The sequence below is a fragment of the Ovis aries genome, chromosome 13 (assembly GCF_016772045.2).
Source record: "Ovis aries strain OAR_USU_Benz2616 breed Rambouillet chromosome 13, ARS-UI_Ramb_v3.0, whole genome shotgun sequence".
NCBI lineage: Eukaryota > Metazoa > Chordata > Mammalia > Artiodactyla > Bovidae > Ovis > Ovis aries.
Window position 1 is genome coordinate 36,487,819 of NC_056066.1, and position 144,179 is coordinate 36,631,997.

A 144,179-nucleotide genomic window follows, 5' to 3' on the forward strand; every position below is an offset into this window, starting at 1 on the left:
TTTTAAAGATTATATTCTATTAGATTATAATTATATATAATTATTTATATAAATATATATAATTATATCAGATTATAATTACTGCAAGGGAAAGTGAAAGTGAAAGTTGCTCAGTGGTGTCCAACTTTTTTTAACCCCATGGACTATATAGTTCATGAATTCTCCAGGCCAGAATACTGGAGTAGCCTTTCCCTTCTACTGGAGTAGCCTTTCCCTTCTCTAGGGGATCTTCCCAACCCAGGGATCAAACCCAGGTGTCTCACATTGCAGGCAGATTCTTTACCAGCTGAGACACAAGGGAAGCCCTAGTGCAAGGGAAACCACTGTTTATTATGTAACAAAATCCAGAACTCATTTAAAAAATTAAGCTAATTCAACTACAAACATAAGGCATGGCAACCAGCAACATGGGGGTGGGAGAACAGGGCAGGGGATGTTCATCGCTCGAAGCACAGGAACAAGCGATTATTTCCTTAGCACATGGATAGCTTCTATAGTGATGAAGAAAATGCGAACTGGCCAAAAGGGAAGCCAGGAAAAGGTATAAGGTGACAATTTACCCAAAGAGGAAATATGGCGAGTCTAGGTAACAAAATACAAAAGGAAAATCAAAACAAGATACCAATGACACAAATCACTTTAATGACATTCTGGGATAGGCTATGACAAAAAAAGAACTTCATGAGGGTGTAAATTGATGAGTGAGAGAGTGAAGTCACTCAGTGGTGTCCAACTCTTTGCGACCCTGTGGACTATAGCCTGCCAGGCTCCTCTGTCCATTGGATTTTCTAGGCAAAGATGCTGGAGTGGGTTGGCATTCCTTTCTCCAGTGCATCTTCCCCACCCAGGGATCAAACCCACATCTCCAGTGTCTCCTGCATTGCAAGCAGATTTTTTACCTGCTGAGCAATTGGGAAAGTCTAACTTCTATGAATTTTATCAATAACTCTGAAATTTAAAATGGGATAACCTTTGGTCCAGTAAATCCCCTTCTACAAAATCATCTCACAAATACAGTTCTTGTGGTCTAAGAAAAAGATTTGTTCACTTAGCACTGTTCATATCAGCAAAACATTCTAAACAACCTACAGATCTATCAATAGTGTTATGGCTAATTTATGTTCCAGCCATACAGTGGAAAATTATAAAGCAATTCAAAAGAAAAAGGTAAATCTACATACAGTTACATGTTAAGATCCTTTGATATATTTGGTGAAAAATGTAATCTGCATACACAGATTTTTTTTTTTCTTTTTTGCTCAGTCCTATCTGACTCTTTGCCACCCCATGGACTGTACACTCCATGGAATTCTCCAGGCCAGAATACTGGAGTGGGTAGCCTTTCCATTCTCCAGGGGATCTTCCCAACCCAGGGAGCAAACCTAGGTCTCGCAAACACAGATAGTGCAATAATATTTATGAAAAAGATATACTTGCATATATCTGAATATGCTTGCAAATGCAAAGAAAACGGTTTGTAAGCATAAGTGCCCACTTTTTAACACTTCTGTTAAGAAGAGGAATGCGATACAAGGAAGTTTTAGAACTGGGCTTTGGGTTCTTCCTTTCCCACTTTTTATTTTATGCATTTACTTTTAACTTTTACAAGGAGAACGTTATGTCTGTAAAGAATAAAAATAACAAACTGTGCTGGACCAGGTTCACCAAAGCCTTACCTGAGAACCATACTTCTGGATGATCCTCTCAAAGGTAAAATCTGCCCCTTAGAACACAGGGAAAATCTATGCCTATTCTGTGTGTGTGTGAGTGGGTGTGTGTGAGTGTGAGTGTGTGTGTACCTGAACAAGCCAAATTCTCCCAGTCAATTGTGAGTCACATAAGCACTCATTTCATTCACCTTTAAGAAGTGACTCTTGTATTAACTGAATTCTGAAAGGATGGGTGCCAGGGACAAACTGGGGGGCTAGTTAGATCATGGCATTTTGTCCCATCACATCATGGCAAATAGATGGGGAAACAATCGAAACAGTGACAGACTTTATTTTAGGGGGTTCCAAAATCACTGCAGATGGTGACTGCAGCTGTGAAATTAAGAGACACTTGCTCCTTGAAAGAAAAGCTATGACCGACCTGGACAGCATATTAAAAAGCAGAGATATTACTTTGCTATCAAAGGTCTGTCTAGTCAAAGCTATGGTTTTTCCAATAGTCATGTATGAATGTGAGAGTTACTATAAAGAAAGCTGAACACTGAAGAATTGAAGATTTTGAAGTGTAGTGCTGAATAAGACTCTTGGACTTCAAGGAGATCCAACCAGTCCATCCTAAAGGAAATCAGTCCTGAATATTCATTGGAAGGACTGATGCTGAAGCTGAAGCTGAAGCTGCAATACTTTGGCCACCTGATGTGAAGAACTGACTCCTTGAAAAGGACCCTGATGCTGGGAAAGATTGAAGGCAGGAGGAGAAGGGGAAGACAGAGGATGAGATGGTTGGAAGGAATCACCGACTCCATGGACATGAGTTTGAGCAGGCTCCAGGTGTTGGTGAAGGACAGGGAGGCCTGGCGTGCTGCAGTCCGTGGGGTTGTCAAGAGTCGGACAAGACTGAGTGACTGAACTGAACTGAATTGAGGCTACCACGTGACCGACAACGACGTTCTAGCATTCGGGCACGAGCAGCCCAGGTTCAAACAGACTCACTTAGAAGTTCTCCAGGAAACCGTTGGGTGGGTGGAGAGGAGTGCCCAGTCCAACAGCTCCTTTCTGATCTTCTGTGCTGTTTGAGAACGTGGCCTTTCCTTCCTGGAAATGAGCCTTAATTCCTCGAAGGTTGCACCAGAGCCGGAGCGGGAGGCGGGGCAAGAGCCTGGGTCTGAGTCCCAGGGGCCCAGGTTGGAGCTGGGGCCTGCCCGAAAGGAGAGAGCTGGCTACCCGCAGGACCTGAACTGAGCTTGGCTGGGCGGCGGGGCAAAACTCAAGAGCCCGCTCACGAGTTGTGGCCAAGGCTCCACCCCCTCCAGCCAGCATCGCGGTCTGAGAACCAACTGGTCCAGCGGCCCCGCTGCCACACCGACTGCCTGGAGGCGCCGCTGTCCCGGGCCTTCCAGCAGGTGGACTGGAACGTGGGCTCGCATCCCTGGATCTGCTGCTGCCCATGGTGTTAAAGGCCTTTCTCGGCACTGACCTGATTTACCAGCCCTAGGATGAAGACGACGACTTCGAGGAGCAGAACACCCTGATAGGGAGCCCCGCCAAGACTGCGCGATGCTTTGTGCAGGACATTTCACCGCCAACAACTCTCATCTTCTCCGTCTCTAGGAAGAGCACCGAGGTCAATTATGCTTCCATCCTAGTGGTCTCCAACACAGAGACACTGATGGAGCTGGAAATCTTAGAAGAAATTTGCAAGATGGATGACCCGGTGCAGGTTTTGATTGTGACACAGGACAGTGGAACCAGATCCCCTACAACGAGTTGTGCACTAAGAACCAGGGCTCTTGAGTACCCCCCACCCCCTACCCCTTGCCCCTCCCCACCCCCAATCCACTCTTGTTCGCCTGGAAAAGGAACAAGGGCCTCAATCTGAAAACCATCACCTTCCCCATCTATAGCGAAGCCAGTCAGATCATCTACCTGGCCAACATCCTGGGAGGAACTGCTAGAGGATTGGGCTGAGCCAGTTACTCCTCCAGGCCAAAGCCATACGGCTGCAGTACTACCTGAAGACAGGTGAAGGAGAGGAAAACTAAGGTAGCAAGGTGTGGATGATCCATTTTCTGAGAAGGTTGGCAGCCTTGAAAAGAGTCTGGCCTTGAAGAAGATCAAGGTATCTAGTGGCTGGGGTTTATAGGGAGGCCAGGAGAAGGTGAGAGGGTTAAGAGGAGTTGTTCCAAGGACCATAGCAGCAGCACTCCCAGATTATCAGATAGAGTCCTTGACTGGAAGCTCGGTGTACTCTGCTCTAATTGATCCTTAATCCAACTTTCTTAAAATAACACACTGAAGAGAGCCAGGAAAGAATCTAATAAAATAGTGGATATGTGTATAACTTATTCATTGTGCTATACACATGAAACTAACACAACATTGTAAAGCAGCTATACTACAATCATTTTTTAAAAAAATAAAGTAAAAGGAGATAGGTCCGTAAAAAAAAAAAAGAAGAATGCCTCAAATCTTAAATCCTTGATCACGTTCTGGTTAAAAACACAAATTGTACATTCTCAGGGTAGGTCTGTTCAGTACAGATATTGATCTTCAGGTTTAATTTGGTTTTCTGGTCAAATTACTCTGAAATTATTACTTCCAGTTTAAGCCTTTGCTGTTTCTGGGAGCCCCCTAAACTTTGTTTGGAGTTCATTAGAATAAAAAGACAAAACTTTAAACAAAAGTTCCATGATATTTTTGAGAAAGAAAGATGAATGTTTAAAAAGTAAATTATAGTGTAGTGCCAGGCACATATTAGCTGTTCAGTAATTTTTGTGCTGGCAGACCTAGTACTCTGAATAAAACTGGTGAAAATGAGAAGACAGCTTCTGGAAAAAGCCTTTTAATACTCAGTTTCTGAAATGGTGTTTGTGCGGTTAAAGTAGTAAAAGATAACAATCTAATAGAAGTTTAGAAAAAGTCATAATGTCTATAGTAATTAATGCTTTCACAGTTTTGTATAAGATTCAGATTTTTGTATATTCAGGAGTTTTAAACTTTAGACTTTTGAAAGAAACTTTGAAAAGCATGCCAGAGATTTGTGGGAAGGAGCAAATCTTTATTACTTTCTATATTCTAAAATCATAATCCATATATTTTGATTTTTCACTGAATTTTAATGTTTAAATCAATAAACTATAGTGCTGTAATATCATACGTAACTCACACACAATATCAGAATTGAAGGTTATTTACCTGGATATATTTTTGTGGCAGGTCCTCTACATCGCTTTCTAGACAACTGGAATTTGAGGCAACTTCTATGACTGTGGTCCCCTTGTTTCACTGGGCATACCTTCTGATTATATTAGTTGCAATTGTATCACGTTAAAGGTAGAGCAATATTATTAGTAAACTCTAAAAAATATTTTATTGTGTAATAAATATAATGTCTAGATATGTCAGGGTGGTATGTAATTTCCTTGGTTCTATCTCTCCGCAGCAAAGATTTGAAACACAGTGGAACAGTGTTACAGCTCGATTACAGCTCAGAGTTTTATTCAGCAAGCAAAGGAAAGTACACCTTCGAGGCATGAGGGCAGGCTGACCCCAATGGGGAGGCCTCAATCCATCTTGGCTTCCTGTTTTCATACATTTGTCTCCTCCCCCTGAGACTGCCCTAAGTAAACTGGGCTAGCCAGGAGGGCTGTTTGTTTCACCTGAGGTTCTCATTTCAGTCCTCAGATTTTCTTTCGTTCCATTTTTGCGTGCTTTTCCCTTTCTTATCTTTTAGCCACCACCATTTGGGACTCCTTTTTCCATTCTAACTATCTAACATTCCCACCTCAAGAGATGGAAGGCCCAATTCTTTGGGAATTGGGGCGTCAAGCTCTCCCTGGCTACTTCCTGCTGAGGTGTGACGGTGAGGGGAAAGGGGCCTCCCCATCTTGCTAGTCTGAAGCCTCAGAGTCCTTATAGTGGTGTCCATCTAAGAGTGAGTGATATTTTCTGTGGTTGGCTGTAGTTTTATATATCCTTGTTGAACTGGCACTGCTTGTTGCAGATTGTTGACCTGGGCAGAGACAAAATGGGTTAAACAATTGATCATGCATGCAACAATCATATGCAGCATCAATATGGTGATAACAGGGATTGGTAGGGGCATTAGCCAACTCCAAATTCCCCATCACCAGGAGAAGGAGCCCCCAAAGAAAGATCGTAGCCACACTGAGAACCCTGCAGCTCATTCTTTGAGATCCTATAGGATCTGAAAGTTTTTCTTGAGGACTGTGAGACTTTCTTTAACTTAGCTGGAGGTATTTACCCAGAAACAACACATCTCATTCAAGATGGCTCAAGTCCCTCCTTGTTCAGGGATCGGGAGATCTATCTCTTGTCTATTTTGGAGTACAATCCCTGCCAAGCATTGTTGGTTCTTTAGATCTATCCTGAGAAATCTTATCCCCAGAAACTTAATTTCTGGGGTGTTCATTAGAATGACACTCATTTGTAGTCCTGAATAGGTATCTGAGATCTCCCAGGGGCTCACAGGTGTATTGAGTGTCCTCTTCTCTTTCATTCCATGGCTTGACTCAAGAGTAGTGAATTCAGGAGTTGTGTCCTGGTACCTTGACTGCCGTGGGGGTAGAAAGTATTACAGGGTAGGTCGGAGCCCTTCCATGTGGGCTGGACTTGAGCCTTCAGGGACCCATCTTTCCAGACTTTAAATAAGACTTGAGTCCCTGGAGCATACAGTGGTGGCTCTTTAGAATCTTTTGGGTCCTGATTGACACCCAACAAGTGTGTATCTTGTTGGAGTTGCCCAATGGCCATGGTATAAGACCAGAGGGTCTGAGCCTCTGGATCTAGGAAGGGGTCATTGACATAAACAAAAGGTCTCCCATATAGCCTCTCATAGGACTAAGACCAACCTTTTCCTTAAGGGCAATATGGGTGCAGAGGAGAGCTATTGGTAAAGCCTCCTTCCATCCCAGGGAGGTCTCCTGGGGTTATCCTTTTTATCGCTGATTCTAAGAATTGGTTGGCTCTTCCTACTTTTTCTGAAGATTGAGGCCTCCAGCAGAATGGAGATAACAAGTAATGCCCAATGCTTTAGAGACCTCTTGGGTGCCTTAGAAGTAAATGATTTCCCATTGTCACTTTGTAATGATCTGGGCAGACCAAATGTCAGAATGATTTCATGGAACAGATTTTTTTTTTTTTTAACCACCTCCTCAGCCTTCTCAGTCTGGGTGGTAAGCCTTCAATCCATCCTATGACTGTATCTATCACGACTAGTAGGTATTTATACCCTTGAGAAACTGGCATCTGGGTGAAATCCATCTGCCAGTCCACTCCTAGGTAGGTCCCACACCATTGGATGGGCTGGGTCAGCTGGGGTCTTTGAGCTCCTTGGGGGTCGTTTAATTGGCAAAGGGGACAAGAGGAGACCACTTGCCTTATAGTCGTTTGGAGGCCTGTTCCTCTGAAGGATCTGTCTAGTAATCTTTGGAGGGCCTTCTCCCCTAAATGAGTAGTGGCATGTAAGGAGTTAACTAACTTCCACTGGAGGTTCCCAGGCAGAAAAAGGAGTCCCTTCTTTTGGAATCACCCCATATGATCTTTTTGAAAGCACTTACTCTTAGTTTTAAGAGTCTCACCTTCAGTATATGAAGGAGTTTCTGGCAAATTAGTCTGCGGAACTAGGGTGGCAACCCCTATTAGGTCATGGTTCTGTAATGCTGCTTTCTTAGCTGATTGGTTGGCTGCTTGTTTTCCTTGTTCCACTTCCGTGCTCCCTTTTTGGTGTCCTTTACAATGGGAGACTGAAACCTCAGCGGGCAGGTTGGATGCCTCCAAAAGCCTAAGGATTTGATCACCATACTTGATTGGGGACCCTTGGGTGTTCAAGTGGCCTCTTTCTTTCCAAATAGCAGCATGTGCATGTAACACCAGAAAGGCGTACTTGGAGTCAATGTAAATGGCTACTCTTTTTCCTTTTCCCAGCTTCAAAACTTGGGTCAGGGCTATGAGCTCAGCCAATTGGGCTGAGATACCTGGTGGCAAAGGTTTAGCCTCGATGGTCTGAAAATTGGAGCTCACTGTGTATCCAGCTCTTCTTTTTCCACCCAAGATGAAGCTACTTCCATCAGTGTACCAGATTTCCTCCGGATTGGTCAGAGGATCTTCTGACAATCCTTCCTGGGGTTTTGGCCAGTGGTCCAAGGTTTCTAGGCAAGAGTGAAAGGGGAGAAAGCCCTTGGTGGTAGGCAGGAGGGTGGCAGGGTTAAGAACCTCACAAGAGGATATAGTCAGGGCTGGATTTTCCATCAGCACTACTTGATATCTGAGGATACTTTGATCAGACATCCATAAATGGTCTCTCCAATTCAGGAGTTGTTTCACCTGCTGACTGGTAAAAATAGTTTGCCCCTAAGAGAGAGTTTTAAAGCATCTTCTGTCAGGACTGCAGTAGCTGCAAGATTTCGAAGGTAGAGAAAGATCTCTTACCAATGATGGAGTAGGATACTCAGGGACCACCAGAAACTGGTGGGGAAATATTTGTCCATCCCAGCGACAAAGAAGTGCTCAGGTGAATCTTTTTATAGTTGTTTTTCTTATAGCACCAAAATGGTACAGGTTTGGGAGGAGAAGGCTCTGGAGTAGGAGGTCAGGACAGAGTAGGTAGCTCCTATGTCAACCAAGAAATTCTTGGACCTACTTGCCACATCCTGTTGCATCTTGGCTCCAGCCCCATGATGGTTGTCTGTGACAGGCAGGCTGGCTGGAGCGAGCCACTTCAGTCCTGTTGAACCATCGTGAGGGAAGGCTTGGCACTTGACCTTGAGGCTCTTGGGTCCTGAGGGCAGAGTGCTGCCCAATGTCCCAACTAATGGCATTTGTAGCAAGCAGTTTTAGGAGACTTGTCACAGTTTGGACACTCTTTGGCCCAATGTCCCACCTGGGATCAGGCATTTGCCTCATACCTTGTCATTTAAGGACTCGATGTTTGCCATAGGGCTCCCCTGGAGCAGGGCCAGCATCTGGGCATGGCGTGTCTCATTCCTTTTCTCCTTTTCCTGGGCCTTGGTGTCCTTCTCCTGTTCTCTGTTATTAAAAGTATTGGTGACTGTCTGGACCATCTCATTTAAAGAGTCAGCAGGGTCCTGCAGTTGTAGCTGTTGTAGCTTTATCTTGATGTCTGATGCATGTTGGAACAGTAATTTGTCCTTTAAAATCACCCTTGTAAGAGTCTAAGTCCAGACTGGTAAACTTTTGGAGGGCCTCTTTTAGACTTTCCAGAAAGGCAATGGGGTTCTCTTTGGGCTCCTGAGTTATTGCTGAGACTGGGTACAGTCCCACAATGAATAGGCTTCCTTTTATTTCCATGGGTGGACTTCCTTAGGGGTAAGTATTTTTGAAGCTTATCCTACCCAGTACTGTTGCAACCTGAGAGCCAGGCATCTCTGGGTCAGGGTTCAGATTCCCAGGCAGGTTGAGGAGTGACAGCCTCCTGGAGATGGAATCCTGGGGCAGGTTGAGGCAGGTTGGCCTCTTGAGAATTGAGTCCCTGGGCAGGTTGAGGCGTGTTGACCTCCTGGGATGGCTGGACTGAGGCGTGTTGACCTCCTGGGATGGCTGGACTGGTGGGTCCCTGTACCGGATGAGGCATGACAACCTCCCAGGGCCTGGATCCCTAGGCAGGTCGAGGCAGGTTGACCTCCTGGGACTCCCAGGCTGGAGTTGGGTGCCCCCAAGGTCTCCAGCATGACTAGTGCTGGATAGGATTAAGGGGCTGTAATCTTAACTCATTGCTGGTTTGTCCACTGAGGATGGAAATAGATACCATGAGGTAAAGCAATCCAAACCTGTTCCCTGAGACTGGGAAGCTGGTGAAATAGCCATAAGCCTTATTCTCTCAGGGCTTCCCTGGTGGTGCAGAGGTTAAAGTGTCTGCCTGCGATGTTGGAGACCTGGGTTCGATCCCTGGGTTGGGAAGATCCCCTGGAGAAGGAAATGGCAACCCACTCCAGTATTCTTGCCTGGAGAATCCCATGGATGGAGGAGCTTGGTGGGCTACACTCTAGTAAGTGGCTTAAGAACATATTGATAAGAGGCAGCAAATCAGATGTTCCATAAAAGTCGAGTGGAGATTTGATCCGGGGGTATATTTGTAACTTTAGGAGAAGGGTGGTAATGGTTTGGGCCCAAAGAGCCTTCAGGGCTAACTCTCAAAGTGGTAAACATTATCCTGGAAGCCTGCCCAATTGTGCTTGAAGGGATGCCACCAACAGGTGGACTTCTAGGAGGCATTGTGTGTCTGTCTCCCACCCTAGCAGGTTCACTGAGAGATGCACATGTTGTAGGAGGAAGATGAAGGCCTGAATATCTAGAGGGATTGGATATTACACAGTGTTTCCCTCCCAAAGGCCAGCTATCTTCTGGTTGTCCTTCCAGAAGATTGTAGAGGCAACATTATGGGCCCAGACAGGGCTCAGGAAAAGAGCATGAAATAGGAGCAAAGGGGGCAGGGCACAACTTTTGAAAGAATGACATAACCCAAGGGCATATTATAAACTGATTAAGATGACAGATAAGTCAAATTCAACTAAACCTTGATTCTCAATATGCAAGCTAAATGACACACACAGAGGTGACAGGATAGTTCCAGGGTGCTATCAAAAGACCAAGGAGTGGCTGGTTCCCCAATTGTTGGAATGATCCTCCCACTCATTAGCATATGAAATCACCCAGCTTTCAAAAACTAACCATACCACATTCCCTGGCCACTGCACTCTGTGATGGCTCATGCCCTGTGGAGTGTGCTTCTCTTTAAATCTGAACAAATCTACCTCTTACCTATCACTGTCTCTCACTGAATTCTTTTTGCAATGACATCAAGAACCCTAACTTCATTAGGTCCTGAAACCAGGCACTGTGGGATTTTGCTGGGCACAAGTCCCAGTCAGTCACGACCGAGTGGCTAAGCGTAGCACAGAGCCACGTGGGTTTGAGTCCCAATCTTAGGTAAATGGTTTCAAACACAATTTTTCCCCTTCAGGAAAGATGATGACATGGCCCAATACTTAGTAAGCAGCGGCATAGATGGAGAGAGAAGCTGAAGGATGGGAGGAAAAAGCAGTGGGAAAAACATGCTGAGGAATCCCCTTTAAAACCTGCTGGAAAATCTGCTAAATACTTGACCTGTGCTCACAGTTTTCATTGGTCTGATTCTTGGCACAAAGAAGATTAAGGACAGAAGAACCCTCACCCACTTGGGCAACAGCTACTAAGGCACAGGAGATAGCAGAGCCTTCAGGACACACCTGCCAGAGTCCCTCAATGTACCCAGTGCCGCTTGCCTGTTTGCAGGGGGTTCAAGGAAACAGGAAATTAGAGATTGTAAAGGAATTAAGATTTTGCGAGCCATATGTCCTCCCAGCCATAGGGGTGAGGACCTCCTACCTTAACCAGAGGGCTTCCGGAATCTGAGATTGAGCCACGTGAGCTTTCTGCCACATTTGTTTTTGTTGTCCTGGCTTCCAGCATGCTGGGCTTCTTGTCACTTGCATTGCACTGGGTTTTCTTCCCATTCAGCTTCCACTGTGGGAGCTTTTGAAGAATTGGTTTCTGCTGTGCTTGGCCACCACCTCACAGGGGCCCAGTCGAGGCTGTTTCAGCCAGGTGAAATCCGAGTCACAAAACAAGGTATGTCTGGGGTGTGTAATTTCCTTGGTTCTGTCTCTCTGCAGCAAAGATTTGAAACGGTGGGCCAGTGTTAGAGCTTGGTTACAGCTTTGAGTTTTATTCAGCAAGCAAAGGAGAGTACACCCTCAAGGCGTGAGGGCAGGCTGACCCCAAAGGAAAGACCTCAGTCCGTCTTGGCTTCCTCCTTTTATCCATTTGTCTCCTCCCTCTGCGTCTGCTCTATGTAAACTAGGCCAGCCAGGAGGGCTGTTTGTTTCACCTGAGATTCTCACTCTGGTCCTCAGATTTACTTTTGTTCCATTTTGGGGGGCGTTTTCCTTTCTTTGCCTTTTAGCCACCACCATTTTGGATTCCCTTTTCCTCTTCTAACTACCTAACATATAATATTTCTAATATAAAATGTACCATTTCAAAAACCATTTTAAAGTAGACAGATCAGTGGCATTAACTACATTCAGTGTTGTGCAACCATCACACTATCTATGAATATTTTCCATCACTCCAAACAAACTCAGTAACCATTAAGTAATATTTCCCCATTGTCTTCCCCAAGTCTCAGCTAATTTTTAATCTAGTTTCTGTTTCCATGAATTTGCCTATTCTAGAGATTTCATATAAGTGGAATCATTCAGTATTTGTCCTTTTGTGATTGACTAATTTCACTTATCATAATGTTTTATTTTATGTAAATACCACATTGTTTATCTACCTATCTCTTGATGGGCATTTGAAATATTTCTACCTTTTGATGCCCATACTGGCTTCCCCGGTGGCTCAGAGGTTAAAGCGTCTGCCTGGAATGCGGGAGACACAGGTTCAATCCCTGGGTTGGGAAGATCCCCTGGAGAAGAAAATGGCAACCCACTCCAGTACTCTTGCCTGGAGAATCCCATGGAGGGAGGAGCCTGGTAGGCTACTAGTCCATGGGGTCGCAAAGAGTCAGACATGACTGGGCGACTTCACTTACTTCACTTTGATGCCCATAATCACAGAAGCAATAGCAAAAGTTACCCACAAAGAACACAGGGGATGAGGAATTAACAATAAGGAAACAATGAACATAGCTGTTGATGCAACAGTCACATTTTGAACAGTGTTTTCTAATATTGAAGAATACTGACCAAAATATATGAATGCCTGGTTGTATACCATTAGGGAACTTCACACTTCTTGGCCGTGTCTCAGAACTGGTGTAACATCAGTTTCTTATTGAAGAAGAAATATCCGTGGTTTGAATGAAGGCCTGGGAACAAATGATTTCCTGTGATGATGTAATATTAATGTTATACACAAAAAGTGGAAATTCCATTTAAAAGGTGGGTTTATTGCTTAGAAAACTGTCTTATTTATATCTTGACAGAGGGTTTCCATATATTTTATATATTCTTGTAACCAAAACTCTGTAAGGTTTTTATCTACATACTCACTGTTTTCAAAATCTGCCAAATGACATTTTCCCAACTTTTGCCTTGTTTCTTTATCCCAGTAGTCAAGAGTCTCAGTAACGATAACCATAACCCTGGGACCATAACTTGACAAATGTTCTTCTTCTACATTACAATATGGTGTGATATAGGAGTCATAACTTGTCAAATTTTGGAGGCCTAAGTCCTGGGTGTTCATTGGAAGAACTGATGCTAAAGCTGAAACTCCAATACTTTGGCCACCTCATATGAAGAGTTGACTCATTGGAAAAGACCCTGATGCTGGGAGGGATTGGGGACAGGAGAAGGGATGACAGAGGATGAGATGGCTGGATGGCATCACCAACTCGATGGATGTGAGTTTGAGTAAACTCTGAGAGTTTATGATGGACAGGGAGGCCTGGCGTGCTGTGATTCATGGGGTTGCAGAGAGTTAGACATGACTGAGCAACTGAACTGAACTGAACTGAACTGAAAGCTTCCTGCACTTGGAAACATCCATATATACTACTTATGATGTACAAAATGTATAGGAGCACTACAAAAAACTTGGACTCAGTGCTTGTGAGAAAAGGACTAAAATATTCTCTAAAGAATAGATTCACTGGATTTCATATGTAAAATAGATAGCCAATGGAAATTTGCTGTATGGCTCAGGAATTTCTCACCACAGGCTTTTCCCACCACAATCTCCTCCCTCACATCCCCTCGATCTGTCTCTCTGCAGTCAACAGCAGCCCTCGCCCTGGGATTGCTCCACAATCCCTAAACTCCAGCTCCCAGCTGCTGTACCTTCCAGGGGACCTGTGTCCCTGTCCAGGGTTTGTATGGCTGCGGACAAGGACTGTCTGATTTTCATTCCATTTAGGCTGCAACAGATCAGCTGTTTCACTCTCAGCCTTAAGTGTCTCTCCTCTGACTCAAGTAATTGTCCCGATATGGGAATCAGACCCCTGCTTCAGTTCCCCCACCAGCCGAGGGCAGGTCCAGTCCTCCTAAGACTCCTGTTTTCTCCCCTAGTTCCTTCATTCTGCTGAGTTTTGCCTGGTTCTGTATATTCTTTTCCACTGGGCAGGTAATCCTGTCCTCTGTCAGCTGGTGTTCTGCATGCACTTCTGTGTCTGAAGGTATATTCCTGATGTATCTGCACAGAGAGGTGTACTCCACGTCCACCTACTCCTCTGCCATCTTGTTCTCTCCTCTCTCAGGATATTTTAAATAACATTTTTTTTAATGGTATTTCCAAGCCAAGGAAATGTGCCTTTGGTTTTAGTCTATTGACTATTCTTAATAGCGTGTTTTCATCATATTGGATTGGGCCAATCAGGAATACTGCAATTGGTCTTTGTTAGTGACTTTTCAAACTAACTTTAAAAAAAAAGGTTAAGAATACTGAGAAAAAATTAGACCATAAGCAGCTCCAAATACCATCACAAGAAACAATCTGAAAAAATGTCCTGAAGATGTATGCTTTAGCTGCAGATAGGACACACATCCCTATTATTGTTGAAACTGCACTTTGTAACACAGTGTAGCCTAGCAGATACAATGCCTCAGTGGGTTTTCAGTTTACTGAAGTCTCTGAACTGGAAACAAATGCATAAGAAATGTGAGCAGAAAAGTCGAAAGAAAACCCTATACAAATGACAAGATTAATCATGGCTATGATATCAAGATTGTCATTCCAGAAGGCCATAAAACCCATGAGGCTCATAATCACAGAAGCAATAGCAAAAGTTACCCACAAAGAACACAGGGGATGAGGAATTAACAATAAGGAAACAATGAACATAGCTGTTGATGCAACAGTCACATTTTGAACAGTGTTTTCTAATATTGAAGAATACTGACCAAAATATATGAATGCCTGGTTGTATACCATTAGGGGAACTTCACACTTCTTGGCCGTGTCTCAGAACTGGTGTAACATCAGTTTCTTATTGAAGAAGAAATATCCGTGGTTTGAATGAAGGCCTGGGAACAAATGATTTCCTGTGATGATGTAATATTAATGTTATACAAAAAAAGTGGAAATTCCATTTAAAAGGTGGGTTTATTGCTTAGAAAACTGTCTTATTTATATCTTGATGGAGAGTTTCCATATATTTTATATATTCTTGTAACCAAAACTCTGTAAGGTTTTTATCTACATACTCACTGTTTTCAAAATCTGCCAAATGACATTTTCCCAACTTTTGCCTTGTTTCTTTATCCCAGTAGTCAAGAGTCTCAGTAACGATAACCATAACCCTGGGACCATAACTTGACAAATGTTCTTCTTCTACATTACAATATGGTGTGATATAGGAGTCATAACTTGTCAAATTTTGGAGGCCTAAAGCTTCCTATACTTGGAAGCATCCATATATGCTACTTATGATGTACAAAACGTATAGGAGCACTACAAAAAAGTTGGACTCAGTGCTTGTGAGAAAAGGATACATTCTCTAAAGAATACATTCACTGGATTCCATATGTAAAATAGATAGCCAACAGGAATTTGCTGTGTGTCTCAGGAAACTCAAATAGGGGCTCTATATCAACCTAGAAGGGTGGGATGTGGAGGGACATGGGAGAGAGGTTCAAAAAGGAGGGGATATATGTATACCTATGGCTGATTCATGTTGAGGTTTGACAGAAAACAACAAAATTCTGTAAAGCAGTTATCCTTCAATAAAAAAATAAATTAAAGAAAGGATAGACTCATTGGATGGATATCAGCTTTATGTTCATCTTGGAGAAAATTACATGGGAGGCAGAAGGACTTTTTTAATCAGGAGCATTTTTGGCAGGAGTTTCCTGCTTCTTCAGCCAGTGTGGACAGACTACTTCTCTTTTATCATCCATGGCCATAAATGCTCCAAAACAGGCGGTTATGAAAATAACAAAAGAGCAGGGTTGTTCCTATATAAATGCAAAAGTATTATACAGACCCGAAAGAGGTCATAATTCCTGTATAGAAGGCCAGCACATTGGTGATGGTGGTGACTGTCATGGATACTGCCACTTTTGAATAGACATTGGACATCTGCTCACTTATGCTATCCATGCCATTAACCCCAACACCTGTTAGAGAAAGAAACACAGTCTCCGTACATTTTTAACATCCATTAAAAACTAACAAGATCAACTCAAACCATTCTCCTTGCCTGTCTCTCAAGGTTTCACTGATCTTGCAGTGTGCTTGTGTGAATGAATGACATGTCCTGAGCAAAGCAAGTGATGAGCCCTGCTCTGGGGTTTTGCAGTGCCTTGAAATCACTGAAGGCAGACCCCCAAATGGGAGCCTTGTTGGGGTTTATATACCGACCTCCCAATGGCAAGAGACACCCAACATCCCTGCAAGGGCAGCGGCCAGAAATGGGCGAAGCGTGTGGACTGAGCTTTCTTTTCTCGGTCACCTTTTCCTGGTCTCTTTGACCATTCCATAATTGCATGGGGAATTAGAACTACTAACCTAATCTGTTGGATCATAGACTTTCAAGGAACTTGTGATCCATGCTGTTACTCTGTACTTTTACTTAGACCTCAAACTATATGGATGGAAGTGCCTCGCCTTGCTAGGAGCTGAAAGTTACAAGAGCATGTTTGGGAGTGTGGTGGAGCTCTAGTTCCAGGAACGTCTCTCAGGCTAGAGGCCATTCTTTTGGTTGGCTGCCTCAGGGCCCAGGGCCCTAAAAGTAAGTCTTTGTCATGGCTGTGCCTCTGATCTATGTGGGTCGCAGCATTGCTGGTGACCATGAGGTTTTTGCAGACACAGATCGGTAATTGCAGGATCTGGTCAGATTGGAAGTAGGGTGGGTTTCTTCCTTTGGTAGGGCTAGCTCTTAGCAGACCAAAGAAATCTCTCCAATGGCTTGTCTCTCAACTCCATAGATATTCCTTTTGTGAAATCACTGGGAATAAACTGGAAGGATTGGCCCTAGTAGCTTGAGGACAGAAATAACTTTTTCCTCGCTGGCGACCCTCCACGCCCTCTTTTGCTATCACATATACTGGTGTGGCAACACTCAGAAGAGACATCTTGGGTCTTTTGTTCATCTCTTTATAACTCGACACTTCCACTATCAGGACTATACTCTGGAATGTGCGCAGGCACATGGAACATTGATGCTTCCCCTAGTAGTCCTAGCTTGGGAAACATTCCAGGAAAGCTACTCTGCTCCACCCTGGGTGGCATCAGAGGAGTGAAAATCAGACAAAGGTCTTAATGGTGAGGAACTGGACATCAATATGAGATGCCATCAGGTCTACCCCTGGTGCATCTCCACCCCACCTTGGTGGTAGAACTGGGAGGTATGAGTAAGGCACCTGTGTCAGTAAGGGACAGACTAAGTCTGAGCATGGAAGAAAAGCTTCGGTGGAAAGTCTGCCTACACCCCCAATTAGAGCAGGGAGGGACGCCTCCGGTGGAAAGAAGCCATGGCTGTGGATGCCACATTTTTTCTCTTTTACAGATGGGAGCTAGAAGTTCCAGAATCACTGCTTTAAAATATATTCTAAAAAACTGGGACAAGTTTGATCCCCAGAGTTTAAAAAAAGATACGCCTGATCTTTTTCTGTGATACTGAATGACCATGGTATCCTTTGGAAGATGGGGAACACTGGCCAGTTGAATGGTCTCAATTATAATACTGTTTTACAATTAGATAAGTCCTGGAGAAAAGAGAAATGGGTAGAAATGCCATATGTGTTGCTCCTTATCTCTCTGCAGGGCATGCCAGACTTATGTCCTAAGGGTGCAGATTTGGGTGTGACACCTTCAGCTGCCTCCTGTTCTCTTACTTTCCCCTGTATCTGGGGCTCCCAGCTAAACAGGCTGAGTCATGGTGCCCTTCCAGAATAGGTTGCCTCAGTCTCAGTGGAAATTCAAACAGTCCCAATTCACAGAAGCCTTTACAGGACTAACTTTATGAGCTTACTTGGAGTGATATAATGTATGTCTTGGGACAGATGCTGACTCCTGACCCGAGAACTCAAGTTTTGGGAGAAGCTACTACTTTTGGAGATGAATGGCTTGAGCAAGAGACAAGGGGAAAGAGGGAACACAAAAGAGCCCTCCTCCCTACTGAGAGGCAAGCAGTTCCCACAACAGAGCCAGGCTGGGACTATAGCATGGCTAAAAGGTAGGATCAGAACCACTTTGCCAGGTGTATTCTTGAAGGACTCAGGGGAACGCACACTAAGTCTTTAAACTATGCTAAGTTGGCTGACATAGAACAGGGAGAGAAGAAAACTCCTGATAAATTCCTAGAGAGACTACAAGAGGCTCTCTGCTGATCCCAAAAGTACAGAGAAAGGAATGATCTTAAAGATAGATTTCTTACTCAGTCAGCTCCAGATATCTGTCGTAAGTTATAAAAACAGGCGTTTAGACCAAATCGGTCTTCAAAAAACTGTTACAGCTGGCTCAGATGGTATATTATGGTAAAGAATACGAGGACAAAAAGAAAAAAAAAAAAAGACCTGGCAAAAGACTGAAGCCCCCAAAATGGCTGTTAGATCCTGTCTGAAATGGCCTGAGGAGAAGTGCCCAGAGTAACCTAGGTGAAAAGGGGTGGACTTATTATTATGGTGGAAAGGAGAGGCATCTCAAGCAGGATTGCCCTCAGGCGTCTAATCTGCACCTGGCTCCATGTCTGTCTGGTCTGTAAAACAACCACACCTGAGGAGAGACTGCCCTCTAAGACATAGGACCCAGGGGTTGGACTCTCAAGGCAATTCGGGCTGAAAGTGCTTGGGAGTCCCCACACAAGCTCCCATCCTAATTATACCTATGAAACCCTGGGTATTAATAACTGTGGAGGCCCAATCAGTCGACTTTCTTTTGGGCACTGGGACAAATTTCTCTGTGCTCACTGAAGCCCCCGGCCTGCTTTCCTCTGTGCTGTTTTCTCAGGAGTTTCTGATTGCGCTGGAGTCTCCCCCACCCCTTCTAGGGAGGGATATACTGAACATGGTCCAGGCTTCTGTTTTCACGAATATGGAACCTGCACTTTCAGTTGAACAAAATGTGAATCCTAGAGTATGGGTTGATGGAAAAACTGGGGGTTGAGCACAAAATGCTGTTCCTGTTTTTATTGTCACGCGAGTGTATGTTCCTCGGTTCTTTGTCTCGTCACAACAAAGATTTTGAGCGACAGACATTAGAGCCCTCGGTGCGTCACAGCTCTCAGGTCTTGGACAAACTCTTATAGCTCTTAGGCAAATCAGTGTTACAGCTCTATTTTATTTAGAAGATAGCAGGAGAATACATCCTCGAAGCGTGAGGGCATGCCAACCCAAAGACTTGAAGAGAAGAAAGTGGAGGAGAGCATGGGAGAGAGAGAGAGGAAGAGAGAGAGAGAGAGAGAGAGAGGGGGGGGGGGGGAGAGAGGGAGAGAGAGAGAGAGAAAGCGCATGCATGCAGGAGAGGAAGAGAGAGCAGGCTTTGGTTCCTCCTTTTATATGTTTTTGCCTCCACCTGGGCCTGCCCTATGCAAATTTGGCTTAGCCAGGGGTGCTGTTCGTTCTACCTGAAGTCTTCACTCTGGTCCTCAGACCTTCCTTTGACCTTCCTTGTTTTTTAGCCACCGCCATTTTGGACTCCGTTTCCCTATTCTATCTACCTAACATTATCAAGATCAAAGACCCTCACTTATTTTCACATCAAAAGCAGTATCCACTAAAGCCTTACTGTACTGACTTCTCATGAAGAAAGCGGGATCTTAAACTCTAAAGTTCAGAGCAACAATGGCCCATCTTAAAGCTACTGTAACTTAAAGAGTGTCAAAAGTTCTAGAAATAGAATATCACTTCCACCGATCCTGGAGATGCCAATCTTCAGGAAAGGTTGAAAAGGTTAATGCTGTTTTTAAAAGACATCCATGTAAGCTAAATCAGGAAACGCAAGACAGTTGGTTTAAAGTTTTACTCATGGCTTTAATGAAGAATTGAACTGCCCCTAAGAAGGGGGGACTGTGTCTATGACAGACTGTTCTTGTGCACAGATATTGTAATAGATCCTAAAAACTTAGAATTAACTATATGACTCAGCTTTCAGCTTTTCAACCTCCTTGTCAGGGAAAGGCTTTGTGTGGTGGGTTTCTCTGCTTCAAGGAAAGGACTTTCTTCACCTCTGTGAATACCTTCACTGACAACAATTGAATATGATGCCTGTTCTTGATCTGATGACATTGAACAATCCTAAAATGGACTGATGTAACTATGGACATAATGTAACTTAATTTTGATTATGTTTTAACTTGGTTTAATGGCTATTTTGCCTTACATCTGTAACAGTAAAATGGGGTTTATCTCTAACCAGCTGAAAGCTTTTAAGTTAAAAAAGGTTGTCCAGGCTCCTACGAGTGCCACAGCCTCCTCCAACTGTTACTTGGGGCCCCTGGATCAGAGACCCTCACTATGAGGGTTAGGAGAATATGTTGCCTCAACAACTTAGGGATGACACCCCTCAACAGCAGGAAGTAATTATGGAATGAAAACGACAGCCTTTTCCCTTGGCAACATGATTCTCTTAAAAGAAAAGGGGGAATGCGAGAGTCAATTCCTAGGTAGGTTGATAAGAAGTCCAGCGTCCCTGAGGAGGAAGGGGTCTGGGGCTCTCAAGGAGAAAAGGACAAACATTCTTTTCTACATTGCTTTCTCTTAGTGAATATAACAATATATCTTGCTCAAGGACATGTGTCTCCTTAACAAGAACCTTCTGACTAATCCTGTAATCTTAAATGTTTATTATGGGAGTGGATCTGGTAAGATCTTTCCATTGTTCATTCTAATCTAATTAATTTAAGATGTATATTGTGGGAGTGGGTCTGGAAAAAGTATATAAGGCCTTGATAAGACTAGCTAGGGGGACACTCTGCTTCCCTTTTCCGATGTCTATGTCAGAAGCTTTCTCTGTCCCTTTTTATGCTTTAATAAAACTCTGCTATACAAAAGCTCTTGAGTGATCAAACCTGGTCCCTGGTCCACAATAAGCTGAATTTTCTTCAGAGATCACAAATCCAACATCGTTCACTAAAAGCTATCATAGGATTAGCCTGTTTTTGTTTTTTCCTATTCTATGTCACACTGAAATGAACACACTTATTCTATTTTGTGAGCACCTTTCCAATAAATAGGACAAATTCCCAGAAATGTAGTTGGTGGGTCAAAGGTACTCCATTTAAAACTTTTAAGTCTTTTGATTTGTTGCAAAGTTATATTTTAAAACTGTACCAATTTACAAATTTTCCTCAGCAGAATATGTGTTCATTTGCATACAACCTTCCCCAAACCTTCAGTCTTGCTATAATATTCATTAATCTGATAAGAAAAGGTGTCTCACTTTTGGTTTAACTTGAATCCCTTCATTAATCAAAAGGTCAAATATTTCTTTCTTATATTTTGAATGATTAGTATTTTGGATTCTGTGTGTGTGTGAAATGCCTGTTCATGTCCCTGGTCTGTGTTTTTCCATTTGGGGTACTAGATTTTTTCCAACTCTTAAAGGCACGTAATTCCATTTGATTTTCATTATCTCCTGATTCTTCATTTTGGATCTGTAGAGTCACCTATATGTAATTATTTTGCTTACTCTAACACAATACCCTTCCTTTACCCACCCCACCCACCCCTCCCCTCACATACGCACTGTGCAGCCTCACCCTTTGTTTTACTCACCTAGAACAAGAAATGGTGAATTTGCAACTATGATCTCATATGGTAACACAACATACAACATCAGGCCAAAGCCACTCACCACTGCCAAGACAGCAGAAATGACTCCAAAGGCTGCGACCCACAGTTTGTTTCGTATAAAGTCACATCTGTAAATTTCGAGGGAAAAGTCATGGAAATTGTGATGGTAGCTTCCATATTCAAATTCTAGGAATTCATAACATCTTGACTCAGACACCTTCTCAGAGCCCTCTTACGCAATAATTCCCATACCTGTCTGCTGGAGAACTTTAATTTCCAGGCACCAGCCCAGACCATCTGAACAGAAGAAGGAGAGGGAGGAGGGGACAGAAAAGTTGGGAATCTGCTGTTACCAAATTACACTGGTTGATTCTTATGCAGCGAGCCAAGCATGAATCCACCCACTGACCTTTCACAACCACAAAGATATACTAAAGCATTGCAAATAGCTACTTCCACTCTGATCTTCAAAGGAGAGTGAATGGAAGCAAGCAATATGAAAGTGCCCACATCTAGGTATCTTCTCACCTACTTATGAGTCCACTTAGCCATAAACACAATCCTAAATATCTCCTGTATGTCAAAGCTTGTTTAATATATATTGTGGCTAACAAAAAGAATGAACGCCTCCTTCTAGAAGATTTTCGTGGTTCTCCTCTGCTAGAGAAGTGTGCTCTAGAAAAGAGGCTGTGTGTGTGTGTGCTCAGTTGATTCAGTCATGTCCAACTGTTTGTGACCCTACGGACTGTAGCCCACTAGGCTCCTCTGTCCATGGGGGTCTCCAGGCAAAATAGTGGAGTAGGTTGCCATGCCCTCCCTCTAGGGGATCTTCCCCACCCAGGGATCAAACCCACGTCTCCCACAATGCATTGCAGGTGGAATCTTTACTGTTGAGCCACCAGGGAAGCACAAGAAAGGTGGCTAATAACTGCAAAAAAAAAAAAAAAAAAGTAACATGTGCTCCATTTTGCATAACACGTCTTATGCCTGTTTCTTGGTTAGACCAACAAAAATGGGAATATATATATACAACATTTTAAAAAGACTGGATTTAATACTTTAACTCCCCAACAACCACAACTTTACATCTTAAAATATTGACAACAATCTCTAGGTTTCTGTTTTACTTCATTGCTAACTGCTTCAAAACAAATGACAGATATCTGCATCTAGAAATTTTTAGTAGGAGAGGGAAACTCAATTTGATTTGAAGACTAGCAAAGTCAGTTATGGAAAAGGAGCTACTGATTCCCAAAGAGCAAGAATATAACTAAAGACCTTATGCCTGCAGGCCACATTAAAATAACTAAACTTTCTTCTTATTAAAACAGCTATGTGTGTCTGTATTTCACTTTTTCTCAAACTGCTGGTGCTATTAGTTAAACTCAGGGCCCCAAATCAGCATACACACACACACGCACACACACATACACGCACATACACACACATCAAAACAAAAGGATTTTTTTTTTTATTACAGAAAAAATTTGATTACAACCAATACTTTCTGTGGACTTCCCTATAGCTAAAGCAAGAGAGTTCCAGAAAAACATCTATTTCTGCTTTATTGACTATGCCAAAGCCTTTGACTGTGTGGATCACAATAAACTGTGGAAAATTCTTAAAGAGATGGGAATACCAGACCACCTAACCTGCCTTTTGAGAAATCTGTATGCAGGTCAGGAAGCAACAGTTAGAACTGGACATGGAACAACAGACTGGTTCCAAATAGGAAAAGGAGTACGTCAAGGCTGTATGTTGTCACCCTGCTTATAAAGGAGTACGTCAAGGCTGTATGTTGTCACCCTGCTTATTTAACTTTTATGCAGAGTACATCATGAGAAACGCTAGACTGGGAGAAACACAAGCTAGAATCAAGATTGCCGGGAGAAAGATCAATAACCTCAGATATGCAGATGACACCATCCTTATGGCAGAAAGTGAAGAGGAGCTAAAAAGGCTCTTGATGAAAGTGAAAGAGGAGAGTGAAAAAGTTGGCTTAAAGCTCAACATTCAGAAAATGAAGATCATGGCATCCGGTCCCATCACTTCTTGGGAAATAGATGGGAAACAGTGGAAACAGTGTCAGACTTTATTTTTTTGGGCTCCAAAATCACTGCAGATGGTGACTGCAGCCATGAAATTAAAAGGCGCTTACTCCTTGGAAGAAAAGTTATGACCAACCTAGATAGCATATTGAAAAGCAAAGACATTACTTTGCCGACTAAGGTCCGTCTAGTCAAGGCTATGGTTTTCCTGTGGTCATGTATGGATGTGAGAGTTGGACTGTGAAGAAGGCTGAGCCCGAAGAATTGCTGCTTTTGAACTGTGGTGTTGGAGAAGACTCTTGAGAGTCCATTGGACTGCAGGGAGATCCAACCAGTCCATTCTGAAGGAGATCAACCCTGGGATTTCTTTGGAAGGAATGATGCTAAAGCTGAAACTCCAGTACTTTGTCCACCTCATGCGAAGAGTTGACTCATTGGAAAAGACTCTGATGCTGGGAGGGATTGGGGGCAGGAGGAGAAGGGGACGACAGAGGATGAGATGTCTGGATGGCATCACGGACTCGATGGATGTGAGTCTGAGTGAACTCTGGGAGATGGTAATGGACAGAGAGGCCTGGCGTGCTGCGATTCATGGGGTTACAAAGAGTTGGACACGACTGAGTGACTGAACTGAACTGAGCTGAAGATGGTAAAGAATCTGCCTTCAATGCAGGAGATCCGGATTTGATCCCTGGGTCAGATCCCCTGAAAAAGGAAATGGCAATCCACTCCAGTATTCTTGCCTGGAGAATCCTATGGACAGAGAGGCCTGGCGGGTACAGACCATGGGGTCACAAAGAGTCAGACATGATTAAGTGACTAACACACACAAACACACAATACATTTTTAAAGCAACAGTATTGGTTAACAGGAGTTTAAGATAAAAGTAACACAGATATTCTTGCCTGGAGAATCCCATGGACGGAGGAGCCTGGTGGGCTACAGTCCATGGGGTCACAAAGACTGAGTGACTTAACCAACTAAACCTTAAAATCAGAAAGATTAACAGGATAAAAGCTACATAAGACATGTTTAGCCCTATTATGTCTTTCAGGTTTCTGGATTGGTGGTATAAATTTTTCAGAGGATGAGGGGAGTGAAGTATATTATTGGCTAGAGATATTTGACTTTGACTAGCTGCTGTGTTGATTCTCCCTAAATGACCTTTATTTTAATAATCAATAGGCAATGGAAGGAAAGATATGAATGTAGAACACTAGTGAACACACTTGCAGATTTTCTAGTCCCCAAGAAGGACTTTGTTTAAACAGTTTATCAGAATGACTTTGGAAAGTTTTAGAACTTTAGATTCCTGGAGTCCTGGAACACAGCTCTGCAGACTCTGATCTACAGTTTGTAGAGAGGTTGCAGAATCCATGTGTCTAGAAATGTCTTCATGTGATTCCAGTGCTCAGGCTGACTTGGGCATCACTGGCAGCAAAATGACCAATCAAAACAGCTCATTATTAAAAACAGAAACTACACATTAAAGAAAGCATAAATCAGGAGTTCCCGGGTGGTCCAATGGTTAGGACACCTCAGTGCTTTCACTTCTGGGGCCTGGGTTTGGCCCCCCAAAAGGCATCAATGGATGACATGAAGGATAATAAGCTATAATTTATACAGAATATTAAATACCCAAACAATAGAAGTAAGTCCTTCCTTGTCAGCAATTATTTTAAATCTAAACAGATTAAACTTTCCGATCAAAAGGATATATTTTCAGAATGGATAAAACCGCATGATTCAACTATATGCTATTTACAAGATATTCCCTTTAGAGCCAAAGACACCAAAGACATAAAAGACATAAAAAGACTGAAAGTTAAGAGGACTGAAAAAGATACTCCATATGAATAGTAACCAAAAGAGACTAGGAGTGCCTGTATTTATAACAGACAACATAGACTATTTCAAAAACTGTTAGAAGTTTTGAGACATAAGGGCATTATAAACGGGCATTATAAAAGGGCATTATAAACGGGCCAATTAATCAAGAAGATATAAAAATTATAACCATAAATGGACTTCATAACAGAGATCCAATATATATGAAGCAAATATTAACAGTATTATAGAGAGAAATATATAGCTCTTCAATAATAGTTGGGAAATTCAATACATCACTTTCAATAATGGAGAAAACATCTAGGCAGATAATCTATAAGGAAAAGGAAAACATACAAAATGCCATAAAACTTATGAGATGTAGTGACACCAGTGCCCAGAGGCAAATTTATACTACATTACATAAAACAGAAAAAAATCTCAAACCACCTTGTGGATTTAGACACCTTGTGGAACCAGAAAAAGCAGAGAAGGCCAAACACAAAACTAATGGAAGGAATAAAACAAGAACAGTGATAAATAAAATTGAGAATAGAAAAACAATAGAGAAAACCAACAAAGCCAAAAGTTGGTTATCTAAAAAATCAACAAAATTGAAAGACATTTATCTAGAGTGATAAAGGGGAAAGAAAGATGCAAATAACTAAATCAGACATGATGAATGGGGATTTCCCTACTGAATTTACAGAAATAGAAAGGATTTAAGAGATTACCATAAGCAACCTATGCCAAGAAACTGGATAACATAGATAAAATACACAAATTCCTAGAAATACACAAAGACATACACTGACTCAAGATGAAACTCTCAATAGAACATGTAACAAGTAAAAGGATTGATCCATAGTCAAAAACCTCCCCCTACCTTCAAAATAAAGTCCAGGATTGATGGCTTCACTAGTGAATTTTGTCAAATATATAAAGAAGAATTAACACCAATTCTTTTCAAACCCTTCCAAAAAACTGAAAGGAAGGGAACACTTCCTAACTCTTTTGATGAGGCCATGATTACACTGATAGCAATGCCAGACTAAGACATCAGAAGGAAGCTACAGATAATACCTCTTATTAATATCGATACAAAAATCCTCAACTAAATTCTAGCAAACACAATTCAATGAGCATATTAGAAGGAGTATACGTCATGACCATATGGGATTTACCCCAGGAATGGAAGAGTGTTCAACATGAGAGCATCAATCAATGTAATACAGCACACTAACAGAAAAAGGATAAAAACCATATGAATCTCTCAAAAGGTACAGACAAGGCACTTGACAAAACTCAATGTCTTTTCATGATAAGAACTCTCAAAAACAAGGAATGGAAGGAAAGTTCCTCAAAATTATAAAGGCAATTATGAAAACTGTATGGCTAATGTTATACTCAATGGTGAAAAAAAAGAAAGCTTTCTCTCTAAGATCAGGAACAAGATAAGGATGCCCACTTTCATTGGTGGTATTCAAAGATATGATGTCCATGTGTAGAGTCTTCTCTTGTGTTGTTGGAAAAGGGTGTCTGCTATGGCCACTGTGTTCTCTGGGCAATTAGCCTTTGACAATAGAGCTTTTGCTGTATACAGTCAGCAAAAACAAGACTGGGAGCTGACTGTGGCTCAGATCATGAACTCCTTATTGCAAATTTAGACTTAAATTGAAGAAAGTAGGAAAACCACTAGACCATTCAGGTATGACCTAAATCAAATCCCTTATGATTAAAAGTGGAAGTGAGAAATAGATTGAAGGGATTAGACCTGATAGACAGAGTACCTGAAGAACTATGGACAGAGGTTTGTGACACTGTACAGGAGACAGGGATCAAGACCATGCCCAAGAAAAAGAAATGCAAAAAAGCAAATGGCTGTCTGAGGAAGCCTTACAAATAGCTGTGAAAAGAAGAGAAGTGAAAAGAAGAGAAAACAAAAAATATACCCATTTGAATGCAGAGTTCCAAAGAATAGCAAGGAGAAATAAGAAAGCCTTCCTCAGCAATCAGTGTAAAGAAATAGAGGGAAACAATAGAATGGGAAAGACTAGATCTCTTCGAAAAAATTAGAGATAGCAAGGGAACACTTCATGCAAAGGTGGGCACAATAAAGGATGGAAATGGTATGGACCTAACAGAAGGAGAAGATATTAAGAAGAGGTAGCAAGAATACACAGAAGAACTATACAAAAAAGATCCTCATAACCCAGATAATCACGATGGTGTAATCACTCACCTAGAGCCAGACATCCTGGAATGTGAAGTCAAGTGGGCCTTAGGAAGCATCATTACGACCAAAGCTAGTGGAGGTGATGGAATTCCAGTTGAGCTCTTTCAAATCCTAAAAGATGATGCCATGAAAGTGCTGCACTCAATGTGCCAGCAAATTTGGAAAACTCAGGACTGGAAATGGTCAGTTTTCATACCAATCCCAAAGAAAGGCAATGACAAAGAATACTCAAACTACTGCACAATTGCACTCATCTCACACGCTAGCAAAGTAAAGCTCAAAATTCTCCAAGCTAGCCTTCAACAGAATGTGAACCATGAACTTCCATATGTTCAAGCTGGATTTAGAAAAGGCAGAGGAGCCAGACATCAAATTGCCAACATCCACTGGATCATCGAAAAAGGAAGTGAGTTCCAGAAAAATATCTATTTCTGCTTTATTGACTATGCCATAGCCTTTGACTGTGGAAAATTCTTAAAGAGATGGGAATACCAGACCACCTGACCTGCCTCTTGAGAAATCTGTATGCAGGTCAGGAAGCAACAGTTAGAACTGGACATGGAATAGCAGATTGGTTCCAAATAGGAAAAGGAGTACATCAAGGCTGTATATTGTCACCTTGCTTATTTAAGTTATATGCAGAGCACATGAAGAGAAGTACTGGGCTTGATGAAGCACAAGCTGAAACCAAGACTGCTGGGAGAAATATCAATAACCTTAGATATGCAGATGATACCACCCTTATGGCAGAAAATGAAGAAAAACTAAAGAGCCTCTTGATGAAAGTGAAAGAGGAGAGCGAAAAAGTTGGCGTAAAGCTCAATATTCAGAAAACTAAGATCATGGCATCTGGTCCCATCACTTCATGGCAAGTAGATGGGCAAACAGTGGAAACAGTGGTATTTTGGGGGGATCCAAAATCACTGCAGATGGTGACTACACCCATGAGATTAAAAGACGCTTGCTCCTTGGAAGAAACGTTATGACCAACCTAAACAGCATATTAAAAAGCAGAGATATTACTTTGCCAACAAACGTCTGTCTAGTCAAGGCTATGGTTTTTCCAGTGGTCATGTATGGATGTGAGAGTTGGACTATAAAGAAAGCTGGGTGCCGAAGAACCGATGCTTTTGAACTATGGTGTTGGAGAAGGCTCTTGAGAGTCCCTTGGACTGCAAGGAGATCCAATCAGTCCATCTTACAGGGAATCAGTTCTGAATATTCATTGCAAGAACTGATATTGAAGCTGAAACTCCAATGAAGAGCTGACTCATTTGAGAAGACCCTGATGCTGGGAAAGATTGAAGGCAGGAAGAGAAGGGGACGACAGAGGATGAGATGGTTGGATGGCATCACCGACTCAATGGACATGAGTCTGACTAAATTGTGGAGGTTGGTGATTTACAGGGAGGCCTGGCGTGCTGCAGTCCAAGGGGTTACAAAGAGTCTGACACGATTGCACGACTAAACTGATTAAAGATAAAAAGTGCGGTTTTATTGGAAAAACCACTTTTTATTAGACTTAGTAAATTAAGATGCAGCTATTTCTTAAAATAGATTTCAAGCCTCACCAACATTATTCTCATTTTACATTTATTGTTGTTACAGTTATAGTACACACTATGAAATCTTTTTTATGAAGATTAACATGAAAATGAAATGAACTCTATCATAGTAATGTCCATTACCGAGCTTCCTCTGATAGGGTGATTTATCCTCAACATGATTTTTAACGATCTAATTTCTGAGGCTCAATTAGGCTGTCCATCAATTTTCATGAAAGCAAAGTATTAGAAATCATCTGAGTTGCAAAAAGATTTAATACTAAATGAATAGACTCATTATTTTCTCAAAAACAGCACTCCATCTGGCACCTGAGAAATCTGTGAGCCCTGGAGAAACTCATCACAGTAAGCAGAGGGAGAGAGGCAGGTCTCACCTTTATGGAGAGGTCTTTGTAGAAAGCGAGACACTCCACCCCACTGGGACCGCTCACCACCTCTCAGCCCTTGGCAGAGCAACCTCTGGAAAGTGGGCGCAGGCAGGCTGGAGATCTTCGATTTCTTTTTAATCCATGTATTGATGTAACCTTAGCAAGCATTCACATAGCACTAAGCATGTGGGGGCCCAACTGTGAAGGCTACCCACTTGAAAAACGTTTAGGAAAAGCTCCTTTTTATTTCCCCTTTTTAGAGATTTGCAATCAAACTAGAATATTAAAATCTAAAGAAAGCTGTTTCACTTTTTTTATCATAGAATTTCCGAAACCAGTTTGCTCCCCAACCCCAATCTTTTCTCCTGAAGAATACACAGTTGTATAGAAAGAGACTTTAAGTCCTCTGCTCTGCTCCCCAGAGCTCCAAACTGAGTCTCCTGTGAGTTCATATGTAGCCTGACCTGTTCATGACAACTACAGGCCTCTCTAGTCTTCAGGGGACCTGAGATTGGTTGGTTTTCATGGACTGTTACCTGCTAGGGCTGTTATACTCTTTGCCCCAGCCTTCCTGCTCACATTATCCATTTTTAGATGGACGTTTTGGTACAACAGGAAGGTGTCTGTGCTACTGATGTGGGGGCAACACCCAACTGCAGCCATGAACTTGAAGCCTTATGATCAGCTCTCAAATAACCACCAGTGGATGGTCAGTTTGGCACCTCCCTAGCTGTCTTTCTAGGCCCCATGGTCCATGACGGTGTAGGCCAAGTCAAGAGAGGACTATGATTAGAGGCAGAGTACAATTAAAATCCAAACATATATGAGTGGTATGTGTGTGTGAGAAAGAGACTGTGTCTCATCAAATGACTGCTTTTTATTACATCCGGAGCCACGTGGATTGTAATCATCTGGTTTGAATTGTCCATCTTTTCATTGCCAAGCACAAAGAGTTGGCTACATTATCATGATGAAGATGAGAAAACACAGTTCAAGTACCACTTCTAGGGAGAGATGTCCCTGAATCTGTTCACTACATGGAAAGAGGGCTGGGTCCCCTGACTTGGGTCACATTTTGGAACATCGCAGGCATATGATCTAAGACACCACCACTGACAATACACGAGAACAAGTCCCTGATAGCCTTTCCTCCAGGAAGACTCTAGGACTTCAAGTTAGAAATCAGTCAATATGCTATGCACCAGTGTTGAACATTTTGGTTAGCACGGAGATCCAGTCACACTCTCCACTGTGACTGCAGCTCAGAACTCAAACAAATCAGTCCTATCTGCTGGGAAAGAAGGTTGGAGAGTAAGCTGGTGGAGCATCTCTGCTCTTGGAACACAGGAACTGTGAAGTGTGTCTGCCTGTACCTTTATTCTGCACACTGCCTTCACTCAACCCAGAACGAGAGTGCTGGTGAGGGCCAGAGGCCAACCACATGGATGACTGGTCCAGCCTCAACTGGAACTGGCTTGGCCCTTGGGAAGCCTGTGTTCTCACCTGTGAAGCTGCAAAATAACCGATGCATTTTTATAAGCCTCTGCAAACTGAGGAGAACAGAAATCAAAACAGCTGGAAGAAACAAGATAAGGCATCAAAACTAGTTTTTGATCTTAAAACCACTGGAGGTTTCCTGGGAAATTATCCTCCCAAACTCCCATTTATGGGAAGACAGGAGAGCAGAAATCAAATGGTTTGGTTTGGTGAAGGGGGAGAGCTCTCAGCACTTCAGGTCATGAGTTCTAGATGTTAAGGTTCAGGGAAACATGCCAGTGAAGGGCCAGGAAATAAACACCACACAGCGAGGCCATGAGCAGGATACTCTATGTGCTCAGTGAAAACTCCTGGACAAATTTGGCTTAAATAGTTTATCTTTAATGCTTTGTAGAAGGGCTGGGGAAGGAGAGTGGGGTGAGGAAAACAAAGTAGCTAGATTAAAATTTCTTTCATGTAATGAGATAGGCAAACTATAGCTAAAAATAATAATATGTCTAAGCATAAATCTTGAGGAATACAGCTCTTTTTATTAAATAAGAAGTAACTTTTAATTAGACTAATGCTCCTCCTTTGGTTTCAAATAGTCCTGATTCTCTTCTTCTTCTTTTTTTTTTTTTAACTGTTTCAAAATTTTTATTTTTACTTTATTTTACTTTACAATACTCTATTGGTTTTGCCATACATTGACATGAATCCACCACGGGTGTACCTGAGTTCCCAAACATGAACCGCCCTCCCACCTCCCTCCCCATACCATCTCTCTGGGTCATCCCCATGCACCAGCCCCAAGCATCCTGTATCCTGCATTGAACATAGACTGGCGATTCGTTTCTTACATGATAGTACACATGTTTCAATGCCATTCTCCCAAATCATCCCACCCTCTCCCTTTCCCTCAGAGTTCAAAAGTCTGCTCTACACATCTGTGTCTCTTTTGCTGTCTTGCATACAGGGTCACCATTACCATCTTTCTAAATTCCATATATATGTGTTAGTATACTGTATTGGTGTTTTTCTTTCTGGCTTACTTCACTCTGTATAATCGGCTCCAGTTTCATCCATCTCATTAGAACTGATTCAAATGTATTCTTTTTAATGGCTGAGTAATACTCCATTGTGTATATGTACCACTGCTTTCTTATCCATTCATCTGCTGATGGACATCTAGGTTGTTTCCATGTCCTGGCTATTATAAACAGTGCTGCGATGAACATTGGGGTACATGTGTCTCTTTCTATTCTGGTTTCCTCGGTGTGTATGCCCAGCAGTGGGATTGCTGGGTCATAAGGTAGTTCTATTTGCAATTTTTTAAGGAATCTCCACACTGTTCTCCATAGTGGCTGTACTAGTTTGCATTCCCACCAACAGTGTAGGAGGGTTCCTTTTCTCCACACCCTCTCCAGCATTTATTGCTTGCAGACTTTTGGATCGCAGCCATTCTGACTGGTGTGAAGTGGTACCTCATTGTGGTTTTGATTTGCATTTCTCTAATAATGAGTGATGTTGAGCATCTTTTCATGTGTTTGTTAGCCATCCGTATGTCTTCTTTGGAGAAATGTCTATTTACTTCTTCGGCCCATTTTTTGATTGGATCGTTTATTTTTCTGGAATTGAACTGCATAAGTTGCTTGTATATTTTTGAGATTAGTTGTTTGTCAGTTGCTTCGTTTGCTATTATTTTCTCCCATTCAGAAGGCTGTCTTTTTACCTTGCTTATATTTTCCTTTGTTGTGCAGAAGCTTTTAATTTTAATTAGATCCCATTTGTTTATTTTTGCTTTTATTTCCAGAATTCTGATTCTCTTCTTAAAATGCTAATTGTCTACATCCTTCATGTGTCATGACCGTAATTTTAACTTTTTAAAGCAGCTGGATGATGTAAATATGAATCTGTGAAAAGCAGAATATATATACAATACTATATACATATATGTATATATATACACAATAAATATGTCAAGCTTTCCTATCATTTACCAACTTATTAAATTTTTATAAAAATGGTACAATTAGCTTCAGAACACTGAAAAAACAAGGAGATATGTTGCTGAACCAGAAACTTCTGGCTTCTCATCCTTTATAACTCCTCTAAAGGTAGTTAGCAAGATTCTTCTTTTAATCCCTGGCCATGCTTTGCCACTCTGCTATCTTTAGTGTAGGTTTATGGATGTTCATAATATCCTTGGTTAACAACTGTCATAGGAAGCAAATTCTGTTCATTCATCTCAAATATCTGGTTCACTCCTCATCAATCAGGGCCCAAGCCATGTCCCAGTCCCTCCCAGAGTTGTCCTCTCCTGACCACACTAGTGCACGTCCACGCAACTTCCTCTTAAATTCCTGCAACACTGTCTGTGGTATCACTGAAAATTCAAAACTTACCACCTGACATTGTCATTTATATACATAGACATATAATATATAAAATGCAGTATGTAAGATATATGTAAAATATAATATATAACAATTATATAGAGTCCTTTGAAATAAAGAATTCCATTGAATTGGTTTCAGATGACTTGGTGTATTTTTCTTGTCCTCTGTTTATATGATATTCATCTGAAATTCAATCATTATTAGAACTGCAAGAAATAGAGGAATAGGATCTTACCTCCTAGAGGTCCCACATCGGTACATGTTCCCTGGTCTCATGCACCTTTGAGCTCTCCTCGCTCTTTCATCTCCAACTTTTTATTCTTTTTACAGGTTTTTGTACAATATTTTCTCTTTACCTTTTTATTTTGAAATATGTTTCATAACTTCCATTCTTACTGTATAATGTTTCTCAGAAGACAAAGTACACACTCCCACCCTCACACCAGCTCTGTGTTTAGGAGCTGTTTGACTGGGTTGTCTCTGTGTTTGACTTACATTTTCATATTTCACAATATTACCACATGCCAGGCGAGGCAAACATTTTCCTGTCTGCTTCTCATTTTGACCCATGTCATGCTAAAATGAAGCAAAAGAAAGGGTTGCAGACAGACCATTGAATGCTTTGTTTAAGATGCTGGCCTTTTATAATTACATTTCATATTTTCCAAAGACAAGCCCGTGCATCAGAGCTCTGGCCAGTCATTTGGCGCCTTCTGCAGGACACAAAGAGCCACAGGCTGGAAAATCAGATCTGATTTAATGAATATCAAGGTGGCCACCACATTCCTAGAACCACTCTGAATAAACAGTTTCCTGCTGTCAAAATAACTATACTACCCAAAGCAATCTACAGTTTCGATGCAATTTCTATCAAATTACCAATGGCATTTTTCACAGAACTAGAACAAAAAATTTTACAGTGTGTATGGAAATACAAAACATCCTGAAGAGCCAAAGCAATCTTGAGAAAGAAAAGCAGGAGCTGGCAGAATCAGGCTCCCTGAGTTCAGACTACACTACAAGCTACAGTAATCAAAATACTGGTACTGACACAAAACCCAAAATATATGGCATAGTTCAGTGGAACAGGATAGACAGTTCAGAAAGAAACCCACACACCTATGGTCAATTATTCTAGGACAAAGGAAGCAAGATGATGCAATGGAGAAAAGACAGCCTCCTCAATAAGCTGAGATGAGAAAGCTGGACAGCTACATGTATAAGCATGAAATCAGAACACTCCCTAACACCATCCACAAAAATAAACTCTAAATGGATTAAAGACCTAAATGTAAGGACAGACACTATAAAATTCTTAGAGGAGAACACAGGCAGAACACTCTCTGCCACAAACCACAGCAACATCTTTTTTGACCCACCTCTTAGAGTAAGGAATATGTAAACAAAAATAATGGGACCTAATTAAACTTAAAGGCTTTTGCAAAGATATCATAAACAAGACAGAAGACAATCAACAGAAAGGGGGACAATATTTCCAAATGATGCAACTGACAAGAGATTACTCTCCAAAATATTCAGGCTTTCCAGAAGTCATGTACATATGTGAGAGTTGGACTATAAACTAGAGTGAGTGCTGAAGAATTGATGCTTTTATACTGTGGTGCTGGAGAAGACTCTTGAGAGTCCCTTGGACTGCAACGAGAATGAACCAGTCAATCTTAAAAGAAATCAACCCTGAATATTCATTGGAACGACTGATGCTGAAGCTCTAATACTTTGGATACTTGATGTGAAGAGCCTACTTACTGGAAAAGACCCTGAAGCTGCGAAAGACTGAGGGACAGAGGAGAAGGGGGCGACAGACGATGAGATGGTTAGACAGCATCTTCAGCTTGATGGCTGTGAGTTTGAGCAAACTCCAGGACATGGTGAAGGACAGGGAAGCAGGGTGTGTTGCAATCCATGGGGTCGCAAAGAGTTGGACACGACTGAGCAAGGTAACAATAACAATAACATGCAGAAGTTCACAAAGAAATGTGACTGGAAGGGGTGACTACAACTGGGAATTGATATCAGTCCGTTCAGTTCAGTTGCTCAGTCCTATCAGACTCTTTGCGACCCCATGGGCTGCAGCGTGCCAGGCCACCCTGTCCATCACCAACTCCTGGAGCTTACTCAAACTGGGAATTGATATCAGTCCGTTCAGTTCAGTTGCTCAGTCCTATCAGACTCTTTGCGACCCCATGGGCTGCAGCGTGCCAGGCCACCCTGTCCATCACCAACTCCTGGAGCTTACTCAAACTCATGTTCATTGAGTCAGTGATGCCATCCAACCATCTCATCCTCTGTCATTCCCTTCTCCTCCTGCCTTCAATGTTTCCCAGCATCAAGGTGTTTTCCAATGAGTAAGTTCTGCACATCGTGTGGCCAAAGTATTAGGAGTTTCAGCTTCAGCATCAGTCCTTCCAATGAATATTCAGGGCTGATTTACTTTAGGATTGACTGGTTGGATCTCCTTGCAGTCCAAGGGACTCTCAAGAGTCTTCTCCAACACCACAGTTCAAAAGCTTCAATTCTTCAGTGCTCACCTTTCTTTGGAGAAGGCGATGGCACCCCAGTCCAAGACTCTTGCCTGGAAAATCCCATGGATGGAGGAGCCTGGAAGGCTGCAGTCCATGGGATCGTGAAGAGTCGGAGACGACTGAGTGACCTCACTTTCACTTTTCACTTTCATGCATAGGAGAAGGAAATGGCAACCCACTCCAGTGTTCTTGCCTGGAGAATCCCAGGGACAGGGGAGCCTGATGGGCTGCCGTCTGTGGGGTTGCACAGAGTCGAACACGACTGAAGTGACTTAGCAGTAGCAGCTTTCTTTATAGTTCAACTCTCACATCCAAACACGACTACTGGAAAAACCATAGCTTTGACTAGATGGCCCTTTGTTGGCAAAGTAATCTCTCTGCTTTTTAATATGATAACTAGGTTCGTCTAGCTTTTCTTCCAAGGAGTAAGCATCTTTTAATTTTATGGCTGCAGTCAACATCTACAGAGATTTTGGAGCCCCAAAAGATAAAGTCTTACTGTTTCCATTGTTTCCCCATTTATTTGCCATGAAGTGATGGGACCAGATGTTGTGATCTTAGTTTTCTGAATGTTGAGCTTTAAGCCAATATTTTCACTCTCCTCTTTCACTTTCATCAGGAGGCTCTTTAGTTTTTCTTCATTTTCTGCCATAAGGGTGGTGTCATCTGCATACCTGAGATTATTGATATTTCTCCCAGCAATCTTGATTCCAGCTTGTGCTTCATCCAGCCTGGCATTTCACATGATGTACTCTGTATATAAGTTAAATTTGCATGGTGACAATATACAGCCTTGACGTACTCTTTTCCTGATGTGGAAGCAGTCTGTTATTCCACATCCAGTTCTAATTGTTGCTTCTTGACCGGCATACAGATTTTTAGGAGGTAGGTCAGGTGGACTGGTATTCCCATCTCTTTAGGAATTTTCCAGTTTGTTGTGATTCCCACAGTCAAAGGCTTTGGCGTAGGCAATAAAGCAGAAGTAGATGTATTTCTGGAACTTGCTTGCTTTTTTGATAATCCAATGGATGTTGGCAATTTGATCTCTGGTTCCTCTGCCTTTTCTAAATCCAGCTTGAATATCTGGAAGTTCATGGTTCAAGTACTGTTGAAGTCTGGCTTGGAGAATTTTGAGCATTACTTGCTAGCGTGTGAGATGAGTGCAATTGTGCATTAGTTTGAACATTCTTTGGCATTGGCTTTCACTGGGATTGAAATGAAAACTGACCTTTTCCAGTCCTGTGGCCACTGCTGAGTTGTCCAAATTTGCTGGTGTATTGAGTGCAGCACTTTCACAGCATCATCTGTTAGGATTTGAAATAGTTCAACTGGAATTCCATCACCTCCACTAGCTTTGTTCATATTGATGCTTCCTAAGGCCCACTAGATTTCACATCCAGGATGTCTAGCTCTAGGTGAGTGATCACACTATCATGCTTATCTGGGTCATGAAGATCTTTTTTGTATAGTTCTTCTGTGTGTTCTTGCCACCTCTTCTTAGTATATTCTGCTTCTCGTAGGTCCATACCATTTCTTGCCGGGAGCCAGCGTGAGGAATCCCGCCCGTTACAAGGTCATGAGGAAGGAAGCCTGACAAAACACAAAGACGTGATCAAGCTTCAGGGGTTCCCCCTGGAATTTCCTGAGCATCCACCCCCCCCAAAATAAGAATCTACCTGCTTTTCCACTCTTCTGATATTCTCTGGAAAAAGTCAAATCAGGGCTTTAGTCTTCTGCATTTGAAAGGGATGTTTCAGTTAAACCCCCTCTGATAACTCTTTAGCTTGCCTAACAGGTTCCCCTGGATCTCTTACAGCTTGTGAATTGCTTACAGCCCCCCAAACGCCAGAGGCACAAAGCTTAAAGCATCTTAAAGATACAGAGCCTTTTCTAAAGAGCTAAAAATCATATTGGTGACGGGTTTTCACTATTGACGCAATGATTGCCGCCAAGCCTCCATATTCTTTATCTTTTAGGCACCTGGGAGGATGTTAATCAATGTAAACTGGATATGGAAAAGATATATAATAGTTTTGATGTTAGCAACACTAGACTTTTGAGTTAATTACTTTTCTCTTTGTTATATATCACTGCACTCCTCTTGTGTCCTTGCTATGTAAGAATGTAACTTTATTTAGTGCTTTCTGAGAGTGGCACCAGACTTTGGGAAGATCAACACAAATAAGTCTTATGGTTGACAAACCCTTATCAGAAAAACGGCTGTAAAATGTTAATTGGCCCTTTTGGCCAGAAGATGATGTAAATTACCTAAGACTTGTGTATACAACTAGGTATGCAGAGAGAAAATCCTGGTTTTGATAAGATCTGGGCTGCTAACACTGCATAACTTTGTGTTACCCACTGATCTCTATGTATAATCAAAAAGTATAAAAGGCCCTCTGAACAATAGAGGACGGGCAAGTCGCTGGACTGGTTTCCCCCGTGTCTCCTAATTTCTGGCTGAATTCCCATCTGGGGCGTGGAGGCTCGCCATGTTAATTACTGGTCCTGGCTTTTAAGATCCACGCTAGGGGGAGCCCAAGGCGGGGCACCCCCCCAATATTCAAGAGGACACTGGTGGCCTAACTTAGATGGTGCAAGCTCCTTGTCTGGAACTTTATTGGCTTCCCACGTAAACCAAGTTATTCAGCCTTCTTTCTCCACTTAATTTTCCTACTACACTATTTCTCCCTAATCTAATCTTATATTAATAAATAAATAAGTTTCTTCCTCGCCGACTCTGTCCACCCTTCGAATTCCCTGGATCCACCGGGGCTGGACCCCGGCAATTTCTGTCCTTTATTGTGCCCATCTTTGCATGAGATGTTCCTTTTATATCTCTAATTTTCTTGAGAGATCTGTATTCTTTCCCATTCTATTGTTTTCTTCTATTTCTTTGCATTGATCACTGAGGAAGTCTTTCTTATCTCTCCTTGCTATTCTTTGGAACTCTGCATTCAAATAGGTATATCTTTCCTTTTCTCCCTTGCCTTTAGCTTCTTGTCTTTTCTCAGCTATTTGTAAGGCCTCCTCAGACAACCATTTTGCCTTTTTGCATTTCTTTTTCTTGGGGCTGTACGATGTCACAAGCCTCCATTCATAATCTTCAGGCACTCTGTCTATCAGATCTAATCCTTTGCATCTATTTGACACTTCTACTATATAATTATAAGGTATTTGATTTAGATCATACCTGAATGGCTGCAAAGAATGTAATCAATCTGATTTCAGTAGTGACCATCTGGTGATGTCCATGTGTAGAGTCTTTTCTTGTGTTGTTGGAAGAGGGTGTTTGCTATGATCACTGCGTTCTCTTGGTTAAACTCTATTAGCCTTTGCCCTGCTTCATTTTGTACTCCAAGGCCAAATTTGCCTGTTACCCCATGCATCTAGTGACTTTCTACTTTTGCATTCCAGTCCCCTATACTGAAAAGGACATCTTTTTTGGGTATTTGTATTAACACCCAAATTATCTAGAATTATCTAGAAGGTCTTGTAGGTCTTCATAGAACTGTTCAACTTCAGCTTCTTCAGCATTACTGCAATTACTGGGAGTTGATATACTACTTAACAAATGACAGGGAGTAGGAGAAAAAGGCATCTTGTAAAAAACAGGTGATTGGGTGAGGAGGGATACTAATGGGAGAACAAATAACATATAGGAAAGATAAATGGTACCTCAGGTGGATATATGGGAGATAAGGGAGTTTTGTGAAAATGTTTGTTTGTCTGGTGCTTTTTCCAAAATGAAAAGTCTTTTTCCAAGACTTTTTCCAAAAAGCAAAGCAAAAATAGCTAGCTAGATAGGTAGATAGATAGGTAAAGCAAAGGTGAAATTCTGAAGCAAATCTTTTTTATCCATGAGGAATTTTCTCTAATTTTAACACTGTCTCCAAAAGTAAATCAAAAGTCAATTAAAACTGACTCAAATGCATTCCTTTTTATAGCTGAATAATACACAGCTTCTTTATCCATTCATCTGTTAATGGTCATCTAGGTTACTTCCATCAGAGAAGGCAATGGCAACCCACTCCACTACTCTTACCTGGAAAATCCCATGGATGGAGAACCTGGTAGGCTGCAGTCCATGGGGTCTCTAAGAGCGGGACACAACTGAGTGACTTCACTTTCACTTTTCACTTTCATGCATTGGAGAAGGACATGGCAACCCACTCCAGTATTCTTGCTTGGAGAATCCCAGGGACAGAGGAGCCTGGTGGGCTGCTGTCTATGGGGTTGCACAGAGTTGGACACGACAGAAGCGACTTAGCAGCAGCAGCAGCAGCAGGTTACTTCCATGTCCTAGCTATTGTAAATAGTGCTGCAATGAACACTGGGGTACATGTTTCTTTTTGGAATTTGCTGTATGATGCAGGGAACTCAAGGCTGGTGCTTTGTGACAACCTAGAGGGGTGGAAAGGGGAGGGAAGTGGGAGGGAGGTTCAAGAGGGAGGGGACATGTGCATACCTATGGCCGATTCAAGTAAATGTATGGCGGAAAACCATCACAATATTGTAGAGTAATTATCCTCTAATTAAAATAAAAAAAATTTTTAAGTTCATTCATTTAAAAGGCGAAAACTCAGGCAAACATTATTCATCCATGAGGAAGGACCTATGAATCTGTGCTTAAAGTTATATATAGTAAGTTTTATGCCTCTATAAACAATTGTAATACATCAAAACATTGATGGTAGCCATAATACCAGTATCTAAATCTTTGGTTTATATATAGTGATAAAAAGTGGGACATACAAAAAAGCTATCAATCAACATCACTAAAAATTAATGACAAGTCTGGCTCTTTGGGTGCTGTTTAAACAGCTGGTATTAGGGCTCAGTCTGAGTTTGTAAAGGGTGTCCCTGGAGGCTCAAATGGTAAAGAATCCACCTGCAATGCACATGACCCGAGTTTGATCCCAGGGTCTGGAAGATCTCCCTGGAGAGGGAATGGCTCCCTGCTCCAATATTCCTGCCTGGAGAGTTCCATGGACAGAAGAGCCTGGTGGGCTACAGTCCATGGGGTTGCAAACAGACGGACATGATTGAATGACTACACTATTGCTTAGAATATGGAAGACTCAGCAGTGTTGGTTTTTAAATCTGCTTAAAAGTAAGTTAGATGCAGAGAAACATCACTTAAAATGCTATATAAATTTTCATCATACAGAAGTAATACAAAAATACTTTCCTTTAATAAAGATTTTTCTCATCATCTTTAATGGGAAACAATGAAATGTCATGGAAACAGTCCAGTAGGGAAACTTTTAAGATTTATCATTCTAAATCATAAATTTTTCCTTCAAAATCTGTGTATACTGTGCTTTTGTTTTCAAAATTTGGTCATCATACACATTTGACCCATCTGCAGATACTTGAGACACTGTAAAGGCATCAGATGCAAATTCAGCATCAACTGGAAAGAAAAGGAAAGAATTATATTCTTTACCCAAAATACTTGAGTTAACTAAGTATTAGTAAAAACAAAACAAAACAACTGCCAAAAACCTGAGACCTTTCCTAGCGTTCTGGAAAATGAAATATATCTATAGATCGCATGACATAAAATACAAGATTACAATTTTATAATCTGCTCATGGTCGCACATATGACTGAGTACCAGAGTTTCTAGTTTTCTCATCCTCCATTCATTTACTCAGTAACTATGTGCAAAGGTGCGCACAGTGACAAGCACTGGAATTATAAGATGAAGGTGACCCAGTCCACCCTGAAAAATGAAATGCAAACTGGAAAAATAGACAAACAGGTAATCTCCATACGGAGTCATAAATACAAAGACAGATATAAAAGATGGCACAAGGAACACTCAGAAGGGACAGCCAGCTTTGTGTCAATACTGCCAGCTTTTTGGTGGAAGTGATATATATGTAGCTACCTGAAGGACAGGGAAACGTACAAGAGATAGAGGGGAGAAGCACATACAAGGACCAGAGAGAGGAAGCGCACCTGTGGGATCCTACACAGTCTGCCTGGTTAGATGCAGAGCTGAGGGGCAGAGTAGGGTGGTAGAGAGATAAGGCCAGCTTCTTTGGCAGGACCCAAATTGATGTGGGTGTTTGGGGCTTTTCCTGAGAGTAAAATATAAACTGGTGACAAAGTCAGTGACAGAAATTTTAAAATCACCCACCCAGTGGCAGCTACACAAATGTGACTGCTTGAGTCTGGATTTCTTAGCCTTAACCACTACCAACACTTGAGAAATTGATGAACTCCACATTTTCTGAGAATAGTGTCAGGTGTAGGCAGATAGTTTCACAGGGATGGAGGAAGTAGAAGAAGGATATAACCAGAAATAAAAAGAAATACATAGACCTTTAGAGATTGTTTTTCAGGCTATGGAACATGATGAATAAATGAGGAAGAAGGATATTTTTTACTATGACTGCTCATACTTTCACATTTTTCATTAGCTATGTATAAGAAAAAGTACTTAATATGCCATCTGTTATCCAAACAGTGGACAGAGATCCCATTTACTGCTTACAGAGTATTTCAGAAATCAATGCCTAAATTTAATTCGTATGTTTTGGCAACATACCTTTTCTTATTTCTCTAGTTATACTCCTGTCCAACTCCTGCTGCATCTGAAATAAGTCAAATATTATTTATGTTTAAGATAAACGAGATATTATCATAGGAATGACATAAAACTTACTAAATGTGACTTTGAAATAATACTTTCAGAGACTAGACTTAACTTCAAGATTACTTGAGTAGAAAAAAAAATCACATAAATAAAAGAAAATGAATTCCTACTTATTCTGCTTATAGATAAAAGAACCATATATATGGAATGCTATTTAGATTAATCTGATAAAAAGTATAATAAATATCAGTCTATAGTACACATAATTTCAGAGAATTAGGGAATGACCCATAATCCTAGGAATGACCCACAAGATTACTTTCTTCTCCTCCAACAGCTCCTGCCCTAAATATGTACTTCTGAGACCTTTGATTTTTGGTGAGGATCGTGTTCAAATGGAGGAAGTCTGAAGTCAAATGTTAATAAGGAGAACACATCTGTGACTTTCTTTACACTTCTCCATTTAACGAAAAGACAGAAAGGTGAGAAAGTTACACACAAGAAACGATGTACCAGCAAGTTTCAATTCTGAAGATGTTTAGCAAGAAGGATTCTCTCATAAGTGTTAGTTTCTGAACTATGTCTCACAGAAGGGGAAGGTCCCACAGAGGTCACTGCAGGGTTGAGGACCAGAGAAGTCACAGCTGCAGTGCCTCGGCCACTCTTTAGCTAAAAGGCTCTATACTCGGCTCTGTTTTATATAACACGGTTCCACGCAGAAGTCTTTTTTTTCTTTTTCAAAGAAAGGTTGTTTTCTTTGGGGAAAAAAAAAATTTTTTTTAAGGTATGAGAATCATTGATTTAGTCAAAGTTCCTAATTCTACAAAAGAAGTAACAATGTCCTTCTTACTGAGTCCAGAGTCCTATGCCAGCGACTTCCTCAGATTAAGGAAAAAAAAAACACATAAATTTTAAACAATAACATAGATAAAATGAATATGTAAAACCATGCTATATAGTTCAATAATGCTAGTGGCATGACATGACTTTCTAAGTAAATGTGTTTTAAATGCATGAACAAGAATAAAATCAATATCAAATTCCGATTTGTAGCAATTGGTATAGTTAATTTAGAAAGCATAAGTATTTTTTAGACACAGGACAGGGAACTTGAAGAAATCTTTAGTTGATCAAGCAGGCCAAAACTGAAGAGATTCAACCTTAAAAGGATGTTTGTTCATTTTCTCTAGATAAAACCTGGCTTGCTAAAATGAGTCAAGAATGAATTATCCAAATTTTGGGTTATTGAGGACAAAATTTAAAACACACAACAGATCTCTGTTTACTGTTTAGCATACTTCTATCCAAGCTCTCATCATCAGTTGGTGTATACAAAAAGTATTCATGTAATCTCAATTATAATCCAAATCTGGCCAGAAATTGCAGTTGAACTTCATTTCCTCAGCCTGAAGTTTCAAGGGGAGGACTTATACTCCTACCCTCCTTATGAGAAGCGAGGAGATTTACCTAACAGGTGAGTTTGGGAGAAGGAACTACGAAGTGCTTGCTTGGTTCCGAATCTCTTTTTGAAAAGATGTATGTTTCCACAGCACCGTGAACTTGGGTTTACAGTAGGCAGCCTGCCCCTGGGATGGGGTCAAGCATTTGCTTCCTCCTCTTAGGCCTGCGTGGGGAAGTGTCTGACTTGGTATGAAGTGTTTGGAGGCCCGCTATGACTGCACAGCTAAAACACGTCCTCCAGGTTCAAGGCTCTCAAGTACTAAGACCCAACGTAGCTGCAGTGCTTTCGAAGAAACCTTAGACTGCTCTTCTATGATGGCAAGAAGCCAAATGAGAAAACAGGTTGCGACTGCATTTAACAAAGGCTATTTTTCTCTGCATCATCAACATCATGAAAACATCATCAAAACCATAAAACCCGTGTGCACTGACTGAAATGAATATTTTAATTATAATGACTACACAATGAAAACTAGTTGCAATTTAAAGACTCCCCATCATTGCTATCTCAGTCATCATTCATTCAGGTGATGTCAAAATAGAGACAAAAGTGAGCTTCATTTGCAATTTTTAAATATTTGATTTAACTACAAACTTAGAAACATTCTAAAACTGCTTAGCAAGATTTTTTTTTAGAAATTTAAATCAAAGTTCTGTAAGTAAAATAGCAGTTAAAGATGTACTCTTGTATAAGAAAATAACAAAAAATGTTAACCTAAAACCAGAAATTAATCTTTGATTAAGTATTACAAGTTTGTTTAATTCATAAAAAGGATTTATCTAGGATTCCTTCAAATAAAAAACATCTATATGTGGTTAGTGTTTAGATGCCAGTCATTCACTTATGCTTAGGGGTAGAAAAACTGTGGTGGGTACAGCAGAGCCTGGAAATGATTATGAACCACTGCCAAAGTGAAATAATTTAGAAAGTAAATCAAACATCTGAACGTATACTTTTGGTTACTAGACAATAAGATTTCATTTCTAAAGTTGAATTTAAATGCAGCTTTTCAAGAAATTTAAAAATTTAATAAGTATCTCTTAAAAATGAGAGATCTAGGACAAAAAAAATCATTAAATGTCTCCTTGATTATCACAGTTAAGTATGGTTTTACTTAGTGTGCAGAAGTCAAAAAAAACAACGCAGAGGTTCACCAAATTTTAAACAAGGATCATTCATATCAGAAATCGGAAACCCAATGAAAAAAATAGAATAGAACTAACCTTGGTCAAATAAGTCTCCATGCTGTCATTTGAAGGGCATGGGATTGAGGTAGAAAACCTTCTGTTCGCTCTTGAAATAACATTTGTGTTGAACCCTGAAGCAGGATTGAAATTTCCAACAGAAGAGGACTCCAGGACTGGCCTTGTGCTAAGGGTGCTGTGTATAGATCTGTTCTGCTGCTTCTCCACCTCAAGTTCAGCCCTGGTCTCTATCAGCCTCTCATCAGTCCTGGGGAAGATGGAAAACACCAATTTCGTTCATGTTTCCCTAAGTGATCTGCATTTTTAAGGTTGCCATAGAGTAAACGGAATTCCCATTAAACTGTTTGAACACTGAAAACACAGAGCAGGCCTCCTGTAAACAATGACAGCTGTAACCTTGTTCTAAAAAAGTACACAAGAGTCTGGGGCTCCTCCAGTAACAAGCCACAGCTGGGAGAGGAGAGAAAGGTCATCAGAGAGAAAGCGAGGTGGCCTCACAGTGACACCTGTTGCCGCTGGGACACACCTGCCTCCAGGAAACAGTTCAGGGATGAAGAAACACACCGTCCCACAAAGTTACTTTCAAGTGTTTCCTTTCACCACCCTTGTATATATGTTTCACTCATGACCTTGGAGAAATTAAGCATTTGGCTCTGGGATCTCATCTAGAGCCACAGTGTCAAGGGGAGGATGAGAAAGTCAGTGGATGAGACTGAAAAGAGCTAAAACAGCCCCAGGAATAATTATAAGTATCCCCTGCTTTCCCAAAGTCCACTTTATGTTACTTCACTTCTACTATGGGCCTATGTCAGCACCTGTTTCTGATGGTCCAAAAAAAAAAAAAAAAAAATTTGAAGACAAATTTTGGTCTCATTTAAAAAGCCAAAACTCTAAACAGCAGTGTACGTTTTAGAGTGAGAGGCATCGTGCTCCCCAAGCAGGGAAACTGGCCCCACCGTGCTCCTTCCCTGGGAGCCACACCCCACATCTCAGCATCAAGTCGCCACAGCCCTGAACCTTGTCTGGGATCACCTGTGCTTCACTTGGGCATATTCATTTTAGCATCGACTAGCAGAATGTGTCCTCGGGTACCTGCTTCTTTGCTTTATGCTGTTTTGGCTTATGAAAGGCGTCCTAGGAATGCTTTGCTTTCAGATGGTGGGGAAAGCTGGACTAGCCACTGCAGGTGGGATCTGCTCTTTTCCATCTTCCACACACTCCCTGGGTAAGGTCACTATATTATTTCTAGCCACTTTGTGATTTATCCTGCCTTTCACCCCTGTGTTAATTTCCCCCCTTTTCACCAACATGCCTCTACATAGTGTGGAAAAACTTGATACAGTACTAATAGTTTGTCTTAAAGTGCCCTCTTAGCAGTGACTATCCAGTTAGCTGTCACTTCCTAATAATCTCAGAAACCACACTCTATAAAAATAGGCTTTAGAGACAAATTAATGACCTAAATTTATTTTCTGTGATTCTGTGTTTTGACTTACTTGTCTAGTTTATTTTGCAATGACTTTCTAACTTCAAGTTCTACTAGGTAGAGATGCTTATATTTTTCCAACTCAGCTTTATTAGAATCTTCTTGCAAAGTTTTCATCTTAGACAGTTCAGATTCTAAGTCTTTAATTCTGAGTTCCATCTGTTGAGATCCTGCTTGTATCTAAGGCAAGTTGAAATATATAACATTTTTAAAATAATTATAACCTGGAAAATTATATTTGTTTCCTTTAGTTTTGAGTCAGTGATTCAGAGAGTGATTACAAAGGTGAAAACAAAAAGAGCAGAAGTTTAAAACAATTATCATCAATGTGAAGTGAATTAAATATGAATTATAAAATTAAAGTGGAATGACTGTTATAGTAGTACTTATATAATCTGATAATTCAAAGAATAAGAGGATCAACTTAAAATTTTAAAAATTGAACGAGACAACTTTAGAATAATTCAAGAGGATGGCATCAGTTCTAAACCACAATATTTTCTTTTCTTCCTAATGGTCTTATTTTATACCAACTGGTCTTATAAGTAAGAGAATTCTCTAGTGAGAATCATTCTGATAGGACAATTTAGTGAAAACTGTGGGGGAAACTGAAATATTTAAAGGGAAAACAAGTGCCCTCCTTTCCAGAAAGCTACAAAACATACTGCTCTAAGGGAGGTAGAGGAAACACACAAGTTGTATATGTCTGAAATGTAATATACAGTGAAAGTGACTTCAAGCACATGACAGAGCAACAAATTAACCTACAAAGATAGGTTGACTTCTTTTCATTTCTCTGCTTAAGATTCTGTCTCACTCTTTCTTCAGTAGCCTGCTGATACTGCTCTACTTGACTGTGTCCTATCATATTCATTTCATATTCATTCATATGACTTTTGAGAGTCACTAAATCTTGCTCCAACTTTTTTTCTTCTCTCTAGTTTTTTCACATTTCCTTTGCATTCATATCATAGAAAATTAACTTCTGTTGAAATACTTGATTTTTCTGCATCCATGTGCAGACATTTTGAAGATGCAGTTTCCAGCTCTGCTGGAAAATCATCACTCTTCAAGAAGAAAATGAGACTATTTGGTAATGAGGAATGTAGATTAAGCACAGCCTATTTGGTAATGAGGAATGTAGATTAAGCACAGCCTAATTCAAACCCAGGATCAAACTAAAAGGATGGTATGTGTATTGTAGAATGTAGGACCAGGGATTACTCAGAGAATCAAGAAAGATGTTCACACCACCAAGATTCACAAAATATATTCTTCACTCTCATCTTTGTCAAACAACATTTGCACTTGATTTTATACTCTTTTATTGTTCTACAATAATATTTTTCTATCTTTCCTCCATAAAATGGCTACAAGTCCCCTCTTAGTAGAACGTCTCTTAATCCTTCCCCCATCTTAATGACCCAGGGTTTTAAAGTAGTTTAAAAGATACTATATTGAGTTATCTAGGGCTAAGTTAATAAATGCCTCCCAAAAGAGGTCTGTGAGAATAAGACTCTAATTAATAAATCTTATAAATACAGAGTTTAATCCCATAGCCTTTTTCTGAACTACAAAGACTTTTTGCTAATTTGAATTGCAATCCAAAGAGAAATGATTTGCAAAGATAAAGATATCCCATCTCCTAATAGTTTACAGAGATGATCCATACATTTTTCTGAACAGCAACAACAAAAAATGCCTCATTCTTGTAATCCTTTGTTACTGTCCTTTTATGCAAGACAAGTGCTATGCATATCTTAAAATATTCCCTATAACACCAATGTATACTTAGACAAGATTCCCCCTCATGGAAAAAAATGGCAACAGTATAAAATTAGGGGTTAAACTCTTCCTCAGAGACTAGATAACAATGGCTGAAGTGAAAAGGCTCCATGAGAGGTGGACATTCAGGAAAGCTCCACGAAGGAGGAGAGACGGGGCACCAAGTCTCAAATAATGGAGGCCTAGTCAAGAGGAAACGGAGAAGGTGATGGCACCCCACTCCAGTACTCTTGCCTGGAAAATCCCATGGATGGAGGAGCCTGATAGGCTGCAGTCCATGGGGTTGCGAAGAGTCAGACACGACTGAGTGACTTCACTTTCACTTTTCACTTTCATGCGTTGGAGAAGGAAATGGCAACCCACTCCAGTGTTCTTGCCTGGAGAATTCCAGGGACAGGGGAGCCTGATGGGCTGCTGTCTATGGGGTCACACAGAGCCGGACACGACTGAAGTGACTTAGCAGCAGCAGCAGCAGCAGCAGTCAAGAGGAAAAGAAACTGTAAGGATAGCCTGAGCAAGGGCAGAGAAAGCTGAAATCAGCCAGTTACCTCTGAGGATAAAATTCAACCACAGGGAAATAACATGTCCACACAAAAATGTGTAAATCAGTATTCACAGCAGCATTATTAATTGCCCCAAAGTGGAAACAACCCAAAGCTCCATCAACTGATGATGGACACATGGCTTAGTCACATACTATTGATTGATTGACAAACAACAAACAGAAGAACTGATATGTGCAATCACACAGATGAACCTTGAAAACGTGACGTCAGATGAGAAAAGCTAATCCCAAAGAAGCACATATTGTATGATTGCATTTATATAAAATACCCAGAACAGGCATGTCTACAGAGACAGATATTAGACTAGGGGTTGCCTGGGGCTGAGGGATGGAAGGCCATAGGTGGTGGCTAAGGGATACAGGGTTTCTTTTGTGGGGTGATGGAAAGGCTCTAAAATTGACTGTGGTCACAGGTGACACATCCCTAGACTAAGAGATATTGAACTACACATGTTGAGTGGGTAAATTCTATGATATGTGAATTATTTCTCAATAGCTTAAAAAAAATCCAATGGTAGGATCTAAATAATCTTAATTCTCTAGTTTGGATGTACGTACTATACATCATCTGAGAACCTCCATGCTTTTGAAATATACTTAAAATGAAAAGGAAAGAAGGCAATGCCTATATTTCACCTGGTTTTTGTAATACCCTTTCTGCACAAGTTATTCTGAAATCCATGAAATAAATAAATACAGAACTCTACAGCCAGTCATAAAAAGAAAGATGAGAAATGATAATTTTCTGGAACCTTCCATTAAACATTATCCTTTGATTTTATCTGGCTAGCCTCATTATGTAATACAACTATCACTACAAAAAAAAGTATTATTTTAAATAAAAAAATATCTCTCAACTTGTGTGAACAGTGAGGCACAATTCTCAACTTTCCTAAGGGTAAATAATATAAGAAAAAATACATATAATGCAAATGGCAGAATGAAAGTCAGGGTTTAAGAAATGAGTGCATTATAAAGATAAGAAAATTGTAGTGAATTACTTGTAACAAAAATACAAAAGAAAGCTGACCATGAAAATGAGTGTCCTAAAACCCTTCATCCTACATATCAACTGTTGACACGTCAATTTCATACATACCTGACTTGTGGGTTGATGTAAGTTGTTCTTGAAATCCTGTGTCTCAGCCTCTAATTTAGCCAAATAACTTGACATGATTTCCAGTGAAGCCTCTGACATAGACTTCTTTTGCAGGGCATCAGCCAGTTCTTGTTGAAGTTGTCTCACAACTGCCTAGTAAGACACTCTGTCACTGAGTTTATCAAATCACTTTACTATTCCGTTACATTAAGAATAGATAACTCCAACATATGTACTTTGAAAACTATCACCACAGACAGCAGCTCACCTTCTTTTCCCTCCTCACTGAATTTGGTTACAGACATGGAAGGGGCCACCTTCCGGCCTTTCTGATATTAAGTTATTCGGACAAAAGATGCAGACCTGCTGTCCACGCCCTACTCCTCCCAATAGATCTGCAGAGCTTTATTACCTCACAACCAGAAAGAAATAGGTTTGAATGTGGGACAAGTGGTGGAAAATTCCACTCTATGGAACATTTTCCCTTTTTCTTTATTAGAGGCTTCTATTAACTTCAGAGATCTTCACATATTCCAACCAGTGCTCAGATCTTCCCAACAGATTCCTAGCTCAGCAGAAAACTGAGGCCATTCCCTTGTGGCTTAACTATTTTCTATCTAGTAGTATGTCTATGTTAATCCCTAACTCCTAGTTTATCCCTCCTCCCCACCTTTGCCCTTGGCTAATCATAAGGACCTACTGTAGAGCACAGTGAACTCTACTCAATATTCTGTAGTCACCTATATGGGAAAAGGAACTGAAAAAGAATGGATATATATATATAAGTATAGCTGAATCAATTTCCTGTACATCTGAAACTAACACAAAATTGTAAATCAACTACACTCCAATATAAAAGAAAAATAAAATTTTAAAAATGAGGTTGCTCCCATGGCCTTCAAGGAGCCTCATGAAAGTGGCCTCTTCTTCCTGTCTCCAGACTGCAGGCCCTACAATCCTCTCCCTGACTCACTCCATTCCTGCTGATCATGAATCCTGACACCCTTCATTTTTAGTGGACAAGCTTGTATCTAAATGATATTAATTGACACTGAAAATGAGAATTATCAGCAAATTGTTGTAAAAATATTCTAAGTAAATCATAAATAGCAGTGGGAAGATTAAATCAAGAAGAATTTTGCTAAAGCTCACCACTTGAGTCCCAAATTATGTTTTAATGATAAGTAGATGCATTTAAAGAGTTAAGAGGCTTTAAGAATAAATGATTCAAGGCTAAAATGTTTCCCATATTAACTCAAATTGACATGAATAAACATAAAATTATACCAACAAATATGACACAAAGCTATTACAAGCTACCAAAGCCAAAGTACGATATAGCCTCTGGGAAACCTGGAATTGACCGTCAAGGTAATCCATGTAACTGAAGCTTAATTTTGAAATGTTCATTTTAGGTTTGAGCATTTCATTTATCTGCTTCATCACCATACTGACGTGGTAACATAAAGCTTAAAATGATTACCTTAATAGTAAAAGAGTAAATCACTAATATCTGTCTGTATTAACAATTTAGAACTGAATCTCTTAATATTTCATAAGACATGATGTCTCTACTCAAAGTAAAGCATTTCCTGGGTCTAATTTTTATTTGCTGGATACAAGTTGTGCTTTTAGGCTAGTTTAGAGACTATAGATTCATAGCCTATGTATTTTTTATATTCAACTAGATTCAACATTTAGCCAGAATCAAGCCAAAATCGAAACTTTGAATTTTCTTTCAGGAAGTCTGAGAATTATTTCTCCTTCTGGATACTTACTTCTCTTTCTGTTTTTTCATTTTCATACTGATACATTCTCTCTTTTAAATGATTACGTTCCTGGATTAACTCCTTATTTCTTTCCTCCAGCATCAGACCTTGTTTCTCATTTTCAGCATGAAGTTTTCTCACGATCCGCTGAAACTGGTCTTGTATGCTAATGTCTGTCTTCTCCTTACTGTTGGCTTTGTTTTGTGTATCATCCAGTTGCTGTCGGAGCAATATGTTTTCACTCTGGAGTTGAGATAATGCTTCCTCTAAGGAGTCCTGCTTTCCAAGGTATTTATTCACCTTGCCTTGTTCATTCTGATACATGTGTTCAGTTTCCTGCTTTTGACACTCTGCTTGGCGAAGGTCTCTCTGGACACGTTCTAACATCAAAGTCTTTTCTCTAAGGTTATCTCTTGTGTGCTGCAACTTGATTTTTACCTGATGGAATTTACTTTCCGCTGAAGAAAGTTGCTGGGAAAGTGCCTCATTCTTTTCTTTTAGGTTAGCCACATCAGACTTCATTTTGTCCTGCAAGCATAACCACTCATCTTTTGCTTTCTGGAAGGCAAGCTCCAGGTCTCTTTGTGATGTTTGATCTTGATCATGATCGTGAAAGGCACCAGCCAGTCTAGAACGGTAGGATTCCACTTCTATTTCCAGTCTTTGTTTGTTTTCTTTTTCGTTCTCCAGCTTAGACTTTAGCATTGTATTCTCAGCTGTCAGAACATTAAGCTGGCCTGTATACTGGGATATAGTTTTTGTTAACCTTTCCTCATTCAATTTTATTGCCTTTTGAGCATCATCATTCTTTGCTTTGACAATTTCAATGTCCTCAAAATAGTTCTTTTCCTTTTCCAAGTTCTGGTTTTTCACTGTGTCTATTTCCAGTTTTAGCATGGCAATTTCATCCTGCAGCATTTGGTTTTTGCACAACAGGTCTTTTGGTTCTTCAGGACCAGCAGAAGCCTAAGTGAAACAAAGGAGATTTTTAGCTAGTACACAATAAAGTAACATTTCATGATTTCCTCTGAAATGAAGGACGATCTTGTATGCTTATACAATGAAAGGCTGCACCAAGTGTGTCTCCAAACAGAAAAAATAAGGCTATATACAAACCTCAGACTTTATAAAAGCAGAAATTTTCAAATGTTCAAAAAGTTAATTGAGGACAATGAATCCATGAAAGTCAAAAAGAAATCCCAAGAGACTTTTCAAGAAGCTCAGACCTGGAGAGGCTTTTCTCTGAACTACAATAAACCCAAAAGGCTTAAAATATAAGATTTACAGACCTGACTACACTTAAAAATGGCATGTGATGTGAATATTTATACAATGGAAAACTACTAAGTCATAAAAAAGAATGATATAATGCTATTTGCAGCAACAGGGATGGACCTAGACATTATCACCCTAAGTGAAGAAAGTCAGACAAAGACAAGTATTATATCATACTGCTTATATGTGAAATCCAAAATGAACTTATTCACAAAACAGAAAGACACAGAAAAAAAACTTATGGTCATCATATGGGATGGGGGGGTAGGGCAGAGGATAAATTAGGAGGTTGGGATTAACATATACACACTAGTAGATGTAAAATAACCAGCAAGGATCTACTGCGCAACATAAGGAACTACACTTAATATTCTGTAAAAAGAATCTGAAAAGGAAAATGTGTGTATGTATGAGTGTGTGTGTGTGAGTGAGTGTGGATGTGTGTTAGTCACTCAGTCATGTTTGACTCTTTGCGACCCCATGGACTGTAGTCCACCAGGCTCCTCTGTCCATGGAATTTCCCAGGCAAGAATACCGGAGTGGGTAGCCATTTCCTTCTCCGGGGGATCTTCCCAACCCAGGGATTGAACCCAGGTCTCCTGCATTGCAGGCAGATTCTTTACAGTCTGAGCCAGCAGGGAAGCCTCATTTATACACACACATATACAAATACATCTGAATCACTGTGCTGTACACCTGAAACTGATGCAATATTGTAAATCAACTATAATTCAATAAACAACAGCACTTGCTGGCTTTATAAATACTGCATCTGATACCTCCTATACAGCCACTTCACAGTAAGAGTGATTACTGTGTATATATTTAAATTTATTTAAATATATCAAATATATTAAATTTAATATTTAAATTTAATAGACTTAAATAGGTTAAATTTCATACAAAGATTTTCCTTGAGAATATGCTACCTTCTAACATTTTCATAGGCAATTATAAGAATTATACCTATTGACAACTGTACTAAGTACTTCTACAAACATCAATTAACTCATTAGCTATAATGATTCTGGAAAGGGAGAAGTTAAAAATATAAGTAAGCTGCAGGCATTTCACCAGGTCTTTTGACTCTACTAGTCCTCTTACATCAAACTACAGTTACTTCTCTAGTACAAACATATAAATTCAAAATAAGCCTCCTATTTCATTCATGGCACATACACGAACGGCAAAATAAGGTGAAATTTAGAGAGCTCTTCTTAGAAAACCATGAGATTATTTGCTGCTGCAACAAATTTCATTATCTTTCCATAATGTTTAACATAGTGAGATGGGGGAAATACAATGAAAAACACTTAATAGCTATCACTAAATACATCTTACGGCATATCTATCACTGTTTTCAAAAGTTCCTTGTACTGAAATAAGACACTACACAGAGCAGAGTGTTCATTGTCTCACAAGCAGCAGAATGACTTCCAAAATATGATCTCTGAACTGCCTATAGTTTCCTCCTTACCATCAGTGGAAGTGATGAACTACCCTAATGATCAATCAAGGAAGTGAATTCACTACCAAAACCCGGAATATCTATTATTAGTAGCAAGTGTTTTATCCCCCCTGCCCTTGGTGGGGGAGAGGCACTTTTATAAGTTATTCTAAAGAAACAACTTTTTGAAATGTTCAAAAGTATTTTTACAATGGATGTCACACTTTTTACAAATTGAAAAACAATAAATGATGTGAAAAGGTCATTGACAGGGTATTGGTTAAAGAAATGACAGTGGAGCCAAGAACGGACTCTGATTTAGACACTGATGGTGATGACGTGCACTGAGTGACGCTCACCCCAAAGCAGAGGGACTTTGTCGGGTAGCTCAGTCGATGGGGGAGCACACGCGGTCTTCCTGGCCTAAACCACAGTCAGGGTTCTGGGTCCTTGGAGACAGTCGCAAAAGATTTGAGATCAGTTCCTATGGAAAATATTAAAGGCCTCTCCTTGGACGAAGCCATTGTATGTCCCTACTTGACTGCTGTAGACAAATGGATTTGAATTACAAATAGTACTTTTCCTGAGCTCTCCCTGAGAGCTTTTCATTGTAGGAGATCTGCTAGGACCTTGGGGATGAGACCCAGTCTGTATTTGAGAGGGATATCAGGCAGGGGAGTGAATTCCTCTGCTCTGAGATGCCACTCGACAGCTCTTTAGAATGAAGGACAATCAACTTCAGTAGTGACTGGTTTCTACCAACTGCTGGAAAAAAATTCCCCAGGGAGTATTCCTGCTCCTCTCGAGGATGTCAGTTAACACCTATCCTTGACTCTACTGTGAGGGAGAACTCAGCTGGGAAAGCTGGAGCCAGCTTCTGAGCTGTTCATGGGGAAGGTGGACTGGAGGGCTGGACAGCACAGAGGGAGGGGTGTGGTCCATGACCCTCAGCCATCTGCCAGATTGAAGGCCAGAGGTAACTTGATGTAAAATTAGGTACCATCTTCCCTCCCAGTTCCCCTTCTCTTCTAGACCTATTCACTCATGAATTGTCCCTCAAGGCAGAAGGATCTGTTGCCTGAAGTGGGCAGAGAGCTTAACCTCTAGTTTCTACACCAATCTCAACCCTGTGATTTTTCAGTATCGATTGTGTGAGCTACTGACCATGACCTTTTCGTCCCTCTGATCATAAAAGTGCACCCAGCATTTTAGGATTATAGAATTCTTATTTCCAGCCCTGTTATTATAGAATTCTTATTTCCAGCCCTGTTGCTTTGGGAATTTTTAATTTCTTTGCTTTGGTTTTTAAGATGCAGACTAAAATTTCCTATAACACTAAATAAAATGACACTAAATAACTGGTACAACACAAAATAAAATGGTATTTTTTTCAAAAAAAGGGGGATATCAGATATGATACTGATGAAATAGTGTTAGAAATTTGAAATTTTCACCATAGATAACCCTACCTGACTCTGATTATTTGTCACAGTCTTCAGTTCCATTTCTAGTGCTCGCAGACTGAGTTCAAGTTGCTGCTTCATTTCCACTTCTTTACTATATTTATCTTCATTTCTTCTTAACTGCTCCCTAATTTTTTCATACAACATATTGGCATTTCTTCTATTCTCTTCTTCTTGCTTTAAGGTGAATCTGCAAAATTTAGAGACCTCTTTTTAGAAAATTATGAGGTTATTCACTGCTGCTGCAATAACTTTTGTTCCCTCTTCACAATGTTAAAAATAGTAAAAATGGGGGGAATACACTGAAAAACACTTAATAATGATCACTGTTTTCATACAGAGGGTTAAGAATAAAATTGCATAAAATTTTGTTTTTATTTTGTCTGGAGAAAAATGGCTACTTCATATATCTGGGGGTCAGAATGTAAAGCAATATAAGCTTTCCTAAGAATAGTTTAGAAATATAGGTCACAGATCTTTTTAAAACTTCTCATATTTTAACCAAATAACACAATATTATTAACGAAAATGTATTCAAAATAATTAGAAAGGTAGAAATGAATTTATAGAAAAGATGTTCCTTGCAGTATTAAATAGAATACACAAAAGTGGAAAACAAGCGAAAGTCAATTTGGTAAATAATTAATGGGGTTTCCATTATGGTGGACTTCTGTATGGTCATCAAAATGATGCTTCGGAAAAAAATATACATTAAGTTATTAGAAGCATTCACTATTAAGAACCTGTTATAGTATTTCCAAGAATTTCACACTCCACAATACTAATGTTTTCTCCCCTGTAAAATCTGAGAAGGCAAGTTAGTCCTTATAATTCATCTACATCTCTGCAGTATTAAGGGAAACAACAGTTCAAATATTTCTTTAAAAGCGAGATGTACAGTACCTCAAGCTTCTGTGCTCTTGTTCCCACTCCACTTTCTGACGCTCTAACTGTGATTTCACTTCTTTGGTTTCTGATAGCTCTTTTTGTAGCTCACAAAACTTGCTTTTCATTCTGTGAATTTCTCCTCTAAGTAGTTCACAGTGTTTTCTTTGAAAATCTACTAATCTGTCATGTGAAAAAATTGCATCCTGAATTTTCAACAAGCTACCAGAGTCTGCATGATGAGAAAACAAAGCTAGAAACAAACAAAAAAAATTATGTGAGTAAGTTTTGAATATAAAGGACAGTGCCTTTCACGGTCACACATTCACGCACTGAACAAATATTAAGTGTCTATAGTGCGGAAGACATTATTCTAAGCCCTGACGATAAAACAGACATCCCTGGCTCTTGTTTAGCTTGAAGTCTAGTACAAGGGAAAGAGAAATCAAATAATTATGATCTCAGATAGATACTATAAGAAAAGAGAGTTCTACGATAACAGAACTTAAAATAGACTGGGTCCAGGAAAAATTTCCCTGGGGAAGAGATGTCATGCTGAGAAATGGAGGATGAGCAGGAAGTAGTAAGCAGAGTAGGAAGAATAGCCCCTGTGGACAGTCTCCAGCTGCCATATGTTTCTAACCAAGACAGAGTGAACAGCTACCAATCTACCTTCCTGAGCGGAGCAAGCAAACACGACATGGACAAAATACATTAAACAATGATTTTCATGACAAGAACTTCAGGGAATGAAGGATAATAATCCTGGAAACACACGAGGTTATCCTAAGAAACGCCCCAGCTCACTGCCTTGAGAGAATTTCTAAGCCCCGACATGGGGGGAAGGAACAGAAGCACAGTCCACTGGACTCCCCAAGTGGAGGTGACAAAGCTGAGAGTCTGGTGAAACCAACGTGGGCAGAGATCACAGGACAGAACCATGGAGACGAAAGAGTGGAACAGAGAAAAAGGACCCAGGAGAACTGAGGAGGAGCCCCTCGGGTATTCAGCAGAAGAACAAACATTGCACGTAAGTAAGAAACCACCTGAGAACAGGGGAAAACCACATGGAAAGAAAACCGTGCCTGGTGCTCACTCAGTCGGAGGAATTCTATCTATTCTCCTGAGCCAGCCTGGAAAAACTCCTACTTATAGCCGAATGATGGTAGTCAGCAAGGTCTTGCCTCCAAGGCAGGAAATAGTTGGTGCTAGTCCCAGGGCCCCTTTGGATGCACCTAACAAATCATGAGAAGCAAGAGCACAGAAGGATCTCTGGAAAACTCTCAATATTTGGAAACTAAATCATATGGATCTAAATAACCCTTATCAAAGAGGTAATGAAAAGAGAAAGTACAAAGTATTTTGAACTGAAGGAAAATGAAAACGTTAAGACCAGCAGACATATTAGGACATTGACAAGCTGATTCTAAAATTCATGTAGAAAGAAGGATAAAAAATAAAACCAAATGAAGCTAGGCAGTTGTGACCTTTAAGCATGCAGCAAAAAGAATCAACAGTTGGGCTTTAAGCAAAGGGGTAACATGATGAGACCTGAATTTTTAAAAATAGGTAATAATTACAGTTGCCGTGAAGACCGAGTTTCCATGAGGTGGAGTGGCAGGGAAAGAAGTCTTGATTATTTCAGTTATTCTAGGAGGAAAATGATGCTGACCTGACCATGGGTGAAGGTACAGGAAAGAATAAAAGTCAACAGAAGGTACAGTGAGTGAGAGGATCATAGGCCTGTGGCTCAGAGTATACACTCTCTTCCATGTTCCTTTAATGCAAAACATACTTCTGAGCTGCACAGCACTGTAACAACACCCCTGGCTCTAGAGCAGTACTGACAAGGTATGCACATATCACTTACTCTATACACAGACAGGCCTTCTGTTAACATTTACACTGTGGTCCTACCTTCACACCCCAAGTCAAGAGGTTCTGCTTGCAACGTGGAATTTGTAGAGCAAAGAGCGTCGCCATCCTCAGAAACCATCTCAGATGACTGAGTTAAGTCATCTAGGTCGTTCACGTAATTCATTTGTTCTTTGACCTACACATAAATAATACTGTTTCACAATGTCTTTAAAATATGTATAAAATATACTAAGTGTACAGAGGTGGTAAATATCTCTTTATCAAAGCAAACACAGGCATTTCGTAAAAGAAGAGAGTTTTATCAAAAGGGTAAATTTACCAACAGTGTTTCTAAAAGATGTGTTCAAAATAAACTTCTCTACAACAAAGGAAAATTTTTTACTTTACCACTATTCCTTTTACAAAGTATTTTTGACAAGGATAATAATGTTTTTGAAAGTTCATTTTTTTTACTATACCTTCTTCTTTTCATACGGTGTTTTCCTTGCAGGCCTAAAAGAACAAATGATTCTTGTCAGGCTAATAGTAAATATTTAAAAATACAAATAATACCTAAACTTTTATTTTTTTTATATAAACTCTTTGCATTGGCAAGTAATTTTCTATAAAAAGATGCAACAATAAACAAGAGGAGCATTAAAGCACAAAGAAAATATGTCAGTAATATTAATAAAGTATTAAAGTTAGATCCAGGAAAAGGAAAAACATAATATTACTTGCATTATATGATAGGAAACAGTATACCAATGTTTTTCGCACCTGTCCTTTTCAATAAGAACTAACTTTCATGGCAATAAAACCTATCTGGGAGGTATTCCTTCAGTCCTTCTAAGAAAGAAACTCATTTGAATAACCAAGATATTAGCTTTTTGAGGACTTTGTAGGCATCCGTTATGCATTATAGAAACACTTGACATGTCTTAAAGGCATTTTAATCCTCACAGTCATTCTGGGAGATAGGTATAGGAAGAAATGGAGCACACAAAGGCTGAGGAACTTGCCCAAGCCCACTCAGCATGTCACCAACAGACCCAGAATTCAAGCCCAGGAAATCTGGCTTCAACACTGCTTTTCCAAAATATGCTGAGAAAGGAATATTGAAAAGTCTTTTTAAGTAAGAGCAAATGAATCTATAGTATTATTCCATGTCTAGCTATAGCTATAAATAATAATTTCTGAATCTTAAAACATATTTCTCAAAAATTATAAAGACTTCAGAGGTAGGCAAGACTGGAAAACCTACTTTAATAAAGTTTTGTTTTTTGTAGAGAAATTCATCAATAAGCCTTCATTCAACCATTCTGCTGTTTCTTCATTCATCTGACATACACTTATTGAGCACACAATATGTGTTAATGATACTCTTAGTACAGGAAGCATAGTTTTTGTCATTTAGATCTTTATCTTCCAAAAGGAATAATTTGTGAGACTGTTAGTAATTTTTTTCTATTGAATATAAACAAAATCTTCCCCTTTTGCCTGGAATCTATAAACAACTATGAAGTTAATATGATGTGATGTTTCAGAGTATCTTACCAAATCAAAGCTATTCACGATGTTACTATCAACTGAATCATCAAGAATGATCAAATCCTATTCAGTATAGCCTAAATGTTTATAAATTCACAATTATGTAATTTTTGAAAATCTTTATATGATAGAACTAACTTAAGTAATCATCTGCATATTCTATTACATAGCAATATTACTCTTCAGAACCAATGAACAAGCCCTTATCATAAAGCTAATACATGAACAGAAGTTATTATGTACAATTAGTTTACTGTAATAGTTTAAAGATAATGTCATACAATCAATAAGCTTTCTGGTACTGGAAATGCAAACAACATGAAACTGAATAAACACATCCTCTGCTGGCTCATTTCCAATAACATACATACTCTAAAAGCTTCCTTCTTAACATAAAACAAGAAACACCTTTGAACTCCACATTCCTCTTCAGTTACCATCCAGCTCTTCATTGCCTGTCCCAATAATATTCCCCAGGGAATGTTTACATGTATTCACTACAGTCCAGCTTCCAAATGGACTATTTACTGAAATGACTTCTGGCCAAAGGCACTGGTCCTCACCTTAACCTTTCAGCAGTGTTCATCCACTATAGTTGAGGAATCTCTTATCTTGGCCCGAGCACTGTATTATGCTGTTCCATTTCCAGAAGAAGTATTTAATGCTAATATTTCTTCCTCTACAAACAAAGAATCTGTAGAATGTACCTGTCATCATCCTGATCCACTTCCCTTAAAATGCTGTCATCATTCACGTGCAGCAGACCACCAGTCAGCGAATCGGTCTTTTCAAATACTGGTGCAATCACACATTCTTCTGGTGTCCGTTTGTCATTGTTCTTTTTCTTTACTTCTTTCTTGTGCACACCAGGATTGCTACTTTAAAAAATCCACAAAAAAGCCAATGTTTTCTAATCATTTGACTGATAAAGAATAGAAAATATTTTTAATAAAATTCCAGCTCTTACCCATCTAAAGTCATTGATTAATTCACAAAGCAATTATGAAGTACCAACCATATGCAAGAAAACAAATTCTTCCTTCAAACAGATATACAATAATGATACAATATGATATGTGAAAGTTGACATATGAAAGTGATAAGTGAAATAAGGAAGAATTTGCAGAAGTGAAGACAGGAGGTCGTGAGAAACAGAAAAGGAAGAAAATCATTGTACTTGAAGATTCGAATATGAGTGCAAACATCAGGCACATGGCATCTAGGTTGTTTCCTAGGAACCTGGAAGGAAGAGTACAAAATACATGGAAGAAAGCAGAGAGATGGATCTGGAAAGACATTGAGAAGAACCTCAAGAGCTATACTGAAAACCTAGATGGAGCCCACTGGCTAAGCACCTTGACTCTTAGACATGGGAGTCATAATTAGATTTACACTATATTTGTATTTTGCTTCTAAATATAACAATGGTGAATTTAGGGATTTCATGGTGGTCCAGTGCTTAGGAATCCACCTGCCAATACAGGGGGCATGGGTTCAATTCCTGGTCAGGGAAGATCCCACATGCCATGGTGCAACTAAACCCATGCTCTGCAACTACTGAAGTCAGCACCCTAGAGCCCATGCTCAGCATCAAGAGAAGCCACCACACTGAGGAGCCCAAGCACTATAGCAGCAAAGAACCAGCGCAGCCAAAAATAAATTAAAAACGGATTCAAAGAAAAAAGTAACAATAATTTAGATGATATTTTAAATGACGTGAGGCATATATACCATGAAAGAAGAAATCAAGGAAATATTTGGCCAGGGGAGGGGAGTTTACTTTTAAACATGATGGGGTGACATCAGCATCATGGCTGAAAGGTGCCTCATCAGTTTTCTTGCCACCAACAACAATTTGGCCTCCATCCATGGACATACTCAAAGGAGGAAAAACCCTGCCAACCAAGGGTACTCTGTCCAGAAAAGTCTTTCAGAAATGAAGGATCAATAAAAACTTTCCCAGACAAAGCAAACCTGATGGAGTTCATCACCACTAGTCTCGCCTCATAATAAATGCTGAAAGAAGTCCTCAAACTGAAATGAAAGGATGTTCATTAGTGACATAAAATAAATTTAAATATATAACACACTGGTTAAGGCAAATATGCAGTCAAATCCAGAATACTCTAATATGTAACATGGTGGTATGTTAACAAAGGAACTCTAGTATGAAGGCTAAGGAACAAGAGTATTAAAAATAACTATATCTCTGGTAAAATAGAAAATCTGTAAATCACAAACATTAGCTCAAGTTAGAAATTATTTTATAGGAAAATAACAAGTGACTTGCTGTTAAATATTGATATAGGGTTACCTATCAGAATCTTCATTCTCCATAGCAGGAAACTCCTGGTTGCTGTTTCCTCCACTCTTTCTCTGCTGAATCAATCCACTCTCATCAGCAGCATTGCATACATTGTCTGATACTTCCACTTCACTACTTTTGTGCTTCTTTTCTTCTTCAATCTTTAACGAAAGTTTGACACTAAGAATAATTGCTACTTCTTTATTATAAAGATCTTTGTTTTCAATTTTATTATTTGACTCAGTGTTTGCCCTGAATTTAACTGATAAATTAAACTGATAAATTAAACTAAATTAAACTAAGTTTAATTAATAAATTAAACTGATAAAAATATTTTTCTGTTTATTTTATCACTTACAAGTCACTGGAATTTTTGTAAAATCTGCTCCTTTCTGTTTGAGGAAAAGAAACAAAATTCTCAAAATTTCAAAAAAGGCTTTCTTAATAAGATGCAATTATTCAAATTCAGTCTTCCCCATCTGACTGGCAGAGACAGAGAAATAAAAAGACAAAGATGCAAAATCTGTCCTCTTTGGTCTTTACCACCTGGATTCTCCATTAAACAGCCAGACGTAGAGGATGTGACACCGTGGTGCCTCAGAAAGGAAACATTCTTTCTGCACGAAAGCTGTTCTTTCCCCACTGCCTTTAACGATTCTTTTTTCACTTGGATCTGGGAGATAGCAAAAAGGTGATGGTGTTCACTGAAATAAATGAACCAAAGTTTACCAAAACACAAGGAGCAGAAAGAAACTGAGGAGTTGTTAGTGTGGAATTCTGGAAAATAAGTCATGCTTCCCAATTCCTCATTCAATAACCATCAAACCTTACAGCTAGAAGGTATAGAAATAATTGCCTATTACTGCCCCACTATTTAACAAAGACAGTAATAAAATTAAAAAAATGTTCAAGGTTTTGTTCAAAGCCCCTAAAGCAGTACTCCCTAGCATTTTATGGCACCAAAAGACATGATACAATTCTGTGACATTGAATGTAATAAATTACCAAATGAATTCATCAGATTAATCAGATAAGTTAAAACCATGACTTTGGCACAGTAATTCAATGCCTTAGTTGGGGGTAGGGCTCATCTTTTTTTTTTTTTTTTACAGGAGAATATAGTTTTTTCTTTTTTTTCCCCATCTATTGTTCAAAGTCAGTCAAAGCACCTCTTACGCAAAAGAGCAAACAAACAATTTTAAAAACCTATTACTGAAGAAAGAAAAATCTCACATTATCTCAAAACTCAGTTTTCTCCTTTGGAGATAAACACTTAAAATTTTTAAATTTTTCCTTTTTTTCTCAGGGTTTATACTACCTTTGGGTTTCCCTGGTGGCTCAAATGTTAAAGAATCCACCTTCAATGTGGGAGACCTGAGTTTGAGCCCTGGGTTGGGAAGTTCCCCTGGAGATGGGAACGGCTATCCACTGTGGTATTCTTTCTGGCCTGGAGAAGTCTACGGACAGAGGAGCCTGGAAGGCTACAGTCCAAGGGTTCGCAAGGAGTTGGACATGAGTGAGCAACTTTCATACACACACACACACACACACACACACACACACACAATCATACATGTAAAAACTGTCTACATTTTAGTAAGCAACATAATGGAATGGTCTGTCTCAAGAGAAACATCTAAGAGTGGTGATTAAAGCATATGTGGGAGCACATGTATTTGTTATTAAAAAGATCCTAAAGCGGTCATGCTGGAAATCTAAGTGCCCCGGGACTATGGAAAGCAGAGAAGATCACACATATTCAACCACAACGAAGAGATTAGAGGGAACATGCATTCATGTCCCTTCTCTCAGTCACTGCTTTCTTCCCATTCTATGGAAATACAACTTATATTTAACCCAACAGAGCTAAAGGAAAAAACCCCACAAAACCCTAGCTGATTATACTTCTTAAGCAATTTCCTTGGTGCTTATTCTGGCTCAGAAGATCACATGGTAGATAGTTAAATGAGTTTCCCAGTCCATAGGAAAGACTGATAGAGACAGAATTAGATATTAGATTGATTGAAGGACAAAAGTCGTGAAAATAGTTTCCTGAATTCCTATTATTGAGATAACAATTGATTTCTACACAATTACCTATTTAGATGACCCTGCTTTATTCATAAGTGGAAAATCAAAATGGACCAGATCATCGAGAAAGAGAAGGACCAAAGCAAGAGTAAATGAACCTCTACCTCTTTTGGAAGTTGAATTTTCTCTTTTTCCAGAGCCAGCAACTCTACTTGTAACTTGTCTGTTTCATTCTTAAACCTCTGCATATCCTTCTCTAATTCTTCATTTACATACACTTCAGATGCTCTGTGACTACCAGGTGGAGAAGAATTCGCATTTTCTAAATTGGCTTCCACTCTTTTGTTGTCCCTAGCGCTGCAATTATCTGCATGCAGCAGCTTCTGGAACCAGTCTTTTATCGCTTTATTTTTCAGATCAGTATTTTAACAACAGCAGGAGGACTGTGAATTTTTATTTGAACTATGTGTTTCATCTTACCAGAGCAGACAAGCTGCAGACTATTGACATGCCTGTCCCATGTGTAATTTCCGATTAGTGGGATCTTGCCTCATATTTTGTGACATTCGCATATCAAACTCTTGGTCTTCTTTCACTTCAAATGTAATTACTGGGTCCCCTACATTTTTATTTTCTGTATCATTATAAAAACTCTCCTCAATTTTGATAAACACATGTTCAATGTCTAGCTGATCATTTTCAAAGTCTACTTTATTTTCAGGGAAACAAAGTTTTGAAGATGACCGACAAGTCTATCCCAGGCACCCAGAATTTACAGATGATGGGAAAACATTTTTGAGACTGGGTTCTTTTTGTTCAGAAAATGCTTAGAAAGACAGATACTCCAAATGCATCTTTTTCCTCACAATCAGGTATATTATTTGTGAGATAAGGAGATATTTCCTTTTGGTTTGCTCCTTCTTTAGGGTTATCACATAGTATATCTTCCTCAGGACAAACGATAATTTGATATTCCTCACAAATTTCACCGAACTTCTGCTTTAACTCACTTGTGATGGGTTTTAACTTATCTTTCCATTCTATTTTGCCTTGTTTGATACACATTTTCTCATACAGTATTAAACCAGAAATTGAAATTTACAGTTTTACGTACCTGTGAATGGTTATTTTCATCTCCAAGGTTTTCTTGTTCTTCCTCTGATATCATTTCCAAGTCTAGTTTTGTTGACAATTCTGCATGTTTAGTTAAAATTACTTAGAATGTTTAGATAAAAGTCATAATCTTCACTTAAAACATAGATCTACAACATTGTATCAAATGACAGATTAAGTCAATCTCAATCTTCAGCTGAATATTTACTTCTTTTTTGTGTGTGCTCTTTATTTTTTATTTATTTATTTATTTATTTATTTTTTTTTACTTTACAATACTGTATTGTTTTTGCCATACATTGACATGAATCCACCACGGGTGTACATGAGTTCCCAATTCCAAACTCCCCTCCTACCATCCTCCCCATATCATCTCTCTGAGTCATCCCAGTGCACCAGCCCCAAGCATCCTGTATCCTGTATTGAACCTAGACTGGCGATTCGTTTCTTACATGATAGTATACATGTTTCAATGCCGTTTTCCCCAATATTTACTTCTTTAAGAACTACTTCCAATGATCTAAAAACTTCAACAAACCATTTGGGATATACCAGATGTCACCAGGTTACAGGCAAACAGCTCAAAGATTCATTCACAGATTCATCCAAATATCGGTGAACAAAACGAAATGTCAAAATACAGGACAGACATATGAAGTCACCATATATTCTCGTCTCTACTTCATAACAGGACCTTTTTAACAATACACCAAGCTTCAACTGTAACATTATCCATGGTTTATAAAATTCCTCTTACTTTTTATGCTTTTATCAGTTCTTTAATCCGAAATGCTTCCCTGTGCTCTTCCGACAAATTACTTTTCATCTTTTAAAGCTCAACCTGCTTTGTGAAGTTGTCTTTGATTACTGCTATCTTTCCCCTGATAAACAGGTATCTCTTTCCTTGCAGCTACCTTACTTTAAAGATTTTTCTAGTGTATCTTTCTAGATTTTCCTAGTGATAGATAAACATCTGAACTGTAAATTATTTCTTCACACGTCTATCCCCTTGTCTCCTAGACTACACAGGAGAAGCTCTTAAAAATCATGTGGGTATTAACTGTCCTTTTTTCCCATTTGTTATTTTACTGAAGGATAATTACATTACAGAGTTTTGTTGTTTTCTGTCAAACTTCAACATGAATCAGCCATAGGTATACATGTATCCCCTTCCTTTTGAACCTCCTTCCCATCTCCCTCCCCATCCCACCCCTCTAGGTTGATACAGAGCCCCTGTGTTTCTTATTCAATAATTATTTCTCAGGTTTCTGCTCAGTACTAGACCCTGGAGTTTAAAGAAAAATGTAGATAAAAGGTGTCAGGGATGGCTTTTCTAGAGATAATGACTGAGTGCAGACTTACACAGTTCAAGGGCACAGAGGGCAGGAGGGGGAGAGCACTTAAGGCTAGAGCAAGACGGGGAGAGAAGCACAGTCACAACAGGGTAGATTCTTGTCCAAAGTAAAGGGACAGGGGCTGATAGAGATCATGGCATCCGGTCCCATCACTTCGTGGCAAAGAGATGGGGAAACAATGGAAACAGGGACAGACTTTATTTTCCTGGGCTCCAAAATCAATGCCGATGATGACTGCAGTCATGAAATTAGAGGATTCCTGCTTCTTTGAAGAAAAGATATGACAAACTTAGACAGCGTATTAAAAAACAGATATTACTTTGCTGACAAAGGTCTGTCTAGTTAAAGCTAAAGCTTTTCCGGTAGTCATGTATGGATGTGAGAGTTGGACCAAAAAGAAGACTGAGCACGGAAGAACGGATGCTTTGCAACTGTGGTGTTGGAAAAGGCTCTTGAGAGTCCAGGGGACTCTCTGCAAGGAGATCAAACCAGTCAATCCTAAACAAAATCAGTTCTGAATATTCGCTGGAAGGACGGATGCTGATGCTGAAGCTCCAGTACTTTGGCCACCAGATTCGAAGAACTGACTCATTAGAAAAGACCCTGATGCTGGGAAAGATTGAAGTCGGGTGGAGAAGGGAATGACAGAGGATGAGATGGTTGCATGGCATCACTGACTCCATGAACGTGAGTGGAGCAAGCTCCGGGAGATGGTGAAGGACACAGAAGCCTGGTGTGCTGTAGTCCACGGGGTTGCATCAAATTAGACACGACTGAGCAACTGACCAACAACAACAGCGAGAGGTGAGGAGGGCATCCACAGCAGTTGATGGCACCAGTGGCACTTTAGGAGGTCTAGACACTAATGTGATTTAGAGTGCTTCATGGTCACGTGTGCTTTTGAGATTGGTGACTCTAAATGCTATGGGAGGGATGAATTTGAAGGGCATACAAATAACTGGAGGAAGACAAATCTGAAGGCATTAATACTGGGGGAAAAAAGGTGATGCAGGCCTGAACTGAGGGAGTGTTTACAGAAATATTTTAGGATATAAAACTTTCAGGGTACAGTATAGATAAGTTTTTAAGAAACCAATAAATGTACAAATCTAGGGACTCTGAAAAAGTAGATTCTGCTTATTTTATAAAAGGTATCAAATGAGAAGGGAAATGATCAACATGAACTGACTGAATTTGCTTCTATTTATTTCGTAGTTTTCCTATTTCACATTGTCCAGTGTTGAAGGGACTCGTGTAGGTGTTTTATTTGAATTTGCTTTTCCTGGACCTACCAAGCTCATGGAGAAACAGGAGCAAATGACTCAGTTGTATAGATTAAAAGAAGAAAAAGACAAACACTTTGAGTTTAGAGCTTGTAGTCACTATTCTAGGAGATAACTGAGAATCTTCTGTAAGTGCAAAGGTGAGGATAGAAAAGAAAAAAGTACAGGAGTGAAAAAAGAAACAGTGTATAATTTCTTACTATCAGTTCAGTTCAGTTGTTCAGTCGTGTCCAACTCTTTGCGACCCCATGAATCGCAACACACCAGGCCTCCCTGTCCATCACCAACTTCCGGAGTTCACTCAGACTCACGTCCATCGAGTCAGTGATGCCATCCAGCCATCTCATCCTCTGTCGTCCCCTTCTCCTCCTGCCCCTAACCCCTCCCAGCATCAGAGTCTTTTCCAACGAGTCAACTCTTTACATGAGGTGGCCAGAGTACTGGAGTTTCAGCCCTGACCATATGACTGTTTAAAGGTGCTAAATTAATTAGTATTTATGGAGAACACATTATTAGAAGTGGTTACTCAATAGATTCGGCATTCTAGTAGAGTCAGAATTGACTTTCTATATACTACTTTTAAATAATACAGCTCTCCTTTATACCAACATCCCTTGTGAACTTTAATTCATTACAAATAATAAAACAAGTTGATATACTATGTGGACACAGCTGAGAACGAAGTACTATGTAGCAAATTTCCCATGACCCCCATTACCATTGGCAAAGCCAATTCTAAAATATATGAAGTGAAAATATATATATATATATGAAGTCAGAGAAAACACAAGAAATATTTTAGTATTTGGTATCACAATTGCTTTTGCAGTTATACTGATATAATCATAACTAATACTTATGAATTGACAGCTATATAAAAATATTGCTAAGAAGTCACATTTTTAGAAGGCAATCTCTAGATGTCTACTTAGTTTCCCAACTAGTCCCAGAGTTTTAAACATAATCCTGCTACCCACTCTCAGGTGTATGCTAAATACTAGCCTAAATGAACTCACTTTTTCCTAACTCTGTTATTTATTGTATTACTATGGTCAGAAAAAGAATGCAAAACCCTTGCTAAGAGATATTGATTTGCTATAGGTTGCATAAAAGCAGTCAGCACAAGGTAGATTTTGCCACAAAATCTAATTTGGAACCATCAGAAGGATGGTAAGGCCGTGCCCAGGTGGCCCACAGCTGACTGCTCTGGGCTTTTGCATTACCTTCTTTGCTTTCTCTGTTTTCTGGCAGCTGTGACTTGCACAGCTGATGGAACGTGTAATTCCCTACCATGAACACTGCTGCAGTCATCATCTTTACTTTATCTATTACTGTCTTCTGTCCCGATTCTGTGGATGCTGACTGATTTTTGGTCATTGATTGGGATGCCAATGCAAACTGATCAACAACTTTCAAATGCCCTCCTCTTTGACAAGTCTCATTATTGAGGCTCAAAGCAGTAGAAGCCCAATCTGAAAAATGTGAAAACAAAGTCTCCATTTATTAGAACGTGAGTAAGAATACAATTCTGACTAACTTGTACAAAGTTTTTCTTCAGAGAATCAGTTCCATGTCCTCCTCGCCCCTGGAACTCACTAGTCCTTCACAGCTTACTGTATCTTACACATCACTGTCATTCATGAAGAGATGTTAACTAGTGTGTCTCATTTGTTCTACTTTTTAACTTCCTAGTATTACTGATTTTGATTCACTCAATTTCTATTACATATTCTGTATTCCAAAAGAATTTTACCAATAATTATTTTTTTCAACATACAAAAAATTATTAAGAAAATCTATGTCTACCTTATTTTGCACTTAATTATGTCTAGAGATTATGCCTTAATTATGTTCTAGAGACCATGGTTTTAAAAACACTTTTAATGAATGCTACTACTTTATTAATGTTACAAACCTAGACAATGTTAAAAAGCAAAGATATCACTTTGTTGACAAAGGTCCGTATAGCCAAAGCCATGGTTTTTTCAGTAGTGATGTACAGGTGTGAGAGTTGGACCATAAAGAAGGCTGAGCACTGAAGAACTGATGCTTTCAAAGAGAATTACTAGAGAAGACATCTGAGAGTCCCTTGGACAGCAAAGTCATCAAACTAGTCAATCCTAAGGGATATCAACCCTAAATGTTCACTAGAAGGACTGATGCTGAAACTGAAGCTCCAATACTGTGGCCATGTGATGTGAAGAGCTGACTCACTGGAGAAGACCCTGATGCTGGGAAAGACTGAGGATGGGAGGAGAAGGGGACAGCAGAGGATGAGATGGTTGGATAGCATTGCTGATTCAATGGATATGAACTCGGGCAAACTCCGGGAGATGGTGAGGCACAAGGAGGGCTAGAGTGCTGCCGTGCAATGGGTCACAAAGAGTTGGACCTGACTTAGTGACTGAACACCACCAACAACAACTTCTTTAATTACAATGAGACATCTTTCCTCAAATCATCAATATCTTTAGAACTGATGTTTTAAGCCTTAGATAGACATCATAAACTTACATAAGAAATGAGTCTTGTGGGTGACTAATTATTTCCATGTGAAAATAGGATAAGTCTAGGACCACACTGGATCCAGAGAGCACAGAGTGCAATGAGGCAAGAATGAATACAACACAGAAATATTCACTTTAGAAAAAAAGGACTTGTCAGGTCTAAATTACTTAAGAGAAATCAAAGAAACAAGCAAGAAATGTAAAAGTGAAACTTTAAACTCCATGTCAACACAAGGGCCCCTTTATCATTTCACATCCAACCAGGTCAATGGTTTAAAATTGGTTCTGAAGTGTGACCTGAGAATCCCTGAAATCCAGAGATCCACTGGGCCAGGGGGTCCAAGAGGTCAAAACTATTTTCACAACTCTAAACATTACTTCCATCCTCATTCTTTCTGAGTGCACAGTGAAGTTCTTCAGAGACATTTTAGGACTCAGTGAACTAAAATGGACTGGTTTGTGGTTTAGTCCTAAGTTGGGTCCGACTTTCATGACCCCATGTACTGTAGCTTGCCAGGCTCCTCTGGTGATAGGATTTTCCAAGCAAGAATGCTGGAATGGGTTGCCATTTCCCTCCCCAGGGGATCTTCCTGACCCAGGCATCGAATCTGGATCTCCTGCACTACAGGCAGATTCTTTACCGACTGAGCTACCAGGGAAGCACCCAAATGGACTGGAGTGGGTGAATTTAACTCAGATGACCATTATATCTAGTACCATGGGCAAGAGTCCATTAGAGGAAATGGTGTAGCCATCACAGTCAACAAGAGTCCGAAACAGTACTTGGATGCAATCTCAAAAATGACAGAATGATCTCTGTTCGTTTCCACAGCAAACCATTCAATATCACAGTAATCCAAGTCTATGCCCTGACCAGTTATGTTGAAGAGACTGAAGTTGAACGGTTCTATGATGACCTACAAGACCTTCTAGAACTAACACCCAAAAAAGATGTTCTTTTCATTATAGGGGACTGGAATACAAATGTAGGAAGTCACGAGATCCCTGAAATAACAGGCAAATTTGGCCTTGGAGTACAGAATGAAGCAGGGCAAAGGTGAACAGAGCTTTGCCAAGAGAACATACTGGTCATAGCAAACACCCTCTTCCAACAGCACAAGAGAAGACTCTACACATGGACATCACCAGATGGTCAATACCGAAAACAGATTGATTATATTCTTTGCAGCCAAAGATGCAGAAGCTCTATACAGTCAGCAAAAACAAGACTGGGAGCTGACTGCGGCTCAGATCCTGAACTCCTTATTGCCAACTTCAGACTTAAATTGAAGAAAAGTAGGGAAAACCACTAGATCATTCAGGTATAACCTAAATCAAACCCCTTAGGATGATACAGTGGAACTGACAAATAGATTCAAGGGAGTAGATTTGATAGAGTGCCTGAAGAACTATGGACAGAGATTTGTGACATTGCAGAGGAGGCAGTGATCAAGAACATTTCCAAGGAAAAGAAATGCAAAAATGCAAAATGGTTGTCTGAGGAGGCCTTACAAATATCTGAGAAAAGAAGAGAAGCTAAAGGCAAAGGAGAAAAGGAAAGATATACCCATTTGAATGCAGAGTTCCAAAGAATAGCAAGGAGAGATAAGAAAGCCTTCCTCAGTGATCAATGCAAAGAAATAGAGGAAAACAATAGAATGAGAAAGAATAGAGATCTCCTCAAGAAAGTGAAATATACCAAGGGACCATTTCATGCAAAAATGGGCACAATAAAGGACAGAAATGGTATGGACCTAACAGATGCAGAAGATATTCAGAAGAGGTGGTAAGAACACACAAAAGAACTATACAGAAAAGATCTTCATGACCCAGATAAGCATGATGGTGTGATCTCTCACTTAGAGCCAGACATCCTGGAATGTGAAGTCAGGTGGGCCTTAGGAAGCATCACAACGAACAAAGCTAGTAGAGGTGATGGAATTCCAGTTGAGCTATTTCAAATCCTAAACAATGATGCTATGAAAGTGCTGCACTCAATATACCAGGAAATCTGGAAAACTCAGTAGTGGCCACAGGACTGGAAATGGTCAGTTTTCATTTCAATCCCAATGAAAGGGAATGCCAAAGAATGCTCAAACTACCACACAATCGCACTTGTTTTACACGTTAGCAAAGTCATACTCAAAATTCTCCAAAGCCAGGCTTCAACAGTACAAGAAACATGAACTTCCAGATATTCAAGCCAGATTTAGAAAAGGCAAAGGAACCAAGATCAAATTGCCAACATCCATTGTCATAAAAAAGCAAGAGAGTTCCAGAAAAACATCTACTTCAGCTTTATTGATCATCCCAAAGCTTTTAACTGTGTGGATCACAACAAACTGGAAAATTCTTAAAGTGATGGGAATACCAGACCACCTGACCGGCCTCCTGAGAAATCTGTATGCAGGTCAAGAGGCAACAGTTAGAACTGGACATGAAACAATAGACTGATTCCAAATAGGGAAAGGAGTATGCCGAGGCTGTATATTGTCACCCTGCTTATTTAGCTTATATGCAGAGTACATCATGCGAAATGCTGGGCTAGATGAAGCACAAGCTGAAATCAAGATAGCCAGGAGAAAAATCAACAACCACAAATATGCAGATGACACCACCCTTATGGTAGAAATCAAAGAACTTAAGAGCCTTTTGATGAAAGTGAAAGAGGAGAGTGACAAAGTTGGTTTAAAACTCAACATTCAGAAAACGAAGATCATGGCATCTGGTCCCATCTCTTCATGGGAAATAGATGGAGAAATAGTGGAAACAGTGACAGACTTTATTTTTGGGGGTACTCCAAAATCACTGCAGAAGATGACTGCACCCATGAAATTAAAAGACGCTTGCTCCTTGGAAGAAAAGCTATGACCAACCTTGACTGCATATTAAAGAGCAAAGACATTACTTTGCCAATATCGGTCTGACTCGTCAAAGCTATGATTTTTCCAGTAGTCTTGTATGGATGTGAGAGTTGAACTATATACAGAAACCTGCACACTGAGGAATGATGCTTTTGAACTGTGGTATTGGAGAAGACTCTTGAGAGTCCCTTGGACTGCAAAGAGATCCAACCAGTCCATCCTAAGGGAAATCAGTCCTGAATATTCATTGAAAGGACTGATGCTGAAGCTGAAACTCCAATACTTTGGCCACCTGATGTGAAGAGCTGAGTCACTGGAAAAGACCCTGATGCTGGGAAAAACTGAAGGAGGAGGAAAAACAGGAGGAGAAGGGGACAACAGAGGATGAGATGGTTGGGTGGCATCACTAATTTGATGGACGTGAGTCTGAGTAAACTCCGGGAGTTAGTGATGGACAAGGAAGCCTGGTGTGCAGCCGTCCATGGGGTCACAGAGTCAGACACAACTCAGTGACTAAACTGAACTGAACTCCAATATAGTAAACATCAGTACACATAAACAAAAGTTCCTTGGAATTCTCAATAATTTCTAAAAGTGTAAAAGGATCCTAAAGCAAACAACTTTCAGAATCACTGTTTAAAAACATTATATCTATCAAATATTTATTAAAGTATGATTACTTCCCCTACTTCTAATAATCAAAGACACCACACACTCACACACACATACACAAACACACACACATACAGTCTGCTAATCAAAATATCTGATTGGCCTACTTTCATCTGTGTAACAGCACTATAATGAAATAATTATAAGCTGAAATATAACTGATATAGTAGCAAGTAAAGTTTTACTCTAGGGAAAGTTCAGGGTTCCAACCAACATTTTTGGACATTGGAAAAATCTTAAGAGTCTAACATTTAATCTCTGAGAATTCCTGAGAAGTATAGAGATTCCAAACTGAGAATTTCAGGGTACTGAAATATATACAGAAACATCTTGAGTTCAAGCTTACATTTTAAAAATTTCTTTTTCTTATGCTTGTAAATATCTTTTGTTTCAAAGCACAGGTATCAACAATAACATTTGCCTTATTTATGTTAAATTCTTAAATTAAATTTGCAAAAATAAGTTAGAACTTTGAAGACTGAGCATTTCAAATATTTCAGTGTCCTTCTTTCCAGAGTTAACTGTGTACCGAAAAATTTACCTGAACCGGACGTTTGTAAATCCTTCATTCTGACTGTTTTATTAGGAACATAATTTTTCATTCTGACTGCAGGCTGAATGGGGTTTGGAAACGAGTTGATTACTAAATAATGCATATATGATACAATCCACAGTTCATAATTCAAGATAAAATCATAAACATTTTTACCTTCATGTTAGGATATTTCTCAGGAGAATCTAAAAGCGAAAAGGGACATAGAGTTAATTACATGTAAATATGAAAGCCAGCTAAGGAAATGGCAACCCACTCTAGTGTTCTTGCCTGGAGAATCCCAGGGATGGGGGAGCCTGATGGGCTGCCGTCTATGGGGTCGCACAGAGTCGGACATGACTGAAGTGACTTAGCAGCAGCAGCAGCTTCATATTCATGCAGAGTTAGTAATGAGCAGAGTCCTTGTCTTTGCACTGAATACATTTGGTTTTAGTGTCTTGTTTTTAGGGGGATCTTAGGACACTGGTAAGACAGACTTATGAATCCACTAAAGATAGTGAAGAAAAAATAGGAATACAGGTTTACCAAAACATGTAGTTAATACTTCAAAAGTAACATTATGTTTTCAATGGCTTTATAAAATATTAAAGTGCATATAGATCGATGTGAACATGTTGACTAATGAGGAGAAAATGGATCTTAATCAGAGGAGCAAATCATGAACCCAAGAAAATAAATGTGAAAGCTGATGGTACAATGCAACAGCATATCTTGAATGCAACACAGCAGTTATCATTTGCACCATTATATTACAAGTATTTATCATGTTCTTCAATCTGTCCAGTCATTTAAGGAGTGCACAGCTGGGGTGACAGTTCACTAAAATGTATAATTCATTTCTCATCAGAGACAGAGTAATGAACTGATTAGTCTGGATATACACTTGTAGAAAATGGCTCATAAAAATATTCATTTTTTTTCCCATATCCATGTGGGCTACTGGTTTGCCCACATGTCTTGGCTCCTCTAGTTTAGCCATCTTAAAGTTTCTTGATCCACTCATACAAGAAGGTCTATTAGACACATCTAGGAAATAATGTATAATAAATTCTCAATATTGAAATACAATTATCAAAAAGGAAATAATAAGTTCAATTGCCAGAGAATTATTAGAAATTAAAAATTTGCATGTTTCAAAATCAATGTAGTATTCATTAAAAGTATTTCTAGCATTTAGGGAATGAACCTGATTAATCTGTTTGGCTTCAAAACTTAGTTTGGTATGATACATCATGCTAATGCTTCAAAGGATTTCTATGAAACAACTTTCAAAAAATCAGCTATATTTAAAAAAAATGAATCCTTTTTCAAATTAATCTAATTTGAATCACAAATACTGGTACAACATATATCTTTGATGCCTGAGAGCCTGTAGGTTTCCCCACTTCGAGCATCCCCTCCAACCTCCAGGATTCTCTGGAGCAACAGTGATCTTATCTCTTTTCCCTGTAAATACACTGAAGCCATCTAGAAGGAGTTCTCTCAAGGGTCCTCATCAACTCCAAACTCACCTCCCTAAGGCCTTACTTTCCTCCCTTTGTCCTTTCAGTAGATTCTCTCCTCTCCAAATGGTAATCTCTGGATCTGTGGTCTTAAATCTTCCCCCTTTACATCCTTTCTATGGATCATCCCTATCATTTCTTTCTCCCTCTTTGCTTAGCAATGGTATTTTACACCTATAATTGCTACTTCAACTCTTTGTTTCCCTCTGGTTATAAACATGCTCAGAAAGAAAAACAAAATAATGCTTTTCCTTGATCCTGTTATGTTCTCCACTATCCAAAGCTCTTCTTCCAGATTTCTCTAAATGCAAGGCTACACCCTTGCTACTCTGAGAGCTTGTTAGAAATGCAGATTTCCAGACCTCCTGCTCAGCATGTATACTTCAAACTTGGTCCTCAAGCTACTAATTAAAATTTGAGAAACTCCAGTCTATAAGGAGTCTGCTTCTACATTCAGTTCAGTTCAGTTCAGTCGCTCAGTCGTGTTCAACTCTTTGCGACTCCATGAATTGCAGCACGCCAGGTCTCCCTATCCGTCACCAACTCCCGGAGTGCTTCTACAGGCATGAAAGCAAGTCCACTGGAAAGTTTCCAACTTCTAATGCAGTTTCAGTTTGGGGGGAAGTGTTAGAGTGAGGAAACGGAGGCTAAGTTTTCAGGAGAGTGAATTAAGTTGAAGTAACACTGCATTAGATACTGAAACTGCATTAGAAGTTGGAAACTTTCCAGTGAACTCGCTTTCATGCTGTGTGTTCCTTGTCTCCCCATCACGCCCCCTGCTCTCTCCTTCTTTCCAGTTCTCTTGTCGTGGCCTATGTGACACCATCCTAGAAAGCAGCAACGTTTCGTATGACATCAATTTGAAACATTTACAGCTGAGCACCTATGCCCGTGCTCCTCCACAGAGGATAAAGCACAGCTCTGCTGCCGAGACCTCAGTTCTCAGTGTCTTCCTAATAACGAGTAAAACAGGAAGAGGGGGAGAACTTTGCTGTTCTTCTCTGACAAGTTTTGGTGCCGGAAGCTCACTTCAAATTCATCGTCCATGTCAAATACTCTCCGTTTATCTAAAGACCTTTATTACTTATTGCTACCTTCCCCCACAGACCCATGCTTCCCTTTCTTCTTTTCTTCCCTGTGCCCTCTGCCTCTCTCATTCTTCATTCCCTCTTGCTTCTTATTTCTTGACCTAAACAGAACTTTTATATATATATATATATATATATATATATATATTTTTTTTTTTTTTTTTGGTCATGTGTCACATGGAATCTTAGTTCCCTGACCAGGGATAGAACCTGCACCCCCTGCATTGGAGAGCCTTAACCAGACAAAGTCTTAAACATTGGACAGTGAAGTAAGCTTAATAACTAATAATTTAGCTTCTTAAACTGGATTCTCAATGTAATCTGTCATTGGCACCTGATAAGATACACAAAATTGCCCTGGTTTTCTCCTTTTTTCTCACTACCCGTCCGACAGGTGATTTTCTTTGCCTATTAGAATATATCAGCATTCCCATTTTCAACCAAGGTTCTGTCAAATGACTTTTCTGTAAAATACAGTTCTTACCTTCTACTTGTACATTTAATGTCTTTTTTCCCCTTTCACCAGCAGTTCCAGATAAATGATCCACATACTTCTGTGGAAGGCTCTCAGAGATACTCTGCTAGAATTAATGATAATAATGAGTTGCGCAAAGAGTTCCTAATCCCTTTTGAAAAAAATACCGTACTTTTAAAAACTGCCTACTTTTAACCAGGTTAAGATAGGTTTTGTCAATATCCCACAGCTGCTATGTGACAGAACCAGGATGCTGAATTCAAACACGGTGCTGGATCACCAGGCAGTGGCTGCCTGCATCTAAGAGATCAGGCCCTTCTTATCTCCCTCCATAGCTCCCACCTTCAAACAGGACATTGATACTTTATATTACTTCAAGTACAGATGCCATAAATGTACTCTGCACGTGCTACTTAAGCAATCCAAAATGGTTTGCACTTACTAAAACATCACTAAAGCTAACTGCTGTTATTATAACCCCACATATTTATTACTATTTCCCATGCTTTTACTTCTCTTGAAATGTTCTTTGCAAATCAACCTGACAATCCAAATGTAGTAATAGGTTCAAGTTTCACATAGTTACTTTTCAATGTCAGTGTTGCAAAAACCCACAATTCAACCTGTTTCTCTCTGACCCTAACAGTTTTACGCATGCATATGTACCAAAGAAACATACATTTGGTTCAGAGATTGGGATTGACACATACACACTACTGTGTATAAAATAGATAAACAATAAGGACCTACTGTATAGCACCAGGAACTCTACTCAATATTTGGTAAAAGCGCATATGGGAAATGAATATAAAAAAGAGTTGATTTAAATATATATGTATATACATGTAACTGATTCACTTTGAGGCACATAGGAAACTGACACAATACGGTATATCAACTGTACTTCAATAAAAATTGAAAGAAGAAAGGAAGGAACAGAGGAAGAAAGAAAGAAACATTTGATCATAGACTGACCTGGAGTAATGCTACGGTTTTTAGATAAATGTAACTTCAGAACCCCAATGGATTCCTTAGGACTTCTAAGCCTTGGTTTCTGTACAACACTGATTTCATTAGGTGAATCTTGCAAGTGAACAAAAGTGTACTATTTGGTAGTATTTAGCACAGAATTATTTTATTCAATACAGGTTTAAAGTAAGAACCAAGTTTTGATGGGGAAATGCAAAGGTGAGAAAGTCATAGCATCTCTTGCTTTTATGTTCTTACATCACTTGGTGCTTCCATTTCAAAATAATAATAGAAGACAATACCTCAGAATCCCGAGGTGATTCTATATCTTCCTCTTCTCCCAATCCTAAGGCTGACAGCATATCTGGAAAATGGTGTCACAGATACATTAATGAGAACATTTACTAACTATGAATTTTAAAGACATATATAAGCCTATCTCTATCCATGAATATTTCAATAAAATAAAGTAGTGGAAAAGAATTTCAGAGAGTTGAAGCATTCTCAGGAAGAAAAGGTTGGTAGTAGGTGGGATAGTTCTGAAGAAAGAGAGCAAAAGAAATATACTTCAAAAGAAATGCATATCATATTTGGATGCATACCCTTTAGATGGTTTTATATGAGCTTTTAAGCATAGGAAAAATTCACAGATGTTCCCTAACTTACCACTTCTAGTATTTTTGTGTGCTCCATCAACAGAACTCAAATGGTCATGATTTGTTTGCTCTTGGGGAGCCCTGTCAATAATATCAGTATCACTTTTTTCTGCAACAAGTTCTGACTTTGTGGCTCCTTCCTATACAAACAAGACAAAATAAAACAAAAACCCAACTTCAGAAAACATATTCATTCATTTGGCCACTCACTCAATCAGTAAGATGACAAACATTCACTGTGTCTAGGAAATCATAGACACTGTCCTGGGAGAAGTTAGAAATGTAAAGAAAAGAGTGATTCTGCATTGTGTTCTAGGCGAGGTAGAGACACATGAAAACAAACAAGAGCAGAAAAGTATCCTTCAACAGCTCTGCAACTGAAGCAGACAGAGCACAGGAAAGGCACAAAGGAGAAAGGAGGCAGGTGAACTTGCGAAGCTCAAGGAACGCTGGGACAAAGGGCTGTGTCTCAGAAGACAGACAGTGCAGAGCCAGGACATGAGGGGGGTTCTAGGAAGGGCGGCCCGAGCACATGGGTGAGATGTGAAACAATGGTCACCAGTCACATAGAAAACTAGAGCAGAGTTACTGGGAACCATACAGAGAGACAAAACTGGAGGATCAGGTTCAAGTGGGAGAAAGCAAGTGTCATCCTTTTCCTTCACATGATGGGGATCTACTACACAAGTAAAGGTATTCAGTTCAGTTCAGTCGCTCAGTCATGTCTGACTCTTTGTGACCCCATGAACCACAGCACGTCAGGCCTTCCTGTCCTTCACCAACTCCCAGAGTCCACCCAAACCCATGTCCATTGAGTTGGTTATGCCATCCAACCATCTCATCCTCTGTCCTTTCTCCTCCTGCCCTCAATCTTTCCCAGCAACAGGGTCTTTTCAAATGAGTCAGCTCTTCCCATCAGGTGGCCAAAGTATTGGAGTTTCAGCTTCAACATCAGTCCTTCCAATGAACACCCAAGACTTATCTCCTTTAGGATAGACTGGTTGGACCTCCTTGCAGTCCAAGGGACTCTCAAGAATCTTCTCCAACACCATAGTTCAAAAGCATCAATTCTTCTATGTTCAGCTTTCTTTACAGTCCAATTCTCACATCCATACATGACCACTGGAAAAACCATAGCCTTGACTAGATGGACATTTGTTGACAAAGTAATGTCTCTGCTTTTAATATGCTGTCTAGGTTGGTCATAACTTTCCTTCCAAAGAGTAAGCATCTTTTAATTTCATGGCTGCAATCACAATCTGCAGTGATTTTGGAGCCCAGAAAAATAAAGTCAGCCACTGTTTCCACTGTTTCCCCATCTATTTGCCATGAAGTGATGGGACTGGATGCCATGATCTTAGTTTTCTGAATGTTGAGCTTTAAGCCAACTTTTTCACTCTCCTCTTTCACTTTCATCAAAAGGCTCTATAGTTCTTCTTCACTTTCTGCCATAAGGGTGGTATCATCTGCATATCTGTGGTTATTGATATTTCTCCCGGCAATCTTGATTCCAGCTTGTGCTTCTTCCAGCCCAGTGTTTCTCATGATGTACTCTGCATATAAGTTAAATAAGCAAGGTGACAATATACAGCCTTGACATACTCCTTTTCCCAGTCTGTTGTTCCATATCCAGTTCTAACTGTTGCTTCCTGACCTGCATACAGATTTCTCAAGAGGCAGGTTAGGTGGTCTGATATTCCCATCTGTTTCAGAATTTTCCACAGTTTATTGTGGTCCACACAGTCAAAGGCTTTGGCATAGTCAATAAAGCAGAAATAGATGTTTTTCTGGAACTCTCTTGCTTTTTCAATGATCCAGCAGATGTTGGCAATTTGATCTCTGGTTTCTCTGCCTTTTCTAAAACCAGCTTGAACATTTGAAAGTTCACAGTTCATGTATTGCTGAAGCCTGGCTTGGAGAATTTAAAGTATCACTTTACTAGCATGTGAGATGAGTAAAGGTGTTACATCATCACAAATATATTTTATTTTATTTGGTGCCATGCTTTTATTCAAATATATTCATATTTACACCAGGAAGTAGTAAATATGACAGGATTTTAAAGACAGCATCATGGAAAAAACAAAAACCGATAAGCATTACTCCACAGAGGACATTAAGCACACTACACACTGTACATGTATGTATGAAAGTGCAATTAAAAAGCAAATCTGGCTGTAAAAAACAGCCAAATAAAGATGGTAAGAGTCATTCTACAACCAACTGCAGAGTCAAGAGGAAAGAAAAGATTGGCAAGTATGTTTTAGAATAATTACTCTGGCAGCAACATAAAGATGAACATCAGGAGAGCAAAACTGGAAAAGAATATTTCAAGATGATAGGTGAAAAATGAATTAGGGTAATAAGATATGAAAAATGTTAAGCAGGTAGAAAATACTGAACTTGCTGAGTGACTGGATACAGTAATTTCAAGGAAGGTGGAGTCCAGAGCTTTTCCTCCTGTAGCATTTCAGTGATTCTGTCTACTAGGATGGGAGGACAGATGACAGGGTTGCTTATAAAGAGGCAGGAAGGAGGGACGCATCAAGGACAATGGCTTCAGTTTGGGGTGTAATAAATGAATTTGAGGCATGCAAGGGACTTGAAAAGATTTGGATAAATACCGTTGGGTTAGAAATAGAGAAACTTTTTCAGGGAAAGCATATACACTTGGGATAATTATTTGTAAAATATACTAAGCTGGTATAATTAGTATAAACATAGGCAGAATTCTGAACTTTTGAAAATAAAACAATACCAGGGGAAGAAAACTATGAGATTAAAGTTGTCAATTCAGCATCTGTTTCAAAGATATAAAGCTGTATAAATATATGAAATATTCACTTGTGGGATATTACAATAATAAGCATTTTTAAGTTTAGTGAAAAAATTTAATTGTAAAACACCAATTCAAGATGTGATAAGAAGACTTCTTTTTAAAATTGATCTTAAACGACAAGTTTGAAATTGTAGAAGAGAAATGCTTATGTGAGGATGTAATTATGAATCATTTTAAAGTACTATTATGCTATAAGAAAGAAATAGAAAATCCTATTTGAAAAGAACTCATACAAAATTGATAGAGAAATCAAAAGCTTTACAGACAAGCAGAAGTTAAGAGAATTTAGCACCACCAAACCAGCCTTACAACAAATACTCAAGGGACTTACATAGCCAGTAAACACAAGAGAAAGGAAAGACCTACAAAAACAAACCCAAAACAATTAAGAAAATGCCTATAGGAACATACATATCAATAATTACTATAAATGTAAATGGATCGAATGCACCAACCAAAAGATACGGAGTAACTGAATAGATAACGATAACAAGAGCCATTTATATGTTGCCTACAAGAGACCCACTTCAGACCTAGAGACACATACACACTGAAAGTAAGGGTGGAAAAAAATATTCCATTCGAACGGAAACCAAAAGATGTGTACTCCTTTCCCAATTTGGAGCCAGTTGTTCCATATCCAGTTCTAACTGTTGCTTCTTGTCCTATATACAGATTTCTCAAGAGGCAGGTCAGGTGGTCTGGTATTCCCATCTCTTTTAAGAATTTTCTACACTTTATTGTGATCCACAGAGTGAAATGGTTTGGCACAGTCAATAAAGCAGAAGTAGATGTTTCTGGAAATCTGTTGCTTTTTTTATGATCCAGAGGATGTTGGCAATTTGATCTCTGGTTCCTCTGCCTTTTCTAAATCCAGTTTGAGCATCTGGAAGTTCATGGTTCACGTACTACTGAAGCCTGGCTTGAAGAATTTTGAGCATCACTTTGCTAGCATGTGAGATTAATGCAATTATGCAGTAGTTTTAACATTCTTTGGCATTGTTTTTCTTTGGGATTGGAATGAAAACTGACTTTTCCTGTCCTGTGGCCACTGCTCAGTTTTCCAGATTTTCTGGCATATTGAGTGCAGCACTTACACAGCATCATCTTTCAGGATTTGACAGAGCTAAACTGCAATTCCATCACCTCCACCTGCTTTGTTCCTAGTGATGCTTCCTAAGGCCCACTAGACTTCGCATTCCAGGATGTTTGGCTCTAGGTGAGTGATCACACCATCCTGGTTATCTGGGTCATGAAGATCTTTTTTGTATAGTTCTGTGTATTGTTGCCACCTCATCTTAATATATTCTGCTTCTGTTAGGTCCATAGCATTTCTGTCCTTTATTGTGCCCATCTTTGCATGAAATGTTCCCATGGTATCTCTGATTTTCTTGAAGAGATCTCTAGTCTTTCCCATTCTGTTGTTTTCCTCTATTTCTTTGCACTGATTGCTGAGAAAGGCTTTCTTATCTCTCCTTGCTATTCTTCGGAACTCTGCATTCAAATGGGTATATCTTTCCTTTTCTCCTTTGCCTTTTGCTTCTCTTCTTTTCTCAGCTATTTGTAAAGCCTCCTCAGACAACCATTTTGCTTTTTTGCATTTCTTTTTCTTGGGGATGGTCTTGATCACTGCCTCCTGTACAATGTCACGAATATCCATCCATAGCTCATCAGGCACTCTGTTAATCAGATCTAATCCCTTGAATCTATTTTTCACTTTCATTGTTTAATCATAAGAGTAAATACTATATGAAACTAAATTCAGAACAGGAAAACTAATTTCACAATGGAACACTTTACCTTGGTTTTAGAATCTAAGACTTCATCGTCTGATGTAGGCCCTAAGTCAACACCAGGTTTATTGGGAAACCTTTAAAGCAAAAACATACAATAAAAATGAGTGAGTTCATTTCTTTAAATAACAACAACAACAACAAAACAAGTGAAAGTTTTTATATATTAAATGAACTTTCTTGACATGAATACAATTTGGCCTGTTTTAAAACAGCTTTTTTTTTTTTTTAAGATTTTTTAATGTGGACCAGTTTTAAAGTCTTTTTTTTTTTTTTTTTTTTTAAATTTTCAGCCCGGGCACACCCGCCCACCCGCCACCGTGACTGGGACCGCGACCCAGACCCGGCTCGGCGCTCGCGGAACGCGCACCAGTTTTAAAGTCTTTATTGAATTTGTCCCAATGGTGCTTCTATGTTATGTTTTGGCTGTCTGACCCTGAAACATGTGAGATCTTAGCTTCCCTGACTGAATATCAAACCCACACTGCCTATACTGGAAGAAGTCTTATTAACCATCTTAACCACTGCAACCCCAGGCAAGTCTCCAAAAAAGTTTTTAGTTACCTAATTCTGCTTCCATCTCTCCCAACCTATGAAATATCCAGTTAACACTCATTTTTACTTTCCATACAGAGAGTGACAGCCAATATATCGGCAGAGCCTAAAAATAATCTGTTTTCACCAAAAGTTCTAATAGCTGAATAGAAAATCCAGTTGATGGATTGAAATAATTTTTGTTTGCCCAAACTGGAATAAACCTGATAACTTAAAACAAAGTGGAAGAATAAGCTTTTCCTTCTCCATTGTCTGTTCCTGGTTCAGAGACAAATCTGAGTCCATTCAAAAGGGGAGTCTATGTCCATCAGCAGGGAAACCACTTATTGAGAAGGCCTCAGTTCTCTCCTTTACTCTAAAAGGGAGTACAGGGAGTTTCCCCACAATGTCAAAACTTAAAATGTAGACAAGTCAAAGAACTAATTTATATCTATCTTTAACTTATATGCTATACGGGTACTTCTTGGTCTCTGCTGAGGGACATGGGAGTGGACGTGGGAGCCAGGAAGGCCAACTGTCAAATCACAGGTCAACTCATTTTAACCACAGAATCACGGGTAAATTCATTAACCTCCTGAAACCAGAGTTGTCTAATTAAGTAAAAGTAGGACACATCTACTTTACAAAGCTGCTGTGATGACTCTGTGAGGTCACAAATGTTAAGTACGTAATGCAGTGTCTAACCCAGAGTAGAACGCTCAACAAACATTAGTTTCTCTTCTCCATGTTCCCTTAGTTAAACATATAATTTAAAATATCCTGAAAATCCTACCTGCTTAAAGAGTCTTCTTCAGAACTCTCATCCAATATTAAAGAAAAAAACAAGATGCATTTTAAATCAACAAAAGAAAAATACAGAATATAAAACCTCAAGACTGATGGCTTTGTTTAAAAGTATTCCTTTCGGACCACACTAGAGGGAACAGTGATTGTACTACACTCGTAGGCCACTAATGCCTGAGGACCACTCCTCCCCTTTATAGTCATCAAATGCAAAACAAAAAAACATAGAACTTCTGTTTACAATGACCATAATTCTAACCAAACTCCAGGAGACTGACAGAAAATGATATTATACCATTAATAGAATCAGTACCATAAACTGACAATAGCACACTTAAACAGCTCAGTGTTTCTGGGCTTCCATTGCCTGGAGCAGCGAACAGAGACTATAGGTGTCTTGCAGGGACATAACTTCTCTGACTCTTCAGTTCACAATGAAAATGCCCTATCACAGGGAAGCTAGGTCTACAGGCACTGAACTTTACAGTGTGGTAAAAATTAGGAATCAAAGTCTTCTCTTCCTGGCCCGCTTTCCAAAGGCAAGAGAAGTATGAAAGATGTAGTGATTCCAGATTTAGAAAGGATAATATCTTGAAAGGGAGGTGGGGGAGGGCAGACGGGTAAAGGGGGTCAACTCGATTGTGAGAATGGGGACTGGAACTGTAGTGGTGAGCATGCAGTAGGGTACACAGAAGCTGAACTTTTAAAAAATGTCTAAATACTTACATATATATATACACACACACTAATATGTTTAAAAAGAATCTCTTGATATTCTCTCCTTCCATTGCTCAAGAGTATCTGGACCACATAGAGCAGGATGGTCCAAAGAGTGCTGTGTACTAATGAGGGATATCATTATATCAATCCTCCCCATTATATGGCAAATGTTTATAGAAATCATGCTTTTGCAGCTTGGAAGTCATACATCATCACAGCCTAAGCTGATGAACAAGGGGAGGGAGGGAGGGAAGGATGGAGGGAGCCACGGACTCTGGTGCTTTTGGACAACATTTCCCAGGGGTCATCATGATCTGATGCTAGAGGGATGACTCACATGCAGTGACTCCATGGGGAGAGGAGCCCGCAAGCTCGAGCCTGAAGAGCAGGGGCAGTGATTTTTAAATGTTTGCACCCTGTGACATCAGAACAATGTACATGAAAGACTCTTGAAAGTTATCTGTTTAGTGAACAAATGAACAACTAAATAAGCATGTTTTCTTTGAAAATTTTGTTTAGAAAAATACAGAAATTAACCAGAGACAACTCTTTTCTATTATGAATATATTGAAGATTAAGACTCTGTCATCTCTGTATCTCCTCTGACTAATGTATTAAACCAACCTACAGTTCTTTGATAGATGTTTTTGTTGTTCAGTTACCAAGTCATGTCTGACTCTTGCAACCCCATGGACTGCAGCTCACCAGGCTCTTCTGTCCATGGGATTTCCCAGGCAAAAGTAGTGGAGTGGATTGCCATCTCCTTCTCCAAGGGATCTTACCGACACAGGGATCAAGCCATATCTCCGGCATTGGCAGGTGGATTCTTTACTAGTGAGCCATCTGGGAAGCCCCCTTTGATTAGATAGAGGTCTACTCAGTTAAAGGTATCCTCAGACACCCTGTGCAATGTGCCACATTGAGCAGGCCTAATGCTGTTTTTGTTAATCCGAAGTATTTTTTGTGCTTTTAGTAGAACCTGCAGAGTCCCAAGTTGATCTATTTGAATATCGATTATGATAATGTTTTAACTGATAGCAAGAGAACATCTTGTTCTTAAAAAACTATACTGTCATGACAATTATCTAACACGTGGAAGAAAACATTTGGTCCTAATGAAGTCAACCTACCTCACTCTCTTTGGATCTGTAAGGAATGAAGTTGGTAATAGAGACCTGCTTGGTACAACACTAGGCGAAATAACTGGATCTCAACCAGGCATTGCTTTTCTGCCTTCTGTACTGTTGGTAGGTATCTTTCAGAAATAATCTCTCACTATTATGCTGCACACTGGCTCTGCTTTGCAGTTCTTATTGTTTATCATTTCTTATCCTACCAGGAAGGGATTATTCAGGTTCTCAGGTAACTATTTTAGTGAGACTAATCACTACATAGTAACTACTAACTATTCATTCATTAAATGCAAACTATTTCTAAAAATGAATGTTCAGTCTCATAAGAAGTCCAATTTGATATAATATGACTATAGAAATAAATATACATCATACTAAGTTAAATTTTTTTTTCTTATTTACACTAAGATCTAATATAGGACTTTAGGGGCCATATTAAATACATGGATTTCTTTTCAGACAATACTGTCTTTGATGTTAAATCACCTATAATTAACCTCTTAAAGAATTATGAATACTAGAGTATTAAAAAATTAATTTAGAAAATAAAACACACATGCAATTTACACCTATTTTTTCATAGTTCTTTCATTACTGAAACTTCCTTGCTCCTACTTTATCTATGGTAGAATCACCAAGAGTAATTCAGTATCAGATGATGTACCTGAGTTGCTATTTTCAGGAGAAGTTTCAGGTCTCTTTTCTTTATATTCAGAAATCAGTTAGTGAGTGCTATGTATTAAAAATGTGATAAATAATATTTTAACACTAATATTAAAAACAACCATAAAATTCTTAGATCATTTCAGATAAAGTTGTCAGAAGATATTAATCCTCAAAAAAAATTCTAAAAAAAATTGAAAGCACCAAATTATTTTTATCTGTACTACATTCCTATTAGTGCCAAAAAGACCAACCTTGTCTGCTAATCTGACTTGCCTATAGACAGCTTGATTGACAAAGAGTGTTACATTTTTTTTGAGTTGTTAAAATGTTAATTCAACCTCCAGATTTCTTTTCATTTTTTTGTGTGTGCCCAAATCCAGGAAACTCAAGAATTCTTGCTTTTGAAATAATTCTTAGTGAGGCCTTTGGGGTGGGAAGAGGCTCATGAGGAAGGGGATATATGTATACTTAGAACTGATCTATGATGTTATACAACAGAAAACAACACAACATTGTAAAGCAATTATTCTCCAATTTAAAAAATTAGGGTTAAGAAACAATGGAAATGGAAAAAAAAAGAAGGTCACTGTCAGCAAGAAAAACAATGTATAAATAAGAATTTGAGTTTTCTTCTGGTACTTTTCTCTCTGTGCATATTTAAAATGTTTGATCCACACTCCATCTGAAACTTTTTGGTGAGATAAAAATAGAGTTACTTTTCTCTTTTATCAGGTTATTTCTTCACCATCTACATACAATTTATCTTCCCTAACAGAAAATGCCATCAGTATCAAGTTCTAAAGTTTTACCTACATTTGGGTGTTTGGGCGTTCTCTATTCTGTTCCATTCATTTATCTATCCCCTTTACAGTTGTTAGGGAATGAATATTTTGTGGGCATTTATGGCACATTTTTATATCAAGAAGGGCAAGTCTTAGTCTACTATGTACAATTTTAATTTCATCACAATAATTAAAGACAGCATACGTAACCCAAAATGTTTAAAATCACGATATATTGATTTGGTTTAAGTATAGAAAAACCATACATCCTAAGAAAATGTCTTCCTATTCAGGACATAGCAAGCTGTCTTCTAATGTCCTTCAGCAAAGAACATATACACCTAAGTATACACTGATATAAAACGGATGTTGAATTGTATCTGAGGAATTTTTAATCCAGAAGTTGACCTCTCATGGGAATTATTTTGCTCACTATGCAGTTTTCTGTAATATATACCTTATGGTATAAAAATATGTAAATTAAAAATAAGATGCTGACACAACACCATCAGAAATCTGTCCACTGCCATGATCCATGGATTGGCGATCCATGAAGAAGTGTTTTCATAAATCACATGAGAAAAAATGTGAGAGCCAGGAGGTTCCAGAAGATTTCTTGAAGGCTATAGAACTTGAGAGCTCTTACTCATGAGTACATCATGCTAACCCATGCAAATAAAAAGTAGGAGGAAGACAGAAAAAACAGATGTTATTCATGTTTCATTTCGTTTCTGTGATTACTGACATTCAGTTAAATGACTTCAAAACCATCAGCAAAGTGCCCTATAAGGGGAATTACAAGTGGGTCTGAAACCAGCTAAGGCTTTCTGCTGACTATAAAGTCTGTGGGGTGCTGGATCTCAGGAAGGTGTCCAAGAGCCTTGGAAGGGAAACTCACAGGAGGGACCCCTGCCAGGCCCTTCACCTCGCTTACCTGTTCATCTTCTCCCTGTCATTCAGGCCATTCCTCCTGGGCAACAGAACCTGCTGCACTTTGGCTACGTTGCTGACACTGGCAGCTTTGTGGATCTTTCTGAGGTCCTTGTCTTGGATGCAAGGACCTCGGAAGTTGATTCTATGACCGCTGTCTCTCACTGGGTTGACGGAGGAGCCAAAGGGCGAGATGCCCTTCTTCCTCCTGAAGCCAAAACTCTTCTTCATCGCAGAGCCTACAAGCTCCAACACACCTCACCTCCCCCTCAGCTCTCCAGAGTCCCCTAAACCCAAACAAACACTACAGGTAAGCCAGAGCAGCCCTGCCACAATGTCCCAACTGGGAAGCTCAACAGTTTAGAATCTTTCATCCCAGAATGATCGTTGCTAAGCAACACCTCGAAACACATTGCCCATGTGCACAGAGGCTTGGCCTGCCAGACTGACAAGCGTGCATGTGCAAGAACTATAAGCTCATTTTCTGAAAGAAACAATATCAATAATCCCTTACCTAAACTAAGAGGGAAAGATAGGAAACTGAGATAAACAGAAATCAAAGCTACATTATAGCTATATAACTGCCAAAATAACTATACTACCCAAAACAATCTACAGATTCAGTGCAGTTTCTATCAAATTACCAATGGAATTTTCCACAGAACCAGAATAAAAAAATTTTACAGTGTATTTGGAAACAGAAGGCCCCAAATATTCAAAGCAATCTTGAGAAAGAAAAGCAAGAGCTGACAGAATCAGGTACCCTGACTTCAGCCTACTCTGCAAGCTTCAGTAATCAAAACACTGGTCCTAGCACAAAAACAGAAATATACTGACTGATCAATGAAACAAGACAGAAACTCCAGGGAGAAACCTATGCCCAATGGTCAATTAATCTATGATAAAGGAGGCAAGACTATACAAAGGCACAAAGACAGCCTCTTCAACAAGTGGTGATAAGAAAACTCAATAGCTACAGGTATAAGAAGGAAATTAGAACACTCCCTAACATCATACACAGAAACAAACTCAAAATGGACTAAAGAATTAAATATAAGGACAGGCCCTATAAAAACCTTAGAGGAAAATATAGGCACAATACTCTCTGACCTAAATTAAAGCAATATCTTTTTTCATCCACCTCTTAGAATAATGAAAATAAAAACAGAAATAAGCAAATGGGATTCAATCAAACTTAAAAGCTTTGGCACAGTGCAGGAAATCATAAACAGGACAGACCACAACCCACATGATGGGCAACAATATTTGTAAATGATGCAACTAACAAAAGATTAATCTCCAACATTTTCAAACAGCTCAAAGAGCTCAATATCAAAAAACAAACAACCCGATCACAAAATGAGTGTAGGATCTAAACATACATTTCTGTAAGGAACGTCTACAGATGACCAAAAAGCACATGAAAGGATGTTCAGAAAGCATGCTCCACATCACTAATTATTAGAGAAATTCAGAAATATTACAATGAGGTATCATTTCACACCAATCAGAATAGCCACCATCAAAAATCTACAAACAATAAATGCTTGAGAGAGTGTGGAGAAAGGGAACCCTCCTACACTGTTTATGGAATGTAAGTAGGTACACCCACTGTGGAGAACTCTATGAGGTTTCTTTAAAAACTAAGTATAAACTTGCCATATGATTCAGCAATCCCAGTCCTTGGCATATATCTGGAGAAAAGTGGAAAAAGTGAAAGTGAAGTTGCTCAGTCGTGTCCGACTCTTTGCGACCCAGTGGACTGTAGCCCACCATGCTGCTCTGTCCATGGGATTTTCCAGGCAAGAATACTGGAGTGGGTTGCCATTTCCTTCCCAGAGGATCTTCCCAACCCAGGGATCAAACCCAGGTCTCCCACATTGTAAGCAAGATGCTTTACCATCTGAGCCACCAGGGAAGTCCTGGAGAAAACCATAATTCAAATAGGTACAGGCAGCCCAGTGTTCACTGCAGAACTATTGACAATAGCAAAGACCCGGAAGCAACCTAAGTGTCCACCAACAGAAGAATGGGTAAAGAAGATGCAGTGTACACACAGACACACACAAAAAATGGAATATAACTCGGCTATAAAAAGAATGAAATAATGCCATTTGCAGCAACACAGAAGGGCCTCAAAATTACAATACTAAGTGAAGTAACTCAGAGAAAAACAAATATCACATCACTTACATGTGGAATCTAAACAGAAACCAACTCACAGATCTCAAAATCAAATTATGTTTATGAAAGGGGAAACATGAAGGGAGGGATAAATTAGGAGATTGGGTTTAAAACATAGATACTATTTTTCCAGTAGTGATGTATGGATATATGAGAGTTGGATCATAAAGAAGGCTGAGTGCTGAAGGATTGATGCTTTTAAACTGTGGTGTTAGAGTAGACTCGTGAGAGTCCTTGGACTGCAAAGAGACTAAACCAGTCAATCCTAAAGGAAATCAAGTTTGAATATTCATCAGAAGGCCTGATGCTGAGGCTGAAGCTCCAATACTTCAGCCACCTGATGTGAAGAGCTCACTCATCAGAGAAGACCCTGATGCTGGGAAAGATTGAAGGCAGGAGGAGAAAGGGGACAACAGAGGACGAGAAGGTTGGAGAGCATCACTGACTCAATAGACATGAATTTGAGCTAACTCCACAAGATAGTGGAGGACAGAGGAGTCTGGGAGGCTGCAGTCCTTTGGTCACAGACAGACATGACTGAGTGACTAACATTTTGAATTTGAAATTGGAAAACTTAACAGTGCTGGGTTTTAAATATGCCTAAAAGTAAGGTTCGTGACACTGTACAGGAGACAGGGATCAAGACCATCCCCAAGAAAAAGAAATGCAAAAAAGCGAAACAGCTGTCTGAGGAGGCCTTACAAATAGCTGTGAAAAGAAGAAAAGTGAAAAGCAAAGGAGAAAAGGAAAGAAATAAGCATCTGAATGCAGAGTTCCAAAAGAATAGCAAGGAGAGATAAGAAAGCCTTTCTCAGCAATCAGTGCAAAGAAATAGAGGAAAACAACAGAATGGGAAAGACTAGAGATCTCTTCAAGAAAATCAGAGATACCAAGGAAACATTTCATGCAAAGATGGGCTCGATAAAGGACAGAAATGGTATGGACCTAAGAGAAGCAGAAGATATTAAGAAGAGGTGGCAAGTATACACAGAAGAACTGTACAAAAAGATCTTCACAACCAAGATAATCACGATGGTGTGATCACTCACCTAGAGCCAGACATCCTGGATTGTGAAGTCAAGTGGGCCTTAGAAAGCATCACTGCAAACAAAGCTAGTGGAGGTGATGGAATTCCAGTTGAGCTATTTCAAATCCTGAAAAGTGATGCTGTGAAAGTGCTGCACTCAATATGCCAGCAAACTTGGAAAACTCAGCAGTGGCGGACAGAACTGGAAAAGGTGTTTTCATTCCAATTCCAAAGAAAGGCAATGTCAAAGAATGCTCAAACTACCACACAATTGCACTCATCTCACACACTAGTAAAGTAATGCTCAAAATTCTCCAAGCCAGGCTTCAGCAATATGTGAACCGTGAACTTCAGATGTTCAAGCTGGTTTTCAAAAAGGCAGAGGAACCAGAGATCAAATTGCCAACATCCGCTGGATCATCAAAAAAGCAAGAGAGTTCCAGAAAAATATCTATTTCTGCTTTATTGACTATGCCAAAGCCTTTGACTGTGTGGATCACAATAAACTGTGGAAAATTCTTCAAGAGATGGGAATCCCAGACCACCTGACCTGCCTCTTGAGAAATCTGTATGCAGGTCAGGAAGCAACAGTTAGAACTGGACATGGAACAAGAGACTGGTTCCAAATAGGAAAAGGAGTATGTCAAGGCTGTATATTCCGACCTTGCTTATTTAACTTACATGTAGAGTACATCATGAGAAACGCTGGGCTGGAAGAAGCACAAACTGGAATCAAGATCGCTGGGAGAAATATCAATAATCTCAGATATGCAGATGACACCACCCTTATGGCAGAAAGTGAAGAGGAACTAAAAAGCCTCTTGATGAAAGTGAAAGAGGAGAGTGAAAAAGTTGGCTTAAAGCTCAACATTCAGAAAATGAAGATCATGGCATCCAGTCCAATCACTTCATGGGAAATAGACAGGGAAACAGTGGAAACAATGGCTAACTTTGTTTTGGGGGGCTCCAAAATCACTGCAGATGGTGACTGCAGCCATGAAATTAAAATACACTTACTCCTTGGAAGAAAAATTATGACCAACCTAGATAGCATATTAAAAAGCAAAGATTACTTTGCCAACAAAGGTCCATCTAGTCAAGGCTATGGTTTTTCCAGTGATCATGTATGGATGGGAGAGTTGGACTGTGAAGAAGGCTGAGCCCCGAAGAATTGATGCTTTTGAACTGTGGTGTTGGAGAAGACTCTTGAGAGTCCCTTGGACTTCAAGGAGATCCAACCAGTCCATCCTAAAGGAGATCAGTCCTGGGTGTTCATTGGAAGGACTAATGCTAAAGCTGAAACTCCAGTACTTTGGCCACCTCATGTGAAGAGTTGACTCATTGGAAAAGACCCTGATGCTGGGAGGGATTGGGGGCAGGAGGAGAAGGGGATGACAGAGGATGAGATGGCTGTATGGCATCACCGACTTGATGGACATGAGTTTGAGTGAACTCCGGGAGTTGGTGATGGACCGGGAGGCCTGGCGTACTGTGATTCATGGAGTCTCAAAGAGTTGGACACGACTGAGTGACTATACTGAAAAGCAAGTTAGGTGCAGAGAAAATATTTAGTATAAAAAGTACTCAGATACTATTGCTTAAAAATAGTATAAATACTACTTAAAATTAGTATTTTTAAAATACCATATAAAGTTTCATCATACAACAAAAATATTTCCCTTTAATAAAGACTTTCTCATCATGTTTAATGGGAAACAACTAAAATGTCATGAAAATAGTCCAGAAGGGAAATTTTTACTATTTATCTTTCAGATCATATATTTTTTCTTCAAAACCTGTACATATTCTTGTGATGTTTTCAAAAGTAGATCCTGATACAGATTTGACCCATCTGTAGATCCTAGAGGAGACACTCCACAGGACTCAGATTCAAATTCAACAACAGCTGGAAAGAAAAAGGATTACATTCTTTATCTAAAATACTTGAATTACCTAAGTATTAGTTAAAAACAAACAAAAAAAAAACCCCCAGATATTTCTAAGTGTTCCAAAAAATGAAACATATCTATAGATGATGGGAAACAAAATACAAGATTACAATTACATAATCTGTCCTTGGTCCCACATGTGGCTGAGTATCAGAGGTTCTGTTTTTCTCACTCTTCATTCATTTACTCAATAACTATGCAAAGCTGCTGTGACAAACACTGGAATTACAAAATGAAGGTGACCCAGTCCACCCTGAAAAGTGATATCTCATAAACTGGAAAAATAGACAAACAGGCAATTTCCATACAGAGTCATAAGTACTAAGATATAAAAGACGGCACAAGGAACACTCACAAGGGACAGCCAGCTTTGTGTCAATACTGTCAGCTTTTTGGTGGAGGTGCTGTGGAAGTAGATAGATGAAGGACAGGAAAAAAGTACAGGAGATAGGGGGAGAAGCACGTACAAAGACCAGAGGTGAGGAGGCACACCTGTGGGATCCTACAGTCTGTCTGGTTAGATTAGATGCAGAGATAAACAGCAGAGGAGGGCGGTAAAGAGATAAGGCCAAATACTTTGGCAGGATCCATATTGATGTGGGTGATTGGAATTCTTCCTGAGGGCAAAATGTAAACTAGTGACAAAATCAATGACTGGGAAATTTTAAGGTCACCCACCAAGTGACAGCAATACAGACATGATTGCTTGAGTCTGGGTTTCCTAGCCTTAACGTCTACCAGAAACTTGACAAGTTGATGAAATCCATGTTTTCTGAGAATAGTGTCAGGGTGCAGGCAGATAGTTCTATAGAGATGGCAGAAGTAGAGGCAAGATATAGCCAGGAACAAAAAGAAATATATACTGTCATGATGACTGTAGCTCTGTAGTATAGTCTGAAGTCAAGCAGGTTGATTTCTCCAGTTCCATTCTTCTTTCTCAAGATTGCTTGGCTATTCAAGTTTTTTTGGGTTTCCGTACAAATTATGAAATTATTTGTTCTAGGTCTGTGACAAATACCATTGACAGCTTAATAGGGATTGCATTGAATCTATGGATTGCTTTGGGTAGTATATTCATTTTCACTATATTGATTCTTCCAATCCATGAACATCATGTATTTCTCCATCTATTTGTGTCATCTTTGATTTCTTTCATCAGTGTTTTATAGTTTTATATAAGTCTTTTGTTTCTTTAGTTAAATTTATTTCAAAGTATTTCATTTTTGCTGCAATGGTGAATGGGATAGTTTCCTTCATTTCTGTTTTCTCATTGTTAGTGTATAGGAATGCAAGGGATCTCTGTGTGTTAATTTTACATCTTGCAACTTTATTATGTTCATTGATTCACTCTAATAATTTTCTGGTGGTGTCTTTAGGGTTTTCTATGTAGAGAACCATGTCATCTGCAAACAGTGAGAATTTTACTTTTTCTTTTCCAATATGGATTCTTTTTTATCTCTCTTTCTTCTCTGAATGCTGTGGCTAGAACTGCCAAAACTATGTTGAATAGTAGTGGTGAGAATGGGCACGCTTATCTTGTTCCTGATTTTAGAGGAAATGCTTTCAATTTTTCACCATTAAGAATAATGTTTGCTGTGGGATGAGAAGCGAGGAGATTTACTTAACGCTTAAGTTCAGGACAAGGAACTTCTCCCAGAGTGCTTGCTTGGTTCCGAATCTCTTCTTTGAAAAGATATATGTGCCCACAGCACCATGAACTTGGGTCTGCAGTAGGCAGCCCACCTCTGGGACAGGGGTTAAACATTTGGTTCCTCCTCTTAGGCCTGCGTGGGCAAGTCTCTGACTTGGGATTAAGTGTTCAGAGAGGCCTGCTGTGACTGCACAGCTAAAGTACATCCTCCAGGTTCAAGGCTCTCAAGTACTAAGACCCAACATAGCCACAGTGCTGTTAAAGAAACCTTAGGTTGCTCTTCTGTGATGGCAAGAAGCCAAATGAGAAAACAGGTTGAGACCGTATTTAACAAGGGCTATTTTTATCTGTACCACAAACATCATGAAAATACCATCAAAACCATAAACCTGAGTGCATTGAGTGAAATGGATATTTTAATCACAATGACTGCACAATGATAACTAGTTGTAATTTAAAGACTCCCCATAGTTGCTATCTAAGTCATCATTCATCCAGGTGATGTCAAGACAGAGATGAAAGTGAGCTTCAGTTACAAGTTTTAAATATTTGATTTAACTACAGATTTAGAAACTTTCTACAACTGCTCAGCAAGATATTTTTTAGAAATTTAATTAAAAGGCTATCAGTAAAATAGTAATTAAAGATGTACTATTGTATAAGAAAATAACAAAAAATTGTAACCTAGAACCAGAAATTAATCTTCTGACTTAGTATCACAAGTTTGTCTAATTCATGAAAAGGATTTCTCTTATGATTCCTTCAAATGAAAAAAAAAAAATCCATATGTGGTTATTGTTTAGATGCCAGTCATTCACTTATGCTTAGGGGTAGAAAAACTGGGGTGGGTACAGTAGAGCTTAGAAATGATTAGGAAGCACAGCCAAAGTGAAATCAATTAGAGTAAATCAAACATCTGAATGTGTATTTTCAGTTACTAGGCAATAAGATTCCATTTCTAAATTAGAATTTAAATGCAGCTTTTCAAGAAATTTAAGAATTTAATAAGTATCTTTAAAAAAAATGAGAAATCTAGGACCAAAAAATATCACAAAATTTCTGTGTCCTTGATTACCACAGTTACTTATGGCTTTTACTTAGTGTGCATAAGTCAAATAAACAGCTCAGAAGTTCACCAAATTAAAAACAAGAATCACTTAACAGAAATCTGAAACTCAAGGCAAAAAGATAATAGAACTACCCTTAGTCAAGTAACTTTCAAAGCTGTTATGTAAAGGGCATGGAATTGAGGTAGAAACCACTACATTTGCTCTTGGAGTAAGATTTCAGTTGAGCACGAAAGTATCATAGAAATTTCTAACACAAGGGGGCTCCGGGGCTGGCCTCATGGTGAGAGTGCTGAATAAAGATCTGTTCTGTTTCTCCACCTCAAGTTGGATGCTGATCTCTGCCAGCCTCTCATTAGTCCTTGGGAAGATGGAAAACACCAATTTCATTCATGTTTCCCTAAGTGATTTGCATTTTTAAAGTTGCCGTATAGTAAACGGAATTCCCATTAAACTGTTTGAACACTGAAAACACAGAGCAGACCTACTATAATCAATGACAGCTGTAACCTTGTTCTAAAGAAGTTCACATGTGTCTAGGGCTCCTCAAGAAACAAGCCACAGTTGGGATAGGAGAGAAAGGGCATCAGAGAGAAAGGGAGGTGGCCTCACAGTGACACCTGCTGCCACTGGGACACACCTTCCTCTTGGAAACAGTTCAGGGTAGAAGAAAGCCACCATCTCACAAAGCCAGTTCATTTCCTTTCACCACCCTTGTATATACGTTTCACTCATGACCTCGGAGAAATTAAGCATTTGGCTCTGAGGAATCACCTAGAGCCACCAGCTCGAGTACAAGAAAGTCAGTGGGTTTGTCTGAAGAGAGCTAAAACAGCCCCAGGAACAATTACAAGTATTCCCTGCTTTTCCAAAGTTCACTTTATGTTACTTCACTTCCAGGAAGGGCCTATGTCAGCAACTGCTTTTGACTGAAAAAAAAAAAAAAAAAAAAAAAACTGAAGAGAATTTTTGGTTTAATTTCAAAAGGCAAAAAGTCAAAACTTTTTATAGTGAGAGGCATCGTGCTCCCCAAGTAGGGAAAGTGACTCCACTGTACTCCTTCCCTGGAAGCCACACCCCACATCTCAGCATCAAGTTGTCAGAGCCCTGAATCTTCTCTGTGAACATCTGTGTTTCTCTTGTGTATACTTATTTTATGCACCAACTAGCAGAATGTGTCCTCTGTTAACTGCTTCTTTGCTTTATGCTGTTTTAACTTATGAAAGGCTTCCTGGGAATGTTCTACTTTCAGACTGTGGGGAAACCTGACTAGGCACTGCAGGTGGGATCTGCCCTTTCCATTCTCTACACACCTGCTCAGTCAGGTCACCATGTTAGTTTCAGGCACTTTGTGAATTACCCTTTCAACCCTGTGTTAATTTCCCTCTATTTCACAAGCATGCTTTTAAGTAGTGTAGAAAAACTTGATATAGTATTTACATAGATTGTCTTAGAGTGCCCTCTAGGAGGGACTATTTATTTAGCTTTCACTTCCTTCTAAGCTCATGCACCTGGCTGTATAAAAATTGGCTCTCCAGACAAAGTAATGAACTAAATTTATTTTCTGTGATTCTGTGTCTTTGCCTACTTGTTTACTTTATTTTCCAATGACTTTCTGTCTCTGAGTTCTTCTAGGTAGAGTTGCTTATATATTTCCCACTCTGCTTTATTATAATCTTCTGGCAAAATTTTCATCTTGAAGAGTTCAGATTCCAAGTCTTCACTTCTGAGTTCCATCTAACTTCTTATGGAAACATTATTCTTCTCTCATAACTACTCTAAGTTCTCTTGAGATGCTGCTTGTACCTAAGGCAAATGTAAAAAGATAACATTTTAAAAATAATTATAACTTGGATAATTATACTTGTTCCTTTAAATTTTGAGTCAGTGGTTCAGAGAGTAATTTTAAATGTTAAAAATAAGAGTGGAAGTTTAAAAAAATTATCGTCAATGTGAAGTGGGAATAAATGTTATAGGGGTACTTAAATAATCTGATAATTCAAAGACTATGAAGATCAACTTAAAATTTTAAACACTGAACAAGACAAGAATAATTCAAGAGGATGGTACTGGTTCTAAACCACAGTATTGTCTTTTCCTCCTAATAGTCTTGCTGTATGCCAACTGGTCTTAAAAGTAAAAGGATTCTCTAGTGAGAATCATTCTGAAAGGTCAGTTTACTGGTAACTGTGATGGAAACAGAAATATTTCAAAGGAGAAACAAGTGCCCCCTTCCTTCCAGAAATCTACAAAACAAACTGCTCTAAGGGAAGTAAAGGGAACACATAAGCTGTATACCTCCGAAATGTAATGTACAGTGAGGTGAATTCAAGCATATGACAGATCAACAAATTAACGTGTAAAATAGGTTGACTTCTTTTAATTTCTCTACGAGATCCTGTCTCTCTCTTTCTTCACTCTCCAGTATACACTGCTCTACTTGACTGTGTACTATCATATTCACTTCTTTGTGACTTCTGAGATTCACTACTTCTTGCTCCAACTTCTTTTTCTTTTTCTTTAGTTTTTCACATTTCTTTCGCATTCCTTTCATAGATAATAACTCCTCTCAAAGAACTTGATTTTTCTGCATCCAGGTGCAGACATTTTAAAGATGCAGTTCCCAGCTCTGCTGGAAGATCACCAATCTTCAAGAAGAAAACATTACCATTTGTTAATGAGGCAAGTGGACTGAGTACAGCCCAACTCAAACCGAGGATCAAATAAGTATGATGGTGTCTGTATTGTAGAACGTAGGACCTGGTATTACTCAGAGAATCAAGGAAGAAATTCAAACCACTGAGAATCAGAAAATATAGTCTTCACTGCCATCATCTTTGTCACACAACATTGGCATTTGATTTTATACTATTTATTGCTCTACAATAAATATTTTTCTACCTTTCCTCCATAAAATGACTACGAGTTCCCTCTTAGTAGAACATCTCTTACTCCTTCTCACCTCCCTCCCCACCCCCATCTTAATGCCACATGGTTTTCAAGGAATTGCGAGGTATACTGTATTGGGTTATCTAGACTAAGTCAATAAATCCCTCCCAAAGGAAGACTGTGACAACAAAACTCTAATTACTAAATCTGTAAATATGGATGTTAACCCCATGTGCCTTTTGCTGAACTACAAAGACATTTTGCTCATTTGAACTACATTCCAAAGCAGTTAAAGAAATTCCATTTCCCAATAGTTTACTGAGATGATCTATACATTTTTCTGAAAAGAAAAATGCCACATTCTTGTAATCCTTTTTTACTTTCCATTTATGCAAGACAAGTGCTGTGCGTATCAGTGAATATTCTCTGTTAGACCAGTGTGTACTTAAACAAGATTCTCCCTCGTGGAAAAAATGATGACAGTGTAAAATTAAGGGCTAAACTGCTCTTCACAGACTAGATGACAAGGGCTGAAGAGAAAAGGTTCCATGAAAGCTGAACAGTCAGAAAAGATCCATGAAGGAGGAGAGACTGGGCACCAGGTCTGAATAAATGGAGGACTATCCAAGAGGAAAAGAAACTGTAAAGACAGGATAGTCTGAGCGAAGGCCAAGAACTCTGAGGATAAAATCCCACCACAGGGAAATAAAAACATGACCACACAGAAACATATAAATCAATGTTCACAGCAACATTATTAATAGCCCCAATGTGGAACCAACCCAAAGCTCAATCAACTGATGATAGATACATGGCTTAGTCACATACTGTTTATTGTTTGACAATCAACAGAAACAGAAGAACTGATATGCACTATCACATGGATGAACCTCGAAAACATGACATCAAATGGGAAAAGCTAATCCCAAAGGATCACATACTGTACAATGCTTTTGAACTGTGGTGTTGGAGAAGACTCTTGAGAGTCCCTTCGACTGCAAGGAGATCCAACCAGTCCATACTAAAGGAAATCAGTCCTCAATATATATTGGAAAGACTGATGCTGAAGCTGAAACTCCAATACTTTGGCCACCTGTTGCAAAGAACTGATTGATTTGAAAAGACCTTGATGCTGGGAAAGATTGAAGGCAGGAGGAGGAGATGACAGGGGGTGAGATGATTGGATGGCATCACTGACTCAATGAACATGAGTCTGAGTAAACTCCAAGAGTTGGTGATAGACAGAGGCCTAGAGTGCTGCAGTCCATGGGGTTGCAAACAGTCAGACACAACTGAGTGACTGAACTGAACTGAACTGATCTGATTGAACTGAAAATGAGAATTATGAGCAAATTGTTTCCAAAAATGTTCTAAGTAAATCATAAAGAGCAGACAGAAGAGTAAATCAATAAGAGTTTGGGTAAAGCTCACCATTTGAGTCCCAAATTATGATTTAATGACAGGTAGATGCCTTTAAATAGTTGAGAAGCCATAAGAATAAATGATTCAAGGCTGAAATGTTTGAAAATTAATTTAAATTGGCATGAAGAAAAAGAAAATTATCCCAACAAATATGACAAATACCTCCAATAAACACCACCCCTTGCTAGTTTTTTTAAAAAAACAAAGTCTGATAACTAAGCTATACAGCTACCCCAAAGTAAGAGCCTTAGCTCTGTACATATTTAAACAGATTAAAGTTTGTAAAAAAATTTTTTCTGGAGAATATGCTACAGCTCTAACACTGTAATAGTCAATTACAAGAATCAACCTATTGATAACTGCACTAAGCACTTCTACAAATATCAACTAACTCATTAGCTATAATGATTCTAGAAAGGAAGAAGCTAGAAATATAAGTAAGCTTCAGGTTTTTCACCAGGTCTTCTGACTCTACTAGTCCTCTTACATCAAGCCTCAGTTACTTCTCTAGTACAAACATATAAATACAAAATAAACCTCTTATTTCACTCATGGTACATACACTAATGGTAAATAAGGTAAAATTTAGAGAGTTCTTCTCAGACAGTCATGAGATTATTTGCTGCTTCCATAACTTTCAATACCTTTTGTAATGTTTAAAATAGTAATATAGGGCAAAAGACAATGAAAAACACTTATTATCACTAAATATATATTATGCCATATATATAAAGCATGACTATGAGCAAAGTTAGTGGAGGTGATGAAATTCCAGTTGAGCTATTTCAAATTCTAAAAGATGATGCTGTGAAAGTGCTGCACTCAATATGCCAGCAAACTTGGAAAACTCAGCAGTGGCGGACAGAACTGGAAAAGGTGTTTTCATTCCAATCCCAAAGAAAGGCAATGCCAAAAATGCTCAAACTACCACACAATTGCGCTCATCTCAGACGCTAGTAAAGTAATGCTCAAAATTCTCCAAGCCAGGCTTTAGCAATATGTGAACTGTGAACTTCCAGATGTTCAAGCTGGTTTTAGAAAAGGCAGAAGAATCAGAGATCAAATTGCCAACATCCACTGGATCATCGAAAAAGCAAGGGAATTCCAGAAAAACATCTATTTCTGCTTTATTGACTATGCTGAAGCCTTTGACTGTGTGGATCACAATAAACTGTGGAAAATTCTGAAAGAGATGGGAATACCAGACTACCTGACCTGCCTCTTGAGAAACCTATATGCAAGTCAGAAAGCAACAGTTAGAACTGGACATGGAACAACAGACTGGTTCCAAATAGGAAAAGGAGTACATCAAGGCTGTATATTGTCACCCTGCTTATTTAACTTATATGCAGAGTACATCATGAGAAATGCTGGGCTGGAAGAAACACAAGCTAGAATCAAGATTGCCAGGAGAAATATCAATAACCTCTGATATGAAGATGACACCACTTTTATGGCAGAAAGTGCCTCTTGATGAAAGTGAAAGTGGAGAGTGAAGAAGTTGGCTTAAAGCTCAACATTCAGAAAACTAAGATCATGGGGTCTGGTCCCATCACTTCATGGCAAATGATGGGGAAACAGTGGAAACAGTGGCTGACTTCATTTTTCTGGGCTCCAAAAACACTGCGGAGAGTGATTGCATCCATGAAATTAAAAGATGCTTACTCCTTGGAAGGAAAGTTATGACCAACCTAGACAGCATATTAAAAAGCAGAGACATTACTTTGTCAACAAAGGTCCATCTAGTCAAGGCTATGGTTTTTCCAGTGGTCATGTATGGATGTGAGAGTTGGACTATAAAGAAAGCTGAGTGCCAGAGAATTGATGCTTTTGAACTATGGTGTTGGAGAAGACTCTTGAGAGTCCCTTGGACTGCAAGGAGATCCAACCCGTCCATCCTAGAGGAGATGAGTCCTGGGTGTTCATTGGAAGGACTGATGTTGAAGCTGAAACTCCAGTACTTTGGCCACCTGATGGGAAGAACTGACTCATTTGAAAAGACTCTGATGCTGGGAAAGATTGAGGACAGAAGGAGAATGGGGACGACAGAGGATGAGATGGTTGGATGGCATAACCGACTCAATGGACATGGGTTTGGGTGGACTCCGGGAGTTGGTGATGGACAGGGAGGCCTGGCGTACTGCAGTACATGGGGTGGCAAAGAGTCAGACACGACGAACAGACTGAACTGAACTGAACCCAAAATGTGGATAATTCATTTGTGGACTCATTTTAATACACCAGGTTTTATCTGGGGGAAGAAACATACTTTTAAGGAGGAATCTCTTCAGTTTTGGCCTGCTTGATTCAGATAAGATTTTCTCCTTCAAGTTCCCTGTCTTGCATTAAAAAAAAAAAAAGTTTGCTTTATAAATTGAATATATTTACTTCTCCAAATAGGAGTTTGATAATAATTTTTTCTTGTTTGTGCCTTTAAAGCATATAATTTTGTTAGAATGCTACTATGTCATGTCATGCCACAGCATTATTAAACTATAAACAAGGTTTTACCTATTCGTTTTTTCTATGCTATAGTTAAAAATATATGTTTTTTCTTAATCTGAGGAGCTAGCTGGCATAGGGCTGTGGAGTCACTAAGAAGGCCATTGGCTTTGTTAATTCTTTTGTAGAATTAGGAAATTTAAGTAAATCAATGACTCTTATACCTTAAGAAATTTTTGTGTTCCCCCCCTCCCCCCAAGGAAAACAACCAGAGGCAGTCCTAAGATGGTGGAGGAATAGGACAGGGAGACCACTTTCTCCCTCACAAGTTCATCAAAAGAACATTTGAACGCTGAGTAAATTCCACAAAACAACTTCTGAATGCCGGCAGAGGACATCAGGCACCCAGAAATCAGCCCATTGTCTTTGAAAGGAGGTAGGAAAAAATATAAAACAAAAAAAGAGACAAAAGAGGTAGGGACGGAGATCCGTCCCGGGAAGGAAGTCTTAAAAAAAAGAGAAGTTTCCAAACACCAGGAAACACTCTCACTGGTGAGTCTGTGGTGAGCCTTGGAACCTCAGAGGGCAACATAACTGGGAGGAAAAATAAATACATAATTAAAACCCACAGAATACGTGCCCAACAGTAACTCCCAGCAGAGAAGCAGCTCAGATGCCCACATCAGCCACTAGCAAGTGGGGGCTGGGCAGGGAGGCACGGGGTGCATTTCTTAGAGTAAGGACTGGGCCTGAATGCCCCAAGGGCAATCTGAGGGAACTAACTTGAGATAGCAAACCAGACTGTGGGACAGCTACGCCATGAAAAGCCCTAACCTAAGACACTGCATGGCAACTCACTCCAGTATTCTTGCCTGGAAAACCCCCTGGGTGGAGAAGCCTGCCAGGCTGCAGTCCGTGGGGTCGCAAAGAGTCGGACATGACTGAACAACTTCACAAAACGCTGCCAGGCCTGCTCACAGAACAAAGGCCCATCCCCCACTGGAGACAGGCAGGCAAGGGCAGCCAGAGCCAGAAGGGGCCAATTGTGGCCCCAGAGAGGCATCGTCTACCAAACTGCAAGCAGGCTTTGTTGCTAACCAAGACTTACTGGGATTCTGGACGGTCGACATCTGCCTGAGAAAGTGTGCCGGTTGTACACCCAGAAAACTTAGTGGCAGGGATGGGGGAGGTGATAAGTTGCAGAGACCGCGCTCGCCAAACACCTGGTCACCTGAGCTGCTCGGACCTGGGAAGGGCACAAAATGCACGCCCAACCAAGTCTGCGCCTTTATGGAGTACCCGAGTACCTGAACCTGAGCGGCTTAGACCTGGGAAGTGCATACAACCCAGGGCCAGCCTCAGACCATTCCTGGCAGAGGAATCTAGAGCTTAGGCAGTGTAGACAGTTTGCACACCATGAGTGGGGGCAAAACCAGTGTGGCTGAGACACTGTGAGCAAACACCAGTGTTATTTGTTTGCAGTGTTCCTCCCTCCCCACAGCACTACTGAACAAGAGAGCCTATAAAAGTGTCCACCACCGCCCCCCTTGTGTCACGGTGGAAATTAGACACCGAAGAGACCAGCAAACAGAAGAAGCTAAAACAGAGGGAACTGCCTTGGAAGGGACAGATGGAGAAGTCTTGAGGCTACTGTAAGAATAAGACTGAAAACCAGAGGCAGGAGGCTTAAGTCCAAATCCTGAGAACACCACAGAACTCCTGACTCCAGGGAACATTAATTGATAGGAACTCATCAAACACCTCCATACCTACACTGAAACCAAGCACCACCCAAGGGCCAACAAGTTCCAGAGCAAGATATACCACACAAATTCTCCAGAAACACAGGAACATAGCCCTGAGCTTCAATATACAGGCTGCCCAAAGTCACTCCAAACCCACTGACATCTCATAACTCATTACTGGACACTTCATTGCACTCCGGAGAGAAGAAATCCAGCCCCACTCACCAGAACACCGACACAAGCTTCCTTAACCAGGAAACCTTGACAAGCCACCCGTCCAACCCCACCCACAGTGAAGAAACTCCACAATAAAGAGAACACAAACGGCCAGAATACGGAAAGGCCACCCCAAACACAGTAATACAAACAAGATGAAGAGGCAGAGAAATATGCAGCAGGTAATAGGTGAACTGTGAACTTCCTGATGTTCAAGCTGGTTTTAGAAAAGGCAGAGGAACCAGAAATCAAACTGCCAACATCCACTGGATCATGGAAAAAGCAAGAGAGTTCCAGAAAAACATCTATTTCTGCTTTATTGACTATGCCAAAGCCTTTGACTGTGTGGATCACAATCAACTGTGGAAAATTCTGAAAGAGATGGGAATCCCAGACCATCTAACCTGCCTCTTGAGAAATCTGTATGCAGGTCAGGAAGCAACAGTTAGAACTGAACATGGAACAACAGACTGGTTCCAAATAGGAAAAGGAGAACGTCAAGGCTGTATATTGTCACCCTGCTTATTTAACTTCTATGCAGAGTGCATCATGAGAAACGCTGGACTGGAAGAAACACAAGCTGGAATCAAGTTTGCTGGGAGAAATATCAATAACCTCAGATATGCAGATGACACCACCCTTATGGCAGAAAATGAAGAGGAGCTAAAAAGCCTGTTGATGAAAGTGAAAGAGGAGAGTGAAAAAGTTGACTTAAACTCAACATTCAGAAAACGAAGATCATGGCATCCGGTCCCATCACTTCATGGGAAATAGATGGGGAAACAGTGGAAACAGTGTCAGACTGTATTTTTTTGGGCTCCAAAATCACTGCAGATGGTGACTGCAGCTATGAAATTAAAAGACGCTTCCTCCTTGGAAGAAAAGTTATGACCAACCTCGATAGCATATTCAAAAGCAGAGACATTACTTTGCCAACTAAGGTCCATCTAGGCAAGGCTATGGTTTTTCCAGTAGTCATGTATGGATGCGAGAGTTGGACTGTGAAGAAGGCTGACCGCCGAAGAATTGATGCGTTTGAACTGTGGTGTTGGAGAAGACTCTTGAGGGTCCCTTGGACTGCAAGGAGATCCAACCAGTCCATTCTGAAGGAGACCAACCCTGGGATTTCTTTGGAAGGACTGATGCTAAAGCTGAAACTCCAGTACTTTGGCCACCTCATGCGAAGAGTTGACTCATTGGAAAAGACTTTGATTCTGGGAGGGATTGGGGGCAGGAGGAGAAGGGGACGACCGAGGATGAGATGGCTGGATGGCATCACTGACTCGATGGACGTGAGTCTGAGTGAACTCTGGGAGTTGATGATGGACAGGGAGGCCTGGCGTGCTGTGATTCATGGGGTTACAAAGAGTCGGACATGACTGAGCGACTGAACTGAACTGAAAGGAACAGGATAAATGCCCACCAAACCAAACAAAAGAGGAAGAGATAAGGAATCTACCTGATAAAGAATTCCGAATAATAATAGTGAAAATGATCCAAAATCTTGAAAACAAAATGGAGTTACAGATAAATAGCCTGGAGACAAGGATTGCGAAGATGCAAGAAAGGTTTAACAAGGACCTAGAAGAAATAAAAAAGAGTCAATATATAATGAATAATGCAATAAATGAGATCAAAAACACTCTGGAGGGAACCAACAGTAGAAAAATGGAGGCAGAAGAAAGGATAAGTGAGGTAGAAAATAGAATGGTAGAAATAAATGCAACAGAGTTGAAAAAAGAAAAATGAATTAAAAGAATTGAGGACAATCTTAGAGGCCTCTGAGACAATGTTAAATGCCGCAATATTTGGATCATAGGAGTCCCAGAAGAAGAAGACAAAAAGAAAGACCATGAGAAAATACTTGAGGAGATAATAGTTGAAAACTTCCATAAAGTGGGGAAGGAAATAATCACCCAAGTCCAAGAAACCCAGAGAGTCCCAAACAGGATAAATCCAAGGTGAAACACCCCAAGACACATATTAATAGTCATGCAAGTGTATGTTCCTTGGTTCTTTGTCTCATCACAACGAAGATTTGGAGCGACGGACGTTAAAGCCCTCGACGTGTCACAGCTCTCGGGTTTGGACAAACTGTGTTATAGCTCTTAGGTAAATCAGTGTTACAGCTCTATTTTATTTAGAAGATAGCAGGACAATCCATCCTTGAAGTGTGAGGGCATGCCAACCCAAAGACTTGAAGAGAAGAGAGTGAAGGAGCACGTGGTGTGGGGTGGGGGGGGGAGGGGGAAGGGAGAGAGAGAGGGAGGAGGGAGAGAGAGATGGAGAGAGGGAGAGAGAGAGCGCACGCACGTGGGAGAGACAGAGAGAGAGAGCGCTTTGGCTCCTCCTTTTATATGTTTTTCCCTCCACCTGGGCCTGCACTATGCAAATTGGGCTTAGCCAGGAGTGCTGTTTGTTTTACCTGAAGTCTTCACTCTGGTCCTCGGACCTTCCTTTGACCTTCCTTGCTTTTTTAAGCCACTGCCATTTTGGACTCCTTTTCCCTGTTCTACCTACCTAACATTCCCCCCTCAAGAGATGGGAGGCCCAATTCTTAGGGAATAGGGCTATCGAGGTCTTTCTGGCTACTTCCTGCTGAACTGGGGCAGCGAGGGGTATTGGGCCTCCCCTTCTTGCTAGTCTCAAGCCTCAGAGTCCTTATAGCGGTGTCCATCTAAGGGTGTGATATTTTTCATGGTCAGCTGTAGTTTTATATCTTTGTTGAACTGGCACTGCATGTTGTAGCTTGTTGACCTGGGCAGAGACAAAACGGGTTAGACAATTGACAGTTCATGGAATAATCATAAGCATCATCAATATAGCATAACAAGGATTAGTAGGGGCATTAGTCAATTTTAAATTCACATTGCCAGGATGGCTCAAGTCCCTCCTTGTTCAGGGATCAGAAGATCTATCTCTTGTCTGTTTTGGAATACAATCTCTGTCAAGCTGGGTTGATTCTTTAGAGCTATCCTGAGAAATTTTATCCCCAGAAACCAGATTTTGGGGGTGTTCATTAGAATGGCACTCATTGATACCTGAATAGGTATCAGAGATCTCCCAGGGCCTCACAGGTGTATTGAGTGTCCTCTTCTGTTTTCTTCCATGGCTTGACTCATGAATAGTGAATCCAGGAGTCATGTCCTGGTACCTTGACTGCTGTGGGGGTAGAAAGTATTACAGGGTAGGGGCCCTTCCATGTGGGCTGGAGTTGAGCTTTTGGGGACCCATCTTTCCAGACTTTAATTAGGACTTGAGTCCCTGGAGCATATAGTGGTGACTCCTTAGAATCTTTTGGGTCCTGGTTCATACCCCACAAGTGTATATCCTGTTGGAATTGCCCAATGGCCATGGTATAAGCCTGGAGGGTCTGAACCTCTGGATCTAAGAAGAGGTCATTGACATAAACAAAAGGTCTCCCATATAGCATCTCATAAGAACTAAGACCAAGCTGTTCCTTAGGGGCAATGTGGGTGCAGAGGAGAGCTATTGGTAAAGCCTCCTTCCATCCCAGGGATGTCTCCTGGGTTATCTTTTTTATAGCTGACTTTAAGAATTGATTGGCTCTTTCTGCTTTTCCTGAAGATTGAGGCCTCCAGGCACAATGGAGATAATAAGCAATGCCCAATGCTTTTGAGACCCCGTGGGTGACCTTGGAAGTAAATAATGTCCCATTGTCACTTTGTAATGACCTGGGCAGAGCAAATCTTGGAATGATTTCATGAAGCAGTTTTTTTACCACCTCCTCAGCCTTCTCAGTCCGAGTGGGAAAGCCTTCAATCCATCCTGTGTATCTATCATAACTAATAGGTATTTATACCCTTGAGAAACTGGCATCTGGGTGAAATCCATCTGCCAGTCCTCTCCTGGGTAGGCTCCACGTCGTTGGATGGGCTGGGCCAGCTGGGGTCTTCGAGCTCCTTGGGGGTTGTTTAATTGGCAAGTGGGACAAGAGGAGACCACCTGTCTTATAGTTGTTTGGAAGCCTGTTCCCCTGAAGGACCTTTCTAGTAATCTTTGGAGGGCCTTTTCTCCTAAATGAGTAGTGGCATGTAAGGAGTTAGCCAACTTCCATTGGAGGTTCCCAGGCAGAAAAAGGAGTCCCTCCTTTTGGAGCCACCCCATATGATCTTCTTGAAAGCCCTCACTCAGCTTTAAGAGTCTCTCCTTCAGTATAGGAATGAGTTTCTGGCAAATTAGTCTGTGGAACTAAGGTGGCAACCCCTATTAGGTCATGGTTCTGTAACGCTGCTCTCCTAGCTGCCTGATCAGCTGCTTGGTTCCCTCGTGCCACTTCTGTGTCCCCTTTTTGGTGTCCTTTACAATGGGAGACTGAAACCTCAGCGGGCAGATGGACTGCCTCCAAGAGTCGAAGAGTGATTTGATGGTAAAGTTGATTGTATAAAGTTCTGGTATGTATGGGTTGTGAAATGCTCCTAGGAAGAGGGTTGTTGTGAAGATGTTTATTATGATAATATTTGCATATTCTGCTATAAAGAATAGGGCGAATGGTCCGGCGGCATATTCTACGTTAAAGCCTGATACTAGTTCAGATTCTCCTTCGGTGAGGTCAAATGGTGCTCGGTTTGTTTCTGCTAGTGTTGAGATAAATCATATTATTGCTAGGGGTCATGCTGGAAAGATTAGTCATACTTGTTCTTGTGTAATGATTAGTGTAGAGAGGGTAAAGGATCCATTTATTAGTGAACTGATAGTAAAATAATTGCTAGTGTTACTTCATAAGAGATTGTTTGTGCTACTGCCCGTAGGGCTCCAATGAGAGCATATTTTGAGTTGGAGGCTCAGCCTGATCAGAGGATTGAGTATACGGCTAGGCTTGATATGGCTAATATGAAGAGGACTCCTAAGTTTATGTTGATGAGGGGATAGGGTATGGGTAGGGGGATTCATATGGTTAAGGCTAGGGTTAGTGCTAGGATGGGAGCTAAAATGAATATTGAAATTGAGGATGTGGCGGGTCGTAGGGGTTCTTTGATGAAGAGTTTAATTGCATCGGCGATGGGTTGAAGTAAGCCATATGGTCCTACAACGTTTGGGCCTTTTCGAAATTGTATATAACCTAGGACTTTTCGTTCAACTAGTGTAAGAAAAGCTACAGCTAGGAGAATGGGGATAATGAGTGTTAGAACATTGATTATAAACATTTTGTTAAGGAGAGGATTTGAATCTCTGAGTATAAAGGTTTAAGTTTTATGCAATTACCGGGCTCTGCCACCTTAACTGGGCCCTTTTCTAGGGCAGGTTTTGTTGTGAAATTAATTGAGATAAAGTCATTAATTGGTTTAAGGCGCTTTGTTAAAGTTGGCCTTATTTCTCTTGTCCTTTCGTACTGGGAGAAATACATAACAGATAGAAACCGACCTGGATTACTCTGGTCTGAACTCAGATCACGTAGGACTTTAATCGTTGAACAAACGAACCTTTGATAGCGGTTGCACCATCGGGGTGTCCTGATCCAACATCGAGGTCGTAAACCCTATTGTCGATATGGACTCCTTTCTTTCCAAATAGCAGCATGTGCATGTAGCACCAGAAAGACATATCTGGAATCAGTGTAAATGGCTATTCTTTTTCCTTTTCCCAGCTCTAAAGCTCAAGTCAGGACTATGAGCTCAGCTAATTGGGCTGAAGTACCTGGTGGCAGAGGCTTAGCCTCTATGGTTTCAAAATTGGAGACTACTGCATAGCCAGCTCTTCTTTTTCCATCCAAGACAAAGCTGCTTCCATCAGTGTACCAGATTTCCTCAGGATTGGTCAAAGGATATTCTGATAATGCCTCTCGGGGTTTTGTCCAGTGGCCCAAGGTTTCTAGACAAGAGTGAAAGGGGAGAGAGCCCTCGGGGGTAGGCAAGAGGGTGGCTGGGTTAAGAACCTCACAAGGGGATATAGTGAGGCCTGGATTTTCCATCAGCATTACTTGATATCTGAGGATTCTTTGATCAGACATCCATAAATGGCCTCTCCCATTTAGTTGTTTTACTTGGTGGCTGGTAAAAATAGTTAGTTTGCTCCAAAGGAGAGTTTTAAAGCATCTTCTATCATGATTGCAATAGCTGCAAGATTTTGAAGGCAGGAGGGCTAGCCTCGGGTAGTTGGATCGAGACTTTTGGATAAGTAAACTACAGGCTGGGGCTCAGATCCCAACCTTTGAGTTAACACTCCCAAAGCTACTCCCTCTCTTTCATGGACGTAAAGTTGGAATGCTTTTTCTGGGTCTGGCAACCTCAAGGCAGGTGCCTAAGTTAAGGCCTGTTTTAGTGTAGCCTCTGCCTTCTTTTGAGGAGTTCCCCACATCAGTGCGATTGAATCATCTCGTCCCTTTAAGCTTTCATATAAGGGCTGGGCAATTAGACCATAGTTGGATATCCAGATTGTACAATATCCAGTTAGCCCCAGGAAAGCTCTCAATTGTTTTCGAGTCATGGGAGAGGGCAACTGGAGGATTCCTTGTACCCGATCAGAGGACTGCCTCCTGGACCCGTGTGTAATCTGAACTCCCAGGTAAGTGACATTTGTCTCGACCATCTGTGCCTTAGCATGGGAGACTTTATATCCCCTTTCTGCCAAGAAGTTTAGAACCTGAATTGCATGTTGTTGGGCACTTTTCTCATCTGGAGAGCAGATTAGTAGCTCATCTATATATTGTAATATTTTTCCATTAGGTCCCAAGTTCAGATCTAGGAGATCCCAGCTAAGGGCCTGTCTAAACAGGTGGTGGTTATCTCTGAACCCCTGAGGTAATACTGTCCAAGTCATCTGTTGGCGTTTTTCTCCTGGGGCCTCCCACTCAAAGGCAAAAAGATATTGGGATTCTTTAGCCAGTGGTATGAAAAAAAGTGCATCTTTGAGATCCAAGACTGTAAACCACTTGGCACTTGGTGGGATTTCTCCCAAGATTACATAGAGATTGGGTACTGTGGGATGGAGGGGGACTACAGCTTCATTTATGATCCGGAGATCTTGAACCATTCGCCAGGCTACGTCTTCTTTCTTTACTGAGAGGATTGGAGTGTTACATGGCGAACTGGTGGGGACCAACAGCCCACAAGCAAGGAATTTATTTATTAAAGGCTGTAGTCCCTCCAAGCCTCCCTTTTGAGAGGGTATTGTTTCCGGTTAGGAAACCAAGTGGGATCTCGGAGGAAAATAATGACGAGTTCGGCTTGGTAGGCTCGTCCAGGAATCCCCTGGTCCCACACCTGGGGGTTAATTTTGTCTTCCCCTGGTGTTTGATCCCTCTCTATTGAAGGTGTAATGGGTTCCTCAGTAGTAACCAGGAGCTGTAGAGCTCTAGGGGCTGAAAAACTTCCCATCACAAGGGTGGTCCCCAGTTTAGTGAGTATATCTCTTCCTAATAAGGGAGTAGGGCACTCAGGGACCACCAGAAACTGGTGGGAAAATATTTGTCCATCCCAGCAACAAAGAAGTGCTCGGGTGAATCTTTTAGTAGTTGCTTTTCCTGTAGCACCCAAAATGGTACAAGTTTGGGAGGAGAAGGCTCCGGAGTAGGAGATCAAGACAGAGTAGGTAGCCCCTGTGTCAACCAAGAAATTTTTGGACCTACCTGCCACATCCAGTTGCATCCTTGGCTCCAGCCCCGTGATGGTTATCTGTGACAGGCGGGCTGACTGGAGTGGGCTGCTTCAGTCCTCTTGAACCATCGTGAGGGTAGGCTTGGCGCTTGACCTTGAGGCTCTTGGGTCCCAAGGGCAGAGTGCCGCCCAATGTCCCAATTGATGGCATTTGTGGCAAACCGTTCTAGGAGACTTGTCATGGTTTGGACACTCTTTGGCCCAATGCCCCACCTGTCTACAGATCAGGCATTTGTCTCATGCCTTGTCCTTCAAGGACTCAGGGTTTGCCATAGGGCTTCTCTGGAGGGTGGCCAGCATCTGGGCATGCCTTGTCTCTTTCTTTCTCTCCTTCTCCTGGGCCTTGGCCTCCTTCTCCTATTCTCTGTTATAAAAGGTATTGGTGGCTGTCTGGACCATCTCTTCTAAAGAGGCAGTGGGGTCCTGCTGTTGTAGCTGCTGTAACTTAATTCTGATATCTGATGCACATTGGGATAGGAATTTGTCCTTTAAAATCACCTGTCCCTCATAAGAGTCTAAGTCCAGATTGGTAAACTTTTGGAGTGCCTCTTTTAGCCTTTCCAGAAAGGCAATGGGGTTCTCATTGGGCTCCTGAATTATTGCTGAGACCAGGCACAGTCCCACAAGTAATAGGCTTCCTTCTGTTTCCATGGGTGGACTTCCTTAGGGGTGAGTCTTTCTGAAGCTTATCCTACCCAGAACTGTTGCAACCTGAGAACCAGGCGTCCCTGGGTCAGGGTGCAGATCCCCAGGCAGGCTGAAGAGTAACAGCCTCCTAGAGATAGAATCCCCGGGCAGGTGGAGGCATGACGGCCTCCCGAGAATTGGGTCCCTGGGCAGGTCGAGGCATGACGACCTCCTGGGACCCCGGGGACTAGCGGATCCCTGAGCAGGTTGAGGCGTGACAACCTTTCGAGGACCAGATCCCTAGGCAGGCCAAGGCGTGATGACCTCCTGGGACCCCCAGAACTAGTGGATCCCCGAGCAGGTTGAGGCATGACAACCTTTTGAGGATCTGATCCCTAGGCAGGTCAAGGCGTGACGACCTCCTGGGACCCCTGGACTGGAGCTTGGGTGTCCCCAAGGTCTCCAGTGTAACCAGTACTGGGTAGGATTAGGGAGTTAGATATTATAGAGTATTTCTCTCCCAAGGCCAGCTATTTTCTGGTTGTCTCTCCAGAAGATTATAGAGGCAACCTTGTGGGTCTGGATGGGGCTCAGGTAAAGAGCAAGAAACAGGAGGGAAGGGGGCAGAGCATAGCACAAGGGTATAACGTAAACACATTAAAATCAATTGGGTCCAAGATGACAAGTCAAATTCAAGTACTTAATCTCCAGTCTATAAGCCAACAGACACAACCAGAGGTGGCAGGACAGCTCCAAGTTCAGTTCAGTTCAGTCGCTCAGTCGTGTCCGACTCTTTGCAACCCCATGAATCGCAGCACGCCAGGCCTCCCTGTCCATCACCATCTCCCGAAGTTCACTCAGACTCACGTCCATCAAGTCCGTGATGCCATCCAGCCATCTCATCCTCAGTCGTCCCCTTCTCCTCCTGCCCCCAATCCCTCCCAGAATCAGAGTCTTTTCCAATGAGTCAACTCTTCACATGAGGTGGACAAAGTACTGGAGTTTCAGCTTTAGCATCAGTCCTTCCAAAGAAATCCCAGGATTGATCTCCTTCAGAATGGACTGGTTGGATCTCCTTGCAGTCCAAGGGACTCTTGAGTCTTCTCCAACACCACAGTTCAAACGCATCAATTCTTCAGTGCTCAGCCTTCTTCACAGTCCAACTCTCACATCCATACATGACCACAGGAAAAACCATAGCCTTGACTAGACAGACCTTAGTCAGCAAAGTAATGTCTCTGCTTTTGAATATACTATCTAGGTTGGTTATAACTTTTCTTCCAAGGAGTAAGTGTCTTTTAATTTCATGGCTGCAGTCACCATCTGCAGTGATTTTGGAGCCCCCCAAAATAAAGTCTGACACTGTTTCCACTGTTTCCCCATCTATTTCCTATGAAGTGATGGGACCGGATGCCATGATCTTCGTTTTCTGAATGTTGAGCTCTAAGCCAACTTTTTCACTCTCCTCTTTCACTTTCATCAAGAGGCTCTTTAGCTCCTCTTCACTTTCTGCCATAAGGGTGATGTCATCTGCCTATCTGAGGTTATTGATATTTCTCCCGGAAATCTTGATTCCAGCTTGTGTTTCTTCCAATCCAGCGTTTCTCATGATGTACTCTGCATAGAAGTTAAATAAGCAGGGTGACAATATACAGCCTTGATGTACTCCTTTTCCTATTTGGAACCAGTCTGTTGTTCCATGTTCAGTTCCAACTGTTGCTTCCTGACCTGCATACAGATTTCTCAAGAGGCAGGTTAGGTGGTCTGGTATTCCCATCTCTTTCAGAATTTTCTGCAGTTGATTGTGATCCACACAGTCAAAGGCTTTGGCATAGTCAATAAAGCAGAAATAGATGTTTTTCTGGAACTCTCTTGCTTTTTCCATGATCCAGTGGATGTTGGCAATTTGATCTCTGGTTCCTCTGCCTTTTCTAAAACCAGCGTGAACGTCAGGGAGTTCACGGTTCACGTATTGCTGAAGCATGGCTTGGGGACAGCTCCAAGGCACTGTGAAAGAGAAGGAGGAGTGGGCGGTTCCCCAATGGTAGGGATGATCCTCCCACTCATTAGCATATGAATTCCATCCCTTCACAAAACGTTCAGTTCAGTTCAGTTCAGTCACTCAGTCATGTCCGACTCTTTGCAACCCCATGAATTGAAGCACGCCAGACCTCCCTGTCCATCACCAACTCCCAGAGTTCACTCAGACTCATGTCCTCGAGTCCATGATGCCATCCAGCCATCTCATCCTGGGTCATCTTCTTCTCCTCCGGCGCCCAATCTCTCGCAGCATCAGAGTCTTTTCCAATGAGTCATCTCTTCGCATGAGGTGTCCAAAGTACTGGAGCTTCAGCTTTAGGATCATTCCTTCCAAAGAAATCCCAGGGTTGATCTCCTTCAGAATGGACTGGTTGGATCTCCTTGCAGTCCAAGGGACCCTCAAGAGTCTTCTCCAAAACCACAGTTCAAACGCATCAATTCTTTGGCACTCAGCCTTCTTCACAGTCCAACTCTACCTATCCAGGCCTAATTCCGTGGCCCCAGTCCTTGCCCTTGGCAATGGTTCACACCCTGAAGAGTGGCTTCTCTCTGAATCCTAACAAATCCACCTCTTATCACTTTGTCTCTCAATAAAATTTTGCAATGAGACATCAGGGCCTGAGTTCCATTTGTTTTGGCCGAGCTTGAGTCCTGGGAGAGAGTTGAAGGACAGGAGGAAAAAGCAGTGTGAAAAACGTGCCAAGGAATCCCCTTCATAGCCCACTGGAAAATTTGCTAAATATCTGACCGGTGCTCACAATTTCATTGGTCTGATCCTTGGCACAGAGAAGAGAAAGGACAGAAGAACCCCCACTGGCTTGTGTAACAGCTACTGGGGCTCAGCAGATAGCGCCTTTGGGACATGCTGAGGAGTAGCCTCTCCAGAGTCCCTCAGTTGTGCCCCCTGCTGCCTGCCAGTTCGCAGGAGGTTTGAGGGAATAAGAAACAAGAGATTGTAAAGGAATTAAGATTTCGTTAGGCATGTCCCTCCAGCGAGGATGTCTTACCTTAACCAGAGGTTTTCTGGGATCTGAGACTGGGCCGCGTGAGCTTTCTGCTGAGTTTGTTTTTCGCTGTCCCAGTTTCCAGCACAATGGGCCTTCCCCTGCTCTGGATTTTTTTCACGTTCCGCCTCTACCGCAGGAGCTTCGCTGAGTTGGGCTCCTGCTGTGCCTGGCCTCTTCCGGGTGGAGGTTGTTTCAGCCAGGTTACATCTGAGTCATGGCACCATAGATGTCACGTGAGTGTATGTTCCTCAGTTCTTTGTCTCATCACAACAAAGATTTGGAGCGATGGACATTAAAGCCCTTGGCACGTCACAGCTCTTGGGTCTTGGACAAACCGTGTTATAGCTCTTAGGCAAATCAGTGTTACAGCTCTATTTTATGTAGAAGATAGTAGGACAATCCATCCTCGAAGCGTGAGGGCATGCCAACCCAAAGACTTGAAGAGAAGAGAGTGGGGGAGCGCGCGGCTGGGGGAGGTGGGGGTGGGGGTTGGGGGAGGGAGAGAGAGATGGGGGGGGAGAGGGAGAGAGAGAGAGAGAGAGAGAGAGAGAGAGAGAGAGCACTTTGGCTCCTCCTTTTATATGTTTTTCCCTCCACCTGGGCCTGCCCTATGCAAATTGGGCTTAGCCAGGAGTGCTGTTTGTTCTACCTGAAGTCTTCACTCTGGTCCTCGGACCTTCCTTTGACCTTCCTTGGTTTTTTTAGCCACTGCATTTTGGACTCCTTTTCCCTGTTCTACCTACCTAACATTAATCAAATTAACAAAGATCAAACACAAAGAACAAATATTAAAAGCAGCAAGGGAAAAACAACAAATAACACACAAGGGCATTCCCATAAGGATAACAGCTGATCTTTCAATAGAAACTCTTCAGGCCAGGAGGGAATGGCAGGACATACTTAAAGTGATGAAAGAACGTAACCTACAGCCCAGAGTACTGTACCCAGCAAGGATCTCATTCAAATTTGAAGGAGAAATAAAAAGCTTTACAGGCAAGCAAAAGCTGAGAGAATTCAACACCACCAAACCAGCTCTCCAACAAATCCTAAAGGATCTTCTCTAGACAGGAAACACAGAAAGAGTGTATAAACTTGAACCCAAAACAATAAAGTAAATGGCAACGGGATCATAGTTATCGATAATTACCTTAAATGGAAATGGGTTGAATGCCGCAAACAAAAGACAAAGACTGGCTGAATGGATACAAAAACAAGACCCCTATATATGTTGTCCACAAGAGACCCACCTCAAAACAGGGGACACATGCAGACTGAAACTGAAGGGCTGGAAAAGATATTCCATGCAAATAGCGACTAAAAGAAAGCAGGAATAGCAATACTCATATCAGATAAAATAGACTTTAAAACAAAGGCTGTGAAAAGAGACAAAGAAGGACACTACATAATAAGCAAAGGATCAATCCAACAAGGAGATATAACAATTATAAATAAATATGTACCCAACATAGGAGCACCGCAATATATAAGACAAATGCTAACAAGTATGAAAGGGGAAATTAACAATAACACAGTAACAGTGGGAAGCTTTAATACCCCACTCACACCTATGGATAGATCAACTAAACAGAAAATTAACAAGGAAACACAAACTTGAAATGATACAATAGACCAGTTAGACCTAATTGATATCTATAGGACATTTCACCCCAAAACAATGAATTTCACCTTTTTCTCACGCGTACACGAAACCTTCTCCAGGATAGATCACATCCTGGGCCATAAATCTAGCCTTGGTAAATTCAAAAAAATTGAAATCATTCCAAGCATCTTTTCTGACCACAATGCGGTATGATTAGCTCTCATTTACAGGAGAAAAACTATTAAAAATTCCAACATATGGAGGCTGAACAACACGCTGCTGAATAATCAACAAATCACAGAAGATATAAATAAAGAAATCAAAATATGCATAGAAATGAGTGAAAATGAAAACACAACAACCCCAAACCTGTGGGACACTGTAAAAGTAGTGCTAAGGGGAAGGTTCATAGCAATACAGGCCTACCTCAAGAAACAAGAAAAAAGTCAAATAAATAACCTAACTCTACACCTAATGCAATTAGAAAAGGAAGAAATGAAGAACTCCAGGGTTAATAGAAGGAAAGAAATCTTAAAAATTAGGGCAGAAATAAATGCAAAAGAAACAAAAGAGACCATAGCAAAAATCAACAAAGCCAAAAGCTGGTTTTTTGAGAGGATAAATACGAGACTCATCAAGAAACAAAGGGAGTAAAATCAAATCAATAAAATTAGAAATGAAAATGGAGCGATCACAACAGACAACACAGAAATACAAAGGATTCATAAGAGACTACTATCAGCAATTATATGCCAATAAAACGGACAATTTGGAAGAAATGGACAAATTCTTAGAAAAGTACGACTTTCCAAAACTGAACCAGGAAGAAATAGAAAATCTTAACAGACCCATCACAAGCACAGAAATTGAACATGTAATCAGAAGTCTTCCAGCAAGCAAAAGCCCAGGCCCAGATAGCTTCACAGCTGAATTCTACCAAAAATTTCGAGAAGAGCTAACACCTATCCTCCTCAAACTCTTCCAGAAAATTGCAGAGGAAGGTCAACTTCCAAACTCATTCTATGAGGCCACCATCACCCTGATACCAAAACCTGACAAAGATGCCACAAAAAAAGAAAACTACAGGCCAATATCACTGATGAACATAGATGCAAAAATCCTTAACAAAATTCTAGAAATCAGAATTCAATAACGCATTAAAAAGATCATACATCATGACCAAGTGGGCTTTATCAAGGGATGCAACGGTTCTTCAAAATCTGCAAATCAATCAAAGTAATACACCACATTAACAAATTGAAAAATAAAAACCATATGATTATCTCAATAGATGCAGAGAAAGGCTCTCAACAAAATTCAACATCCATTTATGATAAAAACTCTCCAGAAAGCAGGAATAGAAGGAACATAACTCAACATAATAAAAGCTATATATGACAAACACACAGCAAACATTATCCTCGATGGTGAAAAATTGAAAGCATTTCCCCTAAAGTCAGGAGCAAGACAAGGGTGCCCACTCTCACCACTAGTATTCAACATAGTTTTGGAAGTTTTGGCCACAGCAATCAGAGCAGAAAAAGAAATAAAAGGAATCCACATTGGAAAAGAAGAAGTAAAACTCTCACTGTTTGCAGATGACATGATCCTCTACATGGAAAACCCTAAAGATTCCACCAGAAAATTACTAGAGCTAATCAATGAATATATCAAAGTTGCAGGATATAAAATCAACACACAGAAATCCCTTGCATTCCTATACACTACTAATGAGAAAATAGAAAGAAAAATTAAGGAAACAATTCTATTCACCATTGCAACGAAAATAATAAAATACTTAGGAATACATATACCTAAAGAAACAAAATACCTATTTATAGAAAACTATAAAACACTGGTGAAAGAAATCAAAGAGGACACTAATAGATGGAGAAATATACCATGTTCATGGATCAGAAGAATTATATAGTGAAAATGAGTATACTACCCAAAGCAATCTATAGATTCAATGCAATCCCTATCAAGCTACCAATGGTATTTTTCACAGAGCTAGAACAAATAATTTCACAATTTGTTTGGAAATACAAAAAACCTCGAATAGCCAATGCAATCTTGAGAATGAAGAATGTAACTGGAGGAATCAACCTGCCTGACTTCAGGCTGTACTACAAAGCCACAGTCATCAAGACAGTATGGTACTGGCACAAAGACAGAAATATAGATCAATGGAACAAAATAGAACGCCCAGAGATAAATCCATGTACCTATGGGCACCTTATCTTTGACAAAGGAGGGAAGAATATGCAATGGAGAAAAGACAATCTCTTTAACAAGTGGTGCTGGGAAAACTGGTCAACCACTTGTAAAAGAATGAAACTAGAACACTTAACACCATACACAGAAATAAACTCAAAATGGATTAAAGATCTAAACATAAGACCAGAAACTATAAAACTCATAGAGGAGAACATAGGCAAAACACTCTGCGACATAAATCACAGCAGGATCCTCTATGACCCACCTCTCAGAATATTGGAAATAAAAGCAAAAATAAACAAATGGGACCTGATTAAAATTAAAAGCTTCTGCACAACAAAGGAAACTATAAGCAAGATGAAAAGACAGCCTTCAGAATGGGAGAAAATAATAGCAAATGAAGCAACTGACAAAGAACTAATCTCAAAAATATACAAGCAACTCCTGCAGCTCAATTCCAGAAAAATAAACGACCCAATCTAAAAATGGGCCAAGGGACTAAACAGACATTTCTCCAAAGAAGACATACAGATGGCTAACAAACACATGACAAGATGCTCAAAATCATTCATTATCAGAGAAATGCAAATCAAAACCACAATGAGGTACCATTTCACGCCAGTCAGAATGGTTGCGATCCAAAAGTCTACAAGCAATAAATGCTGGAGAGGGTATGGAGAAAAGGAAACCCTCTTACACTGTTGGTGGGAATGCAAACTAGAACAGCGACTCTGGAGAACAGTGTGGAGATTCCTTAAGAAACTGGTAATAGAACTGCCTTATGACCCAGCAATCCCACTTCTGGGTGTACACACCGGGAAAACCAGAATTGAAAGAGACACGTGTCCCCAGTGTTCATCGCAGCACTGTTTATAATAGCCAAGACATAGAAGCAACCTAGATGCTGTGGTACATATACACAATTGAGTATTACTCAGCCATTAAAAAGAATACATTTGAATCAGTTCTAATGAGGTGGATGAAACTGAAGCCAATTATACAGAGTGAAGTAAGCCAGAAAGAAAAACACCAATACAGTATACTAACACATATATATGGTATTTAGAAAGATGGTAATGGTAACGCTGTATGTGAGACAGCAAAAGAGACACAGATGTATAGAACAGTCTTTTGGACTCTGTGGGATAGGGCAAGGGTGGGATGATTTAGGAGAATGACATTGAAACATGTATATTATCATGTGTGAAACAAATCACACCAGTCCAGGTTTGATGCATGATACAGGATGCTCGGGGCTGGTGCACTGGGATGACCCAGAGGGATGGTATGGGGAGGGAGGTGGGAGGGGGTTCAGGATGGGGAACACATGTACACCCGTGGCAGATTCATGTCAATGTATGGCAAAAACCAATACACTATTGTAAAGTAATTAGCTTCCAATTAAAATAAATACATTTATATTCAAAATAAAATTGTACTATTAGGTAGTAAAAACAAAACAAAGAAAATAACCTTTTTTCAAACAAACAAACATTTCTATGGAACCATGTTATATAAAATGGAGACAAGTATAGAGCCCTTTAGCTAAAGGAGCGGCCAGAGACCCTGCAACTGTAACTTCTCTGTTCTTCAACCCTGCAGGAACCCCTGTGGGGCCTTCCAGTTTTATGGGGCATAGTACGGAAACTAACAGTTATGAGAGAATCCTTCTCACTAAACGTCATTAGAATTAAAACTTGCTGGTACATTGTTTTCTTGTGTGTAATTTTCTCACCTTTCTGTGTTTTTGTTAAATGGAAAAGTTTAAAGAAAATCGCAGATGTGTTCTCCTTATTAAAAATTTGAGTTCAAACTACTTCCTCCATTTGAACTCAATCAAAATCAAAGTCAAAGAAATCAAATAAAAATAAATAGAAATCAAAATAAAAGTCTCAGAAGTATGTATTCAGGGCAGGAGCTTTTAGGGGGAGAAGATAGTAATCATGTGGGTCATTTCTAGGACTATGCGTCACTCCCTAATTTTCTGAAACTGTGTATTCTGGATAGACTGGTATCTATTGTACTTTTTATCATATTAATCTAAATAGCATTCCATGTATATGTTCTCTGTTATCTAAAAGCAGAATAAGTGGGATTTCATTTTCTTTTATTTCTGTGGTGTTTCTTCTACTTACATAATCTTCAAGCTAGGTCTAGTCTCGAAAAGTATTATTTAAATGTCACATTTAGCCAGCTCTATATCATTCCTATGATAACATCTCTTGTTTAACTTAAAAATAAATTGTATTTGACTTATTTCAGATGTGGTGGGAGTTGGAGAGGAGTATAACTAGAGAACTAAGAAAAGGTATGCTGCCAAAACATATGAATTAAATTTAGATATTGATTTCTGAATTACACTGTGAACAGTAAAATGGTATCTCTTTCTATTGCTTGGGTAACAGATGCTATGTTAAATATTTTTTTCTTGTACGTAGCTACTGAAAAATGTGTAGGCATGAGCGGTCATGGTGAAAAATATCCTTCTTCCTCATTTATTCATCATGATCCATAGCTTTAAAAAAATCTCAAAATGTCTATATATTTCTTGGATTTTAAAAAAAAATGTTTTTTTTTCAGTTATTTATTTTATTTGGAGGCTAATTACTTTACAGTATTGTGGTAGTTTTTGCTGTACATAGACATGAATCAGCCACGGGTATACATGTGTCCCCTTGTCTTGTACACCCCCTCCTACCTTCCTCCCCACCCATCCCTCTGGGTTGTCCCAGTGCTCCGGCTTTCATGCATCAAACTTGCACTCGATATCTATTTTACGTCTGGTAATATACATGTTTCAATGCTATTCTCTCAAATCATCCCCCACCCCCAGCCACCTGCACACCTTCTCCCACAGAGTCCAAAAGTCTGTTTCTACATCTGTGTCTCTTTTGCTATCTTGCATATAGGATCATCGTTAACATCTTTCTAAATTCCATATATATGCATTAATATGCTGTATTGGTGTTTCTCTTTCTGACTTACTTCAGTCTGTATAATAGGCTCCAGTTTCATCCACTTCATTAGAACTGACTCAAATGCATTGTTTTTATAGCTGAGTAATATTCCATTGTGTATATGCACCACAACATCCTTATCCATTCATCTGCCAATGGACATATAGGTAGCTTCCATGTCCTAGCTATTGTAAATAAGGCTGCAATGAGCATTAGGGTACATGAGTCTCTTTCAATTTTGGTTTCCTTGCCCAGCAGTGTGGACAACTTGGAAGAAATGGACAAATTCTTAGAAAAGTGGAACCTTCCAAAACTGAACGAGGAAGAAATAGAAAATCTTAACAGACCTATCACAAGCACAGAAATTGAAACTGTAATCAAACATTTTGAAACAAACAAAAGTCAAGGACCAGATAGCTTCACAGGTGAATTCTACCAAGAATTTAGAGAAGAGCTAACACTTATCCTACACAACTCTTTTAGAAAATTGCAGAGGAAGGTAAACTCCCAAACTCATTCTGTGAGGCTACCATCACCTTAATCCCAAAACCTGACAAAGATGCCACAAAAAAGGAAAACTACAGTCCAATATCACTAATGAACATAGATGCAAAAATTCTGAACAGAATTCTAGCAAACAGAATCCAACAACATATTAAAAAGATTATTCATCATGCCCAAGTGGGCTTTATCCCAGGGATGCAAGGATTCTTCAATATTAAAAAATCAATCAACGAATACACCATATCAACAGACTGAAAGATAAAAACTATATGGTTATCTCAAAAGATGCAGAGAAACCTTTGACAAAATTCAACATGCATTTATGATCAGACCTCTCCAGAAAGCAGGGATAGAAAGAACATACCTCAACATAATAAAATTCAATATAGACCATCTCACAGCAAACATTATCTTCAATGGTGAAAAATTGAAAACATTTCCTCTAAAATCAGGAACAAGATAACCGTTCCCACTCTCACTACTAGTATTCAACATAGTTTTGGAAGTCCTAGCCACAGCAATGAGAGAAGAAAAAGAAATTTAAAGAATCCAGATTGGAAATGAAAAAATAAAATTCTCTCTGTTTGCAGATGACATGGTTCTCTATGTAGAGAACTCTAAAGACACCACCAGAAAATTACTAGAGTGAATCAATGAATATAGTAAAATTGCAGGATATAAAATTAATACACAGTAATCCCTTGCACTCCTATACACTAACAATGAGAAAACTGAGAAATGAAGGAAACAATCCCATTCACCGTTGCAATAAAAATGAAATACTTAGAAATAAATTTAACTAAAGAAACAAAAGACTTATTTAAAACTATAAAACACTTATGAAAGAAATCAAAGATGACATAAATAGATGGAGAAATATATGATGTTCATGGATTGGAAGAATCAATATAGTGAAAATGAGTATACTATCCAAAGCAATCTATAGATTCAGTGAAATCCCTATTAAGATGCCAATGGATTTTTTGCAGACCTGGAACAAATAATTCCACAATTTGTATGGAAACCCAAAAAATCTTCAATAGCCAAAACAATCTTGAGAAAGAAGAATGGAACTGGAAGAATCAACCTGCCTGACTTCAGACTATGCCACAAAACTGTAGTCATTAGGATAGTATATATTTCTTTTTCTTCCCTTTTTTTAAAAAAGTTTTTTATTTTTTAAATTTTAAAATCTTTCCTGGCTATATCTTGCCTCGACTTCTGCCATCTCTGTAGAACTATCCGCCTGCACCCTGACACTATTCTCAGAAAACATAGAGTTCATCAACTTGTCAAGCTGCTATAGTCCTTAAGGCTAGGAAACCTAGACTCAAGCAATCAAGTCTGTGTTGTTGTCACTTGGTGGGTGACCTTAAAATTTCCCAGTCATTGATTTTGTCACTAGTTTATCTTTTGCCCTCAGGAAAAATTCCAATCACCCACATAAATACGGGTTCTGCTCAAGTATTTGGCCTTATCTCTTTACCACATTCCTCTGCCTCTTAGCTCTGCATCTAACCAGACAGACTGTAGGATCCCACAGGTGCGCTTCCTCACCTCCAGTCTTTGTACATGCTTCTTCCCTCTATCTCCTGTACTTTTACCTGTCCTTCATGTATCTACTTCTGTAACACCTCCTCCATGGAACCTCCTCCTCCACAGTATTGACACAAAGCTGGCTGTCCCTTGTGCCGTCTTTTATATCTTAGTATTTATGACTCTGTATGGAAATTGCCTGTTTGTCTGTTTTTCCAGTTTATGGGGTATCATTTTTCAGGATGGACTGAGTCGCCTTCATCTTGTAATTCCAGTGTTTGTCACAGCACCTTTGCACATAGTTATTGAGTAAATGAATGAAGAATGAGAAAACCATAAGCTCTGACATTCAGCCACATGTGGGACCATGGGCAGATTATGTAATTGTAATCTTGTATTTTGTTTCCTGACATCTATAGATATGTTTCATTTTTTGAAACACTTAGAAATATCTCAGGTGTTATTGTTTTTTTTTTTTTAAACTAATACTTAACTAACTCATGTATTCTAGATAAATAATGTAATCCTTTTTCTTTCCAGCTGCTGCTGAATTTGAATCTAAGTCCTATGGAATATCTCCTCTAGGATCTACATACAGATGGATGAAATCTGTATCAAGACCTACTTTTGAAAACATCACAAGAATATGTACAAGTTTTGAAGAAATAATATATGATCTGAAAGATAAATAGTAAAAATTTCCCTTCTGGACTGTTTTTATGACATTTTAGTTATTTCCCATTAAACATGATGAGGAAGTATTAAAGGGAAATATTTTTGTGTGTATGATGAAAATTTAAATGGCATTTTAAAAATAGTATTGTTAAGTTGTATTAATACTTTTAAGCAGTTGCACCTAAGTATTTTTGATACTAAGTGTTTGTCTGCACCTTACTTACTTTTAAGCAGATTTAAAAACCAGCACTGTTACGTTTTCCATATTCAAAGTGAAAGCGTTACTCAGTCGTGTCCAACTCTGTGCAATGGACTGCAGCCCAACACACTCCTCTGTCTTCCACTATCTTGTGGAGTTAGCCCGAATTCATGTCCATTGAGTTGGTGATGCTATCCAATCATCTCGTCCTCTGTTGTCCTTTCTTCTGCTGCCTTCAATCTTTCCCAGCATCAGGTTCTTCTCTGATGAGTTGGCTCTTTGCATCGGGTGGCCAAAGTGCTGGAACTTCAGCCTCAGCATCAGTCCTTCTGATGAATATTCAGGACTGATTTCCTTTAGGATTGACTGGTTTAATCTTTCAATCCAAGGACTGTTGTGAGTCTACTCCAACATCACAGTTCAAAAGCATCAATTCTTTGGCACTTAGCCTTCTTTATGGTCCAATTCTCATATTCACACATGACTACTGGAAAATAGTGTATGTTAACTGCAATCTCCTAATTTATCCCTCCCCTTATGTTTTCCCTTTCATAACCATAATTTGATTTTGAGATCTGAGTTGGTTTCTGTTTTTTAAATAAGCTTATATTTATTAGAATCCACATGTAAGTGATGTGATATTTTTCTCTGAGTTACTTCACTTAGTATTGTAATTTCTAGATCCGTCTATGTTACTGCGAATGGCATAATTTCCTTTTTATAGTCGAGTAATGTTCCATTTTGTGTGTGTGTGGTGTGTGTCTGTCTGTGTGTACTGCATCTTTTTTATCCATTCTTCTGTTGATGGACACATAGGTTGCTTTCGTGTCTTGACTATTGTCAAATAGGTCTGCAGTGAACATTGGGGTGCATGTATCTATTTGAATTATGGTTTTCTCCAGATATATGCCCAGGACTGGGATTGCTGAATCATATGGCAAGTCTACAGTTAGTTTTTAAAGAAACCTCCATAGAGTTCTCCACAGTGGGTGTACTTAGTTACATTCTGTAAGCAGTGTAGGAGGGTTCCCTTTTCTACACACTCTCCAGCATTTATTGTTCGTAGATTTTTTGATGGTGGCTATTCTGACTGGTGTGAAATGATACCTCATTGTATTTCTGCATTTCTCTAATAACTAGTGATGTGGCACATCCTTTCTGAGCATACTTTCATGTGCCTTTTGGTCCTCTAGATTTCCTTTAGAGAAATGTCTATCTAGATCTTATACTCATTTTGTGATTGGGTTGTTTGTTTTTTGATGTTGAGCTCTTTGAGCTGTTTGAATATGTTGGAGATTAATCCTTTCTCAGTTGCATCATTTGCAAATATTGTCCCTATTTCTGTGGGTTGTCATTTTCTTGTTTATGATATCTTGTGCTGTGTCAAACCTTTTAAGTTTACTTAGAGCCACACTTGTGACTGTGAATTGATTGGGAACTGAACCCACGTTCCTCAGACTGGAGCACAAATAAAACCTTGCTTTGGACTTGAACCCACGTGGCCAGGACTTGAAACTGGCAAAATCCCTGCTTGGGACTCAGACCCATGTGGCTGGGCCTCAAACCCAACTGAAACCCTGCTTGGGACTCGAACACATGGGTCTGGGATTGGGAACCAGCCAAAGCCCTCCCTGAGACTTGATCCCATGTGGCTGAGACTCAAACCTGGCAACCACCCAGTTTGGGACTCAAACCTATGTGACTGGGCCTCAAAACCCACCAAAACCCTGACTGGGACTCGAACCCACGTGTCTGGGACTGGAACCCAGGCAAAACCCTCCTCGGGATTTGAACTCACTTAGCTTGGATTCAAACCCAGCCAACACACTGCTTGTGACTCCAATCCACATGGCTGGGACTCAATCGTTAAGGCATATAACATTAACTCCTCTTTTATTAGCTCAAGCACAGTAGTGCTGCACTCCACTCTTGTAGACACATTTTTTCAAGTGAAAATTCTTTACAAATCATTATTTTTCTCATCTACAGAGCAGTGTTGAGTCAGACCATCCAGCCCAGTCTTGAGTCAATCCAGAATGAAGGTCATCATCCTTTCCTTTTACAATCTCAATATCTGCAAATATTTCTTTTCCTTTTGCTGGTTTTGATTTTTCACTGCATCTATTTCCAGTCTTAGCATGGCAGTTTCATCCAATTTCATAGCATGTGCTTTTAGTGCAACAGATAGATCTTTTGCGTTTTCAACACTATCAGAAACCTAAGTGAAACAAAGGAGACTTTTAGTTGGGGCTCAGTAAAGTGACATTTCGTGTTTTCCTTTGAAATGAAAGACTAACTTATATGTTTATACCATGAAAACACTGCAACAAGTGGGTCTCCAAATGGAAAAAATAAGGTTTGATACAAACCTCAGAATTCATACAAGTGGGGAGTGGGGGCTGGTGGCAGTAAAGATACGCTGAGAGGGCCACTTTGAAGTGGCTATGGAAATAGGCCCATCTAACATTGCTATAGCCAGAGGGACTGTCCAACAGGATGCTGAACCCTTAGACATCCCAAATCCTACTACTGGACACAGCACTGCCCTACAAAGAGACAAGATCCAACTCCATCACCCAGAAGGCAGGCAAACCTCCTTCAACCAGGAAAACATCACAGTATATTTTACACAAGAAAACAATGTATCAGCAAGTTGTAATTCTAAAGATGTTTAGTGAGAAGGATTCTCTCAGAGTCCTTCATATCCCTTGTATGAAGGGGTCGTTTCTGAACTATGTCCCATAGAAGTGAAAGGTTCCACAGGGATCACTGGAGGGTTGAGGAACTGAGAAGTCACCACTGCAGGGTCTCTGGCCACTCCCTTAGCTAAAGGACTCTGTACTTGTCTGTCCTTTGTATAACATGATTCCACACAAAAGTTGTCTTTTTAGAGAAAGGTTGTTTTCTTTGAAAAAAAAAAAAAACAAAACTTTTTTTAAGGTATGAGACTTATTGATTTAGTCAAAGTTCCTAATTCTGCAAAAGAAGTAACAAAGCCAATGGCCTTCTTACTGAGGCTAAAGTCCTAGAGTCCTCAGCTACCTCCTCAGATTAGGAAAGATCACACAGATTTTTAACTATAACTTAAAGAAAATGAATATGTAAAACTTGGTTATGTACTTTTAGGTAATAGAGGAGATTTTTACTATTTATCTTTCAAATGACATATTTCTTTTTTCAAAATCTGTGAATATTCTTCTTCTGTTTGCAAAAGTTGGTCCTCATACAGATGTGAGTCATCTGCAGCTCTTAGAGGAGACACTCTTCAGGATTTAGATTCAAATGCTGCAGCAGCTAGGAACAAAAACAAAGGATTATATTCTTTATCTAAAATACTTGAGTTAACTAAATATTAGGGCCCAGATGACCAGGACTCAAAAAGGGCCAAAACCCAGTTTGGTACTCAAACCCCCATGGCTGGGACTCAAACCAAGCCAAAACCCATGCTTCATACTCGAGCCCATGTGGCTGGGACTTGAACCCTGCCAAAACCTGCCTGGGACTTGATCCACCTGGCCTGGACTTGAACCTGGCCAAAACCCTGCTTGGGACTATAACCTAGCAAATATCGTTCTTGGGACTCAAACACTCGTGGTTGGGAATTGAACCTGGCCAGAACCTTGCTTGGGATCTGAACCCACGTGCCTGGAACTGGAACAAACGTGACCAGGACTCAAACCTGGCAAAATCCCTGCTTGGGACTCAAACCCATGTGGCTGGGCCTCAAACCGAGCCGAAACCCTGCTTGGGACTTGAACCCGTGTGTCTGGGACTGGAAGCTGGACAAAGCCCTTCTTGGGACTTGAACTCATGTGGCCTGGACTCAAACCTGGCCAACACGCTGCTTGGGACTCCAACTCACATGGCCGGGACTCAATTGTTAAGGCATACATCACTAACTCCTCTTTTACTAGCTCAAGCACGGTAGTGCTGCACACCACTCTTGTAGACACATTTTTTAAGTGAAAGTTTTTTACACGTTATTATTTTTCTCATCCACAGAGCCATGTTGAGTCAGACCAGTCTGTCCAGTCTTGAGTCAATCTAGAATGAAGATCATCATCCTTTCCTTTTACAGTCTCAATATCAGCAAGTATTTCTTTTCCTTTTGCTGGTTTTGATTTTGCACTGCATCTATTTCCAGCCTTAGCATGGCAATTTACTCCTGTAGCATGCGCTTTTAGTGCAACAGATAGATCTTTTGCGTGTTCAACACTATCAGAAACCAAAGTGAAACAAAGGAGACTTTTAGTTGGGGCTCGGTAAAGTGACATTTCATGTCTGCCTCTGAAATGAAAGACTAACTTATATGTTTATACCATGAAAAGCCTGCAACAAGTGGGTCTCCAAATGGAAAAAATAAGGTGCAATAGAAACCTCAGACTTCAAACCTCCTTCAAGGAGGGGGAGGGGCTGGTGGCAGTGAAGACATGCTGAGAGGGCCACTTTGAAGTGGATGTGGAAATAGACCCATCTAACATTGCCAAAGCCTTTGACTGTGTGGACCACAATAAACTGTGGAAAATTCTGAAAGAGATGGGAATACCAGACCACCTGACCTGCCTCTTGAGAAACCTATATGCAGGTCAGGAGGCAACAGTTAGAACTGGACATGGAACAACAGACTGGTTCCAAATAGGAAAAGGAGTACGTCAAGGCTGTATATTGTCACCCTGCTTATTTAACTTCTATGCAGAGTACATCATGAGAAATGCTGGGCTGGAAGAAGCACAAGCTGGAATCAAGATTGCCGGGAGAAATATCAATAACCTCAAATATGCAGATGACACCACCCTTATGGCAGAAAGTGAAGAGGAACTAAAAAGCCTCTTGATGAAAGTGAAAGTGGAGAATGAAAAAGTTGGCTTAAAGCTCAACATTCAGAAAACGAAGATCATGGCATCTGGTCCATCACTTCATTGGAAATAGATGGGGAAACAGTAGAAACAGTGTCAGACTTTATTTTTTTGGGCTCCAAAATCACTGCAGATGGTGATTGCAGCCATGAAATTAAAAGATGCTTACTCCTTGGAAGAAAAGTTATGACCAACCTAGATAGCATATTCAGAAGCAGAGACATTACTTTGCCAACAAAGGTCTGTCTAGTCAAGGCTATGGTTTTGGGGGCAGGAGGAAAAAGGGCCAATAGAGGATGAGGTGGCTGGATGATATCACTGATTCTATGGACGTGAGTCTGACTGAACTCCGGGGGTTGGTGATGGACAGGGAGGCCTGGCGTGCTGTGATTCATGGGGTTGCAAAGAGTCAGACACGACTGAGTGACTGAACTGAACTGAACTGAACATTGCCAAAGCCAGAAGGACTGTCCAAAGGCATACTGAACCCTGAGATACCCCAAATCCTACTACTGGACACAGCACTGCCCTTCAGACACGAGATCCAGCTCTGTCACCCAGAAGGCAGGCAAAAGCTTCCCCAACCAGGAAAACACGACATTATATTTTACAGAAGAAAATTATACACTAGAAAACAATGTATCAGCAAGTTGTAATTCTAAAGATGTTCAGTGACATCTTTAGACATGGCCAGGACTCGAACCCAGCCAAAGCTCCTGCCTGGGACTAAATCCCACCTGGCCTGGACTTGAACCTGTCCAAAATCCTACTTGGGACTCGAACCTGGCCAAAACCATTCTTGGGACTTGAACACTCATGGTTGGCAATCAAACCTGGCCAGAACCTTGCTTGGGATCTGAACCCATGTTTCTGAGACTGGAACAGGACCAAAACCCTGCTTGGGACTTAAACCCACATGGCCAGGACTCAAACCTGGCAAAATCCCTGCTTGGGACACAAATCCATGTGGCTGGGCCTCAAACCGAGCTGAAACCCTTCTTGGGACTTGAACCCATGTGTCTGGGACTGAAAGCTGGCCAAAGCCTTCCTTGGGACTTGACCCCACATGGCTGAGACTCGAACCCAGCCAACACCCAGTTTGGGACTCAAACCTACATGACTGGGCCTCAAACCCCACCAAAACCCTCCCTGGGACTTGATCCCACGTTTCCACAACTTAAACCCTGCCCAAACCCCATTTTGGACTCAAACCCATCAAAAACCCTGCTTGGGAATTGAACCCAAGTGGTCAGGACTGGAACCTGGTCAAAAGCCCTCTTGGGACTTGAAAGCATGTGGCTGGGACTCAAACCCAGCCAAAATCATGCTGGGTACTTGAACCCACGTGACTGAGACTCAAACGCATCCAAAACCCTGCTGGGACTCATACCCACGGTGGTTGGGACTTTAACCCAGCCAAAGCCCTGGTTGGCTCTTGAACCCAGGAAACACCCTGCTTGGAACTCAAACCCACATGGCTAGGACTTGACCAGGCCAAAATCCTGCCTGTGTCTTGATCCCACGTAGCCTGGAGTTGAACATTGCCAAAACCCTGCTTGGGACTCGATCTGAGCCTCAACCATTCTTGGGACTTGAACCCACATGGCCAGGAATTGAACCCATCCAAAACCTTCCTTGGGATTTGAACCCATGTGCCTGGGACTGGAACCCTAGCAAAACCCTGCTTGGGACTCGAACCCACATGGCCGAACTCAAACCTGACGAAAACCCTACTTGGGACTCAAACCCAGCCAAAACTCTGCTTGGGACTTGAATCCACCTTAATAATTTAATTTCTCTTAAAAACAAGAAATCTAGGGAAAAAAATCATTAAATTTGTGTCTCCTTGATTAGCACAGTTAATTATGGCTTTTACTTAGTGTGCATAAGTCAAATAAACAACTCAGAAGTTCACCAAATTGAAACCAAGGATCATTTATATCATAAATCTGAAACCCAATGAAAAAAGATAACAGAACTAACCTTGATCAAGTAGGTCTCCATGCTATTAATTGAAGTGCATGGAATTGAGGTAGAAAACCCTAACTTTCCTGTTGGAGTTAGATTCATATTGAACACTGACGTAGTATTGCAATTTCTAACCCAAGGGGCTGCAGGACTGGACTGGTGCCAAGAGTGCTGAGTAAAGATCTGTTCTCCTGTTTCTCCACCTCAAGTTTGGTGCTGATCTCTGCCAGCTTCTCATTAGTCCTGGGGAAGTTGGAAAATACCGATTTCATTCATGTTTCCCTAAATGATTGGCATTTGTTAAGTTGTCATATAGTAAGTAAATGGAATTCCCATTCAACTTTTTGAACACTGAAAACACAGAGCAGACCTACTATAATCAATGACAGTTGTAGCCTTGTTCTAAAGAAATACACATGTGTCTGGGGCTCCATAAGTGACAAGCCACAGCTGGGAGAGGAGAGAAAGGGCATCAGAGAGAAAGCAAGGTGGCCTCACAGTGACACCTGCTGCCTCTGGGACACACCTGCCTCCAGGAAATAGTTCAGGGATGAAGAAACACACCATCCCACAAAGCCATTTTCAAGCATTTGCTTTCACCTCCCTTGTATATACATTGCACTCATGACCTGGGAGACATTAAGCTTTTGGCTCTGAGGAATCATCTAGAGCCACAATCTCAAGGGGAGAATCAGAAAGTCATTGGGTAAGACTGAAAAGAGCTAAAACAGCTGCAGAACAATTACAAGTATCCCCTGCTTTTCCAGGGTTTACTTTATGTCACTTCACTTCTACAAAAGGCCTATGTTTTGTAGGCCGTTTTTGATGGTCCAAAAAAATAAACAAAAAAAATGAAGACGAGTTTTGGTTTCATTTAAAAAGGCAAAAAGTCAAGTTAAAACACTCTTCAATGTATGTTTTACAGTGAGAGGCATCACGCTCCCCAAGCAGGGAGACTGGCCCCACCATGCTCCTTCCCCAGAAGCCACACCCAACATCAGCATCAAGTCACCACAGCCCTGAACCTTGTCTGGCAGCACCTGTGCTTCACTTGGGCATATTCATTTTAGCATCGACTCAGGTACCTGCTTCTTTGCCTTATGCTGTTTTGGCTTATGAAAGGCTTCCTATGAATGCTCTGCTTCCGAATAGTGGGGAAAGCTGGACTAGGCACTGCAGGTGGGATCTGCCCTTTCCATCTTCCACACACCCCCTCAGTCAGGACACCATGTTATTTTTAGCCACTTTGTCAATTATCCTGCCTTTCAGCCCTGTGTTAATTTCCCCCTATTTCGCAAGCATGCCTTTACATAGTGTAGAAAAATTTGATACAGTATTAATAGTTTGTCTAAGGGCACCCACTTAGCAGTGACTATCTAGTTAGCTTTCACTTCCTACTAATCTCAAGAACCGCACTGTATAAAAATTAGGCTTTAGAGACAAATTAATGACCTAAATTTATTTTCTGTGATTCTGTGTTTTGACTTCCTTGTGAAGTGAATTAAATCTGAATTATAAAATTAAAGTGAAATCATTGTTATATTAGTACTTATATAATCTGATAATTCAAAGAATAAGAGGATCAACTTAAAATTTTAAAAATTGAACAAGACAACTTAAGAATAATTCAAGAAGATGGTACCAGTTCTAAATCACAATGCTTTCTTTTCTTCCTCATAGTCTTGTTTTATACCAATTGGTCATATAAGTAAAAGGATTCTCTTGTGAGAATCATTCTGATAAGTCAATTTCATGATAAGTGTGATGGAAACTGAAATAACTAAAGAGAGAACACATGCCCCCCTTCCTTCCAGAAATCTACAAAGCAAAGTGTTCTAAGGGAAGTAGAGGAAACACACAAGCTGTATACATCTGAAATATAATGTACAGTGAAAGTGAATTCAAGCACATGACCAATCAACAAATTGAACAGCAAAAATAGGTTGATTTCTTTTAATTTCTCTACTAGATCCTGTCTCTCTCTTTTCTCAATCTCCTATTTATACTGCTCAACTTGACTGTGTTCTATTATATTAATATCTATATGACTTTTGAGGTTCACTACTTCTTGTTCCAACTTCTTTTTCTCCTCTCTAGTTTTTCACATTTCTTTTGCATTCGTTTCATAGATAATAACTCCTATTGAAACACTTGTTTTTTCTGCATCCAGTGGAGACATTTTGGAAACAGTGTCCAGCTCTGCTGAAAGATCATCAATCTTCAAGCATAAACAGTACCATTTGGTAATGAAGAAAGTGGACTGAGCACAGCCTAACTCAAACCCAGGATCAAATAAATACAATGGTATCTGTATTGTAGAATGTAGGACCAGGAATGACTCAGAGAATCAAGAAACAAGTTCAAACCACCAAGAAGCACAAGATATATTCTTCACTATTCTCTTTGTCACACAACATTTGCACTTGATTTTACACTCTTTTATTATTCTACAATAATGTTTTTCTATCTTTCCTCCATAAAATGATGACAGGTCACCTCTTAATAGAATGTTTCTTACTCTTTCCTCCCATCTTAATGTCCCAGAGTTTTAAAGAAGTTTTAGGGGTACTCTCTTGAGTTATCTAGGGCTAAGTTAATACATGCCTCCCAAAAGAAGACTGTGAGAAGACTCTGTTTCATAAATCTTACAAATATGGATTCTAATCCCATAAGCCTTTTTCTGAACTACAAAGGCTTTTTGCTAATTTGAATTGCATTTCAAAGGGAAATCTCGTCTCCTAATAGTTTACAGAGATGATCCACACATTTTTCTGAACAGCAGCAAAAAAAAATGCCTCATTCTTGTAATCCTTTGTTACTGTCCATTTATGCAAAACAAGGGCTGTGCATATCAATAAATATTCCCTGTTAGACCAATGTATACTTAGCCAAGATTTTCCCCCATGAAAAAAATGACAACAGTGTAAAATTAGGGGCTAAACTGTTCCTCAGAGACTAGATGAGAAGGGCTGAAGTGAAAATCCTCAATAAGAGCTGGACAGTCAGGAAAGCTCCATAAAGGAGGAGAGACTGGGCACCAGGTCTCAAATAATGGAGAACTACTCATGAGGACATGGATTACTGTGATATTGAATGGTTTGCCTTGGAAACGAACAGAGATCATTCTGTCGTTTTTGAGATTACATTCAAGTACTGCATTTTGGACTCTTTTGTTGAGTATGATGGCTAATCCATTTCTTCTAAGGGATTCTTGCCCACAGTAGAAAATATAATGGTCATCTGAGTTAAGTTCACCCATTCTACTCCATTTTAGTTGGCTGCTTCTGAAAATGTTGATGTTCACTCTTGCTATCTCCTGTTTGACCACTTCCAATTTGCCTTGATTCATGGACCTAACATTCCAGGTTCCTATGCAATACTGCTCTTTACAGCATCGAACTTTACTTCCATCACCAGTCACATCCACAACTGGGTGTTGGTTTTGCTTTGGCTCCATCTCGTCATTCTTTTTGGAGTTATTTCTCCACTGATCCCCAGTATTATATTGGACACCTATCGACCTGGGAAGTTCATCTTTCAGTGTCCTTTTTGCTTTTTCATACTGTTCATGGGGTTCTCAAGGCAAGAATACTGAAGTAGTTTGCCATTTCCTTTTCCAGTTGACCACGTTTTGTCAGAACTCTCCAACATGACCCCTCCATCTTGGGTGGCCCTTCAGGGCATAGCTCATAGTCTCATTGAGTTAGACAACACTCTGTGGTCCATGTGATCAGATTGGTTAGTTTTCTGTGATGTGGTTTTCAATCTGTCTGCCCTCTGATGGAGAAGGATAAGAGGTTTATGGAAGCTTCCTGAAGGGAGAGACTGACTGAGGGGAAACTGGATCTTGTTCTGATGGGTGGGGTCATGCTCAGTAATCTTTAATCCAATTTTCTGTCAATGGGTGGGGCTGTGTTCCCTCCCTGTTATTTGAGCTGAGGTCAAACTATGGTGGAAGTAATGAGATAATGTTGCCTTCCTTCAATAGGTCCCATGGGCACACTGCTACACTCAGTGCCCCTACCCTTCAGCAGGCCACAGCCAACGCATGCCTCTGCTGGAGACTCCAGGACACTCATGGGCAAGTCTGGGTCAGTCTCTTGTGGGGTCACGGCTCCTTTTTCCTAGGTCCTGGTGCTCACAAAGTTCTATTTGTGCCATCTAAGAGTCTGTTTCCCCAATCCTGTGTAAGTTCTGGTGGCTCTATGGTGGGGTCCATGGCAACCTCCTCCAAGAGGACTTATGCCATACCCAGGTCTGCTGCACCCAGAGCCTCGGGTCCCTGCAGGAGTCCACTGCTGATGTGTACCTCCACAAGAGACACTCAGACACAGTTCTGTCTCAGTCTCTGTGGGCCTCTGGGTCGTGGTGCACACAAGGTATGTTTGAGCCCACTGAGGATCTCTGTTGAGTGTGGGGTTTGATTCTAAATGTGATTTTTCCCCTCCTACCATCTTTCTGGGGCTTTCCCTTTGCCCCTGGACATGGGGTATCTACTCACACCTGCTGCAGCACCACAGAGCCACATAACACAACCAGTAATTCTGAAGAAGCTGAAGTAGAATGGTTCTATGAAGACCTACAAGACCTTCTAGAACAAACACCCCCAAAAGATGTCCTTTTCTTTATAGGGGACTGGAATGTAGAAGTAAGAAGTCAAGAGATACCTGTAGTAACCAGTCAACTTGGCTTTGGGGTACAGAATGAAGCAGGGCAAAGGCTAATATAGTTTTGCCAAGAAAATGCACTGGTCATAGCAAACACCCTCTTCCAACAACACAAGAGAAGACTCTACGCATGGATATCACCAGATGGTCAATACTGAAAGCAGATTGATTATATTCTTTGCAGCCAAAGATGGAGAAACACTATACAGTCAGCAAAAACAAGACTGGGAACTGACTGTGGCTCAGATCATGAACTCCTTATTGCCAAATTCAGACTTAAATTGATGAAAGTTGGGGAAACCACTAGACCATTCAGTTATGACCTAAATCATATCCCTTACAATTATATGGTGGAAGTGACAAGTAGACTCAAGGAATTAGATCTGATAGAGTGCCTGAAGAACTATGGATGGAGGTTCATGACATTGTACAGGATGCAGTGATCAAGATCATCCCCCCCAAAAAAGAAATGTAGAAAGGAAAAATGGCTGTCTGAGGAGGCCTTACAATAGCTGTGAAAAGAAGAGAAGTGAAAGGCAAAGGAGAAAAGGCAAGATATACTCATTTGAATGCAGAGTTCCAAAGAATAGCAAGGAGAGATAAGAAAGCCTTCCTCAGTGACCAATGCAAAGAAACAGAGGAAAACAATAGAATGGGAAAGACTAGAGATCTCTTCAAGAAAATTAGAGATACCAAGGAACATTTCATGCAAAGATGGGATCAATAAAGGACAGAAATTGTATGGACCGAACAGAATCAGAAGACATAAAGAAGAGGTGGCACGAATACCTAGAATAACTATAGGAAAAAGATCTTTGTGTCCCAGATAATCACAGTGGTGTGATCACTCACCTAGAGCCAGACATCCTGGAATGTGGAGTCAAGTGGGCTTTAGGAAGAATCACTATGAGCAAAGTTAGTGGAGGTGATGGAATTGCAGTTGAGCTTTTTCAAATCCTAAAAGATGATGCTGAGAAAGTGCTGCATTCAATATGCCAGCTAATTTGGAAGACTCATCAGTGGCCACAGGACTGGAGAAGATCAGCTTTCATTCCAGTCCCAAAGAAAGGCAGTGCCAAAGAATGCTCAAACTACCACACAATTGCACTCATCTCAGACGCTAGCAAAGTGATGCTCAAATTCCTCCAAGTCAGGCTTTAACAGTACATGAACCATGAACTTCCAGATGTTCAAGCTGGATTTAGAAAGGGCAGAGGAACCAGAGATCAAACTGCAAACATTTGTTGGAGCATCGAGAAAGCAAGAGAGTTCCAGAAAAACATCTATTCCTGCTTTACTGATTGTGCCAAACACTTTGACTGTGTGAAACACAACAAAGTGTGGAAAATTCTCAAAGAGATGGGAATACCAGATCACCTGAACTGCCTCTGAAGCAATCTGTAGCAGGTCAAGCAGCAATAGTTAGAACTGGACAAGGAACAACAGACTGGTTCCAAATTGGGAAAAGATTACATCAAGGCTGTGCATTGTCACCCTGCTTATTTAACTTATACACAGAGTACATCAAGGAAAATTCTGGACTGTATTTCACAAGCTGAAATCAAGACTCCTGGGAGAAATATCAATAATCTCAGATATACAGATGACACCACCCTTATGGCTGAAAGTGAAGAAGAACTAAAGAGCCCCTTGATGAAAGTGAAAGAGGAGTGAAAAAGTTGGCTTAAAAGTCAACATTCAGACGCAGGATGCAGCATGCTTGGGGCTGGTGCATGGGGATGACCCAGAAAGATGTTATGGGGAGGGAGGTGGGAGGGGGGTTCATGTTTGGGAATGCATGTAAGAATTAAAGATTTTAAAATTTAAAAAATAAAAAACTAAAATTAAAAAAAAAAAAGTCAACATTCAGGAAACTAAGATCATGGCATCTGGTCCCAACACTTGATGGCAAATAGATGGGGAAACAGTGACGGACTTTATGTTTTGGGGCTCCAAAATCACTGCAGATGGTGACTGCAGCCATGAAATTATAAGACACTTGCTACTTAGAAGAAAAGTTATGACCAACCAAGACAGCATATTAAAAAGCAGAGACATTACTTTGCTAACAAAGGTCAGTTTAGACGGTAAAGTGTCTGTCTACAATGCAGGAGACCTGGGTTTGATCCCTGGAGAAGGAAATGGCAACCCACTCCAGTACTCTTACCTAGAAAATCCCACGGATGGAGGAGCCTAGTGTCCATGGGGTCGCAAAGAGTCGGACACAACTGAGAAACTTCACTTTCATTTTCACATGGTTTTTCCAGTAGTCATGCATGGATGTGCGAGTTGGACTATAAAGAAAGCTGAGCACTGAAAAACTGATGCTTTTGAACTGTGGTGTTAGAGAAGACTCTTGAGAGTCCCTTGCACAACAGGGAGATCCAACCAGTTCATCCTATAGGAAATCAGTCCTGAATATTCATTATAAGGACTGATGTTGAAGCTGAAACTCCAATACGTTGGCCACCTGATGCAAAGAACAGACTCATTGGAAAAGACCCTGATACTAGGAAGGATTAAAGTCAGGAGGAGAAGGGGACGACAGAGGATGAGATAGTTGGATGGTATCACTGACTCAATGGACATGAGTTTGGGTACATTCTAGGAGTTGGTGATGGACAGGGAAGACTGGAGTGCTGCACTCCATGGGGTCACAAACTGTCAGGCATGACTGAGTGACTTAATTGAACTGAACTGAGCTACTTTTGGAGATGAATGGCTTGAGTGTGAGACAAGGGTAAAGGGGGAGCATGAAATAGCCCTTCTCCCTACTGGCAGCCAAGCAGTTTCCACGACAGAGCCATACTGAGGCTATAGCATGGCTAAAAGAAGGTGGGATCAGAACCACTTTGCCAGGTGTATTCTGAAGGACTCAAGCGAGAGCACACTAGGACTTTAAACTATGCTATGTTGGCTGACATAGAACAGGGAGAGAAGAAAACTCCTGATAAATTCCTAGACAGACTGTAAGAGGCTCTCTGGAAGTTTACTTATGTTGACTCTGAAAGTACAGAAGAAGCAATGATCTTAAAGATAGATTTCTCAGTCAGTTCCAGATATCTGCCGTAATTTATGAAAACAGACGTTTGGACCAAATCAGTCTTTAAAAACTGTTACAGCTCACTCAGATGGTATATCATGGTAAAGTATATGAGGAGGAAAGGAGGAGAAAAAAAAAAAAAAAAACCTGGCAAAAGACCTAATCCCTAACAATGGCTGTTAGATCCACTCTGAAACAGCCTGATGAAAAGTGCCCAGAGTAACCCAGGTGAAAAGGGGTGCACTTGTTATTATGGTGGAAAGGAGAGACATCACAAGCGGGATTGCCATCAGGCATCTCAGCCACACCCAGCTCCATGTCCCATTTGTAAAATGACCACACCTGGAGAGAGACTGCCCTCTAAGACACAGGCCCCAGGGTCAGACACTCAAGGCAATTGGGACTGAAAGTGCCTGGGGATCGCCACAGAAGCTCCCATCCTAATTACACGCGTGGAACACTCGGGATTAACAACTGTGGTGGGCCAATCAGTTGATTTTCTTTTGGACACTGGGGCAACTTTGTCTGTGCTCACGGAAGCGCCTGGTCTGCTTTCCTCATGATCCACTACTGTTATCAGACTGTCAGGATGAGCCAAACAGTATTATTTCAGTCATCCTTTAAGCTGCAACTGGGGCTCTGCTGTTTTCTCACAAGTTTCTGATCATGCTGGAGTCTCCCTCACTCCTTCTAGGGAGGAACATACTGAACATGGTCCAGGCCTCTGTTTTCACAAATACGGAGCCTACTCTTCTAATTGAACAAAATGTAAATCCTAGACTGTGGGCTGATGGAAAAACTGTGGGTTGTGCACAAAATGCTGTTGCTCCTGTTATCAAGGTCAAAGGCCCTCACCTATTTTCACATCAAAAGCAGTATCCACTAAAGCCTGAGTTAAGGAATGGGCGAAAACTGACTGTACTGACTTCTTATGTTGTAAGTGGAATCTTAAACTCTATAGTTCAGAGCAACAATGCTTCGTCTTAAAGCTACTGTAACTCAAGGGGTGTCAAAAATTCCAGGAATAGAATATCACCTGCACTGTTCCTGGAGGCCACAATCTTCAGGAAAGGTTGAAAAGGCTAATGTCATTATTAAAGGACATCCATGTAAGCTAATTCAGGAAACACAACACAGTTGGCTTAGTTTTACCCATGGTTTTAATGAGGGCTTGAACTGCCTCTAAGAAGAAGGGACTATGTCTATGAGACTGTTTTCATGCATAGATATTGTAATAGATCCTAAAACCTTAGAATTAACTATGTGACTCACCTTTTAGCTTTTCAACCTTCTCATCAGGGAAAGGCTTCATGTGGTGGGTTTCTCTGCTTCAAAGGGAAGACTTTCTTCAGCTCTGTGCATACCTTCACCAACAACAATCATATATGATGCCTCATCTTTATCTGATGACATCTAACAATCCTAAAATGGACTGATGTAACAATGGAAATAATGTAACTTTTAATTTTGACTATGTTTTAGCTTGCTTTAATTGCTAATTTGCCTTACATCTGTAACTGTAAAATGGGGTTTGTCTCTAACCATCTTAAAGCTTTTAAGTTACAAATAGTTGCCCAGGCTCCTATGAGTGCCACATCCTCCTCCAACTATTACTTGGGGCCCCTGGATCAGAGACCAATATGAAGGTTAGGAGGATATTTTGTCTCAACGACTTAAAGATGATGCCCCTCAACAGCAGGAAGTAATTATGGAATGAAAATGACAGCCCTTTCCCTTCATCCTAAAAGAAAAGGGGGATTGAGAGAGAGTCAATTCCTAGGTAGATTGATAAGAAGTCTAGGGTCCCCAAGGAGGAGAAACGGGTCCAGAGCCCTCTAGAAGGAGAAAGGGGTCAGGTGGTCCCTAGGAGAAAAGGACAAAGGTTATTTTCTACATTGCTTTGTCTTAGTGAATATAACAATGTATCTTGCTTGAGGACATGTTTCTCCTTAACAAGAACTTCTGACTAATCCTGTCATCTTGAAATGTATATTATGGGAGTGAGTCTGGTAAGATATTTCTATTGTTTGTTCTAATCTTGTTCAGTTAAGATGTATGTTGTGGGAGTGGGTTTGAAAAAAGTATATAAAGCCTTGATAAGACTAGCTAGGGGGGCACCCTTCTGAAGTCTATATCAGAAGCTTTCTCTGTCCTTTTT

The 144,179-nt window shown here is 40.3% G+C and overlaps 1 protein-coding gene and 1 long non-coding RNA gene across 2 annotated transcripts; both read right to left on the reverse strand.

Annotated features, from left to right (window-relative positions):
* Window positions 1-31,330: 31,330 nt before the first annotated feature.
* LOC132657553 (uncharacterized) lies at window positions 31,331-40,370 on the reverse strand. Its single transcript, XR_009595912.1, has 2 exons — window positions 39,933-40,370; window positions 31,331-37,477 (listed from the first exon to the last, which is right to left on the reverse strand). It is a non-coding gene; the product is annotated as an uncharacterized LOC132657553 (long non-coding RNA).
* Window positions 40,371-41,060: 690 nt separating this feature from the next.
* LOC101120769 (ankyrin repeat domain-containing protein 26-like) lies at window positions 41,061-90,148 on the reverse strand. The gene is made up of 18 exons (XM_060396841.1): window positions 89,922-90,148; window positions 84,356-84,425; window positions 79,727-79,856; window positions 79,363-79,424; window positions 78,101-78,197; window positions 75,183-75,211; window positions 62,658-62,809; window positions 61,051-61,218; window positions 59,272-59,305; window positions 58,853-58,988; window positions 56,954-57,188; window positions 56,057-56,240; window positions 51,875-52,831; window positions 50,097-50,249; window positions 46,658-46,827; window positions 45,180-45,408; window positions 42,447-42,492; window positions 41,061-41,303 (listed from the first exon to the last, which is right to left on the reverse strand). The coding sequence occupies exons 1-18, from the start codon at window positions 90,146-90,148 to the stop codon at window positions 41,170-41,172; spliced, it is 3,213 nt and encodes a 1,070-aa protein (XP_060252824.1). The 3' UTR covers window positions 41,061-41,169.
* Between the last annotated feature and the right edge of the window lie 54,031 nt (window positions 90,149-144,179).

What these genes read in the sequence shown, in the direction of transcription:
- LOC101120769 (XM_060396841.1), bottom strand. Translation starts at nt 90,148, where the DNA reads ATGAAGAAGAGTTTTGGCTTCAGGAGGAAGAAGGGCATCTCGCCCTTT. An exon ending in TCTTGACTTGGGGTGTGAAG is followed by an intron (nt 57,189 to 58,852) that starts GTAGGACCACAG and finishes GTTTGTTTCTAG; the next exon opens with CTTTGTTTTCTCATCATGCA. An exon ending in AACTAGAGAAATAAGAAAAG is followed by an intron (nt 41,304 to 42,446) that starts GTATGTTGCCAA and finishes TTTTCTTTCCAG; the next exon opens with TTGATGCTGAATTTGCATCT.